The sequence below is a fragment of the Brachycentrus maculatus genome, unplaced genomic scaffold (assembly GCF_059751285.1).
Source record: "Brachycentrus maculatus isolate JH-2025_06_01 unplaced genomic scaffold, ASM5975128v1 h1tg000198l, whole genome shotgun sequence".
In the NCBI taxonomy this organism is placed as follows: domain Eukaryota; kingdom Metazoa; phylum Arthropoda; class Insecta; order Trichoptera; family Brachycentridae; genus Brachycentrus; species Brachycentrus maculatus.
The window spans coordinates 320752-450000 of record NW_028280949.1 but is presented as its reverse complement, the minus strand read 5'-3'; the positions used below and the strand labels follow the sequence as shown (position 1 = coordinate 450000).

At 31.2% G+C, this 129249-nt stretch overlaps 3 protein-coding genes across 3 annotated transcripts; all 3 read left to right on the top strand.

Moving 5' to 3' along the window:
* Nucleotides 1-71650: 71650 nt before the first annotated feature.
* hbn (aristaless related homeobox homeobrain) lies at nt 71651-107372 on the top strand. Its single transcript, XM_088263329.1, has 4 exons — nt 71651-71837; nt 84067-84344; nt 94991-95075; nt 106781-107372. Exons 1-4 carry the CDS (start codon nt 71708-71710, stop codon nt 107287-107289), a joined length of 1002 nt encoding a protein of 333 aa, XP_088119455.1. The 5' UTR covers nt 71651-71707; the 3' UTR covers nt 107290-107372.
* A 12752-nt stretch (nt 107373-120124) lies between these two features.
* LOC148307528 (GATA zinc finger domain-containing protein 1) lies at nt 120125-124708 on the top strand. Its single transcript, XM_088263297.1, has 3 exons — nt 120125-120628; nt 123416-123602; nt 124474-124708. The coding sequence occupies exons 1-3, from the start codon at nt 120251-120253 to the stop codon at nt 124641-124643; spliced, it is 735 nt and encodes a 244-aa protein (XP_088119423.1). The 5' UTR covers nt 120125-120250; the 3' UTR covers nt 124644-124708.
* A 1217-nt stretch (nt 124709-125925) lies between these two features.
* Nucleotides 125926-128568, top strand: LOC148307527 (U6 snRNA-associated Sm-like protein LSm6). Its single transcript, XM_088263298.1, has 3 exons — nt 125926-126056; nt 126136-126234; nt 128322-128568. The coding sequence occupies exons 2-3, from the start codon at nt 126144-126146 to the stop codon at nt 128468-128470; spliced, it is 240 nt and encodes a 79-aa protein (XP_088119424.1). The 5' UTR covers nt 125926-126056; nt 126136-126143; the 3' UTR covers nt 128471-128568.
* The last annotated feature ends 681 nt before the right edge of the window (nt 128569-129249 follow it).

Sequence of the window (129249 nt, the reverse complement as noted above, 5' to 3'; positions counted from 1 at the left end):
TAGGATTAGAGAGTTGAATGAAAACAGGAAGAGGAACCAAGGAAGAATGATATGAATGACGGAAAGTGTCCAAAGGATTTTTTAAAAAGGGAATTGCATTTATTATTTACCTTACTTGTTATGTACAAGGTTTATAGATCATTTAGTGGATTTTTGTTTCTTCTAGCTAATTAAATATGCTTTTATTTGAATCTGTGTTGGAAACAGAAGAGATAATCTAGTGTGGGTCAATCAGGAACTTGTCAGCATTTTCTCATTGCTGGGAGGAAACCACGTAATGCTCCTCAGGAGAAGGCGGACTGTTGACTGTCGTCAGCAGTGTCCAAAGGATAGGCGGTTATATTTCAGGCGTTTTTTGAATCAGGTAAAACAAAATAAAAATTATGTTTAAGTTTTGTACCGAAATTTCCTAGTGAAACTGCATTTTATATAATAAAACACAATATTAAAAAAAAAAAAAAATCCACTTTTATTTTACTCTACCATGACCAAGTAATGATATCAATAATGACAAACCCCAATCACCGCCACCGGTCTAATAAAATTAAATAGGGAAAAAACATATAATTTATGCTCTTTTTTTACTGTGTAAAAATAGCAAATAAAAAATAAAAGAAAGCGTGCTTCCTAAAGAACAATTAATTTACTATTTACAACATTTTTGGTGTGTCCAAATACTTGTTCACAAAATCTGGATTATCTCCAATTATAGGAAAAAATTTCATATTATTTAGATATGTTATAAAAAATGAAGAAGAATATGGTAGTCTGGGCATTTACGGGGCCGTCATAGGCTGGTTTAATATACTAATAAAAGAGTTTCTGCTCAATAAAAAAGCTTCTTTTCATCTCAACAACAGATGTCTCTAGTGAAGTTCTAATGATTCAAGAACAACGTTTCAAAATTGGTTCATGTATATATAGAATTTTCAAGAATTTTAATAGTGTGGTTGTCAATAATGTGTAGAATTGGTAAACGTTACACGTGTGTAAAGTGGTCACTTAAACCAGCCTATGACGGTCGTCAGCCCCGTAAATGCCCTGACTTCCATATTCTTCTTCATCTTTGATTAGATGTCAAAAAAAACTTTTAATTGTTTATGAATGTGAAAATATGTATAAAATAAATATAATATAAAATAAAACCCTTAACCACACCCATTGGTGCATAGGGCACTGCATCATATAAACGCAGTGTTATCTTGATCATTAACACATGGAGGAAAGGTGATCAGCCCTCCGCTTCAGGAGTCAGTCCAGGGTAATATTGAATAAATACTGTAGTGAAAAATCACATATATTTATTTGACCCCCCCTGGGAATCGAACCCGGTACTGTAGCCCAGGGTGCTGACCATTACACTACGAAGGCGGACTAAAATAAAAAGGCGAAATATAAGTAAAAATATTTCATTCTAGATTAGTCAATAAGGAATTTACATACGGAGATTATAATAGCAACCTAAGCTTTCGTCCTGAATCGTATCCTTACAAAAAATAAGGTTTTATTTCAACAAAAGAATTTTTTTATCTGGAAAAACGCGTTATATGCTATTCAAATATTGACACTATGCATTAAAAATATTCCAATATTACAACATTTTGAGAGTGTCCAAATACTTGTTCACAAGAAGAATATGGAATATAATTATATAATTTACATCTCACCAACAGATGTCTCTAGTGAAGTTCTAGTGATTCATGAACAAGGTTTCTAAATTGGTTCATATATATAGAACTTCCAAGAATTTGAGTAGTGTGGTTGTCAATAATGGGTAGAATTGGTGAATGTTACACGTGTGTAAAGTGATCACTTAAACCAGCCTATGACGGTCGTAAGCCCCGTAAATGCCCAGACTTCCATATTCTTCTTCATCTTTGATGAGATGTCAAAAAATAATATTCCAATATTAATTTTAAATTTATTTTTTAAATACCACTTCTTTATTAAAATCTTTGGTAACACGTGTTCGATATTTTCCGCATCATTTTCAAACCGCTAAGAGAAGGGCTGATCACCTTTCCTTCGTGTGTTGACGAGCAAGATAACACTGCGTTTATAAAATGCAGTGCCCTATGCACCATTGAGATGCGGATAAGGGTTTGAATGAATAAAGACTATTAAAGTTTAAATTTTAAAGTTGTGTCGTTTATATAAATTATGTGGAAAATAATTATTTTTCATTTCGATCCCTTATCCGCACTCCAATGGTGCATAGGGCACTGCATCACATAAACGCTGTGTTATCTTGATCGTTAACACATGAAGGAAAGGTAATCAGCCCTCCGCTTCAGGTACCAGTCCAGGGTATTGAAAAAATATAAGAGTGAAAAAATCACATTAAAATTTTAATTTAAATTTAAAATCACTTAAATTATTTACATATATAAAACATAATATAACTGAAAATTCTCTGATGGTATAAAACTAGTATTTAACACTTTTTAAAATAGTTATAAAAAATTATAATAAAAAATAAAATTATTTTGGAATCACGAAAAAATAACTGCGTTTTAAATTAAATAAAAATGTATTTTATTATTACACAATATATTAAAAATTAATTCGATCATTCAAACCCTTATCCGCACCCCAATGGTGCAGAGGGCACTGCATTATATAAACACAGTGTTATCTTGATCGTTAACAGACGAAGGAAGGTGATCAGCCCTCCGCTTCAGGTACCAGTCCAGGGTAATATTGAATAAATATAACAGTGAAAAAATCACTTATATTTATTTGACCCCCCCTGGTAATCGAACCCGGGACCTCCAGAACGGTAGCCGAGCGTGCTGACCATTACACTACGGAGGCGGACATATTAAAAAAGGTTCGTAACATGTGTAAAAAAATAATAACAATAAAAAATAAATAAATCACCCACAAAAATAAACCATAAACAATGAGTGTAAGTCCTTCTCCAAGCACAAGAGCTTAGTCTCTTTATTGGAGAGAACAGTGTAATCATTTTAAAATTGTAAAATAGAAATTGTCCGCCTCCGTAGTGTAATGGTCAGCATGCTCGGCTTCCGTTCTGGAGGTCCCGGGTTCGATTCCCAGGGGGGTTTAATAAATATAAGTTATTTTTTCACTCTAATATTTATTCAATATTACACTGGACTGGTACCTGAAGTGGAGGGCTGATCACCTTTCCTTCATGTGTAATCGATCGAGATAACACTGCGTTTATATGACGCAGTGCCCTATGCACCATTGGGGTGCGGTAAGCGTTTTATTATGTATTAAAGTAGAAATGTCTTAAAAACTAAAAAAAATATTCAATTACAAATACTCTTTTTACTATATTAAATAAATAATAAAATAAAAAATAACAAAAATATCTAAGGTTAACCCCCATATGAGCTTAAATAATATTTTGCCAACATTGTTCGACTTATGAATGAATTTCTCGGCTTCTAGACTACGCACACAATTATTTAAAATACTATTTTCTATATACGTTATTAAATTTCAATTTGTCATTGTAAGGGGACCACATGCAGAGCTAATTGTTGCCCTATAGAAATGCTCCTTCTCTGTCTTTCTACCGCGTTGACCGCCCTAGTGAGCAAAAGAGACACCATTATGGGATTTTATTGCCGTTCTTAAAAACGAAAGGTGCAAGATTTCAATATGACTATTGAATGAATTGTATTGAAGTGGTATGAGCGATTTTTTTCTGCATAAGTGGTAACTAAAAATGGTTTCGGATCTTTTAAATAAAATGTAAATATTCGTAGTTTAAATTAAGGATATCGTTTACATCTCAATATAGAGAAAGAAGAGTATAATCTGGGTATTTACAGGGCTTTTGACTTGTCATAGGCTAATGAAGTGATATATTATTAGATTAAAACCAATATTTTTAGCTTTTCCACTTTATTTAAAAATAAAAATAAAGTAAATAAATAAATAAAAAATAAAAAAATAAAAATAAAGTGGAAAAGGTAAAAATATTTTTTTAATCTAATAATATATTAAAAATGCAATTCCATCACGAAGTGTCAGTGGATAATATAAATCTATTAATTAGTGAAGTGATTACTTTATATTTACATATGTGTAACATTCTATTCATGATTGACAACCACACTAATAAAATTTTGGAACTTATACATACATCATTAATCTCACGATGCTTTACGTGTAAGTTCACTAGGGTCATCTATAGATGTATTGAGATATTTTTTATTTCTCAGAGACCCTTTTATTTTGATGTTTCCAAAATCTTTTTATGAGCATAAAGAAAAAAAAGGAAAAATAATATGTTTATAGTTTGCATTCATAGTTAATTTTGAGTCTAATATAATGCCAACTACTTATTAAATTCGCTATTTCCATAGTGTAGCCATTAATGTATACGTTCATCATTGGATTTGGTTTTCTTCTTCGTGATTCCATGTATTTGGTTTCTCCAACGTTTAGTTTTAGCGTTGGTCCCGGGTTCGATCCCCAGGGGGGGTTCAAACAAATAAAAGTGATTCTTTCACTCTAATATTTATTCAATATTACCCTGGACTGGTACCTGACGAGAAGGGGTGATCATCTTTCCTTCGTGCAATAACGATGAAGATAACACTGCGTTTATATGATGCAGTGCCCTATGCACCATTGGGTACGCATAAAAGTTATAAAAAGAAGAATAATGCATTCAAAGTGCGATGTTTCAGATGAACGTGTGACAAAAATGTAAGATAGGACATCTATATTCTTCTTTATCTATGTAGACATCGCTCACTCCTTTCAACAACGTCATATATAAAAAAACATGATTTTTTATGAGATCGTTTTTAATGTTTAAAAATACAATAAAATGGATTAAAATAAATATGAAGCCACTTATCTTTTAAACAGATCACTTATTGATCATTATTACAACAGATCTTTTAAGCAATGTTTTTTCTCCATTTGGAGAATATTAAGTATATTTAAAGAAATTATAAAAAAATTAAAACAAAAAATTATTAACATACAAAAACAGCACTTTCTGCCCTGTAGCGGGTAAATATTAAATTTAAAATGTGCCGCTTTTGCTGGGATATAGTACATTTTCTGGGCATTCTGAAAACACGCACAACTGAATATTGACGATTTTTGATATATGACGTTGTTGAAAGGTGAGTGAGCGACATGTCAAAATATTAAAAAAAATATGGAGAAACCCAGTTTTGTGAACAAGGATTTGTACCACTCCAAACGTTGTAAACGAACTAACTAACTAACCATCACGCCGCTTCCCCGCAGGGGTAGGCAGAGAGAATAGAGCGCCACACCACTCTGTCCTCGCAAACATTCTTCGCCTCTTCCACGTTCATGCGTCTCCTCATACATACTCGCCGATTGTTACGACTCCTAACCTGACCACTTTCAAGTATTTGGCATACCTGATCGTGCCATGTTTTTGTCGGTCTTACTCTGCTTCTTTTCCCATGTATATATATATATATATATATATACATGCCGCCTCCGTAGTGTAATGGTCAGCACGCTCGGCTACCGTTCTGGAGGTCCCGGGTTCGATTCCCAAGGGGGGTAAAATAAATAAAAGTGATTTTTTCACTGTAATATTTATTCAATATTATTACCCTGGACTGATACCTGAAGCGGAGGGCTGATCACCTTTCCTTCATGTGTAAACGATCAAGACAACACTGCGTTTATATGACGCAGTGCCCTATGCATCATTGGGGTGCGGATAAGGGTTTTATCATATCATATATATATATATATATATATATATATATATATATATATATATATATATATATATATATATATATATATATATATATATATATATATATATATATATATATATAATATATATATATATATATATATATATATATATATATATATATATATATATATATATTTATATATATATATATATATATACATATATATATATATATATATATATATATATATATATATATATATTATATATATATATATATATATATATATATATATATATATACGAGTTTGACGATTGACGATCCCTCCGAACTGCACGCGTAATTGAGCATCTCAAGGCAGGCATGAAGATGTGAACCGCAAAGAAAACCGAAACTCCATTGTTGTCCACGCACTCTTCAATAGCTGGAGCTGTAATGTGATAGGAAAATATTGCCATTCTTCATTACACATTGTGTTCGTGTATTTCATTACCACTCAAAGTGTAACAGATTTTTTGCCATTAGACCCACCCCAATAAACACACCCTCCATGCATTACTTATTGAAATATTAAATCACTTTAACAAGCAAAAGTTTTATTTTATTTGTGAATTTTTGGTATTGTGCAATTCAAGAGCAACAGAAAAGCAAAAGTTATGTCTCTGAATTCTTAAAACTGGTTAAATTTTAAACTTTTACGAAAAGTTCGTACTTAAGAAATAACAGGTCTACAATACATTAAAAACATTATTTTCGATGAATGTGTGGATGAATTAAATTATTAGTAAAACTAAAATAAAGACGATCAGAATGAAGGAATAAAAAATAAGAAAGGGTTTAAGTGATAAGAATCAATGTTGTAAAAATTGAAAAATGGTTTTTATTTTTTTATTTTTTTTTTCTGGTTTATGTAACATTATGTTAAAATAGATAAAAAATAATATGCAAAAATATCTGCACCAACAAGACACATAAAGTGGCTTGGTGAGTCTCTGCAAAAAAAAACAAATATTATATTTATATATATATATATATATATATATATATATATATATATATATATATATATATATATATATATATATATATATATATATATATATATATATATATATATATATATATATATATATATATATATATATATATATATATATATATATATATATATATATATATATATGTATATATATATACATATATATTTATATTTATATATATATATATATATATATATATATATATATATATATATATATATATATATATATATAAATATATATATATATATAAATATATATATATATATATATATATATATATATATATATATATATATATAAATTTATAAAGGAATGTATATTTAAAACACTTACATTATCATCCATTGTTTACTTTGTATAATACCACTTTTATAAACACTTATACGTGACTGCCAGTTTCGGAAAATATTCCATCATCGGGACATTAGAATAAAATTATTACGATTTGACATTTGTATGAAAGTTTCAAAAAAATTTAAAAATTAAATTAATTTTAACAATGGATTTTTAAAATGTTTAATGATTCAGATAATATTTTAAATTTTAAATCAATAAATGGCAGGGCATTAAAAACCAGAAATACGTTTCAAAATACGTATAATGCAGAATCATCTGCTTTCAAAAAATAACAATGACACAAATAACAATGTTATGTCTGTTAAGGACTTCCGTCTATACAATTTCCACGCAAATAAATAACAACATAGCCTCTTATTATTTGTTATTTCCTGTTTAATATAACACCTTCTTTGTTCTCGTCTATTTGTCACATAGGGGAGGTTTTTCAAACGAGATTTTAATACATCCCATTTTCATATTTATCAATTCGGATTCAGGGTGACTTTTTTTATTGAATAATTTATATTTGAAGCACTAACTTTCTGATTTTCCATTTTATAATTAAAATGTAACTTTGTTTTAAAATCACTATAAATATTTAATTATAACTTAATTATAATGTCTACCGGTTTCGAAGCTAACCGCTTCTTTATCAAGACTGATTAATCAGTACACAAATTATTGTTATAATTTATATTTGAAGCACTAACATTATGATCTTCCATTTTGTAATTAAAATGTAACTTTGTTTTTAAAATCACTATAAATATTTAATTATAACTTAATTATAATGTCTACCGGTTTCGAAGCTAACCGCTTCTTTATCAAGACTGATTAATCAGTCTTGGTAAAGAAGCAGTTAGCTTCGAAACCGGTAGATATTATAATGAAGTTATAAGAAAATATTTATAGTGATTTTAAAACAAAGTTACACTTTTTTATTTAATTAACATATTTACAATTTGTATACAATTTAATATAATTTCTAAACATTAAAGCTAGTTGCACTGAGCCTCTCCAAATAAGAGACTGGGCTCTTGTGCTTGGAGAGGGACGCCTTTATGATGCTTGTAGTTTGGCCGATTGTTTTTTATTCACAACATTTAGGATCAACATAAAAAAAATTAAAAAAACACAATAATAAAAGATGATAAAATATGTACTTTTTGTTACAAGGTCAACATTATAATAAAATTTTAAAATACCGTCAATATTACATACATTTAATAATAATAAAAAAACTTGGCAAGACTTACCCTTCAGCAAACATCAAACTTTGGTTACCTCTTCAAAAATATCTAATTTAACTACATATTTCATATGTTTGGAAAGTTTGTTTTCTAGATATAGAAAGATTGATAAAGATATAGAGAGGAGAGGAAATACTGGGAACAGAGTGAATGGTGTATTGAAATCAGTTGCAGCAAATAAAAACCTAACAGCGAGAGCTAAACTGGCAGTATACGATAGAGTCATGATACCTAGAATGATTTATGGAAGAAAAACATGGAATTGGCAAAAATAGGATCAATAAATCAGATCATTAAAAAAAATTATTACATTGTGACATTTGTATAAAACAATAATTTGATTTTTAATGACCTGATGATGGAATGATTTTCCGTATCCGGTAGTCCCGAATAAGTGTTTATAAAAAGGAGAGTGTTTTATTACCAAACCACAAAGTTATCAATGCTTTTAATAGACGAAATATAATTTAATTTATTATTAGATTAAAACCAATATTTTTAGCTTTTCCACTTTTTTATTTGACCAGCGACCGGGTTTCGTCGTTACCGACATCATCAGACTGGATGTCCCACCAGTCTGATGATGTCGGTAACGACGAAACCCGGTCGCTGGTCAAATAAAAAAGTGGAAAAGCTAAAAATATTGGTTTTAATCTAATAATAAATTAAAAATGCAATTCCATCACGAAGTGTCAGTGGATAATATAAATCTATGAAATATAATTTTATTATTTTTGTATTTTAAATCCCGGAAGACTTTTTATTTAACATAATTTACTTTTCCTTCCTGCAAAATCTATTTTTAAAACTTTACACATATCTTTTTACTCCCTTTCTCTCACACACACACACTCTCCCACTCTTTTTTTATCTCTTAACGTTTTAATAGTTATTTTAAAATAAATGTGGAATTTTTAAATTGGCTTTATTTTTATTAATGTAACTATTTTCTTTAATGTAATGTAATTTTTATTATTGTTAATGTAACTATTTTTTATTATATACTTTTTTAAATGTAAAACTGTACGATTCCCGAACAAATAAAATAAATAATTAATATTTGAAGCACTTATTTGTAATTTTCCATTTTAATTCAATTAAAATGTAACTTTGTTTTAAAATCACTTTAAAAGTTTAGTGATTTTAAAACAAATTTATATTTTAATTATATTTTATTTTACAGTTTAAGAACCAGTGTCAGAGATCGCGTTGGCCTCAACACGTGTTGAATCTTCTCTATCTTCAGTCACATTCATGAATCGAAGAGCTAAACAGACTTCAGAAAAACTAACCTTCGCAAAATGGAAAACAGAGCAATGTTTATTTTTATTTGCGAGTAACGTGAGAAGGCCGTGCCAAATCAATTCTAGTTTGCATTGAAAATTTCTTTTCGAATAGTAATATCATTTCTGTTTTAGATAGACAAGTCAGTCTTTCGTAGTGTGGTGGATGACGCGTTTAGATACCGCTGAATGAGTAACGAGTTCGATAACTGGCAGAGGATTTTTTTTTACTATCATCTCAACATAGATGAAGAAGGAAGGATATGGAAGTCTGGGCATTTTGCTGCATGCGCCAATATGTCTCCAAGAAATCATATACATAGTTTTAATTCGTAACGCAAATACTAAATGACGTATTTTCCGTATCATCAAACTTAGTAATGCTATTTTTTTCCAATTAAAATGTAACTTTTTAAAATCACTGTAAATTTATAAATTTATAGTGATTTTAAAACAAAGTTACATTTTAATTGTAAAATTGAAAATCACAAAGTTAGTTCTTCAAATATAAATTATACTTTTTCTTGAATGTTTTTCGCACATACTTTGTGGCATATTTTATAAACTTAATAAAATAAAACAACTTTGTTTTAACCACTTTTTATAAGTACACTTTATCCAACCGGTTTCAACAAGAACCTTGTCATCATCAGGGTTTATAAAAATTAAAAGTGGTTAAAACAAGGTTGTTTTATTTTATAAAGTTTATAAATTTACTATTTTTCCTTTTTTTCATATTTTTCTTCATCTATATTGATATGTCAAAAAGTAATAATTATTTATAATTAAATTGTAACTTCGTTTTCAAATCACTATAAATATTTAATTATAACTTAATTACAATGTCTACCGGTTTCGAAGCTAACCGCTTCTTTATCAAGACTGATTAATACAAATACTAATAGTATTAATCAGTCTTGATAAAGAAGCGGTTAGCTTCAAAACCGGTAGACATTATAATTAAGTTATAATTAAATATTTATAGTGATTTTAAAAACAAAGTTACATTTTAATTACAAAATGGAAGATCATAATGTTAGTGCTTCAAATATAAATTATAACAATAATTTGTGTATGGTTTTCTTTGAATACGTCTGGCAACACAAACCGACTCAGCGCGATTGCCAGATTTGAAAAAGTTTTTAATATACCGATCGGCGCATATTGGATATTGGCGCAGAATACTGAGCGAATTGTGAATGACACAGCTCATGTCGAGTTTATTGTACGGGTACTTATGATCAAATAAACTCTCCTCACTGCGCTGGGGACTTAGCGACATGAATAAACTCCATCAGGGCTAATAAAACGTGCTATTTACACGGGCGCCATATTTGCGGGTGTCTAACACGCTATTTTGGAGATGTGCATTTTTATATGGGCTTTTTTTTTTTTGGATGGGAATTGCATTTATTATTTACCTTGCTTATTGTGTACAAGGTTTATAGATCATTTAGTGGATTTTTGTTTCTTCTAGCTAATTAAATATGTTTTATTTGAATCTGTGTTGGGAACAGGAGGGATCATCTAGTGTGGGTCAAATAGGAGCTTCTCTGCATTTGCTCATTGCTGGGAGGAAACCACGTAAAACTCCTCAGGAGAAGGCAGACTGTTGACTGTCATCAGCAGACCTTCCGTTCCACTAGAAGAGGGTTCGGCATTTTGTGTCCTACTTTGGTTTATGTCACCAATGTCCTTCACTATTTTTATCATGTATGATACTACCTCTCGTGACAGTTCCTTATGAACTATCACGGATTCGATGTTGGATAGATCCTCACCCAGGCTCCTGCAACGCGCCTCCAGCTGTTGTCTTTGAAAGCTTTTTATATGGGCTAGTCATCCATCGGTAAAAAATTAAACTTATTTTTTATTTAAATATGTCAACATTTCAAATAGAAATTGAACCTAAAAAGGTTAAGTCGTTTAATTTCTTACGTACTACTTATTTAAATATATAAACATATAATATCTTTATAAAATGAATGAACTTTGTTTTCACTACTTTTTTATCAATACAATTTATCCTACGACGGTTTCGACAATATCTTGTCATCATCAGGGTTTATTTTAAATAAAAATCATTAAAAAAACTTTAACCAAAAACTTCCACACACTCCATAAAAATCCTAAATGTTATTTTTTATTCTTCAATTTTTTTGGGTGATTCCATCAGTTGTTATTTGGGGTTGCTATGCAATGAATAATATATATAATATTTCTAATGTTTTTCATTTAAAATAAACCCTGATGATGACAAGGTATGTCGAAACCGGTAGGTTAAATTGTATTAGTAAAAAAAGTGGTGAAAACAAAGTTAATTAATTTTATAAAGATATTATAAAATGCGCCACAAAGTATCTGCGGAAAACATTCAAGATATGAACGTTTATTTTATTTATTGTTTCAGCATTGATTTTGTGGTGATACTTGATGAAATTGTAAACAGGAATACTTATTTTTTTACCACTTGAGCTATATTTACTTTATTTTAACGAATAGTTTCAGAAGATACAGATGTTTCCATCTACGGGTGTGATTTTAAACTATTTTTTTTTGCAGACCCGAAATGAGTCGTTAAAATGAAATAAATAATTTAACTGATAAAAAAAAACAATTGTTTTCGTTTACAATTTTATCAAAATTTAAATTGGGGATCGAATGACCATTTAAATTTAGTTTTAAATTTATTTCAATATGTTTATTTTAAAATGCAGAATTCAATGACCATCAAAATTTAATTTAGCGCAATGATATGATACCTTCCTACATTTCCTTAAAAATATATTTAAAAATAAAACAACATTTAAATAATGGATTAAATGACCATTAATATTTGATTGTGTGTATTTCGATAACATTAAAAATACATAAAATATATAATCATTTAAAGTATTATTTGTTTAAAAAATTAACATTAAAATAAGGTATTGATGTTTATTAGTTTTTAATTGAAAGCTGTTCTATAAATTCCTTTTTTATTCTCATGTATTATTTACTGTCCGCCTACGTAGTGTAATGGTCAGCACGCTCTGCTACCGTTCTGTAGGTCCCGGGTTCGATTCCCAAGGGGGGTAAAATAAATATAAGTGATTTTTTCACTGTAATATTTATTCAATATTACCCTGGACTGGTACCTGAGGCGAAGGACTGATCACCTTTCCTTCATGCGTAAACGATCAAGATAACACTGCGTTCATATGACGCAGTGCCCTATGCACCATTGGGGTGCGTATAAGGGTTTTATTATTTATTTAATAACGCGAGTAAAAGGTAGGTAGGTATATAGGTTTATCACTTCAAATTAGACGTTATACAAACCAAATTCGATGCCTTTGATCAAATTGAAATTTTTGTGTAAATAATGAAAACACAAATATTTAATAAAGAAATACAGTGCTCATATTAAAAAAAATATATTTTTTAAGCATATTTTTATACAACGGACTTTCGGCTTTTAACGGACACTACCTTCCCTCAATTATTTCGTTATATCGAGGGTTTTATTATTTATTATTATTTATTGAAATATACTGACTTTTAAGTAAGCGATTGAGTGACCATTAATATTCAATTGAGCGCCGTTCGATAACTTAAAAAAATAAATAAAACATTTAATTTGTCACGCAAAAGGAAAAGGATGGAAGCTAAAGGACACTAATTACTCTAGATTCTTTTAGCTCCAGCATCGGAACGGAGTGGGGAAAGAGATCACGGGATTTTATTGAATTTCGTAGCCATGTTTGCCGAGGCGCGGGGATGTTTGTAACTAACTTTAATGAAAACCTAACTTGGCGGGAAAATGCGCGGGTCTATATTTTCACCGCCGCCATTTTGAATACGAATTTACGATAAAAGAGAACCATATCATGACCTTTTTATAAAAAATAATAAAAAATTAAAGACTATACATTACTGTAAATAAAATATCAGTTAATTTATTTGATAAAGTTAAAAAATGATTACAGTTTGATATATCGCTCACTCCTTACAAGAACGGTATAAATAAAAAAAACTTGATTTTACAGGAGAACATTTTCAAAGTTTAAAAATATAATACAATGTATTAAAAATAAATATCGAGCCACTTATTGAACTTTTTACTGTGCAACATATTTTTTTAGGTAAAACCTGTACGTTTTTTCTCCATTTAATTTTATTTTATTATATTTAAAAAATAATTAAACAATATCATTTCCTCAAAATGCAAAAACAAAACTTTTTGACCTGTAGCGGGTAAATATTAAGTTAAAAATATGCATTAATTTTAAATCAAAAACAGATTTTTTAAGTCTACTAAGTTGTATTTTATTAACAAAAACACATAAAAAATTATATTGTGATAATTGTTTTCGCATAATCAAACGAAACATTATCATTCGTTTGATAATGCCCTAACAAGGCGAAACAATTGTCACAATATAATTTTTTATGTGTTTTTGTTAATAAAATACAACTTAGTAGACTCAAAAAATCTGTGTTTGATTTAAAATTAATACATAAATTAAAATGGAGTTCTACGAACTAAACGCCAAATCAATAAATAAATGAAAAATATGCCTCTTTTGCTGGGATATAGTGCTTTTTATGGGCTTTCCGAAAACATGCACAACTGAAAATTGATTTTTGATTTTTGACGTTCTTGAAAGGAGTGAGCGATATGTACTAGACATTTATATATTTAATTTATCTTATGTAAGTTAAGCTTTTATTAGTATAAGCAGGGGCGTGCCTTGTATTTTAAATTAACACTTTATTCTAGTTCTACTTATAATATCTACTGTATTCTTGCCAGTGCCCTTCACTATGACCTAAATTATATTGTATACCCACACACAGTCCATGCCTTTGTGGGATCTTTTTTTTTGTATTCATATTTCATGTGTTTTTTGTATTTGTATTTTTATTATGTTGTATAATGCAAAAGAATTTAAAATTAAAAAAAAAATAATAATAAAATTAAATAAAACACAACTGAAAAAAGAGCACAATTATTTCCTATGTTCTGCAGTGTTACATAATCAACAAAACATCTTTTATAGGAAATGAGATAAAAAGGAGAGTGTTATATTACCATACCACAAAGAAAAAAATCCTTTTCATATACCTAATAGTAAGTCCGCCTCCATAGTGTAATGGTCAGCACGCTCGGCTACCGTTCTGGAGGATCCGGGTTCGATTCCCAGGGAAGGTAAAATAAATATGAGTGATTTTTTCACTGTAACATTTATTATATATTACCCTGGACTGGTACCTGAAGCGGAGGGCTGATCACCTTTCCTTCGTGTGCTAATGAACAAGATAACACTGCGTTTATATGACGCAGTGCCCTATGCACCATTGGGGTGCTGATAAGGGTTTTATTATTATTATATACCTAATAAGATATTTTAGCTTGTAGAGGGATTAACACGCAGTGTTTATTGTTTGTACTTAATGAACGATATAAAAGTCTGTTTTTCGTTTTCTTTGTATAAAATAATTTTTTTTTTTTTTAAAGTGCGTAAGATTTTTTTTAATCGACTTTTAAAATCAACTAGCCCTAGACATTTATCAAGAGGCAGACCAAAAAATATATGAATTACACAATGCAATATACAAGTTTGAAAATTAATATAAAAATGATTTAAAAAAAAAATAGTTATCGTTCAAACTATCTTCCGCGCTGTGTTCCACCCTTATTTCCCCTCGCCCCCACCCCGACCGACTTCACCCCCCCCCCCTCTCCCGTGTACTATCCTCGTCTACCATTATTAACTTCTTCATCTTTTATTCTATGGCGGAAAATTGCCGAGTCGAGAGCTCGGCTGTTTGGATTGCGCAACTCTATTTATCCCGCGCCCTGTCTTCACGCCATTTTTCATCACTACTTTCACGTTTCTTACTCGTACTTTTCATACATTTCTCACGCTTCTACGTTTCTTACTCGTACTTTTCATACATTTCTCAAGCTTTCACGTTTCTTACTCGTACTTTTCATACATTTCTCACGCTTTCACGTTTCTTACTCGTACTTTTCATACATTTCTCACGCTTTCACGTTTCTTACTCGTACTTTTCATACATTTCTCACGCTTTCACGTTTCTTACTCGTACTTTTCATACATTTCTCACGCTTTCACGTTTCTTACTCGTACTTTTCATACGTTTCTCACGCTTTCACGTTTTTTACTCGTACTTTTCATGCATTTCTCATCTATACATGTTTCCTACCTTACCATCGGATGTCAACCTTTTAATCACGTAACATTCGTAAATTTAACATTTTTTTTTTGTAAAATTCACCGGAGTTTTAGAGTTACTGGTTGGAACACCAGGACAACTGACACTCTAGCGCTTCACACGAGCAGAACAAACTCTAAAGAAGGTTTCTATAAATAAATAATTTAATTTCTAAAAATAAAATAAAATAACAACCATACAATTTTTTTCCACATAAATTTTATTGGACCAACGACCGTGTTTCGGTTTAACTGGCATCATCAGACTGGTGTGAGGCTAGACAAAATTCTTTGTTATATACGCAACAAGGCATGGGGGTTGAAAACCATGATTTTATAAAAAAAATTACAAAATGAATTGAAATTGAACGAGCTTAAGTATTGTATAATAATAATAATTACAAGTTAGTTATGGTAACAATTTTAAGAATAATTTGATATAGTTATATTTTAGATTTTTTTGTTTTGTAAATTAAAGCATTGGCTTTGTGGTATAGTAAAATAACACTCTCTTTATCATTCATTGTTCACTTTAAGTAATACCACTTAAAAACACTCTCCTTTCCATCCATTGTGTACTTTGTGTAATATTACTTTTTTAAAACACTTATTTGTGACTACTGGTTTCGGAAAATTATTCCATCATCAGGTCATTAAAATTAAAATAAAATTATTACATTAAAATTATTCAAATAAAAGAAAATTATTACGATTTGACATTTGTATAAAATTTAAAAAAAAATGAAATAGAAAAAGACGACTAATAAATTACAAAAACTACTACTTTAAAACTATACTTCACGACAGACTGATTTCTGAATTACCATTCTCTTATCAGGTCAACTATATAAATATTAAAGTGGAATTGCTATTAAAATGTAACAAAAATGAATATTATTTTTTAAGATTATTTTTCGAAAGAATGAAATATACATTGGAATACCCTCGTGTTAATTAAATATCAGAATTCTCAAAGAACATTTAAGGTGTCCTAACCATCTCACCACACCTTTCTTAATTTTATCAATAATGTTTATCTCAGCCTTGCATTCATTTCTTTTATCACCATTCGAACATTTATCATACTTCGTTTTGTCGCCCTGAGAGATCGCATTCTGACTGCATTCAGTATACTTTCATTATTCAATTGCCGACTCCATGGTTTCCCATAAATTAGGGGTGAAATCAGAATTTTTAATTTAAGTTTTACTTAGTTAATACCACTATTTCTTAAAATCTACTGTGACACGTGTTTCAATGCATTCTGCATCATTTTCGCATCGAAGCACGTGTCAGAGTACATTTTAAGATTTAGTGGTATTTAGTAAGTTGAACTAAAATTAAAAATGGATAGATTTTACCACAAAGTGACTGCCTAATAAATTAATGAAATTATTGAAATTATCTGTTTACTGTTTTAATATTTTGCCATGTATTTAGTATTTGTTTTGGTTATTTGAAAAAAAAACTTTTTGGTTACTTTATTATTTGTGTTCCAGTCTTGTTAACCTTAATCCCATGTCCCAAAATGAGAAATAGAAATTACTCATTGGGAATATTATATGTATATATGATTTATGTTTGTAATATATTTTGAAATAAATAAAGAATTGTATTGTGCGTTGCCAGTTGATCTTTCGCTGAAAGTTCAACATATATACTTGGTTTATATGCTAGCATCTCCCTGTGTAATACTTTTAAGTGGTATTACACAATGTGAATGGTGATCAATAAGGAGAGTTTTCCGATGGTCTTTTCCCACTACTCTACCACGCCCTAATCTGTGGGATATTTATGTTCAGTTAGCGGCGCAATGCTTTCAAGCGATTTTTTTAACGCGTTGTAAAAGCTGCGCCTTGTCTCACACCACACATCTCTCCCCATAGTGCGAGAGAGACGCACACATCTAACAACCCTCACAAATCATAAGAGCGAGTGAAATGCAAGGCGAATCGTCAATATAATAATTCGTGAGTCGAGTTTATTGAGAAGACTGCCTAGTCTTTTCACTCATGAATTACATGTAATTATAATAGTGTCCGCCTCCGTAGTGTAACGGTCAGCATGCTCGGCTACCGTTCTGGAGGTCCCGGGTTCGATTCCCAGGGGGGTTTAATAAATATAAGTGATTTTTTCACTCTAATATTTATTCAATATTACACTGGACTGGTACCTGAAGTGGAGGGCTGATCACCTTTCCTTCATGTGTAATCGATCGAGATAACACTGCGTTTATATGAAGCAGTGCCCTATGCACCATTGGGGTGCGATAAGGGATCTATTATTATTATAATAATATCATAATTACAATTAATTTGACACACTATTTATTTAATGTAACTAAACAAAATTTGTTTGAATTTTCATAAAAATATAAATTGAACTATGCATTGACTCAAATTTTAACGGGTCGCGGAACACAAAAATACCGGTTTAAAAATACATTTAAAAAGCTTCTTTTTATCTCACCAATAGATGTCTCTAGTGAAGTTCTAGTGATTCAAAATTGATCATACATGTAGAACTTTAGAGTGGTTGTCAATAATGGGTAGAATTGGTGAATGTTACACGTGTGTAAAGTGATCACTTAAACCTATGACGGTCGTCAGCCCCTTGAATGCCCAGACTTCTATATTCTTCTTCATCTTTGATGAGATGTCAAAAAATAATATGAAAAATAACTCCTATAGGTAATTGGAGATAATCCAGAATTGTGAACAAGTATTTGGACACACAAATGTTAAAACGTTTTTGCCAAATCTATGAAATGTGAGAATTTTCGTAAAATGCATTTGACAAGCATTAAAATATTTACCTATGTTTTTTAGTAGGTTTTTAAATATTTTTCAGTGCCCTATGCCCCATTGAGTGTGAAAACGGGAAATAATCTTTATATCAGATACCAGGGTAACATAAAACGTATGAGGATGTGACTGCCGTAATGTTGCGTTACAACGTTAGTAACCAAATCCATGAAATAAGACAATTTTCATGAAATGTATAATGACGTCGATTTTCATGGTTGTCATGAAAATCGACGTCATTATTATCTTTTTTAGTAGATTTTTATATTATTTTTCAGTGCCCTATGCCCCATTGAGGGTGGAAACGGGAAATAATCTTTATATCAGATACCAGGGTAACATAAAACGTACGAAGATGTGACTGCCGCAATGTTGCGTTACAACGTTATTGCACTTTATGGGGTGGCTCATATCACCCCGGGCGCGGAATCTCCCTATTGGCTGACTATATTGGTGACATTTCCAGCGTATCCGGTAGCTTGAGTATCTTATCTGGACCGAACTAGAAAAAATATATAGAAAACCCATTTTATTCAAATATAGAAATTAATTCATTCAATTCAAGAAGAAGTCAACATTTTAAATTTAAATACATATTTTTAAATGTAATATTCTAAATAAATTCAGCAGTCACTTTGTGCCAATGTCTTTCCATATGGGATTTAAAAATTTTATGGGATTTAAATATACGTTTAATACGGGATATGGGACCCCATATGGGATTTAAATATAAGTTTAACCTCGGCTCGTAACGCATGTCTGTATTGAAAACTATAGTGCATGTTGGTCTTCGGGTCGACCAAAAATCGCATGTGTTAGACATTTTGTGTAGTTTTGAGTGTGTAAATGGTGCTATGGTGGTGAAGGGTAGTATTGTTTGCATGCTGTGTTAGTGATTGTCCTGACGAAGAGACGGGTACGTCTCGAAACCGGTAGACGTAAAAATCTCGGTGAGTGGTTATTTACTAATTTTATTAACATTTTTGTAAAAAAATAAATAAGTAAAAATTTTACTTTTAAAACTGTAATTTGTGGAACAAAGACAATCTCTAGTTGTATTATATTGTTATTGTTTTCACCTTTTGATGAACATATTTGTAAAAAAAAACTGGTAGATATCTAGCAATTATAAGGTAGAGAAATAGTATTTTTTACTGACGTCACTTTAACAAACTTTACAACATATTGAGTGCGTCCAAATACTTGTTAAAAAATAATAATAAGAATAAAATAATAATTTACAAACTTCCACAAAAAGACTTTTAAAATTGATTTTTCGAGTCATTCATTTTGGGTATGTGATAAAAATTGAAATGTAATAAGTGCGGATTTCCTTTGCGAGGTGAATGGTTGGTATTTGGAAATCAGCATACTGAGCCGTTATTAATATTTAATGAAATATGAGCCCTATTGACAGATTCTGCCCTTTGAAAGCTTTAAGAAGTAGAATATACAGAAGCAGTACGGTACGGCTGAGGGCATTCAAGCTTTGATACTTTTATTGATTTCATTGACGAGAATTTAATAAAGTCTGCTCAGCCGATAAGGATCAGAATCGCTAGAACGATGACACCAGCGAATCAGGACTTCTCAAACTGAATTTTTTATTTTAAATAATGAAAAATGAACTTTACGGATGTCAAAACAATGTGGAGTTTTTATTTATTTATGTTTTAACTAACTAAGCATTACCCCGCTTCCCCGTAGGAAGGGGCAGGGAGAGTCGAACGCCACACCACTCTGTCTTTGCAAACATTCTTTGCAAACATTCTTCACCTCTTCTACATTCATGTATCTCCTCATACATACCCGACGATTATTACGACTCCTGACCCGGCCGCTTTCAAGTATTTGACATACCTGATTGTGCCAAATTTTCCTAAATCCTCATTACAAATATTACAAACATTTTATTTTTTATTTTTTTCTTAAACATTTAGCAGGAAAAATATTGCCTTCGTAGAAAAAAGTTCTATTTTTTTAATGTTTTATTTATTTATATATTTTTTCAAAACATATTACAAACATAAGTCATTTATACACATAATATCCCCGATGAGTAATTTCTCTTTCTCATTTTATTACTTAACGTTGTATAAATTTATTATATGAATAGAAAAGAAGTGTCAATACTGTGATTTCAGATAAATCTGAATGTAAAAGTGGGTTATTAGAGGCAAGACAGGGATGGAATACCATATCACCCCTCAACCCCGAAAGAAACAATATTTATTTTATTTTGTTTAATGGAATAACCCACAAAGCCTCTATTTTTAAAGGCTTGTCCGCAGATAGGAAAGTAAGGATAGGGAACATAAGTTAAAACATATCACAAACACCTAGACCAATTTCAAATAAACCTTTCTTGAATTTATTTAGCAAATGGCGAGAATCGAACCCGCGATGCCAATTTCGCAGTCGAGCGTCTACCCAACTATGCCACGGCGCCTGTTAATCATGAAATAAAAAAAAGTTAAGTTATGTACAAGGAATTTAACATATTATAATAATTATACTAAAATTGTTATTTTTTAACATCTCATCAAAGATGAAGAAGAATAAGGAAGTCTGGGCATTTACGGGGCTGACAACCGTCATCGGCTGGTTTAAGTGATCACTTTACACACGTGTAACATTCACCAATTCTACCCATTATTGACAACCACACTACTCAAATTCTTGGAAGTTCTATATATATCAACCAATTTAGAAACCTTGTTCTTGAATCACTAGAACTTCACTAGAGACATCTATTGGTGGGATGTAAAGAAGCTTTTTATTAAGCAGAAACTCTTAAATTCGTATGTGAGGTCCGAATCCTGGACCGTCGATGACGGTCGTCAGCCCCGTAAATGCCCAGACTTCCATATTCTTCTTCATCTTTGATGAGATGCTAAAAAATAATATGAAAATAGCTCCTGTAATTGGAGATAATCCAGATTTTGTGAACAAGTATTTAGACACACTCAAAATATTATAATTGTTAGCTTTAAAAATGGGTGTGATAAAAATATATTTTACGACGGGTGGAAATATATAACATTATTGTAATTTACTATTTGTAATTATGAGTTTGATGAAATAAAAGTAAAAACCAAAAAAAAATAACAAGGATCTTCACATATTTTTAAATATTGTTATTATAATTATAAGCTGCGATATAAATAAATTATGACGGATTATATTGTAAGTTAGTTATTATAATTTATAATTATGTGTTTGATAAAATAAAAATAAAATATTCTCGATGCTATTAATAAGTTAAAATGACAAACTTTGTGGTTTGTAATTTTTACTTACGTATTTTTTTTACAAAAATGTTAGTAATATTAGTATACAACTATTTTTTGACATCTCATCAAAGATGGAGAAGAATATGGAAGTCTGGACAGTAACGGGGCTGACAACCGTCATAGGCTGGTTTTAGCGATCACTTTACACACGTGTAACAAATTCTTCTTCATCTTTGATGAAGTGTCAAAAAATAATACGAAAATAACACCTGTAATTGGAGATAATCCAGATTTTGTGAACAAGTATTTAGACATACTCAAAATGTTGTATATAACCACTTACCGAGATTTTTATGTCTACAGGTTTCGAGACGTATCCATCTCTTCGTCAGGACAATCAATACCACAGCAAGTAAACTAAAATAATTTTGAATTTGATAAAATAAAAATAATATAAGATAAGAAAATTCACAAGGATTTTGACATTATATAAATTATTTATTAATTTCATTATAATTATTAGCTGCAAAAATTGGTGGTGCTGCTCAATAAAAAGCTTCTTTTCATCTCGCCAATAGATGTCTCTAGTGAAGTTCTAGTAATTCAAGAATAATGTTTCAAAATTGGTTCATATATATAGTTGGTTCATATTAACTTCCAAGAATTTGAGTAGTGTGGTTGTCAATAATGGGTAGAATTGGTGAATGTTACACGTGTGTAAAGTGATCACTTAAACCAGTCCATCACGGTCGTCAGCCCCGTAAATACCCAGACTTCCATATTCTTCTTCATCCTTCTTGAGATGCTGAAAATGTAATTTATTATAATTATTGACTGTAAAAACTGGTGTGATAAAAATATGGCGGGTGGTTTTTGGAGGCAGATAGGGTTTGAGGGTGCGTCCGGGGTATTATGCAGCCCGGGGGCGGGGGGTGGGAGGGAGGATTGAGGGGGGTAAGTGGAACGATTAAAAAGCGATTTTCCATAAGCCGAAGACATTGCGAACCATAAATACTTAATAATATCCATACATTTAGAGGACTCTTTAACCCTGGATGGCGGGATTATGCTTCTATTAAAGTACAATGAGCGCAACTGTTAACATTTTTTTTTTATTTCTTTTTATTTGATATATTGAAGTTACAATAAAATATAACAATTGAATTCAAAACTTTTTGAGAACATTTTGAGTGTCCAAATACTTGTTCACAAATCTGGATTATCTCCTATCATACGATTTGTTTCATATTCATATAGTTTTTTCAATATAAGAAAACTCCTATAATTGGAGATAATCCAAATGAATTAAATGGCATTTATAAAATTAATGCTAGTTAATCAGATTTAAGAAAAAAATCGTTTACAGCATGTATAATAAATAGATAATACATACAATATACAACATACAACATACATACATACATACAACGTTTTGAGTGTGTCCAAATACTTATTCATAAATCTGAATTATCTCCAGTTATAGGGGTTATTTTTCATATTTAATATACAAAGATATGCATTTGAACTTGCGTTTTTAATAATGAGTTTATACTTGCGGTTTCTAGAATAAGTAATCAATTTTTCGCTGTGCCAGAAAAAAACATTTTTTTAAAGTAATTGCAATCTTTGTCATTTGCTTGATGACTCGTGGAGGTGTTCCATTTATATTTATCATTAATTTTTATACAATTTATGCAATTTATATCCTGTTTATTATCACAAATTTTAAAGGAATGGTCCCCGGCACAGTTGCCTTATTGTTTTCATATTTTTCATATAAATGTGAAAAATAACTCCCATAATTAGAGATAATCCAGATTTGTGAACAAGTATTTCGACACAGTCAAAATGTTGTAAATTACTTATTTTGACAAATTATAAGCTTAAAATTATAAAAATTTAATGATATTTTATGGCATTTCTCATGTGTGTGATTATAATCCAGGATTCGGACTTCACATACTAATAAAAGAGTTTCTGCTTAGTAAAAAGCTTCTTTTCATCTCACCAATAGATGTCTGAGAATTGAAGTTCTAGTGATTCAACAACAATGTTTCAAAATTGATTCATATATATAGAACTTCCAAGAATTTGAGTAGTCAGGCTTTAAATAATGGGTAGAATTGGTGAATGTTACACGTGTGTAAAGCGATCACTTAAACCAGCCTTGACGGTCGTCAGCCCCATAAATGCACAGACTTCCACTTTCTTCATCTTCGATGAGATGTCAAAAAAATAATACTTTTGCTATTATTTTTTGACATCTCAACATAGATGAAGGAGAATATGGAAGTCTGGACATTTACGGGGCTTACGACCGTTATAGGCTCGTTTTAGTGATCACTTTACAGTAGAATTAGTGAGTGTTACACGAGTGTAAAGTGATCACTTAAACCAGCCTATAAGTTCTCGTGCTTGGAGAAGGACTTACACTCATTCTTGAGTGATATAATGTTTTTTTTTTATTATGTGTGTGTTTTTTCGATTAATATAGGGCATTTAATTTACTTTTAAGAATTTAAGTACCTTATTTTTTATATCTGTAGGGAGGTTATGGAAGTACTTGGTTTTCAAATATTTTAAATTCTGTAGTATTGTTTGGTATTGCATTTTGGTATTGTAAGATCATTTTGGTATCTCTCTAAAAAAATCTCTAGATTTTTTTTCTCCCTTTAACAATTGAGGAACCTCGGCTTATTTTTAAATGGTTTCTACTTAGGACTTGAAAACATGCAAAAATAGCTCGCAATCAGCGTACTTATATTGGCAAGCGATGACAATCACACATGTAACAACAATAAAGTAGAAATCCTAAAAATTATCAATGCGAAAAGTTATAAACTGCAACATCACGAAATAATAGAAATTCATAATTTAAAAAAAAAAATCTTTATTAACAATTTGACAATGACTAAAACCTCCCCCTATTGTCTATGCTCCCCAATTTATAAATAAATATAAAAAAACAGCTCCTACCCCTATTCATCCTGTTCATCCTTTAACGTCCCAAGGACACAAGTCTACAATTTAGGCATAGCTACGTTAGCACGCATGCTATTTGAAGATGATGTGGAATGTATCAAAACACGTTTCACAATAGATTATATAAAATAGTGAATTTACTAAGTAAAACGTTAATTCAAAGTTATTAAACAATATAAAACAAATACGCACACCTACTTGCGGGAAGAAATATGTAAATAATACTTTAAAGTAATATTACGATTTGCATCCATTCGCTTCCTTTTTTTATGGATGCACAGTCGACCGAATTGATTAAATCGCTCACGGGAGCAAGAAAAATGACGGGACAAATAAGAAAAGCCGATGTATTACAGCTACCTCATTACAGCAGCGCCATCACATTGGTACACTGTACTTAGTACTCGCAACTCAGGGGTGGAGCAAAAGAGAAGAAATGTTTAGAAAATTAAAAAAAAAAAAACATTTAAAATATGCATTCTTTGCCGTCTTACTTAGGGTTGTGACCCTTGTTGAAGCAATGACTCTTCTCCAGTTATCCCTTGACTGCGCTGCACGTAGCGCTCCAACCACTGAGGTGCCTGCTGCTGCCTTAACTTGATCGATCCATCGTGTGAGGGATCGCACTCTCCCTCTCTTCCCCTCCAGGCTACCGATCACAACCATTCGTTCCAGGCTATCCACATTGCCAAGCGCAACGTTTCCAAAGAACTGGAGAATCCGTCGTGTACAGATATTGGCCAGAATCAAGACATCTTAGTGCGTAGAAGTGGTGTAATAGTTACTTAGTAATTTTTTAAAGGTAGTTTTCAAAAAACCAAAAACTCTTGTTTAAAAAAATAAAAAAAATACGATCATTTTTTAATACGAGTTCCTTGGTAAATGTAACGACTCTGTAGAACATGCATTACTTCCCAATCACACCCCTTAAGTGTCGCGGGGTGGGGGGTGGGGGGTGGTTCTGTTAGCTGAAATGTGGGGGTAATATTACGTACTAGGCGCCGGGTGAAAAGCACTGAAGGAGGGGATGCTTATGTGGATATATGTGATATTTGAATGCCGGCGACCAGACACGAAACATGATAACTCGGATACGCGAATAAGTGTGATGACATCTTAACAAGGATGAAGAAGGGTATTTGCAGGGCTTATGATCTGTCATAGGCAGGTCAAGTCACTTTACACACATGCTAAAAACAATGAATAAATCAATCGCTATTCGCACCTGATGGTGCATAGGGCACGACATCATATGAACGCAGTTCTTGATCGTTAACACACGAAGGAAAGGTGATCAGCCCTGCGTTTTATGGACCAGTCCTGGGTTATATTGAATAAATATTAGAGTGAAAAATAACTTATATTCATTTGATAACAAATTGTACGCCACACCAATCTTTGCAGATCTGGCTATTTAATTTTTTAAATTTTATAATTATATATATATGCGAGATCGAAGATGTCGTTAGGTGGGGGAAGGCAACGAAGGAAACAATGGTATACGAATGTAAGAAGAATGGAATCATCCAGACTCATGGTAGACGAATGCCGGGCAGACCACCAAAGAGATGGGTCGTTAGCTGGGAATCGACATCGCAGGAGGCTAATCCCTCTTAAAATAGGCCACAAGGCCTACAACAAGATGAAGAAGAAGAAGATGTGCATGTTTAATCTCAGCTCGTGACCCATGTTTGTGCTGAAACATTTAGTGCATGTTGGTCTTCGGGTCGACCAAAAACCGCATGTGTTAAACATTGTGTGCAGTGTTAAGCGTGTAAATAGTGTTATGGTGGTGAAGGGTGGTATTGTTTGCATGCTGTGGTAGTGATTGTCCTGACGAAGAGATGGGTACGTCTCGAAACCGGCAGACATAAAAATCTCGGTGAGTGGTTGTATACTAATATTATTAACATTTTTGTAAAAAATTAATTAATAAAACTGACTAACCACAAAGTAAATGCTTTAAATATTAATAATATTGAGAATATTAAGAAGAATAAGAATTTTATAATTAAGTTACCATGTTTTTCCCGCGACATTTCCGGCCATTCTCGCTCAGGAACCGGATAGATTCTTTCTCCGTACTTCCGCGTCTCACATGCGACATATCGTCTCTATATTGTAACTGTTTAATGGAAATCCGTACCGGGGCATTATCGGCCGTGTATGGGTACCTGTTTCGTGTAAGTGAGAGTGTGGGCTGCCAGTGTATGGGCACCTACCGAGAGGGATTTGAGAATGCCTGACAGGTCGCACAGTTTGAGGAATGCTGATTTTTTTTAAAATCATATACTCAATATTTCTTATATATATATATATATATATGAATATCAATTTCAATACAAAACATCTCAAAAGAGATGAATAGTATGGAAGTCTGGGTACTGATAAGGTTTACAATCTGTCATTGTGTGGTTTAAGTGACTACCGAATATTATAACTAGCTAATCATCACGCCGCTTCCCCGCAGTGATAGGCAGAGAGAATAGAACGCCACACTACTCTGTCTTTGAAAATATTATAATAAAATAATAATAAAACCCTTATCCGCACCCCAATGGTGCATAGGGCACTGCGCCATATAAACGCAGTGTTATCTTGATCGTTTACACATGAAGGAAAGGTGATCAGCCCTCCACTTCAGGTACCACAGTCCAGGGTAACATTGAATAAATATGACAGTGAAAAAATCACTAATATTTATTTTACCCCCCTTGGGAATCGAACCCGGGACCTCCAGAACGGTAGCTGAGCGTGCTGACCATTACACTACGGAGGCGGACAATATTATTGAAAATATACCTAGCCTTTTCCATATTCATGCATCTCTTCATACATACCCGCCGACTCCAACATTTGACATTTAAAATAATTTTATTTTTTGATTATAAAACTGTTTTTGTATTGAAAAAATAAATTATTCTCGAAATAAATAAATGGTTTTGAAAAGAAGAGTTATTGAAAGGTAAGTTAAAAATAAAAAATTAAAATATTATAAATATTTTAAATAAAATATTGTTTCAAAATTCTTCACCTTTGCTTTCCATTTTTCCTTTGTTTTCAAACTCCGCCCCTTGACTAACCCCTTCCCCTTACTTTCTCCTCTCCCTATTTATAGAACAATTTTATATTTTATTTTTTAGTTATTATACAGACCTGAATGGTGGAAGTTTAACTTCTGAAACATGTAGTCTATAATAAAACTCAAGTGGTAAAAAACAAATGTTTTCTTTAATCATTATAACATGTCTTACCACAAAGTTAATGCCGAAACAATAAATAAAAATATTAAATATATACATATATATGTATTCTTAATTCCAATATTTATTTAATATTCATTCGTACCACTATCCGCACCCCAATGGTGCATAGGGCACTACATCATATAAACGCTGTGTTATCTTGATCGTTACCAAACGAAGGAAAGGTGATCAGCCCTCAGCTTCAGGTAATATTGAATAAATATTCGAGTGAAAAAATCACTTATATTTATTAGACCCCCTTCTGGGAATCGAACCCAGAACTCCAGAATGGTAGCCGAGCGTGCTGACCATTACACTACGGAGGTGGATTCAATATACCTATATGTATATTCTTTTAAAAAATCTAATTCCAATATTTATTTCTTTTTTAAATTAAATGTGCGAAATCTAATTCCAATATATATATTTTTTAATTAATGTACGTGGAAACAAGTGTAGCCCCTTACTGAATTCTATGGTTGGGAGCACCCCCTAATACAATTTTGAGAATAGTTTTTTTTTCTTTCAAAATATCATGTCATGACAGTCTTCATACTGGTAAGACTTCATACAACATTGAACGCGGTAAGTGTACAGTGTAACGATAGGTATTAAACGCTTTCCACATTGTGTATGTGAACGGTCCTTTACAATGCAGTAGTTAAATCGCGCACTAGTGTCGAGGTGTGAATCAGCCTTAATGATGACGTCACGAGAGATCTTGATTGAGGCGATTTGGGGATTTGCGGCGCGATTTTAAAATTTAAAAAAGATACTTGAAAAGAACGCCTCTCAAAGTGTCTCTTCGTCAGGACGTCGACAATGAATTAATTCGTAAAATGATGTTGCTAAAATATTAACTAAAAAATAATAATTTTCCGGATATACTTATTATTTTTCTTATGCTCGGTAATGAGCTCTATCCACTAAGCTAAGTATATACGAAAAAAAATGAATATTGTTCATTTTGAGTGTGCCCAAATCTTTGTCCACAAATTTTAGGTTGGTCCATTAAGAAGTTATTGATAGTGACACCAAAACAAAAATTAATAATAATTTGGAAAAATGGGTATTAACAGAGCTTACGACGTATCATAGGCTGGTTAAAGTAATCACTTTAAACACCTGTAATATTTACCATTTTAGCCATGGTTGACAATCACACTGCTGAAATTTCGGTCTTTCACATACGAGTTCACAGTACCATCTTTAGTTGATTTCAGTTAAAACAATATATTTAGTAGATGTAGGTTCTTTCCAAATTATTTTACATACAAGGTGACGCCTGAAACATAAAATCATGAAATCTGAGTAGTGTTGTTGTCAATAATGAGTAGAATGGTGAATATTACACGTGTACAAAGTGAACACTGAAATCAGCCTTAGACAGGTCTTCAGCCGTATAAATACTCATACTTTCATATTATATTACTCATACTTCCATCGAATCGAATCCAGAACGTCATGTATTTAAAATGTTTTTAACATCAAACATTATAGAAAAAAGTATATACCGTAGTCGTACAGGAGAAAGTGACCAACTAACAAAACGTAAAATGTTCAGGAGGGCCATTTAAGTCACTTTTGCTTGACAAGAAAATAAACATTAATGCAATCAGTCATTTTTAACAAGTCAATATATTATACTTCCAAGTTTTAAATCGCTTTGGGATTTTTTCAGGGCAATATTAAACTAGTAAGATATCAAATAGTCAATAATAACGTTTTTGTAAAAAAAATGCACTTGGTCACTTTCTCCTATATGACTCGATATGTAAAAAAATAAATTAAACTAAATTCACTGTGGGTAGGTACGGCCGGATCATTTTGAATATCTGAACGACCCTTTTCTTTAAGCGAAACCTTCTATGGCTTCCAAATTCAAATAATTCTGACATTTCCTCGAAATTTGTTGATTCGTTTCAAGATGGCGGATTTCATTATTCACTCGAGAGCACTCTGAAATGTATGGCGAGCGATTTGGGGAATTTCCATCGTGAAAAGCATTGATTATAATCCGGAAGAATTGCTTTATTGTTTGGAGGCGGTTCCCAGATTTCCAGCTCTCGAAAGTGTAGCACTTTGAATTGAAAACAATTCTGAATTAATAAAACAAAGTAATATAAAATAGATACTAACAATCTGACATGAGTAAGCATAAATTATGACATTGTTTACTTTTAATGTTTCTATTTACAAAAAAATTCTTGTTAGTATATTTAGAAAAAATCCATTATTCGAAGGGTGTTAAACAGGTTTGTGTAATGTCGCCGTGGCTGTTGAACCTTTTTTTAACCCTTATCAGCACCCAAATGTGCATAGGGCACTGCATCGTATTGACGCATTGTTATTTTGATCGTTGCTTGCATAAAGACAAGATGATCACTCCTGCGCCTCAGGGACCGGTCCAGGGTAATATAAAATCAATATTAGAGTGTAAAATCACTATACTTTATATTCACTCCCACTAGGAATAGAACCTGGAATCTCTAATACGGTAACTAAACACACTAACCGCTATACTATTGAGGCGGACATACAGAAAAATGTGATTGGCAACACTTTTTTTAATGTTAATATTATACTTTATGTTAAGTACCTACTCAGTAACAATGTTGAATTGTTGGGTAATATATCCAAAATTAAACACTGTTATTGGATTGAATTCTACTTTTATTTACATATGTATATGATAACATGTGACGCGTTTTCTACTATTGAGACATTATCAAACCCTAAGTATTTGATAATATCTTAATAATGCGAAACATATTATCATATATATATGTAAATAAAAGTGGAATTCAATCCAATAACCGTGTTTAATTTTGGGTATATTACCCAACAACTCAAAACAGAATTCTACCAACTGTCTGCAGTTACAATAAATAATGTTGAACCTGGAGCACCATGTACTACAGCCGATCGCGCTACCCACTACGCAGCGAAGGCAGACAAAGAGAATCTCGGTTATTAGAGAGGAAATGACAGGATAATTTCGCCCGACAAAGTCTCGAATCAGGAGGATGTATTTTTCAAGCATGGCCCTTTGACAAAGAGCGGGCGAAACGACGAAAATAAGGGGCCCCGCACCGAAAGGGCCCCAAATTGCGGCGATTGACGAATAATTGCAAATAATAAAGAGCGCCTACCGGAAAAGGAAGGGAATTTAAAATTTTCCCATTGGCAGAGCACAAAGCGCGCCCGATTGTCTATGGCAGCCTTGAACGAGCGGCAAAATTCAAATGGTTCTCTCTCAAATTGCAATTTTTTCTTTATTTGAAAATAGAATCGAACGATGTGGATTCGAATTATTTGAAGTAACTACGTTACATATTATTTAAGTGCAACATTTTTTGTGTGTCCAAATATTTTTATCTCACCGATAGATGTCTCTAGTGAAGTTCTAGTGATTCAAGAATAATGTTTCAAAATTGGTTCATATATATAGAACTTCCCATTATTAGGGTGTTGATGCATTTGAGTGCATGAGATAATGTTTTTTTTAAGAAAAAAAATTAAATATATGTTTTGTACTGACATTTCTTGGTGGAACTGCATTTTAAAGAATAAAATAACAACTATGTACTTTTCCCATAAGAATTTTATTTGACCAGCAACCAGGTTTCATCGTAACCGACATCACCAGACTGGTGTGAGGCTAGACAAAATTCGGCAGTCACTTCGTGGCAATATCTGTCCATTTTTAATAAAAATTTTACTTGGTATTGAATAAAATTACTATATAGTTTTTTCCACATAATTCTTTGTTGACCAGCGACCGGGTTTCATCGTAACCGACATCACCAGACTGGTTTAAGACTAGATAAAATGCTATTTACACAACAAGGCAGGAGTTGAAATCAATGATTTTATATAATTTTTATGACAAAATGAATTTATATTATTTTTTTGACATCTCATCAAAGATGAAGAAGAATATGGAAGTCTGGGCATTTACGGGGCTGACGACCGTCATAGGCTGGTTTAAGTGATCACTTTACACACATGTAACATTCACCAATTCTATCCATTATTGACAACCGCACTACTCAAATTCTTGAAAGTTTTATATATATGAACCAATTTAGAAACATTTTTATTGAATCACTAGAACTTCACTAGAGACATCTATTGGTGAGATGAAAAGAAGCTTTTTATTGAGCAGAAACTCTTATATCAGTATGTGAGGTCCGTGTAATATGAATTGAAATTGAAGGATTTTAAGTATTGTATTATATATAAGTATCTCACAAATCAGGGTGTATGATTGAATATAAGGGTTGTAAAAGAGATCTGTCAAATACAGGATATCCTGGGGAGAAGGATAATTGGCGATATTTCAAATCGAAAGATGACATTTTATTCCTGATTAAAAATAAAGTTGAGAGGAAGACCGAAGAAAACGTGGTATGATCAAGTATTTCAAATGCTTGAGCGAGTTCAGGTCAAAGTAGGATAGAACAGCACACCAATCTGTCTTTGCTAAGAATCTTCGCCTCTTCCACATTGATGCATCTCATACATACCCGCCAATTATTCCCAGTTAATTTACTTAACCTAACACTTTCCTTACCATTCATCCTTCACTTTATGTAATTCCATTTAAAAACACTATCCTTATCATTCATCGTTCACTTTGTGTAATACGGAGATTATAGATAAATTTATAGTTTTTTTTAGTAGTATTAACCCAGTATTAACCCTACATGAACTATAGAAGAATACGCAACTAAAGCTTTGAAATTAACCTGAAAAAAATTGAACTTACAATAATCTAATTCTAGTTTAATAATTAATTTAATATAAATCATTTTAAAAAAAATACCATTCATCGTTCACTTCATGTAATACCACTTAAAAACACTATCTTTACCATTCATCGTTCATTTTATGTAATACCACTTAAAACACTATCCTTATCATTCATCGTCCACTTTATGTAATACCATTTTATGTAAAAACACCACACACATTTGACCTGATTATAGAATGTTTATTCCAAAACCGGCATTTATAAAGTTGTGTTTTTAAATGATATTACACAAAGTGAAAGAAGAATGATAAAGAGAGCGTTATATTACCATACCTCAAATATAACAGTACTTTTAATATACAAAATATGACCTAACCTAACCTAACCTAACCCGACACTTTCAAATATTTGAAATGCTTGATCATGCCGAATTTTCTTCGGTTTTCTTCTGTTTCTATCGCAACCACATTCGTCACATATTTTTTCTTAACTATCCAGAATGAGCCACAGCAGCGCAGCTGGGTGTTTTTAGTACATACAAACAAAATAAAAATAAATGTTGAACGAAAGATGGAAAAAAGACGACAAAACAATTTGGACAAAAGGCTCTCTGGCGGGACAGGGGAGAAACCGTCACGAGCGGCTGGCGGTGACGTCACTCAGGGTCTACCTACTAATTATTACGTAAATCTGCTAATAGTTGGCAGTAATGCGACATCTTTTGTGGGAGCACGTCACTGGCAGGTTTTTCGCTCTGCGGGGTGCGACCCAGCGCCAGTGGCGGGGAGAAATGCGAGCTTTAACGGGAACGGATCGATTTTAAAAAAAATCAGTATTGAAACATTAAATAACTAATAATAAGAGATGATTTTCTACCTTATGTAGAAACCAAAAAATAGAGTGTGTATTAAAAATAGAGTGTGAATAATGATTAAAAAAAATCAAAATATACTCTTATAATTGGAGATAATGCAGATTTGTTCAAGTATTTGGACATACTCAAAATGTTGTAAAAATCAACTGTAACCTGTCAAATTGAGTGGAAACATTGTTGCTTGTGTAAAAGCTGCCGTGATTGTCAGTAAAAATACGTTTTTGTTTGTAATATAAGGTTTATTCATAATACAAACGCGATACGATTTTATGTATGACCTACATTGGTATTATATGTCTCGATCCGGGGAAGAAATGCGGGTCACCAACGATTGTTTTCCAGTAAATGTGCTCCAGGCAACATGGCGGGCATCCATTACCTGACACCATTCTCTACTCCTTGACATCAAGGTTGTCATGTTACACTAGTTTAAAAACCAAAGTCAACATCAACTGTTAACTAACTACACTACCATATAAATAACACACTTGGACCTGCCGCCCACACCAACGAGCACGCCCATAAGCTAACTAGAGTAGTGATAAGTTAAGCATGTGGTATTACATATTAGACGCATTGTAAGTATTCCTAGGTGTATTGTAAGTATGTTATAAATATAAGTACATAAATAGTATGTTATAAATATAAGTACGTAAATTCACTTCCTGAGTAAAATCAAGAATTAAAATCATACACCTAAGTAACTTCAATTCTAACTTAGAATTAATGAAATGTATAAACTCATGCCTTCATCCGGTCGGATCTCTTCCAGAACCTCAATCCTTGAACCCCATGAACTTATATTACGAACTCGGTTAATTATTATTTTTTCTTAAGTTAGTTTAAATCACATTTAATACAAACTATTTTTTACACTTAATTAATTACGAATGTTTTTGCCTAGAATTTTCACTCACGAATTACATGAAATTATAATAACTTTAAACATAAAGAGTAAATCCACTCACGAGTAGGCATAGGCTATGAAACTAAAAAAGTTGAAGCCTGAATAGGGTCCTGATAAGCGGTGTTGCATAAGCCGTAGCTAGATTTCAGAGTCACTTGGACGTTAGTTAATTCAAAAAAATAATTCATAACTAAATAAATTATTCAGTTTTTTTTCTACGCCCATGGTTTTAGAGTTAACTCATAATGGGGTTCTTGATATTATTGCCATTAAATTCACCTGATGTTGTTACGGAGCTGTCTGTCAAGTAATAATACGTAATAGATTGTATTATTTACTTTAAATATAATGATGTAACCAGGTATATCCTATTACTTGTATCAAAAGCATTAAATTCATGATCAAATTCTGACTTAAAGATTAAGAAGATAAATTTGAAAATTGAAACAACTTTTATTGATATCTTAAAATAGATGAAGAAGAATATGATGTCTGATTATTCGTTTGCCTCCATAGTGTAATTAGTTTAGTTACAGTGCTGAAGGACTAGGGTTCATATCCCAGGGGGGGAAGGAAAATAAGTACATATTGGTGATTTTACACTCTAATATTAATTTTATTATTATTATTTTAACAGGAGTTATTATATTAATTTAACAGGAGTGATCATCTTGCATTATTGAAAGTAACGATCAAGATAACATTGTGTTAGTACTCGATACAGTGCCCTATGCACCATTACGAGCTCCCATAGGTTGGATGAAATGATCACTTTGTACAGTTGTAATATTCACCCTTCTACCCATAATTGACACCCAAACTACTCAAATTTCGGAAATTATATATCTTTTAATTGGACTCCTTCATTCACATGTGAGTTCTTGACACGATCTATAGTTGTGGGAAGAATCTTACACATATTTCATTATGGTTTCTTTCTTCATACAACTTACTTATCTCAACCATGAACGCAGTGTTATCTTGTTCATTAACACATAAGGAAAGGCGATCAGCCCTCCGCTTCAGGTACCAGTCCAGGGTAATATTGAATAAATATTAGTGTTAAAAAAAATCACCTACATTTATTTAACCCCCTTCCCCCGGGTATATATAATAATAATAATAATAATAAAACCCTTATCCGCACCCCAATGGTGCATAGGGCACTGTGTCATATAAACGCAGTGTTATCTTGATCGTTTTACACGTGAAGGAAAGGTGATCAGCCCTCCGCTTCAGGTACCAGTCCATGGTTATATTGAATAAATATTACAGTGAAAAAATCACATATATTTATTTTACCCCCCTTGGGAATCGAACCCGGGACCTCCAGAACGGTAGCCGAGCGTGCTGACCATTACACTACGGAGGCGGATATATATATATATATATATATATATATATATATATATATATATATATATATATATATATATATATATATATATATATATATATATATATATATATATGTATATATATATGTGTGTGTGTGTGTGTGTGTGTGTGTGTGTGTGTGTGTGTATAACTTATATATTCAACAAATAACAATTTTAATGCAATCTCGAAAACCTTCTACATTGATATGTTCGAAAATAATCACATTTGTGTGCGGCGCTTGCTCTCCGATAAATGGTTTATTGTGCTTATGTAACTAACTAAACTAACTAACCATCACGCCGCTTCCCCGCAGGGGTAGGCAGAGAGAATCGAACGCCACACCACTCTGTCTTTGCAAACATTCTTCGCCTCTTCTACATTCATGCATCTCCTCATACATACCCGACGATTATTACGACTCCTGACCCGGCCGCTTTCAAGTATTTGACATACCTGATTGTGCCAAGTTTTCCTCGGTCGTCCTCTGCTTCTTTTTCCAACTACATTCGCTCCATAAATTTGTTTAACCGTTCTTTCTTCGCTCATACGCTCCACATGTCCAAACCATCTCAACACACCTTTCTTAATTTTATCGATAATGCTTATCTCAGCCTTACATTCTTTCCTTATTTCATCATTCGAACATCTATCAAACATCGTTTTGCCGCACATTCGTCTGAGGGATCTGTGCTTATGTATGTGTATGTAATTGTGTGGGTACATAAGTGTATATGTGTGTACTGTGTCCATATGCATATATGTGTTTATGCGTGTAGTGTGTCTATGTGAGCGTATGTGTAAAAGTGTGTAGTGTGCCCATTGAGCGTATGTGTGTGCCAATGTGTTTGTATAGGAATGAATGTATGTTATATACCATGTTTCTATTTGTGAAGACCCCTAATTGGCTTTGTGTTAATTGTTTTGTCTACTGTCTTGTATTTGTAGCTGTTGGTTTTCCATAAATATAATTAATAAATAAATATAAAAAAAAACAAATGATTCAAATTTTAAAAAAATAATTAAAAAAACGAAAGAATTCGAAAGAATTCTTTGTTGAGATAACAGTATTCCAAAAATATTTTAATATAATCCAAGTATTTGTATTTTATACATGGGTGTCGGTGATTAATAGCAATTCGAGCCTAGATAACCATTCAGTTACCTGTGGGTTAGGGGTTAGTTGACTTAGCGTTGGGAGGAGAAAGATGCAAAATACCGGATTATTGAAAATATTCGTGATGAATTTATATTTTCCGTTTTAGGGGTGAAATCAAACAGTTTAACCACATTGACTATAAAAAACTGTGTGTAGTACATTAATACTTTTATATATTTTTTTATTTAAAGATTTGGCGTTTAATATGTAGAACTCCATTTTAATTATTATATGAGAATATAGAAGACTGAGTATTTACAGGGCTTATGACCCGTTATAGGCTGGATAAGTGATCGCTTTATACACGTGCAATATTTACCATTCTACACATGATTGACAACCACACTACTCAATTTTTTGGAGCTCCTAGATGTATGATCAATCTACATATCGCTCACTCCTTTCAACAACGTCATATCGCTCACTCCTTTCAAGAACGTCATAAATCAAAATACTTGATTTTTCACGAGAACGTTTTTAAAGTTTATTAATATAGTACAATTTATTAAAATTAAATATCAAGCCACTTATTGAACTTTTTACTATGCAACAGATCTCTTTAGGTTAAACCTGAAGGTTTTTTCTCCATGAGAAAAATAACTAGTTTATTTTAAAAAATAATTAAACATTACCTTTTCCTTTAAATTCAAAAACAACACTTTCTGCCCTGTAGCGGGTAAATATTAAGTTTAAAATATGCCTCTTTTGCTGGGATATAGTACATTTGCTGGGCATTCCGAAATCATGCACAACTGAAAATTTACCATTTCTGATTTATGACGTTCTTGAAAGGAGTGAGCAATACATCAAAAAATTGTTTTTTCAGGAGATCGTTTTCAAAGTTTTAAAATATAATCAAATGTATTAAAAATAAATATCAAGCCACTTATTAAAAATAACATCAAGCCACAACAAGACTGGAAGACAAATAATAAAATAACATTTTTTTATTTATTTTAAGTTATCAAAACTAATACTAATACATGGCACAATATTAAAACAATAAACAGGCATAATAAATAGGCATAAAAAACATATTGAAAAGAAATAAGTGAGAAAACACAATGTAAGAAACATATTTTTAAATAAACAAATGAGAAAATATAAAAAACATAAGGTAAAAACAAAATATGATTAATCACTACATATATACATTTCCATAAAGTATCTTCTCAGATCATTTATTTTGGATCCCCGAATTGGTTTTATTTTATATAAGTCAGGCAGTCGGTTAATTGGGTTACGCTGGGCTACCGTTCTGGAGGTCCCGGGTTCGAATCCCAAGGGGGGTAAAATAAATATAAGTGATATTTTCACTGTAATATTTATTCAATATTACCCGGGACTTGTACCTGAAGCGGAGGGCTGATCACCTTTCCTTCATGCGTAAACGATAAAGATAACACTGCGTTTATATGACGCAGTGCCCTATGCACCATTGGGTGCGGATAAGGGTTATAAGTATAAAAGTAATTTATCAAGAAAGACTTAAATTACAAATTAAGCAAATTGATTATAATTATAAGTGGTTTTTTTTATTTTATTTTATCGCAGGCTCGATTTAAAAATGTGGTTGTCTCGTGTCATTAGATCGCGCCTCATGACTTTCTCTATGATAAACCGGGGTGGCAATCATATTTGGAGGGGGTATTGTATGCCGGAGAGGGGGACTCCAATAGTCGGTCCACAGATTAAAAATTGCGCAAACACTCCGCACGAAACCAGACCCAAATTTCAGCTTATTGGCTGCCAGCGGGAGCCTCTCCCTTTGAGAGATGATATTATGCAAAAATATTACCGTCTGACAGAACGTACCCACTTCGACAGAAATTCATGGCTTTAACCCTTTATAACTAACTAACTAACTAACCATCACGCCGCTTCCCCGCAGGGATAGGCAGAGAGAATCGAACGCCACACCACTCTGTCTTTGCAAACATTCTTCGCCTCTTCTACATTCTTGCATCTCCTCATACATACCCGACGATTATTACGACACCTGACCCGGCCGCTTTCAAGTATTTGACATACCTGATTGTGCCAGGTTTTCCTCGGTCTTCCTCTGCTTCTTTTTCAAACTACAATCGCCTCATACTGTTGTTTTTTTCAATTTTTTTTTAACTCCGTCTTTGCAAGTATTAGTGATTTTACACTCTAATATTTATTTGATATCACCCTGGACTGGTCCCTGAGCGCAAGGGTGATAACCTTGCCTTTACGTAAGTAACGATCAAGATAACACTATGTCAATATGATGCAGTGCCCTATGCACCATTGAGTGCGGATAAGGGTAAGAAGAAGAAGAAGAAGTTAGGATAGGCACTGCTTTTCTCCCTAAGTGGAATGCACGCCTCTGCGTACATAGCAATGTTTTTTCATCAATTACGCCTGTATGTAGGCAAAAGGTTTAACATAATGGTTCTGAGAACAAATATAGAACCGGCGTATTATTTAAATGAGTATTCTCAACTCCATCAGAGTTGATCTGACAAACACATACATAGGTGTTTATATTGTAAATCAATTTAGGGGAGAAGCGTCGTAAGTATTTAACTATGCGTTAGTCCTATGCTGGAGTGATTCCTGACGGTGATTGTAAGTAACCTGGGTATGTTGCTGTCACAGTGGTGAGAACAACATCCCGCAACCGTTTGAATACCCACATAATCTGGCAAGCATCATTCTAGAATAGTCTTTCCTTAAATGCAGTCACTCACTTAGAGCTACGTAGAAATTAATAAGTATATAGAATAGACCAAAGGCAAAAAAACTAGCAATCTTTTACTGATAAAATCTTCTACCACTTTATACACGACAGTGATATGTATGCTTTTATTTTTTTTATGGAAATTCTGAAATTAATGAAAAAAACATAAAATATCCAAAAAACAGCATTGATTATTTAAAAATACATACATAAAAACGCAGCCACAATTTTTCTTTCATATGCACATCCTTGATATTATTTTATATATATTTATCATGTCAATCAAATAACTATACTCACACACATCATAGAAAAACACATCGAAGCTCAATGCCAAAAAAAATCCCATATGCATGAAAACATTAGTAGAACCACGATATCAAAAATAAATCAAATATATACCACATAAAGTCGAATAAACGTTGAATACAACACAAAAACACTATCAAATCTTTTCCCATTTTCCAACCACTAATTAAACACTCAATTATTTTCTAACGATCCATGGAAAAATTAGTAATGAAAGAGGTAGAATGATGATATATATGTAATAGTATGATAGATGTTCTATATTATTTTTGACATCTCATCAAAGATGAAGAAGAATATGGAAGTCTGGGCATTTACGGGGCTGACGACCGTCATAGGCTGGTTTAAGTGATCACTTTACACACGTGTAACATTCACCAATTCTACCCATTATTGACAACCACACTACTTAAATTCTTGGAAGTTCTATATATATATATATATATAAACCAATTTAGAAACCTTGTTCTTGAATCACTAGAATTTCACTAGAGACATCTATTGGTGAGATGTAAAGAAGCTTTTTAGTAAGCAGAAACTCTTATATTAGTATGTGAGGTCCAAACCCTGGATTATAATCACACACATGAGAAATGCCAGAAAATACCATTTTCATTTTTATTATTTAGCTTATAATTTGACCAAAAATAACTCATGTAATTGGAGATAATCCAGATTTTGTGAACAAGTATTTGGACACACTCAAAATTTTGTAAATAGATGTTCTAATGGTGAATTAAAGAAAGAATTCAAAGGTAAGATAAGCATAATTGATAAAATTAAGATAGATGTGTTTAGTATTAAGACATGTGGAATTTTGAACACCGTATTTGATTGACACATTGTTTCCGTACAATGTTTTAATTAAACACCGTTGTTAGAAAATGATAATGGAATAAATTGAAATACGTTGACGTCGCCCACCTTATCAAGCTGATATACCTTGGGAATATTAGAAGGAGGGGTAGGGAGATGAAAGAAAATTCAGCACAAAAAAATATACTTAAATTAATTTAATTAAAAATATCAAAATTATACGAAAGCTACTTTAACTTAAACTAATCTTAAATTGCTATCTTAAATTAGCTTAAAATTAATTAATCCTATCTTAAATTAAACTTATTCTAACCTTTGGTGAAAAAGATGCGCCGTGATACTGGGGTGGCCGTGATCCTTTGTGAAAAAGCTGCGCCGTTGGATGCTGGGATGAGGTTCTTCTTATGACGGGGCGCCGTGCGATGATTCTTGTTTCTTATCTTCTTCTTCTCCTAGTAGAGCTTCAGCTCTTAATTTGAGGCTTATGACCCGGCGTGGGTCTGCTTTTGATACTCCGGATGAGTAACTCCCTTTTTTTTCTATCTTTTCTCTCCCTGCGTAGAGCTCCCGCTCTTCTCCTCACTTAAGTCTTAAAACCTGGTGTAGGTATGCTCCTTCTAACTGATTTCTCCCGACTGCTCGATCCCCCTGATCTCTCCCGACTGCTGCTTACAACTCCTCGATCCCACTGATTTCCCGAATGCTCCTTCCAACTCTTCTTCTTCTCTGTGTCTTCTGACTGACCAGCCGTCCGACTGGTCGATCTCCTCTTACGACTTACTCTCTCCAACTGATCCTTCCAAATGTTGGCTTCCAAGTCCCCGACTTCCAAGTGATCGATCCCACTGATTTCTTCCCGTTATATTCGGTTTCTCTCCTTGAAGATCACGCCCTCGAAACCATTTTTCATTGGCTGACGGTGCGCTTGTATCCACCCCCAAAATTTTCAACGTCTTTACATTTCAATTAGCAATAATTTTATTTGCGCTATATAATAATAAAGAACCATCGGCAAATATCTTTAATCCCTTTTTTACAAAGGCCAGCGGGTTGGCGACAGTCCTTTTATGATTCAAACCTTTTAACACATTTTAATTTTACGACAGGTAAATTATAAAAGGTCGGAGCCATAAAAAATATTTGCGCGCACAGAAAAAAATTTTACCTAAGACTAATTAAATTAAACGATTGATAATTGATTATTTTTGCCAGGCTAGAGGAGAAACGTGGTTTCACCACGTCAACGTGTTACAATAAATTTTTAGCAAAAGTGGTATTCACCAAGTAAATCAACCATTTAAATAAACTTCATCATGTATGTAAGTATGCTAAATTTATCATTTTAAAAATTTATCGTATAAATGTGTATTATATAGTAATATAAATTTTACTACATCTTTAAGAAACACAAGTACTTGGAGACGTTTTTAATTAGTTAGTATTCTAGTTTGAAAAGTAATAATTTTACGCGTATAATAGAATTTAGTTTGAAATTCATAGTAGCGCATTAGGCAGACACAGCCAGAGCGCAGGGATTCACAACTAACTTTGAAAAACACACTGAAAATCAAGTACATATTTGATTTGAAATTGTCATACGTATACCATTGCAGGCCTAACACTTCACGACAAGGTAAGAAACTGAAATAAGAAAAATCTGCTATGTCGAAGATGTTGTGCGATGGGGAAGATTGAGAAGACGTTTCTGCAGAAATCATGTGAGAAGAGCAAGTTCGGATCGAGTGGTGAGGATAGCTGCAGACAGCAGCATAAGAGGTAACAGGCCTCCTGGAGGACAACCTAAACGATGGAAAGACAGCTGGTCGTCTATCTCCCAGGATTGGAATCCGAGAATAACAGGACACAGTCCTAGCTAAAGAAGATGATGAAGATACGCGTACCATCAAATTATTTGTCTTTCTTTATCTGGGAATCTTACAATCTTTTTTATTTGTTTTCTATTCATACGAAATTTTATAAATTACAAAAATGTACTCTTCCTGAGTTTTCCACATTTCAAAGTTTTTATATAAAAAAAATAAATATAAAAGAAAAATACGTCATGGCCGAATGATGCGATCTTTTTCACATGTACCCACATCCATTATCCATCTATGAAGAGCTCTTTTACACTTAGTTTTTTTAATGACTGTATGGTTCATGAAAGCACAATTCAGAACCATGAAATAATTATAAAACAGAAACATATCTGATTAGATATTGTCATATCCCATCGGCCTACCTGCCGCCAAATCTTGGCGGAAGGTATGTTTTGACTTTCGTAAATCAGTCGCAGTTTAAGCCACGCCCCCGTCCGTGGTAGTTCATATTATAAAGATACTTTAGTGTGATCTACAAATCAGTAAAGAAAGCTTTTTGTAATGCATTATTTCTTATAATTTTATACAAAATTTACTGACGACACTTGACCAAAGATGTCCCTGTAAGGATAGAATCTTTTTGATTGAAATACCAAACTAAAATCAGTTTTAAACTTAATTTTTAATTTTTACCAGAAGATGAAAACATCTGTAAGTTTTCGAAACTAGTCGTATATATAAATAAAACTCATTAAGTGGCACATCGCATTGTACAGCCAACCCCATGGTAGACGACTCCCGGGCAGACCACCAAAGAGATGGGAATCGACGTCGCAGGAGGCTAATCCCTCTTAAAAACAGGCCGTAAGGCCTACAATAAGAAGAAGAAGAAGAAGATTAAGTGGTATATTCAAGTGTTTGATTGTCAAAAAATGATTCTACTCATGATTGAAAACAGGTGAATTTTGTACGTGTGTAAAGTGATCACCTATTCTTCTTCATCTATGATGTTAAAAAAACTCCTAATTGGAGATAATCCAGATGTGTGAACAAGTATTAGGACACACTCGATATGTTGTAAAAAAAATCATCTCTATTCTATACTCTTATATAAATAAAACTCATTAAGCGGTATGTTCAAGTGTTTATTTTTTTTTAAATAATTTTAAAAATATTGTTGATGGATATCCGAATAATAAAAAAATCCCAATGGACCAACCAAATAAGGGTGTCCATAAGTTCAACAATGGTTGGAGTGATGCGGTTGGATTCTTCTCCTCTCCTGAAACACATCAAGAGAGGAAATGGATAACTACCAATGTTCTGAATGAAATTCTGAGGAGAAGGATGTCCTGAAGATGGTCAAGACTCTCAGCAACGAGCACAAAACAATAATATAAGAAAATTAGTAAGTTATGAATCGTTTATTGTAACTGCAGACAGTTGGTAGAATTCCATATTGAATTGTTGGGTAATATATCCAAAATAGAACATGGTTTATTGGATTGAATTCTACATTCATTAATGTTTATTTTAGCAGAGGAAGACCGAGAAAAAGCTGGCACAATCAGGTATGTCAAATACTTGAAAGCGGCCGGGTCAGGAGTCGTAATAATAGTAGAAGAGGCGAAAAATTTTTGCAAAGACAGAGTGGTGTTGCATTCGATTCTCTCTGCATACCCCTGCGGGGAAGCGGTGTTATGGTTAGTTAGTTATTTTAGTGTTTGATAATGTCCTAAGAAGACGAAACGCATCACGTATTAAAATATACATAAATAAACGTAGAATTCAATTTGAAAAAAACGTGTTTTATTTTGGATATATTACCCAACAATTATGAATCGTTTTCGGTACGACAACCAAAGTTGACGTTCCCCTGGTTTTTGCTTTAACATGTAAGGAATAATGACGTTTAATATTACAAGTTAATGATGCTTCGTTGGATTTAATTTCAATCAGAACCAAACATAATGCCTTTTCACATTATGGTCGCCATCTCGCTAGATGCGCGAATAGTTCGAAGGCACCTCGCAAGCAAAAGCCTAAAAATCTTAGAAAGCTGGTTTACTTTTGTAAAATAGTCTTTCTTCGTGGAGTCCTGGTTCCAACAATAATGTATGGAAGTGCATTCAGTCTGCTTTCATCCTTCTTTTGCCAACTCCATGCTTCGCTTCCAAACATAAGGGTTAGAACCAGAACTCCGTTGTGTACTGCCAGTTTAGCTTTCGCTGATAGATTTTTATTTGCTATAACTGATTTTAGTGCACCATTCACTCTGTTCCCAGCATTCACTCTCTTTTCTATGTCTTTATCAATCTTTCCATTCCTAGAAAACATACTACACAAATATACGAAATCATCTACCGGTTCTAAAATCTCTCCATTTACCAATATTTCACACTCAGATCTACATTCATCTATTTCAAAAACCATGATCTTGGATTCGATGAAATTCATCAATAAATCACTTTCCTTGCACACATTATACACTTTTGTCACCAACGTTTGCAGGTCTTCTTTGCTATCGGCAAGAAGAATAGCGTCGTCAGCATAAAAAAGGCATATACATATACATATATATTTATATATATATATATATATATATATATATATATATATATATATATATATATATATATATATATATATATATATATATATATATATATATATATATTTTTTTTTTTTTTTTTTTGTCCACCTCTCGCTTTTAGCGCGCTAGGCCACCATGCTGGAGGTCCCGGGTTCGATTCCCAAGAGGGTCAAAATAAATATTATTGATTTTTCAGTCAAATATATATTTAATATGACCCTGGACTGGTACCTGAAGTGAAAGGCTGATCACCTTTCCTTCGTGTATTTAATGATCAAGATAACACTGCTTCTATACGGTGCGGATAAGGGTTAAGATATATATATATATATATATATATATATATATATATATATATATATATATATATATATATATATATATATATATATATATATATATATATATATATATATATATATATATATATATATATATATATATATATATATATATATATATATATATATATATATATATATATATATATATATATATATATATATATATATATATTTATATATATATATATATATATATATATATATATATATATATATATATATATATATATATATATATATATATATATATATATATATATATATATATATATATATATATATATATATATATATATATATATATATATATATATATATATATATATATATATATATATATATATATATATATATATATATATATATATATATATATATATATATATATATATATATATATATATATATATATATATATATATATATATATATATATATATATATATATATATATATATATATATATATATATATATATATATATATATATATATATATATATACATATAAATATAAATATAAATATATATATATATATATAAATATATATATATATATATATATATATATATATATATATATATATATATATATATATATAAATATATATATATATATATATATTTATATATATATATATATATATATATATATATATATATATATATATATATATATATATATATATATATATATATATATATATATATATGTATATATATATATATATATATTTATATATATATATAAATATATATATATATATATATATAAATATATATATATATATATATATATTTATATTTATATATATTTATATATGTAAATATATATATATATATATATATATATATATATATATATATATATATATATATATATATATATATATATATATATATAAATCTATGTCCATACTTGATCCAATAATGGTAGATGTATCTAAATATTCCAATGTCTCTTTAGTTACCCTCTCGACTCCAACCCTTCAGTTTCGTTCAAATTAAACTACCCTTGGAACAACCCTTGAGTTGGAATTTAATAAAGTAAATTGTGAAATGATTTCGTAGATCTTTCCACTTTATACAATTAATAAAGCAAGTCTTATTGAAGAGAGGTTACAATAAATTTACAATATTAATGTCTTTAGGCTATATTACAGCTTGTGATAATTATTAACTTGGAACTTAAGAGGGTAGTCTGAGAACAAACCATTCTACCTTCTGTCTCTTAAATTACACAGGTTGTTTTTCAGACTAAAGTGCCTTCTTCTAGTGAACTTTCACACATCCCCCTATCCTTCGATATGATTGTGTTTTCAGACTATTGTGCCTTTTTTTAGTGGACTTCTACACTTCAACATATCCATTAATATGGTTGTATTTTCGGACTATAGTGCCTTCTTTTAGTGGACTATCACATTTCCACTTATCCTTCGATATTTTGGTGGGTCATCTAGAGCAGTGTTTTTTTTTTATTCAAGGTACACTTACCAAATTACTTTTTTTTATTTAAGGTATACCTACCATATTAAGAAATTTCAGAGGATTATTTACCATATTATGGTAATATATTATAATTTGACCACAAAACCTTCTTCTCATTTCACCAATAGATGTCTCTAGTGAAGTTTTAGTGATTCAAGAACAATGTTTCTGAATTGGTTCATACATGGGTAGAATTGATGAATGTTACACGTGTGTAAAGTGATCACTTAAACCAGCCTATGATGGTAGTCAGCCCCGTAAATGCCCAGATTTCCATATTCTTCTTCATCTTTGATGAAATGTCAAAGATCAATATGAAATTGGAGATTATTCAAAATAAAGCTATGAGAATAGTACTTAAGGAAAATAGATTTAAAAATGTAGAAAAAAATGAGAGAAGAACTTAACTGGTTACCTATAAAAAGAGACTAATATATAATTTGATTATCTTTATCATGAATTTTTAACGATAAATTACCCAAATATTTTAAGGATAAAATAGTTATAGACAAAAAATTTCATAAACATAGTACTAGAACTAAGGATAAAATATGACTGCAATTTTTGAAAAAATCACAGTCGCATAATTGTATAATGTATAAGGGTTTGAAAATGCATGATGAGATGCCTGAATGTATGAAAAATTAAAAGAGTCTGAAAGAATTTAAAAATAAATGTTTTATAATTTATATTTCAAGCACTAACTTTGTGATTTTCCATTTTATAATTAAAATGTAACATTGTTTTAAAATCATAATAAATATTTTATAAAAACATAATTATAATGTCTTCCGGTTAGCTTCAGAACCAGTAGACATTATAATTATGTTATAATAAAATATTTAAAGTGATTTAAAGACAAAGTTACATTTTAATTATTTAATAAATGTTTTGTTTACTGTAAGAAGATGTAAATATATAAATGATGTTAATTAAGTGTTTTTTTTAATTACCTAACGTCCAAGAGACTCTAAAATCTAGCTACGGCTTATGCAACACCGTTTATCATGTCCCTACTCAGACTTCAACTTTATAAGTTTCATAGCCTATGCCTACTCGTGGATTTACTCTTTATTTTTTTATTTTTTTTTATTTATTTCTTAAGTTAGCTTATATTAAAACTAATATAAACTATTATATACATTTACATCATCTTTATATATTTACATTTCCTTACAGTAACTTAGACATTTATTTTTAAATTCTTTCAGACACTTTTCATTCTTCATACATTCAGGCATCTCATCATACATTTTTAAACCCTTATACATCAAGCAATTTTGCGACTCAGCTCTTTTCAATAATGGTAGTCTTATTTTATCCTTTTGTCTAGTAGCATATTCATGACAATTTTTGTTTAAGACAACTTTATCCTTAAAATATTTTGGCAACTTATCGTGAAAAAATTTATGTACAAATATCAACATATTAAATTTAAGTCTTCTTCTTACAGATAACCATTTTAGTTCATCTCTCATTCCTTTTACATTGCTATATTTATTCTTCCCAAGAACTATTCTCATCGCCCTATTTTGTGCAATTTCTAGTTTATTTAGATTTCCTTCGTTTGCTAAAAATAACACTGTTGAGCAGTAATCTATATGTGGAAGAATGATTGTTTTGTAAATTAGTTCTGCAGTATCTTTATTTAATTTATTCCTTAATCTACTAAGGAAAAATATTTTTTTTTGATATTTTTTTATTAACGTGTTCAAAATTTGCATTTAATGTCAATTTTGAATCTAGTATTATGCCCAAATATTTCATTTCATCAACCTTTTCTATGGTTTCATTATCAATATATATATTCATCCTTGGGTTTGGCTTTCTTCTTCCTAACTCCATGTATTTTGTTTTCCCAACATTAAGCTTAAGTTTATTAATTTTGAGCCACTTGGATATTCTGTTTAAGTCCTTGTTTAATTTTTGTATGGTCTCTGTATAATTTTCTCCCGCTATATATATTAATGTATCATCGGCAAATAATTGTAGTTTGCAGTGTTTTATTATATTAGTGATGTCGTTTATATATATTATAAATAAAATTGGTCCTAGAACTGATCCTTGGGGAACTCCTAAATTATTCTCCAAAGGTTCAGATATTTTGTTTTCTATTTTAGTTACTTGTTTTCTTCCTTGAAGATATTCTTTGAATAAATTGAGGGCCTCATTTGAGAGTCCTATTATTTCAAGTTTTTGTAGTAATTTTTTTCGATCTATTGTTTCAAACGCCCTTTTGAAGTCCAAAAACACAGCTAAAACATACATATTTTTATCCATTTCCCTTTTCCAAGTATCAATGACAATATTAATTGCAGATTCACACGAGTTGTTGTTTCTAAAACCTGATTGTTCCTGACAAAGTAATTTATTTTTTTCTAAATATTCAATCAATTGTATTTTTATTACTATTTCCAAAATTTGTTCATATTTCGGTAACATGTTAATTGGCCTAAATTCTTCACACTTTTTTGTATTCACCACTTTTGGTATAGGGATTACCATCGATGTTTTCCATGTGTTTGGGAATTTCCCTTTTAGTAACGATTCGTTTATTATGTTAAGTAGATGCTTTCCAATTTTCGGTAATATGTCTCTTATTATTTTAATTGTTAATCCATCCGGACTTGATTTTGATATTGTATTTTTTAGTACTAGCTTAAGGTGTGTCATATCAATTTCTTTAAATACCATTTTATTTTTTATATCCTGAATATTTTTTACTGTTGTTTCATTAATTAGTGGAATACTTTTGTTTATATCTTTGATGCTTTCTATAAAGTATTTATTAAAGCATGTTTGTGTATTTCCTTTTATTTCTTTCGGGAATTCAACCGTGTTTTTCCTCACCTCCTCTTTACTGTGTATTAGTCTTTTGATTGTTTGCCACATTTTTTTGGGATTTCCTTTTTCGTCTTGTAATTTTCTTTTAAAATACTCATTTTTGCTGTTTTTTAATAATTTAGAGTACTTGTTTCTTATCATTTTAAAAGTCACCCAATCTTGTGTTGTTCTTGTAATTTTTGCTATTTTATATGCTCTATCTCTATCATATTGAAGTGATTGTAGTTCTCTGTTATACCATTTATTTGTTCCTTGTATTTTTACCGACTGAATCGGAATCATAATATTGATTGCTTCCGTGATACAATTTACAAGTGCTTCTGCTTTTTCATTATATTCCATGAGATTGATTTTATCTATATTACCAATAAGGTTTGTTAATGTTTCAATGTCATACTTTTTTAGATTTCTGTATTGCATTTCATTGATTAACTTTTTTGAGTACCTGGTGTTTTTTAGATTATCCGATATGTGGATAATATTGTGATCGGTAATTTTTGGTTCATCTTTCACTTTCACTTCAATATTGCATGTGTTGGATATTACTAGATCAATTAAAGTTCTCGATTTGTCTGTTATTCTAGTTTCAGTTTTTACTAATTGTTTCATACCATTCGCTTGGATAATTGCTTTTAGTTTTTTAGTATATGTGTCTTTTAAATTTAACATATTTATATTGAAGTCTCCCGTAATAATGTTATGCTCATTATCATTTAAATTTTCACTGCACCAGTTAAAAAAGTTAAAAAAGTTTATGTTTAAAGTTACTATAATTTCATGTAATTCGTGAGTGAAAATTCTAGGCAAAAACACTCGCAATTAATTAAGTGAAAAAAATAGTTTGTATTAAATGTAATATAAGCTAACTCTAGGAAAAATATTAACAAACTAAGTTCGTTATATAAGTTCATGGGGTTCAAGGAAATGAGGTTCTGGAAGAGATCCGACCGGATGAAGGTAGAATACCTTAGTAGGGATGCATTAAAAGAAGTCGTATTTATTTATTTATTTCAAAACATATTACATACATAAGTCATATATACATATAATATTCCCGATGAGTAATTTCTATTTCTCATTTTGGGACATGGGATTAAGGTTAACAAGACTGGAACACAAATAATAAAGTTACAAAAAAAAAATTAATAACTAAAACTAATACTAATACATGGCAAAATATGAAAACAATAAACAGGTATAATAAATAGGCATAAGAAGCATATTTACATGAAATAAATGAGAAAAATATAAGGTAAGAAGCATATTTAAAATAAACTAATCAGAAAATATAACAAATGAGCAAATATAAAAAAAAACATAAGGTAAAAACAAAATAAGAAAATATGACTAATCACTATATATATATATATATATATATATATATATATATATATATATATATATATATATATATATATATATATATATATATATATATATATATATATATATATATATATATATATATATATATATATATATATATATTTATATATATATATATATTTATATTTATATTTATATGTATATATATATATATATATATATATATATATATATATATATATATATATATATATATATATATATATATATATATATATATATATATATATATATATATATATATATATATATATATATATATATATATATATATATATATATATATATATATATGTATATATTTTCCATGAAGTACCTTCTCATATAATTTATTTTGCATCCCCGAATGGGTTTTATTTTATATATGTCAGGCAGCTGGTTAATTTTAGTGTTTTTATTTATGGAGGAAAGTTCCTTAAATTAGAAAGACATCGCCCAAGAGCCTGGTGTGACTACGCCTATAAGTGTAGACCATCATAAGAGATGGATTTAGACGTATTTGTGTATTTGATTGAGATCCCATTTTCACCCTTAAGGAGTATTGAATATTATTTGGTAATATTGAATATTGTATCCAAACAATTGATTCATAGGTCTACTAAATGATGTGTACATTCCGTTATATTACATTGTTGGACGGTTCAAAGGGAAAATGAAGTAGACTTAAACAGGACCGCATTGGGTAAACCATCAAAAAGTCGAGTTGCTAAGTAAGATCAGAAAATGATTTTCCAAAACAGGGAGTCACCAATAAGTGTGCATAAAAGTGGGATTACACAAACTTATGTGTAAAGGCAACTAGCCGTAAGTTAAGTTGCGGCTTGTTGACTTAAAATGGCTCAAAGCATTCTTATAACTGGCCTCTATCATATACAATCACAGATTTTGTTCTATCTCTTTCCTATACTCAGATACTCATTATCCAAATCGCCACTTAATGGTATTAATTCGATACATGTTTTGGCAAAACGCATAATTTTAAGTATTTTGTATTTTTGTATTTTATATTAACACATTTATTCTAGTTCTATTTTTTTACAATATCTATTTTATTCTTGCCAGTGCCATTTACTATGACCTAAATTATTTGGTATACTCACATACAGGCCATGCCTTTGTGGGATTTTTTTTTGTATTTATATTTTATATTTACGTTTTTTGTATTTGTATCCATATTATGTGGTATAATGCAAAAGAATTTAAAATAAAGAAAAAAAACTCAACTATAAACTCGTTTATCTCAAAACTAACCAGTCTGATGATGTCGGTAACGACAAAACCCGGTCGCTGGTCAAATAAAAATAAAGTGGAAAAGCTAAAAATATTGGTTTCAATCTAATAATATATGAAAATGCAATTCCATCACGAAATGTCAGTGGATAATATAAACTAATCAAAACTAATGTTTTTAACTTGCTGCTATTTGCCTTTGCACATTAGCAAAGTGAACAATGGATGATAAACAGATTTTCTATAATAAATAAATCGTTTCATTAATTGATTCGGCAGTCACTTTGTGGTAAAATCTATCCATTTTTAATTAATGTTTTACTTAGTAAATACCACTATTTCTTCAAATCTACTGTGACAAGTGTTTCGATGCATTCCGCATCATCATACGGAGTTTGAAAATTATGCGGAATGCATCGAAACACGTGTCACAGTAGATTTTAAGAAATAGTGGTATTTACTTGGTAAAACATTACATTTAAAAAAAAATCGATTTCACCCTTGATCCGGCTCTGCCAGGAATCCAGGAGTGGGGGCAGGAGGCGCTTTGATCCGATGCTCTTTTGTTAGCAATAGAGTCCCGAAAATTCTTTCCGTCTGAACGGGAATATAATGATAATCGAGTTGTCGCCATTGCTAACTCGCTAAATGGATGGCGTTGCCATGGTTCCTCCTTCCAGCCTCCCCGCCCGCCCGGGGGACCTGATGCGAGATAATTGGAAGCGTTGATCGCCTTTTCACTCGTACACATCCATTATCCAATTCGTTCCTTGTTACAGCGACGCAATAACATTTTTCAAAGAGGGCAGGTGACTTTTGACGTTACCTGATCTGCGTAAAAATGACTGAAAACAACGATGGGAAATTCGGAATAGGGATGTATTTTTTTTATTTTATTAACTGAACCTCTACACAAATATTCCCTATCCTTACTATCCTACATGCAAACAACTCTTTAAAATAGAGGCATTGCAAGTTATCCCTTTTGAAAATATATAAAAAAAATTAAAAAATTTATCTGATTCGGCAGTCTCTTTGTGGAAATATCTTTTTATTTGTATGCATTTATTTAAATCATAATTTATACATTTTTAGAACACGTTTTTTGCAGAGACCCACCAAGCCACCTTTTGTGTCTTGTCGGTGGAGTTTTTTTTAATACATTTTTATTGTTTTTAACGATTTTAACCTAATATAGACACAAAAAAGAGAGAAAAAAAAGAATATAAACATTTTACAATTTTCATAAAATTAACTCTTGATCATTTACCCATTCCTTTATTTTGCCTTTGTTCCATATTTTTTTTTGACGTCTTATATCCGTCGGCAACAAATTTTATTAATGAAGTTATACTTAAAATCTATTTTCTTTTTCTTTCTCACTTTCAAGAAATGAATGCATCAAAGCACGTGTCACTATGGATTTTGAGAAATATAGTGTTAGTATTTACCAAGTAAAATTGAGAGGTAAAGAACTTGATAACCATCTTTGTATATTCATTTATAAACGGGGAACTCGCAAACTGGATGATTCAGTGAGCGATCAGCTGCGCAAGAAGCCGGACGTGTTTTTGCGCTCAATATTTATCTTTAAATATTTATTAGAATTTGATTATTTTTAGAATATATTTTGAAAAAATATCTTAGTATTTTTAAATTCATTACCTTCCAATAACTATTGTCTTTTCAAAACCATATATTTATTTCGAATAAAATGTTTTTTTTAAATACAAAAACAATGTTTTAAGCCAGAAATTTTTAACTCTATAAAATTAAACAACTTTGTTTTAACCACTTTTTTACTATTAGTACACATTAACCTACCGGTTTCGACAAGAACCTTGTCATCATCAGGGTTAACTAAATTGTAAAACATTAAAAACTTTAAAATACTCATAATTAATTATCAAAAACTTCAAACTTTAAATTTTTACGTATTGTGTGGAAGCTTTTGGTAAGGGAATGCAATTAATTATGAGTATTTTATATTTTTGTTTTACAATTTAATAAATCCTGATAATGAAGAGGTAGAATGATGATATATATGTAATAGTATGATAGATGTTCTACATTATTTTTGACATCTCATCAAAGATGAAGAAGAACATGGAAGTCTGGGCATTTACGGGGCTGACGACCGTCATAGGCTGGTTTAAGTGATCACTTTACACACGTGTAACATTCACCAATTCTACCCATTATTGACAACCACACTACTCAAATTCTTGAAAGTTCTATATATATGAACCAATTTAGAAACCTTGTTCTTGAATCACTAGAACTTCACTAGAGACATCTATTGGTGAGATGTAAAGAAACTTTTTACTAAGCAGAAACTCTTATATTAGTATGTGAGGTCCGAATCCTGGATTATAATCACACACGTGAGAAACGCCAAAAAACACAATTTTTTTTTTAAATCATATATTTTTATTAATTTTTTTAAAGGCCCTAAATAAAATACAATAACATTAAATGTTACCTGGGTTTGAAGAAAATAAAATTGATTCCTATGCTTAAAAGAATTTAAGCAAGCTTCAATATTATAAAAATAGTACGTATGCATTCAGAATTTTTTCCCACCCTATAGGGTGGTATACCTCAACAGCTAGACTGAAACAAAATATTTACTTGGTGGTTAATATAAAACTGGACACCAGCTTTGTACGGGGTGGCCAAAGGATAACGAACTTTTAGGCCACAATACCAAAACTGCATCGTGGTCCGACGTCAGGACATAGTGTCGTATCGCTTTTGTCTCAATGTATGAGTGGCTCAAAAAAAATACACCTCAAAAAATAAAGAATCTGGTTCTAATCATTATTTAAATTTGTGTGTCCAAATATTATAGGAGCTCGTTTTTTTTTTAGATAAAAGGTGTCTCTAGTGAAGTTCAAGTGATTCAAGAACAATGTTTCAAAATTGGTTCATATATATAGAACTTCCAAGAATTTGAGTAGTGTGGTTGTCAATAATGGGTAGAATTGGTGAATGTTACATGTGTGTAAAGTGATCACTTAAACCAGCCTATGACGGTCGTCAGCCCCGCAAATGCCCAGACTTCCATATTCTTCTTCATCTTTGATGAAATGTCAAAAAATAATGTGAAAAATAACTCCTTTAAGTGGAGATAATCCAGATTTGTGAACAAGTATTTGCACACACTCAAAATGTAATAAATTATAGGAGTCGTTTTTTGACATCTCGACATAGTAATATGGTCGATCGTAAGCCCTGTAAATGCTTAGACTTACATATTCTTCTTCTTGTGATGTCAAAAAATATTAAAAAGATGTTTTAAATTTTCTCAAAAATAAGACAATTTATTAAATATTCACAACGTTTATATATATATATATATATATATATATATATATATATATATATATATATATATATATATATATATATATATATATATATATATATATATATATATATATATATATATATATATATATATATATATATATATATATATATATATATATATATATATATATATATATATATATATATATATATATATATATATATATATATATATATATATATATATATATATATATATATATATATATATATATATATATATATATATATATATATATATATATATATATATATATATATATATATATATATATATATATATATATATATATATATATATATATATATATATATATATATATATATATATATATTTATATATAAATTATTTTTTTTAAGAGCTTTTTACAATCGAATATATAACAATGAAGAGCAATGTATTTATATTATAATGCATAATTAAGTCATATACAAATAAATAAAAAATATATAATAATAGAATGCCAGAAAATAAATCTATGTATATATATATATATATATATATATATATATATATATATATATATATATATATATATATATATATATATATATATATATACACACATAATATCCACAATCCTATAAGACCAAGTGATTATTTTCCTTCCGGATTTATTGATGCAATCACTTCAAATTGTTGCTATCAGCGCACGTGTTGACGGGAGCTAGTCTAGGTGGGGGGGAGCGGGAGAGGAGGGGGGGGCGGGCTGGCGGGTAGGTACTGGAGGTGGAATCAAATAAACGGCTAAACAGAAAACAGGCGAAATTACCCTCAACTTATTTGGAAAAGAATATATAACTAGCGAGATACGGTAGCCGGGGCATAGGGTGGTCAGGAAAATTCGTTCTAAAAAAAAATTAACTAATTTTTTTTCAAGAACGATTTTACTTTTAGGATAATAGTCATCATTCAATGTTTATAACGAGCGCTTTTTGATTTTAATAAATTATCAATGAAATCACAATAAAAAAAAAATATTATCATATAATTCATTTGTCCGTCTCCGTAGTGTAATGGTCAGCACGCTAGGCTACCGTTCTGGAGGTCCAGGGCTCGATTCCCAGGGAGGATCAAATAAATGTACGTAATTTTTTCGCTCTAATATTTATTCAATATTACCCTGGACTGGTATCTGAAGCGGAGGGCTGATCAACTTTCCCTCATGTGTTAACAACGATAAAGAAACACTGCGTTTATTTGATGCAGTGCCCTATACACCATTGAGGCATTGAGGTGCGGATAAGGGTTTGAAGAAGAATGAATATAATTCATAAAGGTGAAGTACAATCCAAAATGATAAATGTAAACTTCTATTTTTTTTGTCAGCCCCGTAAATGTCCAGACTTCCATATTCTTCTTCATCTTAAGATATATAAGATGTAAAAAAATATTCATATGAAAACAACTCGTTTAAATGGAGACAATCCAGATTTTGTGAACAAGTCTTGGGACAAACTCAAAATGTTTTAAAAGTTTTATTTATATTTTTATTATGTCTTACAGCAAAGTGAATGCCGAAACAATAAATAATAGAAGCAGAGTATGTCAAATACTTGAGCGTGGTCAGGTCAGAAGTCGGAATAATCGGCGGGTATGTACATATGAGCAGATGAATTAATGTGGAAGAGGCGAAGGTTGTTTACAAGGACAGATAAGTGTGGCGTTTTATTCTCTCTACTGCATACGGGAAAGCAACGTGGTGATAAGTTGTTTTTTATTATTCTCAATATTATTAATATTTAAAGCATTTTCTTTGTGGTTAGTCATTTTCCTTTTTTTTTTACAAAAATTTTAATAATATTAGTATGTACCCACTCACCGAGATTTTCATATCTACCGGTTTTGACACGTATCCGTCTCTTCATCAGGACAATGACTACCACAGCATGCAAACAATTCCACCCACACCACCATAGCACCATTTACACACTTAAAACAACACAAAATGTTTAACACATGCGATTTTTGGTCGACCCGAAGACCAACACGCACTCAATGTTTCAGCACAAACATGCGTTACGAGCCGAGGTTAAACATGCAATAGGGATATGTTTTTATTTGTTTAATCATAAACGAACATATGTTTTTTATTAGTTTAATCATAAACGCCCGAATATCAAAGCGATGCACGTTCCAAACCACCGTGTAGAAAAGCTTAAGTAAATACTGGTGGAATTAATTTGACTTTACTTTGGTTTGCCAGCGCTTTCGTTCCAATTTCGCTTAGCAAAAATACTGTGACAAAATCGTTCCACTGAATAAAAAGGTACACTTAAAGCAAACAAGGCACTCTATAGCCAAAGGGGTCGACCAAATTGTACCTACGCGTGTGCATCCCTGCATTTATTGAACGGTGAATGAGAAATTATGTATATATATTTATATTTATTTATATATATTTATGTATATATATATAAATATATATATATATATATATATATATATATATATATATATATATATATATATATATATATATATATATATATATATATATATATATATATATATATATATATATATATATATATATATATATATATATATATATATATATATATATATATATATATATATATATATATATATATATATATATATATATATATATATATATATATATATATATATATATATATATATATATATATATATATTATATATATTTATATATATTTATATATATATATATATATATATATATACATATTATATATATATATATATATATATATATATATATATATATATATATATATATATACATATATATATATATATATATATATATATATATATATATATATATATATATATATATATATATATATATTATATATATATATATATATATATATATATATATATATTTATATATATATACATATATATATATATATATATACAAATATATTTATATATATATATATGTATATATATATATATATATATATATATATATATATATATATATATATATATACATATATATATATATATATATATATGTAATAAAATACCTAGGTACCTACCTATACATTTTATTAAGTACTTACAAATAGTACCTACATAAAACAGTTCTACCACCAGATGTCGCATGCGTCGCACTGAATAAAACAAAAGAAAATCAGATAGAAAAAATATAATATTCTGAACTGTCAGAATCAGATAGATAGATAGAAAAATATTATAAACATAAATTAAGAATAAACTTTAATTATAAACTTTAATTACAAAGCAACACATTGTTTATTTTATTATTATACACCCACTTTACATTTACACCCAATTTACAAAGAAAAATATTACCACGTTATATATATATATATATATATATATGTGTGCAGAGGGCACTGTAATAAATTTTTCAATTATTTTATTTATTATTTATTTAATTATTATTTTTATTTATTTTAGGTACATTTGTTTTTATTAATTATATGTATTAAGGCCGTGTTGATCCGAAATACTTGCATGCATCTTCTCATGCATACCCACCGAATATTCCAAACCGGACCTGAACGCTTTTAAATATTTTTGGCAAACCTGATTGTGCCAAGTTTTTCTCGGTCTTCCTCTGCTCCTTTGTCCAACTACATTCACCTCGTAAATTTTTTTTACAGTTCTTCATTCCTTCATTCGTCCCACACTTCCAAACCATCCCAACTCACTTTTAATTAATTATTAATTTCATCCATAATGCTTATCTCAGGTTTGCATTATTTTCTTATGTCATCATTCGAACATCTGCACCACCATTTTATTTTGCAGTTAGTAAAACATGGAACAAGTGTAATATTAAATCGACATCGGATTACAACATAAGCCTTTCTCTCCTTAAACTTGGAGATGTTAAAGACATCGTTGATCCTTAAAGGATTTGCCTAAAGCTTCCTTTAAATTATCTTTTCCACTAGTGTGCAGGACAATGCAGTGATTTGAGAAGTCATTAGGAGACAAAGCCTAAGACTCAAAATATGAAAAGTAATTTAGAAAAAAACCAAGGGTGGTTTTCTAAGTGTGTTTACAGCCAAGACAATGGAAACGGGAGGCAGAGATAATGATGATGTACTGTGGAAGAAAAATCAGGTAGTTTTTTAAAGATTTTTTCATCCTTTTCGACGCAAATTGTGAAAGATAAGTTTTGAATATATGTGTATATAAAAACTAAAACTCTTTATAAAAAAATATGTAAAATAAATTAAACGCTTTTTCATATATTCTTGAATGCTTTTCGCAGATACTTTGTGGCATTTTTTCCTATATTTTCTCATTTTTTTTATTTTTTTCAGTATTAAAAAACTCACCTTAATTTTTGACCTATCCCCGCTCTTTGATTGGCAGATATGGGTCGGAAGGCAAGTTTCATGAATATATCGGAATTTGAAATACATACTTTGCTGTTTTTAAGTATTTTTAGCAGGGTTTTCAAGTATATAAATATTTTAAACAATAAAACCCACAATTGGCGTTCCGATAGAGTATTTATTTTAAAATCTTATAAAATAGGATCAGGCGGATTTTGAAAGTAGGTGACATAATTGATCTTTGATTTATTCATCACCAGAATTCACCAACTCACAATGTACAGAAGAAATCGCTGTCATACATCAGATGAACTAACCTTAGTTAAATCCTAATTTCTCCTACAGGTCCATTGCTAAGATATTTACACCAAAATAATCTTTCCTTTGTTTCGAGAACTTACGTCTGTGAACAAAAGACCAATGTAAAGAAGTTATGAATGAATATTTTGAAATCAGACTTGCGTAAACCCTGCTGGCGTTTCTTGCTAAGGGGTGGTCTGAAAAAAAAGTCTCATTATCATCCATCTTAATAACATAGGACACTATTTATTTCCTCATACGTCAATATAGGAAAATTATTCGCATTATTATTTTTTTTTCAAAACATATGTATGTAACATAAGTCATATATCCATATAATATTCCCGATGAGTAATTTCTATTTCTCATTTTGGGACATGGGATTTAAGTTAACAAGACTAATAATAACCATATCCGCTCCCTAGGTGGAGCATATGGAGTCCACAAACTGTCTCCGGGCTTTTCTGTCGGCTGCCAGCTCCCTTGCATCCTCCCAAGTCAGATCCGCGTCCCGAAGTTCTGACGAGAACTGCCGACGAATTGTCAGCAGTGGTCGTCCTGGGCGGCGCGAACCTGATGCCTTGTAAAAGAGGCAAGCTTGATTAAGGCTCTCGGGAGGCATGCAGAGTACATGGCCAAGCCAACTGACTGAAACACAAATAATGAATCATCTTCTTTACATCTCACCAATAGATGTCTCTAGTGAAGTTCTAGAGATTCATGAACAAGGTTTCTAAATTGGTTCATATATATAGAACTTCCAAGAATTTGAGTGGCGTGGTTGTCAATAATGGGTAGAATTGGTGAATGTTACACGTGTGTAAAGTGATCACTCAAACCAGCCTATGACGGTCGTAAGCCCCGTAAATGCCCAGACTTCCATATTCTTCTTCATCTTTGATGAGATGTCAAAAAATAATACAAATAATGAAGTTACAATTTTTTTTATATATAACCAAACCTAATATATGGCAAAATATAAAAACAATTAAAAAAATAAAAGGCATAAGAAGCACATTTAAAAGAAATATATGAGAAAAACATAAGGTAAGAAGCATATTTAAAATAAACAAATGAGTAAATATAAAAAAATGAAAAAATATTACAATCGAGAAAATATGAAAAAAACGTAAGGTAAAAACAAAATAAGAAAACAGGACTAATCACTACATATATATCTTTCTATGAAGTATTTTTCAGATTATATATGTATTTTGGATCCATTCTATATTCATTTATTTATTTATTTTAAGATAATTTATTTTGTTTACTTTGTATAATACCACTTTTTTAAACACTTATTTGTGGCTAATGTATTCGGAAGATTATTCCATCATCAGGTCATTAACATAAAATTATTACTTTGACATTTGTATAAAATAAAATTTTTGAAAGAGAGAAAAACGACAAAAGAATCACAATGGGAATATTTTCAAATGTGGGCTCGGTGTTAAATTTAGTTGATTAGTTATTTTGGTCTTTGTTTACATAATCTCCGCCTCTGCAGTGTAATGGTCAGCACGCTCGGCTACCATTCTGGAGGTCCCGGGTTCGATTCCCAGGGTACCTGAAGCGGAGGGCTGATCACCTTTACTTCATGAGTAAAAAAACGATCAAGATAACACTGCGTTTATATGAACCAGTGCCCTATGCACCACTGGGGTGCGGATAAGGGTTTTATAATTATTATTACATAATAAAATAATAATATAATAACCATATCCGCTCCCTAGGTGGACCATATGGAGTCCACAAACTGTGTCCAGGCTTTTCTGTCGGCTGCCAGCTCCCTTGCATCCTCCCAATTCAGATCCGCGTCCCGAAGTTCTGACGAGAACTGCCGACGACTTGTCAGCAGTGGTCGTCCTGGGCGGCGCGAACCTGATGCCTTGTAAAAGAGGCAAGCTTGATTAAGGCTCTCAGGAGGCATGCGGAGTACAGATTAGATATTAGTAAGGCAATCAATAAAGACTTACCCGTAATAAATAATAAAATTTAATTATTATTAGTATTGAAATATTTGAAATATATTATCTGGCGTTTCTCCTGGATGTGATTGTTATCCAGAATTCTGACCTAACATGTAATTCCACAAAGTTAATGTCGAACCAATAAATAACACAAAAAAATCATGATATACAATGCTTGTGTATGACAGAATCTAGATTAATCGATTTCTAGATTAATCGATTAAAAATCATTCGAACAACAATTTCTAATGCCAATTAATACCTCAATAATGATGCATAAATATTTCCAATGACGAATTTCTTTCGAATTCAGTGGTAATTACTATGAAATTGGGCCCCAAAAGGTCAAATGGCCCGTCATAATTCGTAATAATAGCCCTTATTAATAGCCCATAAAGTGCCATTAGCACTGGAACGATAATGAAGCTCTAAAGGTGCTATTTTAATTTAGAAATAAATGCTTAATTTTAATAATGGACGAATAAAGTCGTAGTAAACGAACTGATAGTAAAAATTTATGAATGAACTTTGCTTTCTCCAAATTCTAGGAATTTTTATTAAATGTAAGCGTTTTCGTATTCTGCTAGGAGTCTTGTGTTCGATTTCCCCTTGGATCTAATTAAAAAATTTTAAAAAAAAATTTGACATCTCAACATAGATGAATAAGAATATGGAAGTCTGGGCATTTACGGGGCTTACGACCGTCATAGGCTGGTTTCAGTAATCACTTTACACATGAGTAACAATAACCAATCCTACACATGTTCGACAACCACACTACTCAATATTAATTAATTAAACCATATCCGCTCCCTAGGTGGAGCATATGGAGTCCACAAACCGTCTCCAGGTTTTTCTGTCGGCTTCCAGCTCCCTTGCATCCTCCCAAGTCAGATCCGCGTCCTAAAGTTCTGACAAGAACTGCCGACGAATTGGAGATAATCCAGAATTGTTTACAAGTATTTTGACACACTCAAAATGATCGCTCCAATTCCATACTGAAGTGGTTTAAGCATTTGGCTACCGTTCTTGAGGTTTCGGGTTAAATTTCGAGGTCTTAAATCATACATATTTTTTTGATGCCAAATAATTATTTTCATATATTTATTATTACTTTTTTAATCGTTCTCTCGTTATCCATTCGTCCAAGGTAATATTAAATAAATATAAGAGTGAAAAAAAAGTTTGTATTTATTTTGTCCCCCCTCCCTCTGGGAATCGAACCCTTAACGCTCTAACCATTACACTACGGCGTCGGACAAAGGATGACGTATATTAATGGCGATAAATAGTTCAAATAGGTTCTACTTATCAGTTGATTAGAGCAAAATAGCGGTGGGTGTGTCTTAGTGCACCACGTGACTCGGCCGACCAATCGCGTTCCTCCGCGCCGCCCCGTGACCCCAGAAGCCCGAGTACGTATTATATTACAAATACTTTCCTGCAGACGTAGAACCTTCCTAATTGAATTACAGCCTCCCCGGCGACCTCATTGGTGGGAAACGGGGGAATTCTAAATTCGAATCTGACGTTTATTTAACGAGAATTTGGATCATTCGAATCTGACGTTTGTTCAAATATAATTTGGAATCATTCGAATCTGACGTTTGTTCAAAAATATAATTTAGAACCATTCGAATCTAACGTTTGTTTAAAAAGAATTTGGATCATTCGAATCTGACGTTTGTTCAAATAGAATTTGGAATCATTCGAATCTGACGTTTGTCCAAAAATAGAATTCGGAATCATTTGAATCTGACGAATATTTAAAAAGAATTTACAATCATTCAAATCTGACGTTTGTTCGAAGGTAATTTGAAATCATTTACATATAACATTGTGAGTGTGTCCAAATACTTGTTCACGAAATCTGGATTATCTCCAATTACAGCCCCGTAAATACCCAGACTTCCAAATTCTTCTTCATCTTTGATGAGATGTAAAAAAATAATTGAAATCATTTGAAATCTTTTTTCACAGATAAATATATATATATTTTTAATTTTCAAAATCAATAAGATGAAAAAATGGTTGCGCTTACCTAATTACAATCTTTATTTATATAATTCGTCAGAATGATAAAGCATAGTATTTTAATGATTATTTAAATGATATTCAATATATTTTTTTCAATAAAAAGCTTGACATGATGTGAGTAAAAAAAGCCCTGTAAACATAAATCGTAATTTTTTTAATTTTTTTATTTGTATAAACGTGTTTTTTTTTCCTTCCTACTTGTTCGAACTTTCTCTTCCTTGTAATTCTATAATATTCTTAGTATTGCCACTACTTTTCAAATGTAGTACCACTACCAAGTTGGGAATAACCCAATGCCTTCTCACTTGGCTGGAACCAAGAACTATACACGTATTTAACAATATTATCCTTAACCCTCAGAAGACTAATCCCAGTAAATGAGCGAGCTTAATTATGGGTTAAATAAAGTGCTTCCTTCCGATGCTCAAGGTTATAAGCGCTCAAGTCAATAATATTTAGAAATAAGAAATAATATTTGAACCAAAAGTATGATTTTTCTTAGATGCTTATCTATAAAAAAGAGAAAAAAATTAAATATGCTGATCTTCATATTTAAATTTTTAAACGATAAAGTACGCAAATATTTTAAGGGTAAAATAGTGTTAAACAAAAATTTTCATGAACATATTACTAAAAATAAGGATAAAATAAGACTGCCATTGTTGAAAAAAACGAGTCACAAAATTGTTTAACGTATAAGGGTTTGAAAATGTATGATGAGATGCCTGAATGTATGAAGAATGAAAAGAGTGTAATTATTTTATTATAAATAATTTTAAAATAAATAATTTGTTTACTGTAAGAAGATGTAAATATATATATATATATATATATATATATATATATATATATATATATATATATATATATATATATATATATATATATATATATATATATATATATATATATATATATATATATATATATATATATATATATATATATATATATATATATATATATATATATATATATATATATATATATATATATATATATATATATATATATATATATATATATATATATATATATATATATATATATATATATATATATATATATATATATATATATATATATATATATATATGATGTAAATTAAGTGTAAATAATAGTATATTAGTGTACTTTGTTAGTTACCTAGTTAAATTGTAAGAAAATTTAAATGAAAACGCAGCACTTATAAAAAGGATTTATTTAAAAAAATATATTTACTTGAACCGTTATATACCAAAGCCAATTTGTATTAGCTTTCGTTAGTACAAATCATAAGTGTGACCATTGTCCAACTGGCATTATCGTTTGGGGACTGTTTTGAAAATCTCTAACGCCTTCAAGTCGTATAATCTTCAAATCTGTGCAAATGAAAACTTCAGGAAAAAAATCGCTACGTGATTTTAAATGATTCTGATTCTTTTTTGTTTATTTAATATTGTTACATTTTTAATACAATTTCTATACATTTATATTTAATTCAATCTTATAATTTTAGTTGCGCTGAGCCTCTCCAAACAAGAGACTAAGGTCTTGTGCATGGAGAGGGATTTTTTTCTTACTTTTTTATAATAAGAAAAAATATATTTTTTTAATTTTTTTTTCTTGTTTTTTTTTTTTAATATTTTTTAGTAGACAAAGTCTAAAATTAGACTTGATTTAATATAAATATAGTTCAGCATTGACTATATGGTATTTATAATTATTTAAACTTTATGTACAGAAAATAAATAAGTATTTCTTGAATGTTTTTCGCAGATACTTTGTGGCATATTTTATAAACTTTATAAAATAAAAACAAATTTATTTTAACAATTTTTTATTGGTTCACTTTTTCAACCGGTTTTGACAAGAACCTTGTTATCCTCGGGGTTTATGTACTGAATTTAAAACATTGAAATAAATAGTTACGTTATAGTTAATTACCCTTCCCTTACAATGCCAAAAACTTCCACGCACTCCGCACACCACATGAAAATATGATTTTAAAAAAATGGGAAAAAAACTCCTAAATAAGTACATTGGCGGGCTTATTACTAAAAAACAAAGCCTTTTTTTAGACTAGTGATATTGATTTTTTGACAAAACGTTTGATACTATATATGGCTGTTTACAATCAGAGTGTAGATAGTACATGAACATATAAAACAAATTACAAATTGATAATAATAAGGAAGGCAAAGGAAAAGGCAAGGAGGTAGAGAGAAAAACTAAAGGAGGAGGTTTAATGGATAGTTAGGATTCTTTATAAAATTAATTAACTTTGTTTTCACCGCTTTTTCATTAAAACAATTTAACCATCATCAGGGTTTATTTTAATTCAGAAACATTAAAATCATTAAAATACTGTCACCAAAAACTTCCACACACTCCGTAAAAATCCTAAAAGGATTTGGTGAGAGTATTTTATTGTTTTTAATGTTTTTGAATTAAAATAAACCCTGACGATGACAAGGTTCTTGTCGAAACCGGTAGATTAAATTGTTTTAATAAAAAAGTGGTGAAAACAAAGATAATTTATTTTTATAAATTTTATAAAATGTGCCACAAAGTATTTGCGGAAAACATTCAAGAAAAGTTAGGATTCTAATGATAAATGGTATGTCATAATGTCTCCGACGTTTTTTTGAAGTTATTATAGAAGGTACATTACCTTGGTACGTTGTTTAATTTTTATTATCACATGTTATATCTCTTTTCAGATCTTATCATTAATATAACAATGTAGCACGTCGAATTGAATCTATACTCGACAAATCTCGAACCCCCCTTACCTGCCTTTGAGTACCAAATTAACGGCTAATCTACATACTCCCCTCTTAATAATAGTTCATTCATTTAGGGTGCGAAAACGAGTATATACAATTAAACTTACAAAAATTGTATAACACAAATAATGTTATATTATTTATTGATCCGGCATTAACTTTGTGGAACGACATTGATTTTTTAAAATTTAAAACTTGTATTATACCACTTTTTTTACAGGTTTCACTTTTCATCTGTCGATGAAAACATCTGTTAGTTTTTTAAACTAGTCGTGTGTAATGAAAAAAAAACTTAATAAGTGGTAAAATACAAGTGTTTTTTATTTTATTTTAAATAATACAAATAATGTATTATACAATTACAAATGTAATTCGTTATTTCTTTACATCTACATAGATAAATAATAATATGGAAGTCTGCATTTACAGGGCTTACGACAGTCATAGGCTGGTTAAACTGATTACACACGTGTAACATTCACCAATTCTACCCTCGATTGATAACCTCGTTATTTAAATTCTTAAAACTTCTATATATATATATATATATATATATATATATATATATATATATATATATATATATATATATATATATATATATATATATATATATATATATATATATTGATTTAACTTGGAACACAGTGCTTGATTTCACTAGAGACGTCTATGGTGGGATGAGGGAAGCTTTTTGTTTAAAAAAAATTATCTTTCACTTTGTGTAATACCACTTTTAAAAACACTACTTCGTGACTACCGGTTTCGGAATAATCATTCCAACATCCTGTCAAATGTAGACAAATAGTTAAATTGTTAAGGTCTGACATTTATACAAAACTTAAATATTGTTTCATTACTATACCACAAAGTTAACAATGCTTTTAATAAACAAAATATATTAAATAATAAAGGCTCTGCTATAATATATAAAAGTAAAAAACCTTTCTCAAATCAACCATAGATACTGCCACTAACTCACACCTGAAGTGACGTGATATTTATATGATACAAAAGTTTAAAAGAAAAATTATAAAAAAATATAGATGATTCATCTGAACTTGACTTTTTTATTGAATTCAGAAATTGATGATAACATTAAAATATTAAACAGAACTTAAAGATAATGATAATATTTCTACGTTAAGTTTATACATATACTTGTATACCTGTATGAAAACCACTTTTTTATTCAATACATTTCACAGTTCATAACTTGAATATTTCAGATAAGCAAAGAAAGGTCCGATTTCTCAAATGCAAATAAAATGTTGATTAACTTAAATACTAGTTAAGTAACAATAGCCTAATCCTCGAGGGCATTAAGGACACATTAGCAAGGGAACAGGTAGTGTATCCTTTACCGGTAGGTCATATTAATGAGGGATGACTCATTCCGGAAGGAATTAAAAATCGGAATTAATACGGTGCTATTCCAAAATGCTTTCAATTAGCAATGTCCAAGTTTTTAAATCTGATTTTGATCTAGATAACATTTCAATAAATATAAAATTGTCTGGTCTAACTAACCAACTAACTAACTATAACTCCGCTTCTCCGTATAGTTGGGAAGAGAATAGAACGCCACACCACTCTGTCTTTGCAAATATTCTTCGTATCTTCTAAATTCATGCATCTCCTCATACGTATATTCATCAAAGATATTATTACGAGATTTTTACACATTTCTAATTTATTTAATTTAAATCAGAATGAAAACTACAAATTTTTTTTCAAGATATGACAGATAGTCGGAATAATCAGCGGGTATGTATATACGCCTCCGTAGTGTAATGGTCAGCACGCTTGGCTACCGTTCTGGAGGTCCCGGGTTCGATTCCCAGACGGGTCAAATAAATATAAGTGTTTATTTCACTGTAATATTGCCCTGGACTGGTACCTGAAGTGGAGGGCCGATCACCTTTCCTTCATGTGTAAACGATCAAGATAACTCTGCGTTTATATGACGCAGTGCCCTATGCACCATTGGGGTGCGGATAAGGGTTTATTATTATTATTATTATTTATAAGAAGATGCATGCCCAAATATTTTATCGATAAAGTTGTTAAATAAAAAATATTATAAGCATGTATCTAGAAACAAGGATGAAATAAGACTGCCACTGTTGAAAAATAAAAACAGAACGGTAAATTGAGTAATGTGTAAAGGTATAAAAATATATGACGAGATGCCTGAATATATGAAGAATGAAAAAAGTTTGAATGAATTTAAAAATAAATGTTATATTTATTGTAAGAAGATATCAAATTAATTGAAAATATTAGTTTTAATACTGTATTTAATATAAAATACTTAAGAAATAAAAATAATAAAGAATTTAAAGCAAAGACAGAATCGACTGTCCTAACTCGAAACACAGTCAGGAACATTTTTTTGTAGTACGTTTTTTTATTTATTTTTTGACTAAGTAGATTTTACTTAGTCCTAAAATGCAAAAAAACGTACCACAAAAAATGTCCCTTACTGTGTTTTAAGTTTGGACAGCCAAAATTGGTGTGGGGTTTTATTATTTCTGCCTACCTAGTTTATTAATAAGTTACTTTGTAGTATACTGAAATATGTATATAAATTTTATATATTTAACAAGAAATCGTTTTTAAAGCAGAGAAATCTAGATACCTGCTTCGTTTATGTTTTTTTTGTCAAAAATTACATTAATATTATTTATTGATTGTAAAAAATTAAGCAGGTTTAAATATTTTATCATTGAAAATGTAAACCTTTTTTTTAAATGATTTAAAAAAATATATTTTAGAAAAATCGATACTTGAATCATTGTAAGTAAATATTCAATCAATGGAAATTATTTAGTGTATTTTTTTATTGGTTCTAAAGTAAGGTGCCTTAATTTTTAAGTATTTGACGGTTTTTGCTTTCAAACTTATCTTCTCTTATGAAAGCAGCGTAATGGTTAGTTGGTCAGTTTTTTTTTAATACAATATGGGGAAAATGTTTTAGATTCGGATTCATGTAAAACTATCATTGATAAACCGAGCCAGCACACGTCTGGTAGATATATCGACGGTGGGGTTATTGAGGTTCTACGTTCGAGAGAGTAGTGCAGGCGAGCCTTCATTCAGTCGCCACAGTTCGAGCGGGGTGGACGCGACCCCTAACGAGCTGGCACCACACCAATCACAAGGGGTGATTTATGTGCATCGGAGTGCTTTACTTAAGCGAGTAATCAAATCGGATTCAAAGACAATAAATGCGCCATTTAAATGTTAAAAAGTGCGATTCTGACAATTATTTTTAAACGATTTCAAACACGATAAATTTATCATTTTAATGATAAAAAGTGCAATTGTGACAATTCTTTTTTAAAAAATCTAATATAAGAAATGTGTTATTTGAATGTTAAAAAAGTGCGATTTTGACTTTTGTTTTAAATAAAATTCAAACACAATAATTGTGTTATTTAAATGGTTTAAAAAAGTGATCGTGACAATTATTTTAAAACGAACTCAAATACGATAAATGTGTAATTTAAAATTTAATCGTGCGATTTTAAAATTATTTTAAATCGAATTCAAACACAATAAATGTGTCATTAAAACGATTAAACAGTGTGATTTTGACAATTGATTTCAATATAATTTAGACAAAATACATGTGTCATTTAAATGTTTAAAAAGTGGAATTTGGGCAACTATTTTTAAATGGATTTCAAATACAATACATGTGTTGTTTAAAATAAATGATAAAAAGTGCGATTTTCAATTCAAATACAATAAATGTGTTATTTTAATGTTTAAAAAGTGTGAATATGACAATTATTTCAAATACATCCGCTTGATAAATTGACATTTTTTTTCAACGATATTAAGATAATAAATTAATTTATTAATGACAAATACCATATTAAATAAACATTGATTGAAGTTCGTTGCTTCTGTAATCTGATTTAATTACATAATGTGATGTAATTAAGATCGATCGCTTTTAAATGAGTTCCGAAATATGATATAAATTTAGATTTATATTAAATTACTGTCAGTCGAAAGTTGTCTTGAATGTTTTGTATTACATGACATACTACAAAATATTTCATATTACGATTTAAAAAAAACTAATATTTGAACAATTATGTTGTAAAAAGTGATTTGTAATAACAATTTAAGTATATACAATACTGGTGATTTCTAAATCAAAATTGACTGAGATTTTTATATGCAAGAAGTTGGAGTGTTTTCTGGGATATTTCTTCTTCTGGAAGTGTTGGAATTGAAGATCTACAATGATCTCTAGACAAGCTTCCGGAAGACCGTCTCCTTCATCAGGAATGCGTCCAAGAGCCATGTACAGCATCGACCAGATTCTGGGAAATAATACACAGCACCACACAGATGAATTCAAGAAAAATGACGGTACGTTTGTATTAAATCATGCATTTTTACAAAATAATCAAATAAACAGATATATTTTTTTTGCTGACATTTCTTGGTGGAACTACGTTTTATACAATAAAATAACGACTCTTTAATAAAATAACTAATTCATAGTTTTTTTCGTGCCCTCAAAATGATTACTCACAAAAACAGTGCTGTATAAATTATCCAATAAATAAACGTGGAAACATATGTGTAAAAAACTATGTAGTTGGTATTTTATCATATAAAATGAAATTTCAGCAAGAAATGTCAGTAAATAACTAAAATATTTTTAAAAAACTCTAAATTTCCACACATATTTTATTTGACCAGTGACTATGATTTTTTTAATGTACATAGACTCAACGCTTTAGATTCTTGCATTAAATTTTATAATTCACAACATTTGAAGTATCTCCAAATACGTGCTTACAAATAAAATTGTCTCTGCTAAACAAAAAATCCCAATCCAACAAACATGTCTTTTGTGAACTTATATGTTTTGTGTCATAAGAATGATCCATCTCTTAGACTTACAAAAAAATTAGTTGTGTGTTTGTCAGTCATGGGAAGAATGGTGAATGTTACACGTGGGTAAAGTAACCCATTAATCAGCCTATGACTGGTCATAAGTCCTGTAAAAACCCAGGCATTCATATTCATTTTCATCTATGTTGAGATGTCAAAATAGAAAAGTATGTAATCGATTTTACAAATGTCGAAGTGAAGAAGGTATGGAAAAAGTAAAATAATGTAGAAAAAACAAGATGATAGTTTGTTCACTCAAGTATGCATATCCGTACTTGTGTATGCATATCCGTATCCGTACTTGTAACATGTGTCGGGTTGTGGTCCCGTGGTTAGTGTCGCAGACTCTTAATTCAGAGTTTCTCGGTTCGAACCCACTCTTCCGCAATTTGATACCTTTTTCTAATAATGAGCCATTTAGGCTCACAGAAATAGTATGAAATTAAAATATTTGTGTAAACAATAAAAACACAAATATTTACTTTATTTTTTTTTTAATTTACTCTACTAATGTATCCCAGTCCTTCGCGGTTGTTACAATCATATCGTAAATGTTATTTTCCAATATATATATTTTTTTAATCCGTCGGCAATCGTACCTAGAGAAAACCTTTAAAGTTTGCCACTAATATTTTATTTTGATTAATGAAAATTTTCAACATGAAAATATAATTTTATACTTTTATATAAATTCGCAATTAAAAAGAAAAATCGTAATATAATTTATCTGTTTAACATCTTTTTTCATTGATTGATTCAGCAATCACATTACGGTAACATCTATCTACTTTTAATTAAAGTTTTACATACTTGGTAAATACTAATATTTCTTAAAATCTATTGTGACACGCGTTTCGATGCATTTCGCATCACGCGGTGTTAAAGAATAACACGGAATGCATTAAAACGCGTGTCACAATAAATTTTATTAAAAAGTAGTATTTACCAAGTAAAACAGATTAAACATAGCATATTTTTATTAGAATAGTTGCTGAAACAAGTCTCATTTCTCCTTATCCGCGCTAAATGGCGTATAAGGTACTACTTTAAATCAAATATAGCTAAACGGCGTATAAATCATCGATGGTACACACTTCATGAAATCATACGTAGAACTACAATATCAAAAAAAAAAAACAGAAACCAATCAAAGAAAACTGCATCATATAAACGCAGCATTACATATCTTGATCGTTAACACATGAAGGAAAAGTGATCAGCCTCCGCTTCAGGACCAGTCCAGGGTAATATTGAATAAAAATTAGACGGGAAAAATCACTCATATTTATTTGTAAGACCGAGAAAATGGTGATGGCATGATCAATGTTAAATACTTAAAAGCAGTCAGGTCAAAAGTCGGAATAGTCGGAATACACGGAATTTTATCATCCGGCAGTCCGGTTTTGAAAAATAAAAGCGACTACGACAGTTTATCGTGATCAAATTTACGCGCAACTTGATCACGCTCCGATCGAGCACACCGATCCGAAGAAAGAAAGACAAAAGCATAAGCCAATCCAAGCCAATCATCCGTTTTATATGCTAACTGAAGTGCCGGATAGTAAAATTCCGCGTAGTGCACAAACCCCCTATGTATGACGAGATGCACGAATGTAGTAAATGCGAGGAATGTGTAGAAGACAGAGTGGTGTGGCGTTCTATTCTCTCTGCCAATCCCTACATGAGAAGAAGCGTCATGATGGTTACTTAGTTAATTAGTATAATAGATTAAACTCTTCGTCTTTATTTGCAAAACAACGAATTTAAATATTGCAAACATGGAATTCGATCACATTTAAAGTATGTTACATAATGGTAAAATAGTAAATAGAAATGTGTATTTGTGGTCGGGTTATGGTCCCGTGGTTAGTGTCGCGGACTCTTAAGTCAGAGTTTCTCGGTTCGAACCCACTCTACCACAATTAGATACCTATTTCTAATAATGAGCCGCTTAGGCTCACAGAAATAGTATTTAATTGGAATATTTGTGTAAATAATAAAAACAGCCTCCGTAGTGTAACGGTCAGCACGCTCGGCTGCTGTTCTGGAGGTCCCGGGTTCGATTCCCAAGGGGGGTAAAATAAATATACGTGATTTTTTCACTGTAATATTTATTCAATATTACCATGGACTGGTACCTGAAGCGGAGGGCTGATCACCCTTCCTTCATGTGTAAACGATCAAGATAACACTGCGTTTATATGACACAGTGCCCTATGCACCATTGGGGTGCAGATAAGGGTTTTATTATTTTTTTTTATTTTATACAAACACAAATATTTCTCTATTAAAAAAAATATGTTTTAGTTTTTCAATTCATTACTTTCATATGAATTTTTGAAAGGGTGTTTAGGTTTCATCTGAAATGCGAATTTGCCAGTCATATAAACGTGTATACAATATGAAGTTATTAATTTACTTTTCCATTGAGGATTGTAAGCCCTTTGAACCGAAGCAATTTAGGTTCAACCTGGACCTGAATTACTTGCAAATTCATTTGCATCTTTTCAGGAATATGAAACCCATACGGCTTTCAGCGCAGGGCTGAAATCATGAAAAAATAAAAGGAAGATTTTCAATATTACAAATATTTTTCCAATTCAGGATTTTAGTATAATAGTTGATTGATTACTAATTTTTATTTTTTTTAATTAAACACTTGAATATACCACTTTAATGAGTTTTATTTATATATACGACTAGTTTCGAAAACTTACAGATGTTTTCATCTTCTGGTACAAATCAAAGTTTTAATTTGTACCAGAAGATGAAAACATCTATAAGTTTTCGAAACTGGTCGTATATATAAATAAAACTAAAAAAAACACTAAAAAGTCATTCTATTCCCTGCCCTTTCCTTTTCTTCTTTTCCTATCACTGCCATCTCCTTTTCTCTTTATCCCATCCTTGTCTCATGTCTCTTCCTTTATATAGACCTCTCTTATGCATAGTTGTGAAGAACTATAGTTGGTACTCATGATTTTATTTTTTGTATTCTGATGTATCATATATTGTAACTGTTGTTCTTCCTAAAAATAAAAATAAAATAAAACTCATTAAAGTGGCATATTCAAGTGTTTAATTAAAAAAATAATGAACATGTCATTCCAGAAAGCTAACGCCGAATCAATAAATAATATAATAGTTACTGTGTTTAGTGACCGAATAAAAAAATATGATTTCGATTCCCGCTGAGGTTAACGTGAATATTTGCTTTGTTGACATCTCAACATAGATGAAGAAGATTATGGAAATCTGGGAGCTAACAGGGCTAAAATGAATATTTGATTTTTTAGACATCTCATCATATATGAAGAAGAATATGCAAGTCTGGGCGTTTACAGGTCTTACGACCATCACAGGCTTTGTTATAAGTGATCACTTTACACACGATTAACATACACCAATTCTATCCATGATTGACAACCACACTATTAAAATTTTCTCCTCCTTTAAATACATGTATATTGATCAAACGCATGACACAGTACATGTGACTTCTCAACTACCATCTTTGTTTGAATAGGGAAAGCTTTCCTTAAGAAAATATTCTTTGTTTTGTATGCAAGGTTTGAATCCTGGATTAAATTCGCATACCTGGGAACCACCTGAAAACATGTTTCGCATTTTTATGCACCTTATAATTTGACCAGATTATTTTTACTAACGCAGATTTGTGAACAAGAATTTTGGACAATTTTAAATATGCTATGAATAATTATTCTTTTTATTAAAATGATGTATCACCTTTCTTAAATTAGCATTTAAGAATATCATTCAATGGTTTAAATACATTAATTAACTGGCAATAAATAATAAATCGTTTTATTTTTGGACCATTTTAATGTTTTTTTTTCTTTTTTTTTGACGTTCTGCCAACCCTATTTTAAAATTGCTAGTCTATGAGAGCACTTTAAATGTGTATGTGCACAAAATATCTTTTACGTTTTGAGTGGAAATTTTATTATGTAAAGCGCAATTAGTGGATGGAGATTTCAACCATAAGAGATTATGGAGCATTTATGAAAATAGGCTTTTGATGCAATGCAATAGAGCACATTTTCGTATGGAACGGAAATTAGTTTATCCTTTAGGATGGCTAGTGTTATATAGTGATATTTCAGGGCGTGTTTTTATTATGCACGAAGTTTAGGATTTGAATCCTGTGTTCAGTGAAACCAATCCTCTGAAATATTCCCATTGAACCTATATAGTATCTTTGTTTTACAATCAATGCATTATATTTAGTATCTATAAGAAAAAAAATTATTAGCCTTTTAAATTATTATGGACGTAAATGAACGTCGGCGTCGGTGCGAATTTTCCTCAAAGGAGTATCGACGTTGATGACGTCGAAGTCTATATGTCAGTTGGTATGATGTAATTTGTATAGTAATGACATCTGTGGATATTTGTATTTAACTTTGTTATGAAATAAAACCTTAAGATGGTGAGCTTTATTATTTATTTAAATTATTTTCACATAACTTTTGTCTTCATAATACAAAGTGTTTTTTTTTAAAACATTCATAACATAAACATAAAAAAACCACTCCCCAGAGAAAGTTGGTTATAAATTATTGTACTCCTGGAAGGGTTAATTGATTCGGCAGTCACTTTGTAGTAAAATCTATCCATTTGTAATGTTTTAGTTAGTAAAAACTACTATTTCTTAAAATCTACTATGTTTACTTCTTAAAAATCTACTAAGTTTATTTCAATCTACTATGTATCTAAGGTGTTCGAAAATGATGCGGTATGCATCGAAACACGTGTCACGGTAGATTTAAGAAATAGTGGTATTTACTTAGTAAAACTTTAATTAAAAAAGTCAAATAACATTAAACATAGATGAAGGAGAAGACAAAATTTTGGGTATTTACAGGGGGTTAAGACCTGTCAAAGGCCAGTTAAGTGATCACTTAATTTACAACACATTGCATTCGAATACACGTGTGTTTTTATTTATCATTATAAATTAAAATGTAAAAATTAGTTCTAAACCTAAATTCTCGTAAAGTTATATCAACCTTAGATACTGCCTTGAACTCACACACGAAGCCGTAATTATATTAATTATATGATAGAATGAAACATGAGTATACATACATGAATTGAGTTCCATGAAGTTGAGTAGTAAGGTTGTCACTCATCGGTAAAATGGTGAATGCTACACGAGTATAAAGTATTAACTTAAACAGCCTATGAAAAGTCATAAACCCTATCAATACCATACCCAGACTTCTGTATTCTTCTTCTTCATCTATGTTGAGATATTAAAAGGTAAACATAACTAATAGGTGAAGTAACCCAGATTTGTAAACAAGGATTTGCACACACTTAAGATGTTATAGTAAAAAATTATTTAATATCTTTCATAGTACCATAGAAAAATAACAATAATGCATAACAAAACGGAACCTCTTCACTGCTGTGTTTCAAAATTTCAGCAACAGATGTCTCTGAACAAAAGCTCCCATATTTCTACACTGTTATTATAATATAATAACGCAACTTTCAAAAGCTCAGCGGGTGTCGGCTCCCAAATTCTTTAATAAACCCACCGCTTTTATTGTGCGAGTTGTTTAAACAAATACAAATACGTTTTTTCGCACCGCAAAGTATGATATAACATTAACAATGTACAGACAAGTAATATAATAGGCCAGGGACGGCGAACCTTTTACAGCCTGAGTGGATTTTTTTTAATTTAATAATATCTCGCGTGCCACGTGTCATGGAAATAAAAATGCATCTAATATCTGTGTCACTTCAGATTTTCAATGAAAACAAAGCATTAATACATCGAAAAAAATAATTATGTACTTTTTACTGGGAAAATAAAAGGAATGAATGAAAAATAGACTTAATGAAAAAATACATTGGTGAGATTTTCGTTGTTGGATGCCAGATATCATTTTTTTATATCGGGTGCATAGTTAGTAGCTTTTGATACAATTTATCGTGGGTATACTGGCAAAAAACGTTAATCTGAAATCCATGTTTGAATAATCTCTGTTATTCAAAGCTTTTGAATAAAATAACCGCATTTAAAATTATAGATGAATTTACTTTAAGAACCACATATATGACATTTCACACTTTTGATGTATTTTCCCAGTTCATAGAACGTTGAAAACTTTATAAACGTATATGTATCATTACGTCAAACTTTCATATTTTCGAATTAACGTTTTTTACGAGTACATCCACTAAATACAAGCGTATCTATTCATTTATGCTTGAATGTCATCGTATCCTTCGTTTCTGTCGCTTTTAAAACTATTGATGAACGAAGAAAATACACATGACTATTTAAAAACGTTTTGATTTTTTTTATACTACATATTTTTAATACTTTTTACAAAATTTTGTAAATCACTTTTTTCTCGTCATTCGCTTACCTCGCAAAATTGTCTCGCTTGTCACAAGTTCGCCATCCCTGTAATAGGCGATACTGCCGAATGCAACGCTTCCTCGATAATTCAAGTGAGGAGTTACAAAGGTTTATTGTGCCTAAAAGCGCTACAATATAAAACTCCTCCGAACACGAAAGGGGTTGTTTTATTGACAGGTTTTTCAAAGTGTACGGGAGTCGCAACCCTTTGGAATGGAAATCGTGAACCATTATATACTCGAGACGCTCTCGAGGGTTGAAGAAAGATCATTGAGGTTGTAATGTACTGATCGATTGTGCATTTGAGGCTTGATTGGTTTTTAAGGGTGCGGTTTCTACGATTCATCGATACTTACTTAGACTTTGTAAATAAAAGCTTTCTCAATCCAACCATAGATGGCTGTTGTGAACTGATGAAGTATCACGAGATTGATGGAATATGTATGAGTTCTAAAAATATTAGTAAAATTGTCAATCAGGGGTAGACTGATGAATGTTGCACGTGTGTAAAGTGATCACTTATCCAGCCTATGGGTCATAAGCTTTGTAAATACAGAAACTTCCATGTATATTTTTTAAAGGAACAACTCGCAAAACCTCTATTTTCTTATGGCTTGTCTGCATGGGTGTGTATTCCATATAAGCAGAAAAGTAGTGCCTATCTTAACTTACCCGCGTGACATATAAAAACGCAACCAGTACCTACACTACCTTACAATGTAGTACCTACCAGCTTACCTTACCACCTAGCTCTTCTGCCTACCCTTAAAAGTAGTACCTAGTTTACCTTACCATCTACCTCTACTGCCTGCCCTAATTAATTCTTTGTGCACGCCACAGCTTGACTGCAGGAAAGAATGAAAGAAAAGGAAATGCGAAAACACATCACACATACAAGAACCAATTGAAAATAAATATTTCTTGAATATGTTTTGCAAATTTTTGGGAAACGAACCCACGACGCTAGGTTCGTAGTCAAGCATCTACCCTACCATGCCACGGCGCCTATCAAATAAATCGTACAGTTATAATAAATTTTACCAAAAATGTAAAGTTTATTTTTTTGAAATAAAATTTCTTAGGCAGTGATTCGATAATCGATAATTAAATGAAAATTAAAGGCCAAATTTCAAGGACCGCGTCGCGTTTATTAGACACATTTTGTTAGATAAAGAGAAATATGCCTGATCGAAGATGTCGTTATCTGAGGAAGAATATGGAAGTTAGGCTATTTACAGGGTTTACGACCGTCACAGGCGTGGTAAAGTGATCATACACACACTTGTAACATTCACCAATTCTACCCAAAATAACTCCTATAGGAGATAATCCAGATTTGTCAACAAGTATTTGGACGCATTCAATACGTTGTTAATAAATTATCTGATCAAATTACAAGCTAAAATAATAAAATGAAAAATTATATTTTCTGGCATTTCTCATGTATGTGATTATAATGCAGGATTTGGACCTCACATACAAATATAAGAGTGTCTGCTGAATGAAATAGCTTCTCCGTCTCACTAATAGACGTCTCTCGTGAAAATTCTAGTGATTCAATTACAATGTTTCAAAATTCGATAATATCGTAAATATATTATAGAATTACCAAGAATTTGAGTGTGGTTGCCAATCGTGGGTAGAATTGGTGAATGTTACACGTGTGTAAAGTGATCACTTAACCAGACCAAACTTCCATATTCTTCTTCATCTCTGTTGAGATGTCAAAAAATACCACTAAGTCTTACCATCTTCTTACCACAAAGTCAATGCCGAAACAATAAATAAAATACCTTAACGTTTAATGAGTTAAAAGTAACATTTTAAACCCACTGTTAATGATTACGCGATACAACTCTTTATTTCTCCTTTCTCTCCCCTCATTTAGGGGTACCTACCCCTGCCTACTTAGTTTCGTATGGAGGGGTGACAGGGTAGTTTGCGATCGGCAAAATCAAAACAATGTCTGGCAAATGATTATCTGCGAACAAATGGGGCGAGCTAAGAGGGATAAGGGTGGGTCGAGGTTGAACCACCCTCCGCTAAATACCCAACCCTAAATTTATCATCTTATTTTTTGACATCTCGACTTAGAAGAAGAAAAATATGGAAGTCTGGGCATTTACGGGGCTTACGACCGCCATGGGCTGGTCTTTTTATTTTTTTTTACATCTCAGCACAGATGAAGAAAAATATGGAAGTCTGGGCATTTACAAGGCTTTTTAGATTTGTGAACAAGTATTTGGACACACTGAAAATATTGTAAATAAATTTACTGGTCAAATTATAAGGTTAAATAATAAAATGAATACGGTATTTTCTGAATATGAAAAATGATCATTTTTTAAAATAGGATTAAATGAAAAGGATATTAGGCATATGATGTCAAAAAAATAATGTGAAAAATAACTCCTATAATTGGAGATCATCCAGATTTGTGAACAAGTATTTGGACACACTCAAAGGGGGCTAGTACACTACCCGGAATTATACCGTCCACAAGTCCGGTTTTGAAAAATAAAAGCGACTACGACAGTTTAGCGTGATCGAATTTACGCTTAGCGTGTTCACGCACCGATCCGTTTATAATGCTAACTGAAATTCCGAAAACCGGACGGTAAAATTCCGTGTAGTGCACAAACGCCCAAAATGTTGCACTATTTCTTCAATTAAAATGGATAGATTTTACCGCAAAATGACTGCCGAACCAATTAATGAAATCTATTTTCTCTTGACTTTGAAATACATCGCGTTTTGTTTTTTATTTCTTTAATTAGATTATATTACACTTATACAAACTATTATTAACACTTAATTTACATCATATATTTATATTTACATCTCCTTTCAATAAACAAAACATTTATTTTTAAATTCTTTCAGACTCTTTTCATTCTTCATACATTCAGGCATCTCATCATACATTTTCAAACCCTTATACATTAAACAATTTGTGACTCGGTTTTTTTCAACAATGGCAGTCTTATTTTATCCTTATTTCTAGTAATATGTTCATGAAAATTTTTGATCAACACTATAGTATCCTTAAAATATTTGAGTAATTTATCGTTTAAAAAATTATATATAAAGATCAGCATATTTAATTTTAGTCTCTTTTTTATAGAAAAAAATCATACTACCAAACGTAAATACTCAATTTGAATCAATATACCTCGCTTTAATTTCATTTGTATTGTGGAATAATTGCACCCCTTAGCTAAAAGACCATCCCTTACACAAACATGACATGTCATGAGCTTTTATTGAGCTCATTCAGCGAAATTACACAATGGGAATAAAAAAGGGATTAACTGTAAAACGATGAGTAATCCTCAGTATAAGTTTTGATACCGGTATAATCGGATTGCATATGTTTTTAAATGGCCCGTGTATATTTTAATTTGATGGGGATGTCTGTGAGAATTGCGTTATTTCATAATCTGTTACCATCGAAAAAAATCATGTTTGTATGTTTCTATTTGCAACAATTTAATCTGTTCATTCTTTGTACCTAATTCGAAACATATTATACAAACACAATGTAACACAACATACGTACACGTAACAATTTACAATATAATAATAATATAAATAAATCCCTTACCGCACCCCAATGGTGCATAGGGCACTGCTTCATATGAACGCAGTGTTATCTCGATCGATTACACATGAAAGAAAGGTGATCAGCCCTCCACTTCAGGTACCAGTCCAGTGTAGTATAGAATAAATATTAGAGTGAAAAAATCACTTATATTTATTAAACCCCCCTGGGAATCGAACCCGGGACCTCCAGAACGGTAGGCGAGCATGCTGACCATTACACTACGGAGGCGGACAAATACAATATAAAGTTTTTATAAAATTAATTAACTTTGTTTTCATCACTTTTTTATTAATACAATTTAAGCTACCGGTTTAACATTTAGGATTTTATCGGAGTGTGTGGATGTTTTTGATGAGAGTATTTTAATGTTTTTGAATTAAAATAGACCCTTATGATGACAAGATTCTTGTTGAAACCGGTAGGTTAAATTGTATTTATAAAAGAAAAGTGGTGAAAACAAAGTTAATTAATTTTATTTATTTAATAAAATTAACACGAAGTATTTGCGGAAAACATTTAAGAAAAAATTTACAATACATTTTATGATACGCATATAGAGAATTCCATTTTAATTTATGTATTTATTGTTAAATCAAGCACAGATTTTTTGCGTCTACTAAGTTGTATTTTATTATTCAAAAACACAAAAAATAATATTATGACAATTATGGCAAGTCATGGCATTTTCAAACGAATGATTGTTTGGAAATTGAAACATTCGTTTGAAAATGCCATAACTAGGCGAAACAATTGTCACAATATTAATTTTAAAGTGTTTTTTTAACAATAAAATACAAACTTTATAAAATTAAACAACTTTGTTTAAACCACTTTTTTATTATTAGTACACTTGAACCTACCGGTTTCAACAAGAACCTTGTTATCATCAGGGTTTATTAAATTCTAAAACATTAAAATACTCATAATTAATTACATTCCCTTACCAAAAACTTGACACACACTCCGTAAAAAGTCGCCACTTTATAAAGTTATTAAAATGTGCCACAAAGTATCTGCGAAAAACGTTTAAGAAATAAAATACAACTTTGTGGACTCATAAATCTGTGCTTAATTTAACAATTAATACATGAATTGAATACTAAAATATACTTACATACGTATCTGGCAAGAATCTACGAGACAGAATAAGGAACACCAGGATAAGATAATTTAACTCCTGATAAAATAGGGATTTTTCGTCCATTAGGAAAACTGTTTAGCCTCAAATCATAGAATAGTAAAAGTGTAAAAGAAAAAACACTTGTTTTTTACCACTTGAATTTATTTTATAGGGTGAAAAATCTGAGATAATAAATAATTTCATTAATTGATTCGGCGGTCACTTTGTGGTCAAATCTATCCATTTTTAATTAATGTTTTATTTAGTAAGTACCACTATTTCTTAAAATCTACTGTGGTGTTTGAAAATGATGCAAAATGCATCGAAACACGTGTCACAGTGGATTTTAAGAAATAGTGATATTTACCAAGCAAAACATTAATTAAATATAGTAAATAATAATAAAATGTAAAATTTCAACCTAAATCATTTATTTTTAATGCTGCATTTGGACAGTTGTTCCATTTTAAAGGAACTTGTTGCCTTGTAATATTAAAGAAGTTTTTGCCTTAATGCTGCTAGTTATAAGAGTATTTTCAATGACGAGATTTTCAAATGTATAAAATGTTTTTTTTAGATGCAAACCACTTATCCAAAGCTGAGACTGGAAGCACAGCATCCGACGCAGAGCTGGACCCCACAGACGACGGGATGAACTGCCCCGAAGACCTGCCGCTCTTGTCTGAGCTCACAGACCACGGAGACAGGCCTCGGAAGGTGAGGAGGTCCAGAACGACCTTCACCACGTACCAGCTTCACCAGCTCGAGAGAGCCTTTGAGAAGACACAATACCCTGATGTGTTTACAAGGGAAGAACTGGCTATGCGATTGGACCTCAGTGAAGCAAGAGTTCAGGTATTATATAATTTGTAATTTCTTCTTTTGTGCATGTCATGTCAAATCCATCGTATTATTTTTTGAAATCTCATCAAAGATGAAGAAGAATATGGAAGTCTGGGCATTTACGGGGCTGACGACCCATCTTTGATGAGATGTCAAAAAAAGCTCCTGTAATTGGAGATAATCCATATTTTGTGGTTTGATTTGGACACAAATAAAAACACAAAAATTTATTTTTCTTTTATATTTTTTAAAATAGTTTTATTTTTATTAAGTCGTATAAAATTTGTTACAAAGTTTCCGCAAAAAACATTCAAGAAACGAATCATAAATGGCTATGGTGAGCTTCCTATCTCCATCCTAGTTCTCAGGATGTATGTAGGTCCTTCTGTCATGGACAACGTGACCTAGGCCATGCCTTCGAATCATGTTATCTTTTTGCAGCTTCCATGAATTTTTAGTCTTACTCTAGATGTCTTTCGAGGAAGATCCATGGAGATTGCCTGGTTATAAACATATTCATCTTCATCTATGTTATATTGTGAAAAAATTAAAAATTAAAAAAGAACATTTGAAACAGCGAGAATTGAACCAGCTACGAGATATATATTTTTTTAAATATGTGATAATATAAATTAGCCACCCTTTAACTTCCCTAGAAGGTACTCCCTTGCAAGGGTAGTTATTTTGAAAATTAAGCTCTGATTCTCCCTAGTCTAAGTAGCGCTTATCAACTTGAAAGAGCATTTCCTGCACGTTACTACTGTACAGCACTTTGACGGCTATGACGTCATAAAAAAATGTTGCGAATCGCCGCTCATAATGCCAAAGTTGACTCATTCATGGCATTTTTAATACATTAAAGTCGGTAATCCGAACGCAAATCGTGCAGAAAGTCATTCGGATTGAGGAATCGTTTGGATTACTCAGGGTTTTCAGAAAAATGAGAGTGAAAAGGAAATTACGGTTTCTGAAAATTATCTTTATTTCACATTTGAACTTGAAAAACTTGAACATTCATGAAAAAATTCATTGTGGAAAGATATATATGTAATGATAACTCATATTTTCTTATTTTGTTTTTACCTTGTGTTTTTTATATTTTCTCATTTGTTTATTTTAAATATGCTTCTTATCTTATATTTTTCTCATTTATTTCTTTTAAATATGCTTCTTATGCCTATTTAATATACCTATTTATTGTTTTTATATTTTACCATGTATTAGTTTTAGTTATTTTTTAAAAACTTTTTTGTAACTTTATTATTTGTGTTCCATTCTTGTTAACCTTAATCCCATGTCTCAAAATGAGAAATAGAAATTACTCATCGGGAATATTATATATATATATATATATATATATATATATATATATATATATATATATATATATATATATATATATATATATATATATATATATATATATATATATATATATATATATATATATATATATATATATATATATATATATATATATGACTTATGTATGTAATGTTTTGAAAATCTTCATTTCATAATATTACATTACATTCGAGGTACTAAATAAAACAGAAAAAATATATTTTAAAAAGAAAAGACCTTTTTTTCAAAGTCGTCAAGCCAGGAGTCAGAAAAATCGGTGGATATGTCGCTCACTCCTTTCAAGAACGTCATAAATCAAAAAACTTGATTTTTCAGGAGAACGTTTTTAAAGTTTAAAAATATAACACAATGTATTAAAAATAAATATCAAGCCACTTATTGAGCTTTTTACTATGCAACAGATCTTTTTAGGTAAAACATAAAGGTTTCATCTCCATTTGAAAAATATTTAGTATATTTAAAAGAAATAATTGAACAATACCTTTTCATCAAAATGCAAAAACAACATTTTCTGCCCTGTAGCGGGGAAATATTCAGTTAAAAATATGCCACTTTTGCTGAGATATAGTACATTTTCTGGGCATTCCGAAAACATGCGCAACTAAAAATTTACGATTTTTGAATTTTGACGTTCTTGAAAAGAGTGAGCGATGTGTGATGACATCCTGAAATATATACAAGGCAAATATTGTAATCAAAGATTAAGTGGTGTTGCGTTATATTCTCTATGCCTACCTCTACGGAAAATAGATAGGATATTTGATAAGCCATCTTTTTAAAAAATTCACTGAGAAATAATTTAAAATTAAGATTTGTTTTAACTAACTTCTAGCCCAAAGCTCAAATTATTCCTGATTTTTTTCAGAATTGTGAAAAAGTTTACGTTTTTATTTTATTAAAATTATAAGGCTTTGTTAACAGTCAACTTGATTACTGCGCATGAATATCTACACGTATTACTGCAGGGGGGGTTATTCTGTTCTGGTTTTCATATGCAAATGTACCGGAAGCAGTTCACTCAATCGCCATCCGATATCGCCATATATCCAATTTGCTATAGATCTGAAATCGTTAAAATAAATTCAACCTTAAAATGTCACTGCGTAATAACATAGGGCACTATTTATTTCCTCATACGTCAATAATATAGGAAAATTATTCATATTATGATTCGATAAATGCTGGACGATGTATAACACCTACTCTAAGCAACTAGAAACTGCTGAAATGCGAATGCTTAGATGGACAGCTGGAGTACCTCTTAGAGACAAAATAAATTTATGCATTCGTGGAAGCCTGGATGTAACAGGCATCAAAAGTAACATAGGACACTATATATTTCCTCATACGTCAATACCTATAGGAAAATTATTCATCTTATGATTTCATAAATGCTGAACGATGTATAACACCTACTCTAGGCAACTAGAAACTGCTGAAATGCGAATGCTTAGATGGTCAGCTAGATTATCTCGTAGAGACAAAATAAATTTATGCATTCGTGGAAGCCTGGATGTAACAGCCATCAAAGTAAGCTAGAAGAAAGGCAATTTAAATGGTATGGAAACATAACGGTATGGAACGCAGAGATCCTGATCATATTGTGAACCAGGCATAGCCGTGGATCTTCCTCGAAAGACATCTAGAGGACGAACAAATAATACATGGATGCTGCAGAAAGCTAACAAGATTTGAAGGCATGGCCTGGATAATGTTGTCCATGGTAGAAAGACCTACAACCTGAGGAAGAGGAGAGCTGACAGTTTACAAAGACGATAAGTTGGGATGGAAAGGCAATTGAGATGGTATTTGCCCATACCACATCTATTTACTTTCCTCCATCTATATTGATGCCTGTTACAGCCAGGCTTCTTTATTTTAACTCTTTATTTTGTTTCTAAGGGGCACTCCAGCTGACCATATAAGCCAGTCAACTCAATAAGGATGTAAGCTACTTTCAGAAACCAAACTTATCCGGTTAGCTACCTGTAAAAATTCCCTTTTTATAGTTTTTTTTATCATCGGCTCTTATTGTACAAAACATTTTTTTTGTTTATTTAGAAATTTAACAGAACATTAACATAAACACATTTACAAGAATGAATAACAAACAAAACCGGTAATTGTAATATTCCAATTACACAATTTCACAAATGTTAAATGAGTTAAAAGTAAACAGTAAGAATAAAATATAGCAAAAGTTAGGAAGATTAATAGGCAGACTTAATTTGGTGGGGAATATTTGTGTTTTATTTTATTTTATTTATTTTTATTTTATTTTATTTTAATGGAAAGAAGAACAACAGTTACAATATATGATACATCAGAATAAAAAAAATTAAATTATGAGTACCAATTATAGTTCTTCACAACTATGCATAATAGAGATCTATATAAAGGAAGAACATGAGACAAGGATGGGATAAAGAGAAAAGGAGATGGCAGTGATAGGAAAAGAAGAAAAGGAAAGGACAGGGAATAGAATTACCTTTTTAGGTTTATAAGATTTCGAACAATTTAGCTTTAAAGTTTGAAAGTGTTTTGGTTGGAAAGTAAAAAAAAATAATAATAAAAAACTTAAACAGTTATAAGATTAAGTTATACTGGTTTAAATAAATAAGAGCTTCAGATTAATTTTAAAGGCAACCTTTTAAGCATTTTGTTGAAATTTAGCACATCTTTTATTTATTTTAGGAAGTCAATAATAAAAATTACTAGGAAAATGTAATATCCTACGCGAACCACCGAAAAAGCCTTGGGGAGCTTCCGGTAGCTCACGAGTTACCGTATGGCGATCACTGATCTGAGAGCATTCGCATTTCAGCAGTTTCTAGAGTAGTATATTCACAAGAAAATTAATATCAATTTATTGTGCATTTCTGAAGTGGGCCATCTTCAACCGGGTAAAATTAACCTTTATTTCCGCTACCAGCTCCGTTTAACCATTCCTTGGTACCCCGTCAGCGTGCACTACACCACTAGTGCTAATTGCACAATTAGTTAAGCGCCGATTAGGGTTTAAGCGGGCAGTTAACCGCCGGCTAGTCACCCGTTTAGGGGCGATTACGGAAATTCAATTAAACAGCCCATTGTGCCCGTAAAATGGCAACAATTCGGTTGAAATTAGACCGATTACGTCACATTAGTGCGCAGTCGGTGAAAGGAGGGGAGGCGAGGGGAGGCGAGGGCATTTAAGTAAATTAGTGCAATTTTATGTGTGAATTCAATTATGAAATGCATTTAAGTTCTTGTGATATTCAACTTTGCATGCAAGTTTCAAAATGAAAGATTACTGTTTTAAACTCGGTAGCTTTTTTTCACGTTTAAAAAGAACAAGAATATTTGAAATTTATTTATTTATTTATTAAGACTTCATGTACAGAAAATAAATGAGAACATTGGCGGGCTTATTGCTAAAAAGGAATATATTCCAACCAACCAAAAACAGACTAGTGATATTGATCAAAACGTTTGATACCATATATGGCTGTTTGCATTCAGAGGGTAGATTGTACTTGAACATTTTTTAAACGAATTTTATAAATGAAATTATATATTTTGTGTATTAAAAACATTGTTAACTTCGTGGTATGGAAATATAACACAATTAATATGTATTATATTTTTTCTATCCAAAATCGGTGTTAAAAAAAAATTAAACAAATCAAAAAAGGCTAATTTTACCCAGGTTCAAAGAAAATTTGTCGCCTTAAAAGGCCCAGTATTCGATAAATAACATATTTTATGTATGAAATTATTTTAAAATTTATATAAAATAAATTACATTTTTATTAAAAATTATCATCAAAAATTATGTTATTAATTATTTAAATAAAATTATATTAATTATTAATTTAAATTATAAGAATTACTTTTAGGTCTGAAATTATTTAAAAAACTGGAGTAAAGATGTTAAAATGGTATATAATTATTTGATTAAATTATATTGAAATTAAACTTTGACTAAACTGCGATAAAATCTGTTGAAAGAAATAAAAGCTTAATTGGATCAAATTAATTGTGTCGCCTTCCTTTTCACTTCCTCCTCTTTGAATTGTACATTGAAGTCTTTTATGACAATTATCTTTCACTCTGTCTGTCAACTTGCTAACAATACATGCAATTAGCTAACGAGGAGCGTTCAAATAAATCTGCGTATTTTTTAAATGTTTTAAAATAATTTTTCAAATTAAATTTTCTGATAAAAACTTGAATAATACAAATTTTTATTTGGGTTAACAACAGCAACATATGTGAAACAAAACAATTAAAAGATATACATTAAACAAGCCAATTATAGTCAACCACAGAAACATAAAGATTGGTACAAAATATTTAGTGTAGATCTAGCAAATGAATTAATGAATGTGTGTGTGTGTGTGTGTGTGTGATGTTGATTCTAGTAGGGACATACATACAATGCTGAGAAGCATAGTTTTTAAAGATCCTGAGAGGACAATATGCTCAGCATTCGACTTTTCAACACAGATTTTCCGCAATTAAAAATGTCAACTTGGCTAAAACATGAGTGTGCTCACTAGCCATTCGAAACATGGGTGAACTCCGCGTATAATTAGTTCGAAGGACAGGTACTCTGAATAAAGATTAACTCATGTATGTAGTTATTTTAGTCAAATGAATTTTTATTGCTGTGCATGTTGTACAACCTGCTTGCATTATCCATAAAGTCATTAAATACCCTAAGTAAGTATAAAAGAGTTATTCATAAATGTATAATAGAACTGGATAGATATAAAATATTGTAGATCGTATAATTCAGCCATATCGTATTAAAGTGAGTGTGATTTTGAGTGTGTCTAAATACTTGCTCAAAAATCTTGTTTTTTTTTTAATTTTAGGAGTTAATTTAACTTTTTGCCGTTCGGATCTTGGATACATTCAAATAAAAAGGTCTCTGCGTAATAAAAGCATTCTCAATCCAAAAAATATGGCTGTTGTGAACTTCTATGTGTTAAATTAGTTAAAAAACATAGATGAAGAACAATATGGAAGTCTGGCTTCTTTCATCTCACAAATAGATGTCTCTAGTGAAATCTTAGTGATTCTTGTACAATGTTTCAAAATTGGATTATATATATAAGAATTTGAGTAGTGTGGTTGTCAATCATGGGTAGAATGATGAATGTTGCACGTATGTTAAGTAATCACTTAATCAGTCTATGACAGGTCGTAAAAAAGATCTATTCGTAAATGGATAATGAAGGTGGATAGATCTGAAAATATTGCCATATTATATTTAATTGCATATCCTAAAACATTTTCTTTCATAAAGTTTTATCAATAATTTTTGTAAAATGTGTTCTCAGCACGCGAAAATTCCGTGAGGGCACATTATTCCATTTTGTAATGTGTAATTATGTGTACGAAAAATAAGTGAATAAATAAGAATGTAGGGAAAAATAAGCTAGGTGTAGAACCTCTTCTTTCTGAACCTAATTCTAGAATTGGTGGCATAATTTCAATAATGATAAAGCTAAACGTATTTAAACTATGAAATTTTGTAAAAATTGTTATTATAATTTTCTATATTTTTTTTGTTTTTAAATTAAAAATAATACTTGATAGAAATATCTTGGCAGAAATATCCTATCACTGGATGACTGCCAAATAAATAATAAATAAAATAAAACAATTACGCATTTTTGAATGGCCCTGTAAATATTCAGACTTACTATACCATATTCTTCCTCATCTTTCTTTGTAATTTTTATCCACATTGCCCGATTTGATTGTTATTTTAAAGAAAGTCACTTTTGGCATAAATCGCAAATGAAATTAACCACCCCAATTACACCCTTGCAATGGATTCATCAAAAGCGTCCGACCGCTCACGAAATCGCCGCTTCAAACGAATACCGCCCTTCTGCGTCCCACCATTCGTGCCGATGCGATCGTCCCATCACTATCTTTTGTCGGCGCGAGAGGGACGCAGATGGGGCAAGGCGGCGGGTGCGACGGCGACGGGTAGACTGGAATTCTAATTAGGGGTGTGTAGATCGCAACAATGGAGTCCAATCGGAAGTGGATCCGGTGACGAGGCTGGAGTCATGTGGGATGAGTTTTATATGGAGGATCATTTTGCCAGATGAATTATATATCGTTTTAACATCTTAACTCCATTATTTTGAAAATTATCAAATTGAGTCTTATTTCTATAATTTTAATATAACTTCTAAAATTACTATAAATATTTTATTATAACTTTTAAAAACCTGTCTAATTTTATATAATTGCTATTATGTTTTTTAATTTGTTTACTACGTTAGGACGTAATTTTTTTTTTAAATAATGTTTAAAATTACAATAATGTGCCTTCAGTGAGCTTTTCTGTGCCTAGGGCATATTTTAAAATATTTACTTGTACAACAAAATGTATTGTAAGAATTTTTTTATACAACCAAATATGGCACAGTTGAATGATACAATTTATATCAGATCTACCCACTTTCATTATCTACTTATGAATATCTATTTTATATTTACCTTAAATTTTTAATGACTTTATGGATAATGCAAGCAGGATGTACGTCATGTGCTATCATTGTTTTATTTCGCTATCTGAAAAATATCGAATCACTGATGTATGTATTTCTTACATTTTTTCATTCATTCAAACCCTTATCCGCACCCTATGGTGCATAGGGCACTGCGTCATATAAACGCAGTGTTATCTTGATCGTCAACCTATGAAAGAAAAGGTGATCAGCCCTCCGCCTTAGATACCAATCTAGGGTTATATTGAATAAACATTACAGTGAAAAAATCACTAATATTTATTTGACCCCCCTGTGAATCGAACCCGGGACCTCCAGAATGGTAGCCAAGCGTGCTGACCATTACACTACGGAGGCGGACTTAACCATTAATATCAGTATCACCAATTGAAACACAATCAATGACAGTGTAAATATTGAATGAAAAGAAGATTTTTTAAAGCTGATTTAGTATTGTATTTATTTTAAGATATTCTCATCAATTAAATCGTTCAGATATATTATTTTTTTAGAAATTTTGTGCGTATTTCTTGACAAGCATCATTCAGGTTCAGTGCTACAGAACAGCGTTTATTATTTAATATAATTTTGTACTTAAGTTATACATATTTATATATTTACATATATTTATTATTATTTTTTTTTTATTAGACACTGTCTATCCTCACTAGGTATTTGGAGATACCTGTTCTGAGGTAGGCAGGGTATGCTTATACTTTTTATAATACAGCTTTATTTATTTTTAATGATAATATAAAAGTGGTAAGACTGAAATAATATGAAATAATAATTATAAAATGAAAGCGAATAGAGAGTTGAACTAAAAGAAAAGTAAAATCTAAAGGAGTAATATTATTTAATTAGAAAATAGGATTATATAATTATAAAACACTGACACATAGATTAATCACACACAAACTTTTATTTGCTGCTCCAGCTGGGAACTTCCAATTTTTAGGAGCCATTATTTTATGTGCATTTTGAATTTATTTCCAACTGAACATAATATTTCTTGTGGGAGCATATTATAAATTTTAGGGCCTATAAAATTTGAATGTCTTTGGGCAAACGAAGATCTCACACGAGGAATATTTATTTTGCCTTCAGTTTTTGTTATTATTTAAACTACATTGTCACCCAAGATTGGTTGATTGTAATATGATATTATTGATAGTTAATTTACATTCAGAAATTATTAATACTTAATTGATAATATGTCAATATTCTATAACCTCGGGCTTAATTTGATACAATATTGATTGGAAAACTAATACATGAAAACAAGTTCAATTAATTACCAATTTAAATTTATTTTTCGTGACTCGAAAACAACTTTAGATACAAATTAATACTTTGATTATTGTACCATAAAATTGTACAATATGCTACAAACTCATTAAATAACGAAACTGAATACTAAAGACTTATTCATAAATAGATAATGGAGTGGGTAGATCTGTAAAGATCATGCAGCATTTGGCCACATCGTGTGTGATTGCATGTAATAAACAATTTTCTTGCTTATAGTTTTATAAATGAATATGATAAAATGTGCCCTCGGCACGGGGAAACTAAGTGAGGACACATCGCTCACTCCTTTCAAGAACGTCATAAATCAAAAATCGTCATTTTCAATTGTACACGTTTTCGGAATGCCCAGAAAATGTACTATATCCCAGCAAAAGCGGCATATTTTTAACTTAATATTTACCCACTACAGGGCAGAAAGTGTTGTTTATGCATTTGAAGAAAAGGTATTGTTTAATTATTTTTTTAAATAAACTTAATATTTTTTAAATGGAGAAAAAACCATCAGGTTTTACCCAAAAAGATCTGTTGCACAGTAAAAAGTTCCGTAAGTGGCTTGATGTTTTTTTAAATACATTTTTTTATATTTTTAAACTTGAAAAACGTTCTCCTGAAAAATCAAGTTTTTTGATTTATGACGTTCTTAAAAGGAGAGAGCGACATTATTATTATTTATAATTATGTGTATGATGAATAACAATATTTTTTATTGTATGTAAATTGTTATTGTATCTTGTGATGTATAAAATCTAGTAATTTATAAAAAAAACCTCTTTATTGTATTAACATACAAGTATTTCGGCTCAACACAGCCTTAATACATATAATTAATTAAATATTTTTAAAAAATTGTCGTTGTATATAAAAAAATAATAATGAGAATCAAAATAATTAAATAAGTAATAAATAATTGATAAAATTATAAAACGTATTACTTCCAAAAAATATCAAAACATCTCCTAAAATATGAATTAATTAGGCCAACATATTGGTTACATAGTTTTTTTTAAGACTTTAAAAAAAAACATTTGATCTTATTATACACACAAATATTTCATTTTCGTATGATTTTTGTACAGCTAAGCAATCCGTTATTAAAAGAAGGCATGAATTTGTGATAATGTGGTATTCAAACCCAGAAGCGCTCTGATTTAAATAAGATGATTTTTTTAGAAATAAACAAACTCAAATTTCCCGCAATAAGCTTATGGTGGCATCCGCCGTAAGGCATGTTGCGCCATCTTGTCGAAATCATAGCTCCGTCACATCAATGCCATTAGACTTGACAGTCTGTAGAAACACAGTTGATTTGATTTGGCACAAATACATATATTTGATAGTTGATTTGTAGTCAGTAGGTTTTGGTTTTTCATCATAAATAGACTAAATGACCATTATGCGCGTCGTAGGTTCCGTGAATGGGCCGAATACCATATGCATTATGTAATACTTATTTTTGGCTTTCTCCAGGTCTGGTTCCAGAACAGAAGAGCAAAATGGAGGAAACGCGAGAAAGCTATGGGAAGAGATACAGCTTTTATGCATCCGGATCAAGGTGAGAATCTTTTAATTAAAATCGATTAGAAAAATTATAACTGTCCAAAAAAAATTATCTTGTTCTTCAAGCTCTTGAAATTTAACTTTAAAATATATCAATCATATAAAATGATCAGTTCTTTTTGTCATGTATTTGATAATGTATTTGTATGTGATTTTTTTATATTAATATTTTCTCTCCTTGCTACCTTACCTGCAGACAAGCCTCTAAAATGAAAAGGCTTTGCGGGTTATTCTTTTTTAAAATATGTATGGAAATCTGGGTATTTACAGGGCTTATGACCGTCATAGGCTGGATAAGTGATCACTTTACACACTTGCAACATTCACCATTCCCACGATTAAAAATCACACTGTAATTTTTTGTAACTCATACATATATCATCAATCTCGTGACATTTCAAGATTAAGCTCACAACAGCCATCTATGGTAGGATTAAGAAAGCTTTTATTTACTAAGACAAACCTCTAAAAGTAAAGGCTTCGCGTGTTATTATTCCTTTTTTTTAAAGAAAAATGTCAGCGGAGTTCAATTTTGATACATACTTTTTTATTCCGCCTCCGTAGTGTAATGGTCAGCACGCTTGGCTATCGTTCTAGAGGTCCCGGGTTCGATTCCCAGGTGGGGTAAAATAAATATAAGTGATTTTTTCACTATAACACTTGTTCAATATTACCCTGGACAGAACCTGAAGCGGAGGGTTGATCAGCTTTCTTTCATGTGTCAACGATCAAGATAACACTTCGTTTATATGATGCAGTGTCCTATGCACCATTGGGGTATGGATAAGGGTTTGAAGAAGAAGACCCTTTTTATACGAATATATATCGTATCATTTCATTTCTGTCTTTCCCATACCGTATTTTATTATTCAACGATTCATAATGAACTTTTTTTCTACTTAGAATATAACCTAGTTCGTAATTTAGTGTTCTCACCCCCTATCAACCCCTATTTGACGTTCATTTCATATTTTTGATTATTTATTACCGCTGTCGATACAAAACAACCCCCTACAATTAAAAAGAGATTTAGGCTACTTAGAAAAGTGACATATTGTAAATAATACGTCATTTAAAAAATACCCAATTATATGCTATGCCGATAGCGCTATTCCTTTAATGAGAATTTTTCGTAAAATTAACATTTTAACGACATTGAAAGGAGGTTTTTACAACTCAATTTTCCGTTTTCCAATATTTTTAGTGAAAATTATATGTTTTACGGTCTTTATTGTGTGTTTTTAATAAACATTCTAGCACTCATTCCAGTCATTAATGTTTTTTGTTACCTAAGGGATATATTTTATATTTTTTGAATAACATTACGAAACGTGATACCATTTAAAAATGGTATTACAACTTAATTCTCTATTTTCTAATAAATTAATGTACATAAATACAAGTATGGTAGATTTTGTTTTTGCGTCTTTTTGTATTTACAATATAATACATTATATATAATCCATACCTGCACTTAACATATCACTCACTCCTTTCAAGAACGTCATAAATCAAAATACTTGATTTTTCAGGAGATCGTTTTTAAAGTTTAAAAATATAATACAATGTATTAAAAATAAATATCAAGCCACTTATTGAACTTTTTACTGTACAATAGATCTTTTTAGGTAAAACCTGAATGTTTTTTCTCCATTTGAAAAATATTTAATACATTTAAAAAAATAATTAAATAATACCTTTCCTTCAAAATGCAAAAACAACACTTTTTGCCCTGTAGCGGGTAAATATTAAGTTAAAAATTTGCCTCTTTTGCTGGGATATAGTATATTTTCTGGGCATTCCGAAAACATGCACAACTGAAAATTGACGATTTTTGATTTATGACGTTCTTGAAAGGAGTGAGCGATATGATAAATGATTGTTATGGAATGATATATTAATGGATATTTAATATTTATATCCAAGAAAAAAATAACTAAATGGGTGAATTGAATGGTGTCACATTGTTTTATTTTTAGTAGAGGTTTTTTACTTCAAAAAAGACATTTTGAATTTTACATTTTAAACATTAGAAATTTAAAAAATTTAAACATATATTGTAAAATTTAACCGTTTTAAAATTTATGAAAGAATATTTAAAAATATATTCAAAGTAGTATTCATGATTCAAAGTAGTATTGAAAATCTTATCTGAAAACTCGAGTACACATCGCGCGCACAGACTATGACAGCGCGCCGCGCAGGTTTGCCAACTTGACGACTAACGCACTTGCTAGTGTTAAAGGGATATTTTCCAATACAGAATTCATTCCACCGGAGAGGTCACATGTCAATATACATATATGAAAAAAATCTTTTTTATATTTTTGAACTCCTTACCTTTCAATAACTCTTTTTTTTCAACCATATAATTATTTCCGATATTAACGTTTTTTTTAAGAAAAAAACCTTTTCGTAAAATGTTACCAGGATTTAGAGACCATTAAGATGTGACTAAACGAATGCTGGTCTTTAAAAATAAAAGACGTGGGCAGGTATTCACACTGACGGTATATGTAGCACTTATACATATGGTAAATGGTTTTCACTTTTTAATTGTCACATTAAAATTCAATTCGAATGGTAATTTCGATTCGATTAGTACACCATAGTAAAAAAAAACAAAATATTAGAGCGGTAGTAATTCTTGTTTTATTAATGGAAATAATATCAACGGATATAATTATAGCCTTTATCCGAAAATCGTCGGATAATGACTTGAAATTATAACGATTTGGGTGTTTCCTGTATCAATATAACCCAGTTGGGTGTTAAAAAAAAACAAACGGATAATGGCTCTGAATAACTCGATCATTTTAAATAGATCATTGTCAGACGGGACGAATATCTAATTTAACATACTCAACCTACAGAGGATTGTATAAGACTCGTTTTGTGTGTATAACAGCCGATTTAATCAATATTTTCATTCATCATTTTGTTTTCGAAAATCCGTCTTCGTAAATACGTTGTTTTCGTATGTTGGTAATGAATGACGTCACAGAAACGATGGAATTATTTTAATATTGGTAACATTACTAAATATTAGCGGCTCCATTTGTTGATGTCTATGGTCCATACATAAAGCATTGAAAATCATGTTTTCATGCGGTTCTCAGTGTGCAAATATAATCCGGGGTTCGGATCTTCCATACAAATACAAGAGTCTCTGCTTAATAAAAGCTTTCGTCGTCCCAACAAAGATGGTTGTTGTGAGTTTATACGAGTTTAATCAATAAATATACCTAGAAGTTTCAAAATTTTGAGTAGATAATGTGGTTGTCAGTTATCAGTAGAATTGGTGAATGTTGCATGTGTATAAAGTATCACTTCACCAGCCTTTGCCAGGTTATAAGCCTAATATTAAGCCTAGACTTCCATATTCTTATTCATCTTTGTTGAGATGTCAACAAAAATGTAAAAAAAATATATAGTTTTTTGTTACTTGTCCCTGTTTGCTTTGAATTTTCGATATGATCCATTCGTGAATTAAATAATAAAAATAATAATTTCATTAAAAAGCAATAGAGTACCTCAAAGACTGCATTAATTTTGGTATCTCTTTCGAGCGATTTCACAAAGCAAAAAATCCTTTACGTTTTTTAATAAAACATAAAAATAACCAATCCTTTGTGAGATGGAGCAATTATTAATATGGATAAAACATGGTTTCGACTTTTGAGCCATCGACGGACCCCATTTGAAAGCCCATCTCCCCGACCATGGCGGAAATACTCAATTATTTTTTCATCGCATGGAGTTTGATATGAAAAATAGCCTGGTTTCGCGAATTTAGCCCGAAGCCATCCACCCCTAAATGTGTTAGAGGAGAGTGGAATTGGATATTGATGTCCACTTATAGCAGTTTTGCGAAATTGGAGATTGGTTGCCGCCTAAATTTGTAATTAAAACGAGATATGTATGAATAACTGAAATTAAGCTAGACATTAAATATGATGTACGGATTTCCGATATTAATTTGATTTATTTGTTTATTTATTTATATGTTTATTTATTTCATCATACATAACTTACAATTTACAATTTATTATAATGTGTCCTCACAGAGTTTTCACGTGCCGTGGGCACAATTTTTATTTGCATTTTCTACATTCATGCGTCTCCTCATACATACCCGCCAATTATTCCGACTCTTGACCCACCGCTTTCAAATATTTGACATACCTGATCATGCCAAGTTATTCTCAGTCTTAATCTGCTCCTTTTTTAACTGCGTTCACCCCATAAATTTGTTTTACCGTTCATTTCTCACTCATTCATTCTACGTGTCCAAACCATCTCAACACACATTTCTTAATTCGATAATGTCAAATACAAGCTAATTTCACAAAGCTTTTTCATAATTTGTATCATTCTATGTAGATACTAAGTTTTTTTAAATCGCCTAATAATTATGGAAATTATCTATTACAAACAACCGGTGAATACTGATTTTAATAAATAAATATCGACAATGCTTATATCAGCCTTGCATTATTTCCTTACATCACCATTCGAAAATCTATCATACATCGAACAAAAACTACTTTAAAAAAGGAAATTCAACAAATTATCAATATTCCTGTAATTTTATTTAATTAAAATATTATGTAATAACGATTAGATTACGTTTTTTCAATGAATATTTTATCCACCTATTCGCAATGCATTATTTAAAGTAATTACTACCCCCTTTGCTTTTCATCCCTCATCCCCCCGCCATAGTCATTACAATCACATTATCATTTTAAAAGATAAGGATCGCGTACATGTTTTTATTTACACATGTATTTTTCCAAACTTAAACACATCGGTTAAATTTCAAACAGTGTACTACTTTTATGGCATTTTTATACCAATAAATGGTGTTTTATTATTGAAATCGTTTTGAACTTGTCTAAATACTTGTTCACAAATCTGGATTATCTCCGCTTGGAAGAAATTTAATACTTTTTTGAAATAACATAGATGTCGTTTACAGGTTATTGGCGGTTCTCAAGTATGCGAATTTAATCCAAGATTCGAACCTTGCACATATAAAGAAAGAGTCTTTGCTTTAAAAAAGCTTTCTCACTTTTAACATAGATAGCTGTTGTGGACTCACATGTACAGTGTAACGAATTTGATCAATATATCTAGGAATTCCAAAAATTGAGTAGGGTGGTCGTCGATAATTGGTTGAATTGGCGAATGTTACATGTCGCTCACTCCTTTCAAGAACGTCATAAATCAAAAAACTTGAGTTTTTAAAGTTCAAAAATATAACACAATGTATCAAAAATAAATATCAAGCCACTTATTGAACTTTTTACTGTGCAACAAATCTTTTTAGGTAAAACCTGAAGGTTTTTTCTGCATTTGAAAAATATTTAGATTATTATATAAAATAATTAAACAATACCCTTTCTTCAAAATACAAAAACAACATTTTCTACCCTTTAGCGGGTAAATATTAAGTTTATAAAATGCTTCTTTTGCTGGGATATAGTACATTTTCTGGGCATTCCGAATGCATGCACAACTGAAAATTGACAATTTTTTATTTATGACGTTCTTGAAAGGAGTGAGCGATGTGTGTAAAGTGATCACTTAACCCTTCGCTGCATAGTGTATCAAATTTGTCACATAGCCAAAAATTAGTATTAAAACATATATAAATATCTCATAAGGATTACAATTACATGTTGTTGCAAATTTAATACATAAGTATTTTCTTTGAATTTTCTTTGATAAAAGTATTTCATTATTATTTTATTTATTTTTCCTCTAATGTTTAGAGTAAGATATTAAGGATTTTGTTTTATTATTTAAAATGTAAGAAGTCATCCAATGAAGGGCCAACCAAGCCCACCAGTCGTAAGCACCGTAAATGGCTAGACTTCCATATTCTTCTTCCTCTATGTTGAGATATCAAAAAAATGTGTTTTATTATATTATAGAACATTGTTTTACATCCCTTGATGATACTTATCAAATTAAGATACATTTAAAATACTTTGTCCGCCTCCGTAGTGTAATAGTCAGCACGCTCGGCTACCGTACTGGAGGTCCCGGATTCGATTCCCAGGGGCGTCAAATAAATATAAGTGATTTTTCCACTATTATATTTATTCAATATTACCTTGGACTGGTACCGGAAGCGGAGGGCTGATCACCTTTCCTTCATATGTTAGCGATCACGATAACACTGCGTTAATATGATGCAGTGCCCTATGCACCATCGGGGTGTGGATAAGGGTTTGAAAATGAAAATTTTAAACTTTGTCCTTCTTTATCCAACTCCCTGCTTCACATCCATACATTAGGGTTGGAACCAGGACTGTCTATTTAACTAACATGCTCTTCATTATAGTCTGTTGTACATTTAAACACCCTGTATATATAATAAACTTGCTTTTACAATCACCCTTATTTTCCAATGATGAAAAACAACATCGAATCGTTAGTTCTATTGATTTTGCGATTAAATTATCTCTCGATCGGACCGAGGGATGACTTACATGTCATTAGGGACGCTCCTCGGAAAAACATGACACAATATTAATAATATAAGGGATTCCCGCTTTATTCTTACTCGACACGACACCACCCTAATCCTATGGAAGGCTTCTTTATTCATATCTAAGTTTTTAATGATCTCAAAAAAAATTAAGAGGTTTATTTAAGATGATTTTTGTCCGCCTCCGAAGTGTAATGGTCAGCACGCTCGGCTATATAAGATATAAGAAGGCTAATATAAGAGTTTCTGCTTAATAAAAAGCTTCTTTACATCTTACCAATAGATGTCTCTAGTGAAATTCTAGTGATTCATGAACAAGGTTTCTAAATTGGTTCATATATATAGAACTTCCAAGAATTTGAGTAGTGTGGTTGTCAATAATGGGTAGAATTGGTGAATGTTACACGTGTGTAAAGTGATCACTTAAACCAGCCTATGACGGTCGTCAGCCCCGTAAATGCCCAGACTTCCATATTCTTCTTCATCTTTGATGAGATGTCAAAAAATAACTGCTATAAAATTGTTTGAATGTTTTTCATCAATTAGATGAGAACACAACAAGCTTACAGAAACATATAAAGGTGCAGGTTAAACACATATATACAGAATAAAAATTTGGTTGTAAAAAAGGGTAATAACAATTAAAAGTAATGAAGTAAGAAAAATAAAAATTACAAGTAAAAATTAAAAGTGAAATTAAACTACGCTACATAAGGTACAAAATTCAAGACTCCACCAGATTGGTGAAATCAATTTCAAATTGATTTCACCAATCTGGTAATAGTCCTCTTGTATTTCTCCGTGCCATCATTAAATATGCCGATGGTGACATTATCAGTATTTTCTAAATTATTATACAACCTTAGCATCCTAGAAATGGAGTTAATGTGTGCCATATTATTTATATATTGATTTTATATATTGATATTTTATTAAATGTGAGAGGGAAAACAGAACGTGGACGACCGAAAAAGACTTGGCACGATCAGATCAATCAGAACCTAAAATCTGGCGGTGTCAAAAGTCTGCGTAATCGGAGGGCATGTATGACTAGATGTATGGATGTGAAGGAGGCTAGGAGTGTATGTCAGGACAGAAGAGTGTGGCGTTCCATCCTCTCTGCCTACCCCTGCGGGGAAACGGTGTGATGGTAGTAGTAGTAGTAGTAGATATTTTATTAAAATTAAACACTTGAATATACCACTTTATCGAGTTTTGTTTTTATTTACGACTAGTTTCGAAAACGACAGATGTTTTCATCTTCTGTTACAAATTAAAACTAACGAACAAAAATATATTTAGGTGTATATATGGGTTAATAAATATAGGGAGGGGGGTTAAGGAACAAGATTTTTTGTAAAAGGAAACATTGATGTTAATGGTGACGTATTTTGAAACAGTATATTATTAATTATTATTTTATCTGAATTAAAATTTTTATGTATTTCTAAATTTTCTAAATTATTAATGACTTGACCTTTATTTGTAACAGAGTGTAATAATTTAAGTGTATGAGAATCAAATGAGTGGTTAGTTTCCATGATATGATTTGCAAATTCCGAAAAATAATTACTTGTTAGTCCAAGGCGATGTTCTCTTATTCTAATTCTTTGACTTCTCGCAGTTTGGCCAGTATATTTTTTATCGCAGTCACCTAAAACTTGATAAAGTGGTATATTCAAATGTTTAATTTTAATAAAATAATCATGCCATATTATTGTTATATACCTACTGGGAGAGAAATTGTGTTATGCCTCCATAATTGCCGAGAGGGAACATTCATTGCTATCCAAATATATTTTAAAATATCAACGTTAATGTTATCCATACTATTATTTTTTGACATTTCATCAAAGATGAAGAAGAATATGGAAGTCTGGGCATTTACGGGGCTTACGACCGTCATAGGCTGGTTTGAGTGATCACTTTACACACGTGTAACATTCACCAATTCTACCCATTATTGACAACCACACTACTCAAATTCTTCGAAGTTCTATATATATGAACCAATTTAGAAACTTTGTTCTTGAATCACTAGAACTTCACTAGAGACATCTATTGGTGAGATGTAAAGAAGCTTTTTTATTAAGCAGAAACTCTTATATTAGTATGTGAGATCCGAATCCCGGATTATAATCACACACATGAGAAACGCCAGAAAATACCATTTTCATTTTTATTATTAAGCTTATAATTTGACCAGATAATTTATTTACAACATTTTGAGTGTGTCCAAATACTTGTTCACAAAATCTGGATTATCTCCAATTACAGGAGTTATTTTCATATTATTTTTTGACATTTAATTTAATGTCAAAAAATAATATGAAAATAACTCCTGTAATTGGAGATAATCCAGATTTTGTGAACAAGTATTTGGACACACTCAAAATGTTATCCATACTACATAGATGACTTATAGTGTTTTTTTTAATTTTTTTTTATTAAATTTTTCTTTGATTCCGGATCTGTTGCATTTATGGCAAAGTTGTATTATTAAAGCGGGTTGATCAATCAGTCAGATATAGCGATATAGCGATGATCGCTCGCATAGTTCTGCAGCAATTAGAAATCATGTTGCACTTTCAGACCATTTGTAATACTTGATTTATTCCCAACCAAACACAAACATTGCATCGCACGCTAGCCACCATAGTGTCGCAACTGCAAAAAAAACTCAATAGGGCAATATCGCGAATAATTGTTGTTTTATTTTGTATATTAAAAGTATTATTTATTGATTTGGCGTTTGATTTGTATAACTCCATTTTAATTTATGTATTAATTTTTAAATCAAGCACAGATTTTTTTAGTCTACAAAGTTGTATTTTACTGTTTAAAAAAACACATAAAAATCAATTTTGTGACAATTTTTTCACCTAGTTATGACATTTTCAAACGATGTCCTAGTTATTTTTTGACATCTTATCAAAGATGAAGAAGAATATGGAAGTCTGGACAAGGGGCTGACGACCGATTAGGCTGGTTTCTTTACATCTCACCAATAGATGTCTCTAGTGAAGTTCTAGTGATTCAAGCACAAAGTTTCTAAATTGGTTCAAATATAAAGAACTTTCAAGAATTTGAGTAGTGTGGTTGTCAATAATGGGTAGAATTGGTGAATGTTACACGTGTGTAAAGTGATCACCTAAACCAGCCTAAGACGGTCGTCAGCCCCGTAAATGTCCAGACTTCCATGTTCTTCTTCATCTTTTATAAGATGTCAAAAAATAATATGAAAATAACTCCTGTAATTGGAGACAATCCAGATTTTGTGAACAAGTATTTGGACACACTCAAAATGTTGTAGATGTCCTAGTTATGGCATTCGTTTGAAAATGCCAAAACTAGGCGAATGAAATGGCTGGTCTAAATGATGAACTTAATTTTTCATGTTTTTTTTTTTTTTATTTGTATTTGTATTTTATTAATTTGTAAAAATTTGAAAACACAGAAAGTATAGTGAATGAAAAAACTGGTTAAAATATAATTGCCTGGATTTCCATATTCCCACCTCAAACAGACTTCGTCATCTATATTAAAATATCAATAAAAAATATGTAAATATAATTTATATATGAAGCACTAACTTTGTGATTTTCCATTTTCTAATTAAAATGTGACTTTGTTTTAAAATCATTATAATTATTGTGATTTTAAAACAAAGATACATTTCAATTATAATTATTCAAATATCTTATATGAGAATAAATAAAGAGTCGTGTGTAATGAAATAAAACTCAAAAAGTGGTATTTTACAAGTTTTAAATTAAAAAAAAATTCAGTGAAGTTAATTAGGTGTAAAACAACAAAAAATAATAAATTATAAAAAGAAAATGTGTAGATCCTTTTTCCTTGTGTGTTTTAAGTCAATTACGTTTGATTACAAAAATCGTCGATGATAAATTTATCGCACACAGATAACACCACACGAAGGCTCTAATGTGATCGTGTGCATACCACCCTTTATGTTCAGGGGGTTGGACGGGGAAAAATGGCTGTTGTTAATGAAGAAATAAAAATAAAAACATTTTTTTTATTACCTGTATAATTAAACGATTGTATCTGTTTTGTATATCTATGATAAACGGAATGACTCACGAAAAATAAATTTGCAATTTGTACAGAATAGAAAAACAAGAATTCCCTGGAAAGAAATCAAATCAAATTAAACAATTATTAATCAAACAATTTTTAAATTCAATTAAACATTATTTAAATTAAACAATTTTTCAAAACGAAATTTAATCCAGACTATCATATTCTTATAATTTACTGATCCCTTTTGGCTGTAACTGCTAATCAACCCAAAAAATAAAGCCACTTGAGATCTACCCAAGCTCTTTTGCCTAACGTCCAAAAAAATAATTTTGTTAAATAGATAGTGTTTTAGCATTAGTTTGCTTCGAAACCGGTAGACATTATTATTAAGATATTTTAAAATATTTATAGTGATTTTAAAACAAAGTTACATTTTAATTATAAAATGGAAAATCACAAAGTTAGTGCTTCAAATATAAATTATACATGTTTTTTTTTTTAAATATAAGTTTTACTTGGTGAATAACACTATTTCTTAAAATCTATTGCGACACGTGTTTCGATGCGTTCCACATAATTTTCAATCACCAACAAGTTATAAGAAAGTATTTATAGTTATTTTAAAACAAAGTTATATTTTAATTACATATATCGTATTTTTCTTCATCTTTCTTGAAATATCAAAATGTAAATAAAAGTGTGATAATAATCAAATTTTCTTCTTAAATCACGTGTTCAGTAATTTAGTCACTCATGTCATGATAAAGTAATAATAATCACAAATACAAAAATATTATCTTATATTATTTTTAAAAAAAACATCCCACAAAGGCATGCCCCGTGCGTGGGCAAACGTTTTTTTATATTTTTTTTATTTGTATACATTTATTTAAATCACAATTTATACATATTTAGAACTTATTTTTTGAAGAGACCCACCAAGTCTTTTTTAAAACATTTTTACTGTTTTTAACGATTTTAACCTAATATAGACACAAAAAGGAGAAAAAAATAAGAATATAAACATTTTACATTTTTCATAAAATTAACTCTTGATCATTTACCCATTCCTTTATTCTGCCTTTGTTCCATATTTTATCTTGACCTCTAACATCCGTCAATTAATTAATTAATTTAGTATTTTTTCTTGTCCACAGGTGTTCCCGACTTCGCTCTCCACGCTCAGCTATCAATGCCTCAAGTATCTGCAGATCCGTTCTGGCCAGGCCTCGGCTTCCCCCACATGTTCGCAGGTCTCCACCCTAACCCTGGCCTAGCCCTCCCCTGGTCGCACCAAGATGCCAAGGGACCCCCGCAGTTCTCAGTGCCCTCCTTCCACGCGTTGCTCTCCCAGTACATGCTAGCCGGGGGCGCCAGCATCCCTATGCCTTCTGGATTCCCTCAAATACCTGGATTTCCAGGGTTTCCGCACGTCCAGAGTCAGATCCCTGGACCTTCGAGGTCCACCACACCCGACGATGCCAGAGGAAGCTCCAAGAGCCCGAGGTCTCCCAGGAGCGACGATGGAAGCCGGTCTCCGCCTCTTCAGGACTCTGGTGAAGAGACCAGGAAGAATAGCATAGAAGCTTTGAGGATCAGGGCCCAAGAACACTTGCTCATGAGCGGAGGACAGCACCTTATCTTGAAGTCAAAAGTTCACACATAAATTGTAAATAATAATATTAATATAAATATATATAAAGGTACATATTCATAACTGGATTGTGAGATTTTTTAAAGTTAACGTAGCTGTTTTGAATATTTAAAGCATTAACTTTGTCGATCATATTGATATATTATTTTGAGAAATAATACTAACTTAGCTGTCTCAGAACGAATCATTTGCATGAGATATCTATAGTAAATTAATCTATTGTGTTTCATTATTGAGAGAACTAATCAATTGTACTGCACTAAAGTGAGAACTAATTCATTGGATTACATTAAATAGAGGACAGATCCATTTTGTTGCAATAAAATGATAACTATTCCATTTTATTACATTCAAATAAGACTTAGTTTATTATATTACATTATAATGAGACTTAATTCATTGCATTACATTAAAAAGCGAACCGGTCCATTAAATTGCAATAAAATGAGATCTATTTCATTATTTTACATTAAAATGAGTCCTAGTCCATTGTATTACATTAAAGAGAGGACTTATCAATTGTACCCACTGCATTAAGATGAAAACTAATCCATTTGATAGCATAAAAAGAGGACAAATCCATTATATTGCAACAAAGTGAAAAAAAAATATTCTTTTGAAATTAAAAGAGTCATGCTCCATCTAATTATGTTAAAAAGAGGACTAAACAATTGTACTGTATTAAAATGAAAACTTTTACATAAGTATTGCAATAAAGTGAGAACAATTTCGTTGTATTTCATTAAAAAGAGAACTTATCAATTGTATTGCATTTAAGTGAGAACAAATCGTAATGTTGCTTTTAAACCTCTTCTATAGTACACGTTCATATGATTACTTACGGTTTTTACTTAGATTATGTATATAGTAACCTACAAAATTTCCAAAGGCACATAGAGTATAAATGATTCATATTAAAATTCGATATATTTGCTAATTAATAAGTGTATTATATCAATGTATTGTATTGTAAATAAACAATAAACCCCCCATAACGTTGAGATAGGTACCGCATTCTCGGAGGAAACGTTATAGGGAGTTTATGGTTTAAAATTGTTTTTCAATTTTAACTGACCCATTTCAGTCATTTCCGCTAGTTACGATGTAAAAAATATGATTCAAAACTTCAAACCCTTACAACTTTCCCTCCGATAACGCAGTGTCTATCTCAACGTTTTAGGGGGTCCTACTGTTTATATAAATATGTATATATATATATATATATATATATATATATATATATATATATCGTCGAACTACATAATTAATTTAAATAAATGTATGATTTATCAACCTAATATTATTTATTACTGTATTATTTTGGGTAAAAACGCCGTTTTGTTGAAATTGTTGAATTTTAGACACTTGTTTTTATTGTTAGTTTTTCTCTTTTTTACATATATATATTATCATAACACATCTAGATGTAAATATAAATTATTAATTAATTATAGACAATTAATGATAGTTTTGTATAATTTATGAATAAAATAGTAAATTTCTACTGCAATTAGAAAATTCACATATTTTAAGGTTTGTGTATTTTGGCGATCGCTAAGGCACAAGCTTTGCTAATGTATACCTAACGCCCAAGTCACTCTATATTTACGTTTGGCTTATGCAACACCGCTTATCATGGACCTACTTAGGCTTCAACTTTATAAGTATTATCACCAATACCTACTCGTGAGCCGATTTACTCTTTATGTTTGAAGTTACTATAATTTCCTGTAATTCATGAGAGAAAATTTGGCGAAAACACTCGCTATCTCGCTAAAGGCATAGGTGAATTTGAAATAGCACCTTATACCACACTTAAACTACCCCAAACCCCTCATAATCAACTAATGTAAGGACCTACGTGGCACTTTTCACCATACAAAAAACGACAGATATGCAATATTTTATCTCGTCCGTATGTAGCAAGCATTTAGCCTTTTTTTACCGAAAAATTTTGAAAATCTCTGATCTTATATACTTTGAAATTCATTAGGAAAATAACAAATAATACTACGTCTATTTTATTTATTAAAATAAATTAGGATTATCTTAAAAAATATCTAGTCTGTTTAGTGTAAATAATTACAATCATATGTTTAATAAGGCTTAGTTTAATTATAACATGTAACATGTGATTTTCATTGATTGATTCAATGGATACTATGATAACAACGGATAATATTCGTTACAAGGTCAAATTTTAACAGAATTTGTGAATACGGATAATAATGCAACTAAATTTCAAGCGTTGTGTATTTTATAATATTACATAAATACTGTATGAATATTCGTTACAAGGTCAAATTTTAACAGAATTTGTGAGTACGAATAATAATGCAACTAAATTTCAAGCGTTGTGTATTTTATAATATTAAATACATACTGTATGAATATTCGTTACAAGGTCAAATTTTAACGGAATTTGTGAATACGGATAATAATGCAACTAAATTTCAAGCGGTGTGTATTTTATAATATTACATAAATACTGTATGAATATTCGTTGCAAGGTCAAATTTTAACAGAATTTGTGAATACGGATAATGATGCAACTAAATTTCAAGCGTTGTGTATTTTATAATATTAAATACATACTGTATGAATATTCGTTACAAGGTCAAATTTTAACAGAATTTTTAAATACGGATAATAATGCAACTAAATTTCAAGCGTTGTGTATTTTATAATATTACATAAATACTGTATGAATATTCGTTACAAGGTCAAATTTTAACAGAATTTTTAAATACGGATAATAATGCAACTAAATTTCAAGCGTTGTGTATTTTATAATATTACATAAATACTGTATGAATATTCGTTACAATGTCAAATTTTAACAGAATTTTTGAATACGGATAATATTGCAACTAATTTTCAAGCGTTGTGTATTTTATAATATTACATAAATACTGTATGAATATTCGTTACAAGGTCACATTTAACAGATTTTGTGAATACTTATAATAATACAACAATTTTTTAAGCGTTGTGTATTTTATAATATTACATAACTACTGTATGAATATTCGTTATAAGGTCAAATTTTTACAGAATTTTTGAATACGGATAATATTGTAACTAATTTTCAAGCGTTGTGTATTTTATAATATTACATAAATACTGTATGAATATTCGTTATAAGGTCAAATTTGATCAGATTTTGTGAATACTTATCATAATACAACATTTTTTTAAGCTTTGTGTATTTTATTACTTAAATACTGTAGGTACCTCTGTAATGTGTAATTTCAATTAATTATTTATTAAATTAAGTATTACCAACTGTAAATAACTTCTAACTTATATTATCTATTCTGTAAATACACAATTATTCATTATTTATTATAATATTATATTAATATGCAAGACGAAACTTTTAAAATTATATAAATAATTATTTGAGTGTAGTGTGATAAAAAAAAATTATAATTATTCTAAATGCTTCAAATATATTGGAAGTTACAATATAATCTTGAAAAATATAGACACGTGATAACAAATGCAATTTCGTAATTTTTTATTCCCTTTCAAACTACTTCCCTTATCCTTAACCCTTTGCCCACCAGGACTTTTGGGGTCACTATGCAATGTTGTTGGATTCCGTGCATATGCTAGTTGTTATTTGGTTTTTCACTGATATCTGAACATGAAAGGAAAATATGAAAGTCTGGGTATTAACGGGGCTTAATTATTTAAGGCCCAGACATCAATTACTTACTTACTTACTTATAACCCTTATCCGCACCCAATGGTGCATAGGGCACCGCATCGAATGACGCACTGTTATCTTGATCATTACTTACATAAAGGCAAGGCGATCACTCTTGCGCTTCAGGAACCAGTCCAGGGTAATATTAAATAAATATTACAGTGTTAAATCACCAATATTTATTTTCACCCCCCCTGGGAATCGAACCCGGGACTTCCAGCACGGTAGCTAAACACGCTGACCATTACACCACGGAGGCGGACAAAAGCCCGCAGTCATCAATAGCTCGCAACTTATTTTTTTTATGTTTAAAACACCGTTGTTGTATTGGAAAAATAAATTTTTCTTTGAAATAAACATATGGTGTTTAAAAGAAAAGAGTAATCAAAACATAACGACTTAAAAAAATATATAAAAAATTATTTATTCAATTTGTATTCTATAAAAAAACTAATTTCAATATGTGCGGAGACACATCAGGCTCATCGTTCAGCCGGTCGCGTAGCAAATCCTATATTTGCGAGTCACTCTAACCTCTATTTTTTTTTTTAAGAATTTGTGAACAATGTTTTGGACGCACTCAAATGAATGTAATTGATATACAATACGATTATTGAAACAGTCGAATAAGGCGCTAAGCAATATCATTTTATATGTATTTGATGTAGGCAAATCAGTTGAGAAACTAAATGTGGAGGTCCTCGCCAAAACGTTACATTTTTCATTACAAATGACAGAAATCAGGAATTCTAGCTTGTAAAATTGTTACGTTTTGGTGCGATTTGATCATTTCATATTGGTTTAACACAGCATTGGTCACGTTTTGTCGCAACTTTAATTAAGAGTTCAATAGAATACAGTAAGCAGAACAGATTTGCATTTATAGGATTTTTTGTGTAATATTAGAAATGTAACATTTTGGTTATCTATCTTAACCTACACAAATACGATCGGTAGGTACTGTTGCAGACTCGCGGCATACATGGGCAGGTGTACCCAGGTGGGATGTAGACCCCATGGCAAAGGGTGACACCTGTTCACTTCCCGGCCAGGGTACACAAAACAGGAGTGTTTGTTGTATGTAATTATCGAATGTGAAATATGATAACTCGAATTAAATCATTTATCAAGATCAATGCAGGGGTGTTATTTATACCTCATACTTAGCCTGTTCAATTAATACTTAGATTTTTTTTGTAATATTTATTAGTTCGTTGCAGTATCTTACTCGTAAAGCGAAACATCTTTTCCCATTGAAATCAATGTAAAATACGATAATGCGTTCCATGCCGAAAGAATACTAATTTTTTTTAAAATATTAACGTTTATTCAAATTAAATTACTTAATTGTTATTAAATTACTTAATTGTTATTAAATTAATTAATTATTTATTGTTAGGGAGTGTAAAAACTTGGAATATTTTCAAACCCTTATTCGCACCCCAATGGTGCATACGGCATTGCATCGTATAAAGGCAAAACATTTTTTTTTCGCATTTCAACACCCTCTAAAAAAATGTTTTGGGGGTGTTCCTTGTATTATGGACCAGGGCTGCTTCTTTCAGTGACTGTGATTATGAACAGCGAGAAGTATCACCCAACTCAACTGGAAAAGATACTACCAGATATACAAAAACGAAGGTCAAATGGTAATGGAATATTTCAGCAGGATTTAACCCCCTGCCACAAATCCAAAAAAATATGAAAATTTTCACACAAACACAATGAACTGTGTTAGACTGGTCAAGAACTTTGGCCAGACATATACCTAATTGAAAATCTATCGGCAATCTGTAAGAATCGGCTCTCCAAAATTGATTGCACTACGGTGAAAAAGCTCATTTTGTCCATAATTCAGATATGGTTTCGAGATGAAAAAATGGCATCCACGTGCCAAAACCTTATATAATAGATGCCAAGAAGAGTAAAATCTTTGATAGAGCCCAAATGAGATCATATTAAAGATTAATTTGTGATATAACTAGTAAACAAAAGATTTGACAAAACTTTTTACGAAAATTTTTACAAAAAAGTTTGTTTCAAATTATCTGTTCGATACTGTACGTTACTTATAAAATATCTCTTGTAACATATCGCTCACTCCTTTCAAGAACGTCATAAATCAAAAAACTTGATTTTTCAGTAGAACGTTCTTAAAGTTTGACAATATAATGCAATGTATTAAAAATAAATATCAAGCCACTTATTGAACTTTTTACTGTGTAACAGATCTTTTTAGGTAAAACTTGAACGTTTTTTATCCATTTGAAAAATATCTAGTATATTTTAAAAAATACATAAACAATACTTATTCTTCAAAATGCAAAAACAACACTTTCTGCCCTGTAGCGGGTAAATATTAAGTTAAAAATATGCCGCTTTTGCTGTAATATAGTACATTTTCTGGGCATTCCGAAAACATGCACAACTGAAAATTGACGATTTTTTATTTATGACGTTCTTGAAAATAGTGAGCGATATAACCTATGGTACATTTATTTATATTTGTATTAATATAATATGTTAAATGAAAGTTTATCGCAAATTTATAGGCATATTAATAATATTATCTAGCGTACACCATAATATGAAATAATTAACTTTTGATAAACGTTATTACGGCAGAAAATAGATTAATTTTAGTATCTAAGAGATGTATTACCTTATCAGTACATTATCTGTATATGAAGTTTATTGAGTTTCTACCGAGTGGAGAGTATTAATCACCTATAATATACATTTTCCAATAGTCAACCACAGCTTCTCAAACATGGGAACAGTTTGGTGCACCGAAAACAGTTATCTTCAAACCCTTTCCGCACCCCAATGGTGTATAGGGCACTGCATCGGATAAACGCAGTGTGAGGCCTGTAAAAGATCAAACATACATTTACTTCGCAAAGTTATACATATATGATAGATGTTCGAATGGTGAAATAAGGAAAGAATGCAAGGCTGAGATAAGCATTATCGATAAAATTAAGAAAGGTATGATAAAATTAAGAAAAACATGGCACAATCAGGTATGCCAAATACTTGAAAGTGGTCAGGTTAGGTAACAATCGGCGGGTATGCATGAGGAGATGCATGAACGTGGAAGAGGCGAAGAATGTTTGCAAAGATTATTAACCCAGAAATTCATAAACTCAATAAAATCAAAAAATAAGAAATTAAATCTCTGCCAAAATTATAACTTAAATTAGTACAATTAAATGAATTTAAAGAAAATATTATAAATACTAAAGTAATAAAAAATCATTATTTGCATTAATCAAAAACAACAGAGTATCATATAAAAAATTATATAAAAATACATCTTCTATCATACTAAAAAACCGATAGATGAGTATTGTATAAAAAAATTCATTAATTTTTTAATATTCAACTGATATTATAATGAGTTTTTATTTTATATTCATCAACAATAGTCTTAGAGATAGAATAAGAAAGCCAGGATCAGGGAAATATGCGAGATGTCGATGATCGAAGATGTCGTTACGTGGGTAAGGCAACGAAGGACACAATGGTATGCGCATGTGAGGAGAATGGAACCATCCAGACTACCCCACATCGCACTGTACGGCCGACCCCATGGTAGACGACTTCCGGGCAGACCACCAAAGAGATGGGTCGATAGCACGGAATCGACATCGCAGGAGGCTAATCCCTCTTAAAAACATGCCACAAGGCCTATACCAAGATGAAGAAGAAGAAGATCAACAAAATTCATCACAAGTTTTTAATACTCATCAATATTATTATTAAAACCCTTATCCGCACCCCAATGGTGCATAGGGCACTGTGTCTTATAAACGCAGTGTTATCATGATCGTTTTACACATGAAGGAAAGGTGATCAGCCCTCCGCTTCAGGTACCAATAAATATTACAGTGAAAAAATTACTTATATTTATTTTACCCCCCTTGGGAATCGAACCCGGGACTTCCAGAACGGTAGCCGAGCGTGCTGACCATTACACTACGGAGGCGGACAAATATTAATCATGATTTTAAAATCTAAATATTTATTTATAAAGTTTTGGAATGTTTGGCAGTCGGCAAGTGTTTTCATACACTCTATCAGCTTATCAAAAGTAATGTTCAACACCTGTAGGAATACAGTCAATAACGCACTACACATTACACATTAATAAAGTTGTTATTGACAATTTACCGACTTTTATAGAAAAGTCGGTAAATTATATGGATAATGTACTTTTGGAGGTACTTTACTGAGGCACCTGCCCTTCAAATCATTGTCGTAATTAAAATATTGTCGGGTAATATATCCAAAATTAAACACGGTTATTGGATTGAATTCTACTTTTATTAACATTAACATAAATAAAAAATTGTCAATTTTCAGTTGTGCATGTTTTCAAAATGCCCAGAAAATATACTATATACCAGCAAAAGTGGCATATTTTTAACTTAACATTTACCCGCTACAGGACAGAAAATGTTGTTTTTGCATTTTGAAGAAAACGTATTGTTTAATTATTTTTTTAAACATATTTAATATTTTTCAAATGGAGAAAAAACCTTCAAGTTTTACCTAAAAAGATCTGTTGCACAGTAAAAAGTTCAATAAGTGGCTTGATATTTATTTTTAATACATTGTGTTATATTTTTAAACTTTAAAAACGTTCTCCTGAAAAATCAAGTTTTTTGATTTATGACTTTCTTGAAAGGAGTGAGCGATATGTTTATGATGATATGTGACGCGTTTCGTCTTATTAAGACATTATAAACACAAACACGGAGTGTTTGATAATGTCTTAATAAGACGAAATGCGTCACATATTATCATATTTCGCTCACTCCTTTCAACAACGCCATATATCAAAAACCGTCAATTTTCAGTTGTGTTTTTCGGAATGCCCAGAAAATGTACTATATCTCAGCAAAAGCGGCATATTTTTAACTTAATATTTACCCGCTACAGGGCAGAAAGTATTGTTTTTGCATTTTGAAGAAAATAAATTGTTTAATTATTTTTTTAAATATAGGGGACGGTGAGGCGTGCTGTGACGGGGGCAGGTTGTGACAACCCATTTTAAATTTGCGCTACATGTGTAACCTAATAGTTTGACTTTTAAGTAATTAAAAAAATTTTTTGGTCAAATAATCACTATGGATTTTAGGCAACCAATTTTCATGTCTACATTTTAATTCCATAACGAAGAAATATTACATCTTCAATATTGAAAATTCACTTCTATTTGCCAAGTACTTGAATTTCTTTTTTTATTTCGTGTATAATATTCTCCCGTCGAGTGTAGCGGAGTCCTTACTATCCCTCAAGCTTTAAAATAAATTGGGGTGACTTTGAGTGGGCGAGTTTAGCAAATTGAGCATTATCCCCCCTGCATTAGGGGCGTTAGTTGAATATCAAATAATCCTTCACATTCGTTCTGCGTTCAATTTTAAGTATTGAAAGCGGTGACCAAAAATAAAAATAAAAACATTTACCTTTTTTTTACAATCGACACGTCCCTCACTCCTTTCAACAACGTCATGTATCAAAAAACTTGATTTTCAGGAGATTGTTTTTAAAGTTTAAGAATATAATGAAATGTATTAAAAATAAATATTATTGAACTTTTTACTGTGCAACAGATCTTTTAAGGTAAAACCTGAAGGTTTTTTCTCCATTTGTAAAATATTTAGTATATTTAAAAAAAATAAAAACAATACCTATTCTTCAAAATGCAAAAACAACAGTTTCTGCCCTGTAGCGGGTAAATACACACACATTTTGAAAAAGAAAATTGACGATTTTTTATATATGACGTTTTTGAAAGGAGTGAGCAACATGTCGAAATGTTATCCATCAGCGAATGTGTGGCAAAAATATGTATCATAAATGTTCGAATGGTGAAATAAGGAAAAAATTCAAGGCTGAGATGAGCATTATCGATAAAATTAAGAAAGGTGTGTTGAGATGGTTTGGACATGTGGAACGTATGAGTGAGGAAAGAACAGTAAAATAAATTTATGAGGCGAATTTAGTTGGAATAAGAAGCAGAGGAAGATCGAGAAAAGCTGAGCGCGATTACGATTATATAATTCGTAAGTTTAAACAATATACCATGACTGTAAATCCCTCTCCAAGCACGAGAGCTAAGTCTCTTTTTTGGAGGATAACAGCGTAACTACTGTAATATAAGATATACTAAATGTAGAAATGTCTAGAAAATGAATCAAATTATATAAAAAAATTGTAACAACAGTAAATTAATATTTTAAAAAATAGATTTTCATAAGTCATCAAACACCATTTATTTATTCCAGCAATAATATCTACAACTGTATATTATATAAATGTGTGTGTGTGTGTTTGTGTGTGTGAATGTAATCTATTTTGACCAACTAATATCTTTAAAAATGTAAATATAAAACTCTACAGTAAAGGTACAATTTAAAAGATTATTTTTATCGCCGAAATGTGGTCACCCTTAAATTAGTAATCCCTTTCGCCAACACGGAACAACAAAGCAGAAACAATGGACCTCTAGAGATTCCAATATCCCATAGTCACCCCACTTTACACATATATTCGACTATTAAAAACACATATAGACGTAATTTATATCCATTATCCATATATGTGTACAATCGTGTATAAATGTATATGTCGAAATAATCGTCGGTACGTATGAGGAGATGCATCAATGTGGAAGAGGCGAATCATGTTTTCAAAGACAGTGTGATATGGCTTTCTATTCTCTCTGCCTACCCCTGTGGAGAAGCGGCGTGATAATTAGTTCCTTTCTTATAAATGTGTATGTGTCTAGTCGTTAGTACATTTTTTTTAACCCTTATCCGCACCCCAATGGTACATAGAGTACTGCATCATATAAACGCAGTGTTATCTTGATCGTTAACACACGAAGGAAAGGTTTCAGCCCTCCGCTTCAGGTACCAGTCCAGGGTAATATTGAATAAATATTAAAGTGAAAAAATCACTTATATTTATTAGACCCCCCTTTGGGAATCGAACCCGGGACCTCCAGAACGGTAGCCAAGCGCGCTGACCATTACACTACGGAAGCGGACAAATTAGTACATTAATAAAGAATAAATATGTAAGACGACTTTTAATTGATTTAAATTAAAATCGTAAATTTTCAGCTGTGCGTGTTTTCGGAATGCTCAGAAAATGTACTATATCCCAGCAAAAGCGCCATATTTTTAACTAAATATTTACCCGCTACAGGGCAGAAAGTGTTGTTTTTGCATTTTGAAGAAAAGGTATTGTTTAATTATTTTTTTAAATATACAAATTATTTTACAAATTTAGAAAAAACAAACAGGTTTTACCTAAAAAGATCTGTTGCTAAAAAAAAAGTAAAAAGTTCAACAAGTGGCTTGATATTTATTTTTAATACATTTTATAGTATTTTTAAACTTTAAAAATGATCTCCTGAAAAATCAAGTTTTTTTATTTATGACGTTGTTGAAAGGAGTAAGTGATATCACTCACATACATAAACAATAAATAATAAGTGTAAGTCCCTCTCCAAACACAAAAGCTTAGTCTCTTTATTAGAGAAAACAGCGCAATTAATTTTAAGACTGTAAAGTAGAACTGTATAGAAAATTAATTTAAATTTAAAAAAAAACTCTTGGTACTATATTAAATTAAATTAAATTAATTAGATAAAAACTGAATTCGGTGTACAATTCATTGTTTTCCCTGCATTCCTTCTATATTCTTCGTGAAATTAAGGTTTATCCCGTGATTCTTAGATCTAGGATCACGGATTAACTGGCTAGTCCAAGTTTAAAGTATAAATATAATATTTGCCGGTAAACTGACTTGGAGCAGACCGTAACGTTCCGTAAACTCAGGATAAGCTAAACGGCTTCCCCCATTGTTCTTCATAATATCTGAGAAATTCTCCGTAATAGCTCAAATTAAAAGTTGAAACACAGTGAAGGTATCATGTTTAAAGTATGTACAGTATTTTGAGTAGTCCAAATACAATATTATTAAACCATATCCGCTCCCTAGGTAGACCATTTGGAGTCCACAAACTTTCTCCAGGCTTTTTTGTCGGCTGCCAGCTCCCTTGCATCCTTCCAAGTCAGATTCGCGTTCCGAAGTTCTGACGAGAACTGCCGACGAATTGTCAGCAGTGGTCGTCCTGGGCGGCGCGAACCTGATGCCTTGTAAAAGAGGCAAGAGGAGTACATGGCCAAGCCAACTGAATCGCCTTTTCTTGACGACAGTTGTGACCAAGATTTGCTGCGTCCTACGCCTTATCTCTTCATTTCTCACAAAGTCAAACCACCGCACGCCTAAAATTCTCCGCAGACACCTACTCTCAAAGCTTAGTACACGGCTGCTCTGGGCCCTTGTAAGGTGCCATGTTTCACAGCCGTATAAGAGAACAGGAGCAATGCAACCAAATACAATACTTGTTCACAAATCTGGATTATCTCGAATTATAAGTTATTATTTACATGATGTATTTTTTTGACATCTCAAAATAGATGAAGAAGAATATGAAGTCTAGGCATTTACAGGACTTGGACACTTTCAAAATGTTGTTAATAAAATAACCAGTCAAATTATAAGCTATATACAAAAAAATTGAATCATGTTTTCAGGTGTGATATGTGAATTTATTGCAAGATTCAGACCTTGTTTACAAATAGAACGAGTCTTTGCTAAATAAAAGCTTTTCTTATCTCAACATAGATGGCTGTTGTGAACTCGCACATACTGTGTTACGAGTTTGATAAATATACCTAGAAGTTTAAAAAAATGAGTAGTGTAGTTGTCAATCATGCAGAATTGGTGAATGTTACATGAGTGAAAAGTATCACTTAACCAAGCCTATGACGGTCATAAGCTCTGTAAATGCCCAGACTTCCTTCTAAAAACTAAGGCTAAGAGTTAAAAAGTATTTATTATTGAGGTTTTCGATTAAAATATGCAGTTAGCATCGGACTTGACCAGTATATCCGAAATTAGAGCTAACAGCGTATACTCAAGAATTGAACCTTTTACGAGTTTACACATTTTAGTGTTGCTACTTACCAATAGAGTACAATAACTATTAGTATTGCTACTCGCCAATAGAGCGCAAAATGGTAGAGTAGACCGCTTCATTATCGCTGCCATTTTGACAGTTGATTGTTTGGCTTTTGTCATTTTTGCGAGGTTATCCGCTCTTGTTTACAAGCGACGCGTAGGCTCGGAAGGGTGACTTTATAAATTAGTATTGTCACATTTCGGCTTAGTAACTGTGCGATGACCAAAACGAAGCCCGTTTGCGTGCAGTGCAACGCGACAGAATCTCTCCTCTGGCGTCCCGTCGAAAATGGCGAAATTTGCAACGACTGCTTCACGAACGACGACACGAGAAAGGACATCAAAACCGAGTCCGATGAGGCCAATTCGGGAGAAACTAAGCAGGAGCCTTCGGAGGCTACTCCCAGTGCTACAGGGAGCGGCAAGATAACCCGGAAAAGTACGAGATCGACAAGATACAAATTGAAAACTCCCGGTTCTAACGTAAAACCGGGCCCCCCGAAAGGCCGCGGAAGACGTTCTTTGTTTAAAAGGGCCCCTCTCAAAGCTCCATCTGCAACCGCGACAGTTGTCACTAGCGATTCTGTGTATTTCAAGGTATATAAAACATATTACATACTTTTTTTGCCCATTATTGTACAATTTTCTTATTAGCATTTCATTATTACCATAGTACACGTATTAATTGTAACTGCAGACAGTTGGTAGAATTCCATATTGAATTGTTGGGTAAAATATCCAAAATAAAACACGGTTTTTTGGATTGAATTCTACATTTATTTATGCATATGTTAATACGTGACGCGTTTGGTCTTCTTAGGACATTATCAAACATCCATATATATAGTGTTTGATAATGTACTAAGAAGACCTAACGCGTCACGTATTAACATATACATGAATAAATGTAGAATTCAATCCAAAAAACTGTGTTTTATTTTGGATATATTACCCAACATATCAAACATTCAAATTATTTTCCGTTTTAGTTATCTCATATTTCATACATTACATTGACCCTTTATCTAAGGAATATATTCCTTGCATTAAATATTGTAAATCCTATTGTTTGACATTAGGAGGAATTTTTATTTTGCGCTATCAATATTTTTTTGACATATTTGTTAACAGAGTGCAGCTGTAACAGACAGTTATTAGTTAACTATATTCATCATGTGTCATGTCAGGCCCCCTGACATCGACTATCACTTGAGAGTAATTGTCCTTGTCTCGGGCAGCTCTAGACAGCGCCTCGACGATCCTGATCCCCGTCCAATCTCGTATATTCCGGAGCCAGGAGATCTGTCTTACCCACACCTCATCGACCCTTTATTTATGGTCTACACCAGTGTTGCCATATGCCAAACCAAAAAATCTTAATAGATTTATATTATCCACTGACACTTTGTGATGAAATTGCATTTTTAATTTATTATTAGATTAAAACCAATATTTTTAGCTTTTCCACTTTTTTATTTGACCAGCGACCGGGTTTCGTCGTTACCGACATCATCAGACTGGTGAGAGGCTATACAAATTGTTATGTTATATATAAAACAAGGCAGGAGTTGATAACCATGATTTGATATAAAACATATAAGTTGTACAAGTTGCCAAACACCCTTTCCATTACTGGTTTTATTATTTTTTCTACCTCTTACCCACTCTCCATTTTTTCCCTTAAAAACAGTAATATCCTTCACTGTAAACTCTTTAACTTGTGTTATCTGTATCCCGTCAAATATTTTCTATTTCTAAATCCAAAAATTTGAAGCGCCGGACTAATCACCTTGCCTTTATATAAAAAAAATCATGATTCACAAGGACAATTTCCAGCATCTAAACAAGCGACTCAAGTCGAGAACCCTATCTGGACAATTGACAATCAATTTAAGGATGCTGGACTCCATTGGAAGTCCATATGGGAGAAGCACGGAGAGAAAAACCATGAATTGGTTAATCTTCCACAACAGGAGGTCCCAGGGTTCAATATCCCAAAGAGACTGTGGAACTAACTAGGATTGAGACCTCGCAAGAACTGTGCAACTTCCTGCTCCACAGATGGGTGCTGACGTCATCTCTAGTATAGGACTGTGGGAGTCCGGCACATACTAGAGGGGTGCCCTACCAGAAGCCTTATAGACCTTCACGTAGCTACGCCAGGAGCGGTCAAATGAAGTGTCATATAGAGTGGATCTGTGCTTGTAACGCGGCCCAATGGCTTAGAGAACTCTATACTTCCTCGGCCCTCTGACCTCCACTGCTACATATTGGCCTCTTCCCCTTCTTTCCATTTCCTCTGGTCGGTTGCTGCTTGCAGCCAGTTTTTACCCCCCACAGCGACTATGTCATGGTACCATCGCTTTTGGGTCTTCCGACACCTCTTTTGTTCTCCCAAGGTTTCCATCGTAAAATCTTGGGGTCCATCTTGTGGGGTCCTGTCTTGCAATATGTCCTGCCCATTGCCATTTGAGTTTTGCCACGAGATCCATGATATCCTCTACTTTAGTTCTTTTCCTGGTATCTTTGTCCGCCTCCGTAGTGTAATGGTCAGCACGCTCGGCTACCGTTCTGGAGGTCTCGGGTTCGATTCCCAGGGGGGGTCAAATGAATTTAAGTGATTTTTTCACTCTAGTATTTATTTAATATTACTCTGGACTGGTACCTAAAGCGGAGGGCTGATCACCTTTGCTTCATGTGTTAATGATTAAGATAACACTCCGTTTATATAATGCAGTGCCCTATGCACCATTAGGATGTGGATAAGGGTTTGAATGAATTGAATGAATTATCCATCAGACTTAAACCAAGCATAAATCTTTCCATGGATCGCTGTGAGCACTTGAGTTTCTCTGCATTTCTCTTTGTCAGAGCCATAGTCTCTAGTGCATATGTGTTCACTGGCAGTATGCAGGATTCATACACTTATCTTTTAAGTCAGGTCGGAATCTCCTTATTTTACAGAATTTGTTTGAGTATGCCAAAAGCCGCCCTATACTTCCCACCGAATGCAATACTCAAAGAAGAAGAATCATGAATCAATCCTATTGAAGAAGATCGAATCTTTATTGATATGGATATTGATATATTGATATGTATATTTGACCGCCTCCGTAGCGTAATGGTCAGCATACTCGGCTACCATTCTGGAGGTCCCGGGTTCGATTCCCAGAGGGGGTTAAATAAATTTAATTGATTTTTTCAATGTAATATTTATTCAACATTACCCTGGACTGGTACAAGAAGCGGAGGGCTGATCACCTTTCCTTCTTGTGTTAATGATGAAGATAACACTCCGTTTATATAATGCAGTGCCCTATGCACCATTAGAGTGTGGATAAGGGTTTGAAGAAGATATTGATTTATATTTTGTGTATTTTCCAGGGTTCGTACATGCAAGTGGGAGATATAGTGTCCATGATTGACGAGGAAGGAGACATATACTACGCCCAGATCCGCGGCTTCATGACGGACCAGTACTGTGAGAAGAGCGCCGTCATTACTTGGCTACTCCCCACCAAGGCGAGCCCCCCTCCCAGCCAATGCTTTGACCCCGCAACTTACATCATAGGTAAACTGTATATTTCAGCACATTAACACATTATTAGCACGATCGGGTATTTATTTTAACTGCAGACAGTTGGTAGAATTCCAAATTGAATTGTTGGGTAATATATCCAAAATGAAACAAGGGTTGTTGGATTGAATTCTACATTTATTTATGTATATGTTAATACGTGACGCGTTTCGTCTTCTTAGGACATTATGAAACACTGACCAAAAATATTTACAAAATGTCCTTATATACTAACAATAATTGCTATTACAACCAAAAACCCACTAGTCTGCTTTTCGCTGCCAACCGTAAATGACCAAACACCGATTAGTCAGTTTTTCTACCCTACGTACTGGAAATAATTCTCTAGTAAAATGCATGTAATAGAGGCATAATGTTTGTAAAGACAGAGTGGTGTGACATTCTATTCATTCTCTCTGCCCTTCCCTTTGTGGAATCGGCGTGATGGTTAGTTTTCTTCTTCTTTTTCCATGTTCGCTCCCTAAGTAGAGCATATGGCCAACACGAGACGTCTCCAAGTCACTCTGTCACGCGCCATCTCCTTGTCTTCCTCCCAGGTCAGTTCGGCGTCTCGAAGTTCCGCTGAGTATAGTCGGTGAATGTTCGTCAGTGGTGCCAGAATCCTCGGTGTTGGAAGAAGAGACATGAGGGGTTGATGCTCTCAGGTGGCATTCTAAGGACATGTCCCAACCATGTCCATCTTCTCCTCTTCAGGACTTCCAATATGAGGGGCTGTTGGGTTCTTCTCCTCACATCCTCATTCCTGATGAAGTCATACCAATTTACTCCCAGTATTCGCTTCAGGCACCTATTTTAGTTAGTTACTATGGTTAGTTATTACTTTAAATGTTTTTATCGATTCCAGGGCCTGAAGAGGATCTTCCGAGAAAGCTGGAGTACATGGAATTTGTGATGCACGCTCCTTCAGACTATTACAAAAGCAGTACCAGTCCATACCCACCCGTAGAGTCGGAGTTGGTCTCAAAAAACTATAGTGGCTTTATATGGACGTCTATGGATCCCAAAGAAAGATAGTCTAACTGAATTTTATAAACTTTTTCAAATGTATAAATAAAGCGATTTTGTGAATAAGAATTTTACATCTGTGTTTTAATTTTGGAAACGTCATCATGCCTCGCGGAATCGCAGTGATAAAATTGACCATAAAAGAAGAATTACAAAATTAACAACAAAAAATTGGTATTAAATATTGTCAATTTAAAGGTGTATAATAACTTGATATGAAACGTGTATCGTTCTTCCCTTTTATTTATGAAAGAAAGTTTTCTGTCTCAAATGCCAAGTCGTAAGCCCTGAGATGCTCATACTTACATCTTTCATATTATAGGTTATAAGGGAAGAATTATACATATTTCATATCAAATTGAAACCTTTAAATTGACATCTCATCCTTGAGGTGAATAATTTAATGTCCGATATAATAAATAATGTTTATATTGTTAAATATTGTTATCTGAATGCAGAACTGTTCAAACTTCTTATAAGCAAATTTTACAGGGGAGACAATTAAACTTTCCAATGTGAGGTCTCTCAAACTTTTAGTATTCTTTTGAATATTAAGATTCATAATATTTCTAAAGTTTAAGAACTTTCTGCATTACAAAGTCATTATTATAAAGAACACAATACATGAATAAAAGCTGGATTGACTTGTGTGCAACTTAGGATAGTTCTATTGTATTCAACTTAGGACTGCGTTCATATGACAATATGAAGGTAAGGTGATCAGTTCTGTACTTCAGGTACCAGTCCAGGGTGATATTAACCTGTCCAGGAGTGTGGCCGTAGATTGTTTAAACAAAACTTTCCTCAAAGAAAAATGGGCATACATAAATGACCAAGTTTAGATATTTTTGTCTTAAATGGCACATGTACTGCCATCTGTGTTTGTATTTGAACACTAAACCTACACTTTATTATTTATTTTTCTCTTTTACCCATGACATTTTGAAAACAAAGTTTGTGTTATGTCCTCGTAATGACGCTGTCAAAGAAAAACCATGAATTAAAACATTGATAATTTTAACGTAAAACATGTTTACTGGTGTAAATATTTTTTTTATTCAAGAAAAAAAAATACATGACAAATATCACATGTTCAATAAAAATATTAAGAAGAGTCTAAATCTAACATTATTCGAGAGTTTATTTATTGGAAGGGCAAAATAGGGAAAACGAGAATAACAGTAATGGTTAGAGAAATCGGGTTGGCATATACGTACTCTTTTCTGAGTAGGTAGGTACTGCGTAGTTTTTTTAGATAGTCATATTTACAATTATATTGTCTATGAAAGCTGTCAAATCTTGTCTATAGAACATTTTGAAATATCGTTCGGGTTTCGAAACTTTGCGGCTTTTAATTTTTTTATCGTTTATCTGATAAATTTATCGCATTTTTAATATCTTTTGCATTTCCGTCGTATAAAGGTTCTAATTCTTGTGATTATATTTGAAATATAAATGTTCTTGTGGTGATATTTGTCAAATTAAATTTACCTTTTTTTAGGTTATAAAATGAGTCGGAAGGAAGCTCTGTCCACTTTTATCCAACAAATCCACGGAAGGCCTGTTGTTGTCAAACTAAACAGCGGAGTAGATTACAGAGGTAATATTTTACTTAATTATTCAATGATATGACACCAAAACTATATGAACAAAAAATACAAGGATTTTGAAGGTTCAGTGATTTTTGTTGTTATTTTGAAAAAAAGTGAATAATTCGCTGGATTAATCTGTTCCATGTGTCTGAGGGGTATTCTGAAGCGGGATTCTTCTACATCTTTAACTAGAGCATTCTTGCTTATTTATTATTTTTTTGTTAATTTATATGCTTTTAATTTTAGTTTACTATAAATAAATTAATTTAATTCAATCGAAAAATCAAGTACTATTTTGGCGAATGGAATTCTCATACCGCGTTCTATGTCGGGTAAACACAATCCTACGGTGTAATAATGAAATTTTACTGTATTTGTATTTTTAACACATCGTTGTTGGGTGGTTTTTTCATAATTTCTTCTTCTAACCCTTACCCGCACCCAATGATGCATAGGGCACTGCATCGTATTGGTGCAATGTTATCTTGATCATTAATCATATGAAGGCAAGGTGATCACTCCTGCGCTTCAGGGACCGGTCCAGAGTAATATTAAATAAATATTAGAGTGTAAAATCACTAATATTTATTCTCACCCCCCCCCTGGGAATCGAACCTGGGACTGGCAGCACGGTAGCTAAACACGCTGACCATTACACCATGGAGGCGGACAAATCATACCCTACCTTAATTGTGCCCAGACGTCTGCCGCTCGACCCTCAGTATACTAGTTACAAGTAACCGCAAACCTATTCTCAAATTCCCAACTATACATTGTTTTTTTGGCATCTCTCGCGCTTTACCAAAAGTAAGCAAATAGAACGCTTAAGTATTTCCCGCTGTCTACCAACAGTATGCAAAAGATGCTTTTAAGCGTTTCTCTCAAACAATGTGTAAAGTATATTTTAATAGAATTAACTAACTGTCCATCAAACCTCCTCCCTTAAATTTTCCCTCTACCTCTTTTCCTAAACTCCCTTTTGCCTTCGCCTTCCTTATTATCATCAATTTGTAATTTATGTTTTTTTTAAATACTCAAGTACTTTCTATTTTATATCTATTTTAGTAAGTATTTTTTCACTCTAATATTTATTCAATATTACCCTGGACTGGTACCTGAAGCGGAGGGCTGATCACCTTACCTTCATGAGTTAACGATCAAGATAACACTGTTTTTATATGATGCAGTGCCCTATGCACCATTGGGGTGCGGATAAGGGTTTGAATGAATGACTATCTACCCTCTGATTGCAAACAGCTGTATATGGCATCAAACGTTTTGACCATTATCACTAGTCTGTTTTTGGTTGGCTGGGAGATATAGCTTTTTTGTAATAGTCCCGCCAATTTACTTATTTCTTTTCTGTACATGTAGTTTAAATGAATAAATAATACCATAAACTTTTTTTTACAAAAATGTTAATAATATTAGTATATAACCACTCACCGAGATTTTTTTAAACGTTTGAGTACTTTGAGAAACTTGAAATAAAAATCTTAGATCAAGCAAAACTTAACGTACCTTACATAAAAATTCCTCTTTCAAAAATAATGAATTTTAAAGGTACAACATTTTGAGTGTGTCCAAATACTTGTTCACAAAATCTGGATTATCTCCAATTACAGGAGTTATTTTCATATTATTTTTTGATATCTCATCAAAGATGAAGAAGAATATGGAAGTCTGGGCATTTACGGGGCTTACGACCGTCATAGGCTGGTTTAAGTGATCACTTTACACACGTGTAACATTCACCAATTCTACCCATTATTGACAACCACACTACTCAAATTCTTGGAAGTTCTACACTTAGTTTTTACCACAGACATGCGTTACGAGCCGAGGTTAAACATGCAATAAGGTAAAAGGTATTAATAAACCAGCTTATATACTCGTAGGATGAAAGGAGTGGGGGCGGTTTGAATTGGATATTGAGGAATCTAGATTCTAGAAACCTGTAGTCATAAAAATCTGGGTGAGTGGTTATATACTAATATTATTAACATTTTTGTAAAAAAATAAATAAGTAAAAATGACTAACCATAATGTAAATGATTTAAATATTAATAATATTGAGAATAATACCATTTTCCAGGTGTACTTGTATGCCTTGATGGCTACATGAATATAGCCCTGGAGCAAACGGAAGAATACTTAAATGGCCAACTCAAAAACAAGTATGGTGACGCTTTTATCAGAGGAAACAATGTCCTGTACATCAGTACTCAAAAAAGAAGAATCTAGTTATGTAAATAGTATATTATTTATAAAATAAACATTATTTATGCTCTATAATATTATTTGTACCGGATTACTTTTAATAAACACTAAAAACCTTCGAATCCTTTCTTATTTACTTGCTTTTGTTATTTTAATTTATGATGTTTGAATGGTGAAATAAGGAAAGAGAGCAACGTTGAGATGTGCATTATTGATAGAATTAACCGGATCAACGCGGGTCGCATAACCGTATGTGTTTTCATAAAACATGCCCCATAATCGGCTGACATAACCGTATGTGTTTTTACATTGTTCCAAGTTTCGAACCTCAGTTCAACTTGGAGGGATTTTTTCATGGTGTGGAACTTTGGATAAAATAATACGTCAATCCTTGGTCTCATGACATCTGTTGAAATATCTGACTAATAATTTGTAACATCAGGATAAATAAAAGAACAGATCCCTGATTTTTCTTGCGGTCGGTAATTAGTCCGCGCCATAATCATGCCCTATATTTGTCTCACTCTCGACGCTACGCATCAGCAGTGGGTAAGAGTGACACACGATGCGTGCTCTGATTTATTTATGTTACGATCTTATTTGTTTATATTACGATATATTTCAAGAATAATGTGACACAAGTGTATTATAGAGTACCAAAAAGGCACAATGAATCCCATTGAACGTTTTTTTGTTTAGGAAAATAAATCGTTTCTTAACTAAGTACATGATAAAAGTAATCACTTTAAAAACGGTGAAATACCGCTGCGTACGGGTGTCTCTCAGGAACAAAGTTGACGCGG

Bases quoted from the DNA above. Each gene is read 5' to 3' on its own strand.
- hbn (XM_088263329.1), top strand. From the start codon at position 71,708: ATGATCTCTAGACAAGCTTCCGGAAGACCGTCTCCTTCATCAGGAATG. The intron at 84,345-94,990 runs GTATTATATAAT...GGCTTTCTCCAG, and splicing joins TCAGTGAAGCAAGAGTTCAG to GTCTGGTTCCAGAACAGAAG. The intron at 95,076-106,780 runs GTGAGAATCTTT...TCTTGTCCACAG, and splicing joins TTTTATGCATCCGGATCAAG to GTGTTCCCGACTTCGCTCTC.
- LOC148307527 (XM_088263298.1), top strand. From the start codon at position 126,144: ATGAGTCGGAAGGAAGCTCTGTCCACTTTTATCCAACAAATCCACGGA. The intron at 126,235-128,321 runs GTAATATTTTAC...ACCATTTTCCAG, and splicing joins CAGCGGAGTAGATTACAGAG to GTGTACTTGTATGCCTTGAT.
- LOC148307528 (XM_088263297.1), top strand. From the start codon at position 120,251: ATGACCAAAACGAAGCCCGTTTGCGTGCAGTGCAACGCGACAGAATCT. The intron at 120,629-123,415 runs GTATATAAAACA...TGTATTTTCCAG, and splicing joins GCGATTCTGTGTATTTCAAG to GGTTCGTACATGCAAGTGGG. The intron at 123,603-124,473 runs GTAAACTGTATA...TATCGATTCCAG, and splicing joins CCCCGCAACTTACATCATAG to GGCCTGAAGAGGATCTTCCG.